General features: G+C 39.0%; 1 protein-coding gene across 2 annotated transcripts; it reads right to left on the reverse strand.

Annotated features, from left to right (window-relative positions):
* Positions 1–2,627: 2,627 nt before the first annotated feature.
* ATG7 (autophagy related 7) lies at positions 2,628–119,498 on the reverse strand. 2 transcript variants are annotated; one of them, XM_063291850.1, is made up of 18 exons: positions 119,162–119,498; positions 117,801–117,855; positions 116,083–116,200; positions 114,682–114,759; positions 113,073–113,189; positions 107,441–107,590; positions 106,496–106,584; positions 104,146–104,267; positions 103,439–103,529; positions 102,566–102,710; positions 100,626–100,784; positions 96,922–97,116; positions 95,513–95,716; positions 94,844–94,959; positions 94,327–94,402; positions 87,436–87,516; positions 51,383–51,505; positions 2,628–5,312 (listed from the first exon to the last, which is right to left on the reverse strand). In XM_063291850.1, exons 1-18 carry the CDS (start codon positions 119,337–119,339, stop codon positions 5,280–5,282), a joined length of 2,130 nt encoding a protein of 709 aa, XP_063147920.1. In that variant the 5' UTR covers positions 119,340–119,498; the 3' UTR covers positions 2,628–5,279. The 2 variants fall into 2 exon arrangements, with proteins under 2 accessions (XP_063147920.1, XP_063147919.1); XM_063291849.1 differs by lacking the exons at positions 2,628–5,312; positions 119,162–119,498 and adding an exon at positions 47,680–49,490 and having other exon boundaries at positions 117,801–117,851.
* Between the last annotated feature and the right edge of the window lie 12,350 nt (positions 119,499–131,848).

Here is a 131,848-nt window from a genome sequence, read left to right on the forward strand (position 1 = left end):
CATTATCAGGTTCAAGACTGATAAGCAGTAGACAGTAAACAAAAAATATGAAAACACAAAATCAAACAGAATTGATGAATAAAACAGGTTTTAAGATTGAGAAGAAGGTAAAATACTAGGGTATAACTACAACAAATATGAATTGTAAGTTATTCAAAATAACTATGTTAAGACATGGAATTAACTTTAAAAAGATATGTCAAGATGGGTCAAATTACATTTGTAACTGTTGGGTAGAACCTCTGTGATTAAGATGAATGTTTTACCTAGAATGTTATTTTTGTTTCAGACAATACCTGTTTTGACAATTCAAATACCATTTAAACAATGGCAGAAGGGTATATCTAAATTTGTATGGCAGGGGGAAAAAACCACAAGTTAAATATAAGGTACTGTAAGATGCAAAGGAAAGAAGAGAATTGGATCTACCAGATTTGAAATTATATTTTGCCACCCGCTGTTTAGTTTGGATGAAGGAGTGGGTGTTGTTTAAAAACAGAAAGTTATTGGAGTTAGAAGGACATGATCTGAGATTTGAGTGGCATAGATATTTATAGCATGACAAAGCTAAGGTGAATGTAGATTTCAAAAATCATTATGTCAGGCAGGCCATCCTTAAAGTATGGAATAAATACAAACAGGTTTTGCCTGAAAACATCTTTGTGGCTTTCAGTGCAAGAAGCATTTTATAGATGAAAAATGTTAAGTAAACATAAATGATTAACTGTGATGTACCAGAATTTTCTCAAGGAGATTGTAAAATAAAATCAAGAGAAGATTTGACAATAGAAGGATATCCTTGTCAATGTTTTCCTTATATACAAATAGCAGAAAGATTTAAAGTGGATAAAAGATTTTATGGTTTTGAACAATGTAAGACTGAGTTTGAAACAGAATTATGTACTGATGAACATGTTATTTCTAAAATGTATAAACTTTTGTTGAAACATGAGACAGAAGAACAAGTGAAGGAATGTATGATAAAATGGGCTAAATGTTTGGTTACAATATACAAATGGAACAATGGGAAAATATGTGGCTGAAAGACTTGAAATTTGCATTATGTTCTAACCTTAAAGAGAATTTTATAAAATGATGTATCATTGGTATTTGTCACCAGAGAGAACTTTATCTGAACGAGATGGCAGCATCCAGGAATCTTTGCAGCATCTCTCTCTTTCTCTCTGTCTCTCAGTCACATGGTTCGCTTAGTAACTGCATTGCTTAGTGACCATTTCGCTGGAATGGATTGTGGTGGCTACACAAAGGCTGCCTGTATTGCTGAAGGTACCACTTTCAAGATGATGGCATAGGGCCTGGTTATTGAGAGACCACCAATCTTCTATAGAATCTGCCTGGCTGATTAGATCCAGGAGGGTTGATGCGCTCCAGGCTCCTTCAATTAAACAAGGCCATCTATTGGGACCTGGAAGTGCTCTTCTCTGCCATAGCATCTGCCCTGTGGAATGAGATTCCCCTCAAGATCTAGAGTGCCCCCACCCTGCTGGTCTTTTGGATCAGTCACAATAGGCACCACAAATTGCCACCAGTGAGAAAAGTTGAAATGGAACAGAGTCTGGTTACTGAAGCATTGTAAGAAAATGTTTTTGTGGATTGGGTAAAGTGCAGTTTTAAGCTTCCCTGCCATGCATGAACTTAACAGGGACAGCAACCATCACATGAATGAACTTCTTCTCACTGGAAGTCCTCAAATAGAATGAGCATCAATCATACGCAGAACTGGTTGCTTACATCTCATCAGGCACTCCAGTTCTGTTAACCCTAATTCACAGAGTAAGGATTTTTGTATGAATACCAACAAATCCATGCCCAAATTTGCAGACTATGAAGGAGTTAATATTTTCTACCCAGAATAAGGAAGAAAAATAGGTACATAAAAATATAACTACACCAGATATAACTACATATAACTATGTTGTGCTAGATAAGGAAGAGTTATTTTGATATAAAAATAAAATTTGTTATTGAGCTTATTCAGCAAATAAAGAGCTTGCTCCTGAAAAGGAGATATTACAGCCCATTATCTCTAATTAAGAAAGGAATTTCAACGGTACATAGAAGATACCTTAAAGCAAAACTGTCCATATTTAGCTTTGGGCCAGCAGAATCAAACAGGTCAATATCTAGCACTGAGCCAGATGGACCAAACTGATGGCATCACATACTGTAGCTAATCTTGGTTGATTTAAAAAAAACCAAACAGGACCAGACCTAGTTAATATTTGGAGAAGAAACCTCTAGGAAATCCTAGGGCTAAAGCTATAGCCTAGACTAAGAAGTCAAAGAATAAATCTAGAAGAGTGCTGTAGCAAACCACTCCTGTCCTGTTTCCAAGAGAACGACCCAGATATGTTCTTGTAGTCACAAGGAATCAAGCTCAACTAAAGGATATGTTCCCTCAGATGGACCAAAGACTGCACTGTCTGGTCTATTACTGTAAGCCCAGTATTAATACTTGAGAGGATATCCATTGGCAGAAGGAAGCCTTACTTTTGGTCTGAGTATGAAAAGTCACTGCATTTGTATTTTACTTACGCTTTTAAATAAAGCCAGTATTGCTTTCTTTTGCTACACCAAGTTAGAGTCCTAAGGAATGCAACACAGTGTTTAATTTTCAGGATTTTTGTCCTTTATTTGGGGAAGTCATACCAGCCCAAAATTAAAACAAAATAAAAAGCAATCATTTAAAAGCCCATACCCATTCTCCAAAGCTCGAATTTACATTTTCCTGTTATGGAAGCAACTGTGTGGGCGGTGTCAGCTGTGAGTAAAAGTGCTTGGAAGTTCTTTTAATGTACATTGCAGTCATTTGAATAAAAGCTTTCATTATGTCCCTTTCAATTAAAGTGCTTACAACATTTTACAAAAGGAAAAGTTTGGAAGCAAGCAAGCCATTCTGTTTTGTCATGGGAGAGGGAAAAAACAATGAAATTAAAGAACAGATTTTCTAAGTCACACTGGAGCACTTTTGCACAACACAGACATCTGGGAAGCATCTGGGCAGGAAGCAAGTTCAGTCTTATACAACTCTAAGTTACTTGAATTGCTAAGCAAGGAAACATATTACTTTGTGCTTAAAATGTCATATATAGGATTTTCTCTATGGGAAAAAACAGTTTACAAATTGAAAGTTGATAATCCAAGAGTCAAGACAGACATTTCATTGGATAGTATTCCTGGGAGACACCAAGCTGTTTTTGATCCTCAACTAACCAAGCCTGTAAAATTTCAAAACAGAGTTTCCTGCTTGCTATCTCCAAATGACGTCTGTGTGGGTGACTCAGAGCAAGCTGTAAAGTCCTGATTTTCCCCACTATTCATTTAATTTATTTTTTCAGTAAAATGAGCCTGAAAATCACTAGATAATTCTTTCATTAATTTTAATTACAAGTATTTCTTATTTAAAAATGAAAAGTAGTTAATTAAACTTTATGCTACTAGAATGGTTAACTATACAAGATGGGCTTTCTTTAAAATCATGCCTCTTTTTCAAATCTAGATTTAAATGATCAAGATATTTAGCCAGTAAATAACAATACTAGAAATACTGTACAGGAGCTAGGCTTCTCACTAAATACTACATCAAGAAAGTTAATTATAAACTTAAACAGTAGTATAAATTATACACTAAGTAACACAGGATTAAATAAGCAACTTGCACCATTAAAATAAACAATTAATATATCATGGGTTGCCTATTCTGAGCCTCTCCTTAGATTTGTGATTATAATTTACAGAAGGGAAAGTGGTACAATGTTGAAGAATATGAAATATTTGGTCTCCTTGTCTGAATATTTTATGTCACTATTTCACTGCTTCAGTACTAAAGAGGGAGGCTAAAAAAATATCATTCTTAAAAATAGGAAATAATAGATATCAATATTACATTTTTCACATACAGTTAAATATTAAACTTTATTTGGCTATAGCACTGTCCAGAAAAATCACTGAAAATGTTTCAGAAAATTAATTTGCACATTATTTGAAAAGTGTGACCATGGTCCAAAGTTTCAGTAATTTGCATGACCCTCATTATATCTTGAAGGTTTGCATCCGAAAATGTTCCACATGGCAATCTCAAAAACACTTAAAATGGGTTGGGGAGCTCTTCTGGGGGGAAGGCTAAGTCAACAGATGCTATGAGAATATGGAACTAATTGTACTGCTTTGGACAGAGACCAATGTAGTATTTCCTACAATGCTCAAACAATGACATATTTGCATTGCTGGTTATAAAGAAATGGACGAAAAGCAAGCCTTTCTTCTAAATCCAATCACACTAACAACGCCCACAGTTTCTACTTGCTAACATTCTGTGTCTTCAAGCAGAAACCAATTTGTCACTGTATTAAAGCATGTAACACAGTTGTTACATTCATTATTCAGAACTATTGCTGATCTATCAATCAGATTTTTAAAGTAAGTTAGAATTTCATCTCCTTATTTTATGGGGATATAAACTACAAATTATTTGCAGAAAGAAAAGGTGGATCTATGAAATAGTTTAAGGACTATCCTGTTAGATGGCTTCAGTCTAAATTGCTGTTCACGCAATCGAGTTAATAGAATGTTAGGGTACTTGATTTTCTTCAATCTCCCCTTTCCTGTCTGCATTGCAGTTTATTTCAAGAGTCCCTGATTCATGAGAGACAGGTGGGCGAAGATAACTCTGAACCGAGTGGAGAAGACAGAGCTTCTACCTCTTCCCTTGTACAGACAGAAATCAAGACAAAAAGACCCAGTGTCTTTTTGTATCCCAAAATATCTGGCCTTCTTTATTTTATTTATTTTTTATTTTATTTATTTTATTTATTCCCAGTGTGGCTAACTTTTTATGGTTCAGTCTTACACAGTAGTGACAAGTCCCTAAAACGCTGAAAAAATGTTTTTCAAATTAATTGTGAACATTTACTTAAAAGAAACACTCAAATGCGGGGGGCGGGGGGGACACAAAGATGTCTACTAAATAGAAATGTTAAATATAAGCTGTATTTAGAAACTGAAAAACCAGAAATAATTTTAATTTTAACTGTCTTACAACTATATGTGCATCAAGAACACAATAAAAAGAGAAGCAACCACAGTAGGCTTGCTTTGAGACTGTCACAGTGTCCCATCTTGATCAAAGATGTGGACTGAACATATTTATGTTTGCGATGAAGTTAAGGAAGGAATCATTAAATGACTGATAAAAATACATCAACACAACCTAAAATATGTCGGCTTGTTGGTCGTCTTCTACTTCATTCATTAGGTTTTCAGAGTGTTTCATCATCACTTATGTCCCAAATCTGTAAAGAAAAAAGGAGGAAAAAATTCCACTCATCACTAACTCTGTTTGATGTAAATTATACAGTACAATTGTTAATTTAACATAAATTATAAACCTTTGTCCTGGTTTTCCAAAAACTATGGTAATACATTTATTGCCAAAACTATACTTTTTAAAAACAAAACCCTACCTGTTACATTAATATATCATCTTTGGCTATATTGTAATTTTTAAAAAAAAAGATATTCACCCCCAACTAAGGTTTAAAAAAAAACAAAAAAACTAGTACCTTACAAGTACCAATACCTTAATATTTCATCACAAGCCTTTATGCCACAATAAATATTTATGTTTCAAAGTCTAGAGCTAAATGACCATCATATTTTTTTTCTTTTTTAGAACACTGGGTTGGATTTCTATGAATCAAATGGGTAGCCATATAAATTGTTTACACGAATGTTTTAAAAAAAAAATTACAAAGCTGAAATTACACACAGGATGATTTTTCAGGTGTGAGGAGACGAAGAGATGACTTTTAGATTCCTCTTTCCTCTGCATCTTTGGAAAGCTACTTTAGAGGACTAAGAATCCGCTAGAACAAGGCACGCAGTAACGGTGGGGAAGGAGCATTGGCAAAAACCAATGTTCTATGTCCTTTCTGCACTGACGAGGTTCCTCTCAATTCTGGATCTCTCCCCCAACAAATAGACCCTTTCAATTCACTGAGTGTTACCCTCTGGAGCCAAATCATGTTAATCTATTGAATTGTTAAATCTATTCTATTTGGAAAGGGTGAAATTATACCACAGCCTTTCATACGCAGTTATACTACAGTTTATAATATCAATTCAAATGCAGCTAGAGGGGAAAATGATAAACATAGCAATCTCACACTGATGCCTGGAACACTGGATTTTCTTTGGATTGTTTTTAAAAATCTTAACTTGACAGCTGAATGATAGACTAGGCAGCTGTTGAAGGCAGCTTTATTTCCTTCAAGACTAGATGTTTTGCATTTGGATAGTTAAAGTTAAAAGGGGATTACTTTTTATATTTTTTTTAAAAAAAACTTTTGCTTCTACTATCTCTTTTTAAATTGGCCTGGCTCTCAAGGAGAGGAGAAAGGGCCGAATCCTCCAGACACCATACTTCTACACTATGTAGAGGATGCTGTGTGAGGCACCACCTGAAAGACTGGAGATGGCAGAAGTATCTACGATGCTCTCTATCTCAAAGCAGGGGATGGGGCAAAGATGTGACCCAGAGAACGTCTGTGAGAGGAGTTTCCAGCCTTCCACCCCGTAAGACATTAAGCCTAGGAGGGAATTAGATTTGCGTAGACTGTATTCATGTCTCAAATCTGGGTCTTTTTTAACATACTGAAGTGGGGAGGAGGGTTATTTTTCTACTTCAGAAACACCCATCCCCTCTCCCTTTCCCTCCTTCCCATGTTTGTGAGATTATAAGTGTTTTCTTGCACAAAGGAAGGAAGAAAAGAATCCCCCCTCCCCAGTTTCTATTTATCCAGTGCTACAATACAATTGTAGGTGAATGGCTTTTTTTTTAATGTGGAACAATAATAGCTTTTCATCTGTTGCACATGTAAATGAAAACAATTATTAAATGGGAAACACACGAACAAGGACCTAAAGGATCAAAAGGAAGGCAATTTTGTAACAGCTCTCAGAAAAAGTACATTATAAAGTGACATTACTCATGGAGCATGATTACAATAACTATTTTGCAGCAGCTATCCTGTAGGAAGCAGGGATAACTAACCTAACACTCCTACCAGATGTTTGATGTAATGTACTTAATGCCTAATGTAATATGTTACTGGACTGTTGGGAGCGGTATACGCTGATTGCAACTTAATGAACAAAATTTGGAAAAAAACAGATGGAACAATCATGGCCAAAGTTCTCAATATGGCCCCAGACAGACACAATGGACATTTGACAATTAATCTAAAATCTGTTTCTCTTGCGTTGAACAAAGCACAGAGAAATAACTGCTGTAGTTGCTATATTGTTGAAAGTTGGATGTAACCAAGCGTAAGACTGAAAAAGGAAACAATATGAGTTTTAAACTAGAAGCTCTAAAAAACAAATTTCTTCATCTTATTTTCTTGCTGATGTTTCTAAAACTCAGTACCAAGATCAAACTTTAACTGCTAAAGAGGAGGTGGCTATGACATGGGCAAGCAATAATCATGTTTCCATAATACTTAAGTATAACGCTTTTTTTAAAAAGATGATCTATAAAAGAAAGCCACACCAAAGAGCTGGTGGAAGTCACTTAAACATTTGGATTCATAAACCACTGAAGCAGCAATCCAAATTTTAACAAAAGCTTCTTCTGATAGGAAGAATGCATTCTTCCATCAGAGTAATTCCTGCAGAATTGAGAAAGTGAGGACAGGAAAACTTGTCTTTATATTCTAGACACTGAATAAACAGCGAGACCCAGATCAGACATTCACACTTACTTTTTAAGTGTCTTTTCCTCAGCTCGGTTTTCAACATTCTGGTTTTTTGGGTTGTAATAATAGTCTGTGAGCCTCGTGTGGCACAGAGTGGTAGGCGGCAACATTGCAACCGAAACTCTCCCCACGACCCGAGTTCGATCCCAGTGGAAGCTGGATTCTCTCTGGGTAGCTGGCTCAGGTCGACTCAGCCTTCCATCCTTCCGAGGTCCGTAAAATGAGGACCCGGCTTGCTGGGGAAGGTGACGACTGGGGAAGGCCATGGCAAACCACCCCGCTCTACAGTCTGCCAAGAAAACGCCGCGAAAGCAGCATCTCCCCAAAAGGGTCAGACATGACTGGGTGCTTGCACAGGGGGCCTTTCACCTTTCAATAATAGTCTGTAACAGGAATTGACTAGTGGCAGGTTATCTTCTCACCTGCTTTTATCATCATCTTGAGGACTTCCTCTTCCTCTTTTTTCCTCTTTCTCTATATGTTGGTGCCTATATCTGCTTTTTAGAGTCATAACTATCATCAGAGATTCCATGGGATTAAAGCTATCAATTCCCCACACATCTATTTATAGCTGTTACTAAATTCACTATAAATATGTCCAGAGTTGGTTGTAAATCTAACAGCAGATCAATACTTTGAGCCCAAGGTACCCACTTGTTCTTTCAAGAATGTCCTATTCATGTCAAAGGCTATGATTTTGAAGTAAACTATGAAGATGAGCCAATATGCATCATAATAAAGTTTGTTATGTCAGGATAAACAAAGCAGATGAGCGGTTTGAATCATATTTTCAAGCTGGATGCAAGCAGGACTTTTCCAAACAATTCATCAAAAGAATTAAAGGAATTGGTATCTAACGGATCAGACAGCCCAAATTATTTCTTCAGCAACACACGTGAGATTAACAGCTTGCTTTGGTTCTCAACACTGCCTCCCATATGGAACCCACTTTGATCTTTTAAAGCTGTTGTACAAATGCAATGATATTCATTTTATGGGATCAACAGAGACTACAGAAATAACACACTAATCCAAGAGGGAGTGATAATATGAGAAACTATCATTTGTAATTTGAATAGAGAGGGCATCAAATGTCTCTAGTGTGTTTCCCAAATGGGACTATGATACAAAGCTGTAAAATGAATTCTTTCTGTAAAGAACCTTAATATATCCAGCACAAATGCAGTCCAAGTATTTGGCTCTTCTTTTTACGAATGTCCACAACTCTTGTGAAAAAAAGAACTGAATGTTCAGAATGTTTTATTATGACTATTAAACATGCTAATGTTACCTAACAACTAGTCTCTAAGAATTAAGATTATTAGCATACTTATCTAAATACAAATCAACAGAAGCAAGAAAATAGGAGCTATTCTAATGAATATTATTTACATATGTTAGGAGGCCTCTACCTGCCCTTTTCAAGCTAGACAGGGAGGCAGGGATGCACCAGAAGTCATGAAAAAAAAATGCTTTAGTGAATATCAGTCACTGCTTTCTAGGGCTGGGGAGGAAATTAATTAGTGAAAATCCTGGAAAAAGGATGGGAGTGGTTGCAGGGGAACACAGAGGTTCCTCTCCATCTTCATCTGGAGAGATGCTCACTCATAATAATGACATTATAGAAACTTACCACACATTGTAGGAGACACTATTTTGGGCAGAAAAGAAATTGCATTGCCAAGGATACCCAACTTACACATTATAGGAGGAGAATTGTGTTAGTCTATGGTAGCAAAAAATCTGGAGTCTGGTACCACTTTCTAACTAGAAAGAAAGAATTACTCCCGCTATTTTCTTCATGGTCTTTTAGGGACCAGAAAAGCAATGCTGCTGGTATACAGTTGTTAAACCTGCTGTTTCAAGGTAACTTGCAAGTTTTAGGGGGCAAGGCAAAACAAAGCTTTGTTTACCCCTATACTTACCATTGAGTGAAATCAAGCAGCACATTAGACTGTATGTGTGTCACAAATAGCAAAACTCCCCTTTTCTCAGAAATCCAGGTATATGAAGGAGAGGATAGTGATCACCAACTGGTTGCTGTAAAATTCTATGGACATTCAGACCTTAGAGCCCATCCTGCAAAAGACAGATGGGTTTTACACCATCTAGAGGTCCATCAGGACAGAAGAATAAAATGGGCCTGAGTGGATGCAAAGGCCCTGACTGACTATATGAATTCTACCCAAGCTCAGTCTTTTGTAGACACAGTTGTTGCATCTGACTCCGAGGCTGTCTCTATTTTTACAGCCTATCAAAACTTAAGCGAAGGTCTAAGAACATTCCTAACTGATAAGGCCTGCCCCAAGAGGCCCCCGAGAAAAGGCCCTCACTCAGATTGTTATATACAGAGGAAAAGATTAAGGCTAGCTATGCGGGCAGCACGGTCTCAGCCCTCAAATAATAATCATACTGCTATGCTAGCGCTCATAGGGACACGGTGGTGCTGCAGGTTAAACCGCTGAGCTGCTGAGCTTGCTGATCGGAAGGTCGGTGGTTTAAATCCGCGTGACGGGGTGAGCTCCTGTTGCTAGTCCCAGCTCCTGCCAACCTAGCAGTTCGAAAACATGCAAATGTGAGTAGATTAATAGGTACCACTTCGGCGGGCAGGTAACGGCGTTCCGTGTAGTCATGCCGACCACATAACCACGGAACTGTCTACAGACAAACGCCGGCTCTTCAGCTTTGAAACGGAGATGAGCACCGCCCCCTAGAGTCAGACATGACTGGACTTAATGTCAAGGGAAACCTTTACCTTTACTTATGCTAGCGCTCAGACAAAAGTACAAGAAAACCATCAAGCACAAGAAATCTATCTATCTATCCTCACTCTGGCTACTGTAAACCTAGAGTTAGCTGCCCAAAATACAAATCCAGTCATTTCCTGGCATTCGGTCACAGGAATACTGAAGGAACGTAGGTTTTCCTTGGATATTCCAATACCCACCGCCTGCTGGGAGGAATATTATAGCCAACTTTTCATAGCCCCAAGTGGTAATGGAATGGCAGATCTACAAAATGTAGTACAGAAGGCTTGCAGCCCCTTTCCATTATGGCCCCCAGTGACTGAACAGGAGATTAGAGGTCTCATACAGACTCTGAAGCCTAACAAGGCTCCCGGTGAAGATCTTCTTCCCCCTGAATTATTTAAAGGACACATTAATTGGTGGGCTCCCCTACTTGCAGGCTTGTTTACCCACATAAACAACTCCTGCCAAATTCTAGCTGGTTGGGAGCTCTCTATCATGATGCCCATCTATAAAAAGGGGGATAAGGATTACCCCTCTAATTATCAACTGATCAGTCTAATTGATACTGTAGCTAAATTGTATGCTAAATATCTTTTATATAAGATTGAGGATTGGGTGATTGAAAAGGACCTGCTACCCAAAGAGCAAGCTGGTTTTTGACCTGGATACTTTATCATTGATAATTGCTTTATCTTACACCACTTAATAGACAAATACACAACTAATGGGAATCAACTGTATACAACTTTTATTGATCTTAGTGCAGCATTTGACTCAATAAACAGGGACCTCCTTTGGAAGAAATTAACAGATATGAATATGGAACCCAGACTCTAATCATGGCATTATATTCAAGTTCCTGCCTAAGGGTACATACTGGAGCAAATGGTTCCTTAACAAAGACTATTAATACTCACAAAGGAGTCAGACAAGGATGCATACATACTGGCCCCTATTTTGTTTAATGTATATATAAGTGACATCCCAAAGTTTTTATATTCAATTGATACACATATGCCTAAAATCAAAAATAAACATGTAAACATACTGCTTTACGCAGATGATATGGTACTGATGTCATATACCCAAGTAGGAATGAGAAGATTGCTATGCAGGATTAGCACGTATTGCACACTTAACTACCTGTCCATCCATAAATCTAAGACTAAGGTAGTTGTTTTTGGGAAGAGGAGGATCATGTATAACTGGATCCTGGACAGGGAACATGGAGATCAGGTTAAGTCCTATCTATACCTAGGGCTTGTTTTTACTGAAACTGGATCAGGGCTCCCTCATTTCAAGAGGAGTTCCCTAAAGGCTACAACCTGTGCGAACGCCTCAACCACAGCTACCCAGGATCGTTAACCCCAGTTATAAAGGTATATAACAGTAAAATTATCCCAATGATCACATATGGTGCAGAATTGTGGGGTCACTTAAATGTCCCTTTGTTTGAATAGATACAGTCCTCTTTTCTGAAATGCATCTTGGGGGTGGACAAGTCGACATCAACTCGAGCAGTAAGAGGTATTGGCTGAAGATCCTATCCACGGACTCAGACAGATTACCCAAGCTTTGTTTTGAAGAGCAGATGCATAATATGCCTTCTCGTGCCTGGGCAGCCTGACTTACCACCAATGCCATTTCACAATATGGATTCTCAATTCATTTTCCAGTCCAATCAGATTTGAAGGCCAAGAAAAGCTTCCAACAAAGGGTTCTGGATGTGGCTGCCCAAGAGGACATAGCATCCCTTAAACATGTCACATCCTTGAAGTGGCTGGCCCAACATAAATCAGTCTTTCAATTAGAAAAGTATTTAACAACTTTCTTGCCCCAGTATCTCAGAAGAGCCTTTACTGGAGCTCATTTTGACCAATTAGACTCTACGGTAAGATATGGGAGGTTCCAAGGAGTTCCATACGAAGAAAGATGATGTATTTGTGGCGCCCCAGCTGTTGAAGATACTGCACATATCTTATTTGCCTGCAAATTATACTCTGGAGAAAGGACTGACCACTTAGATTTATATCTAAAAAACAAAAAGTAGTGCAGCAGCCAGCAGAAACTTTCTTATTTTTTACAGGGTAAGAACCAGCTCATTACCAGCAAGACTGCACTCTTCGTATCAAAGTCCATCTTAAAGGGGACAGATTACTTAGATCAGATTGGAGTTGACTGTAGGGGTGATGGTTTGATATGAATTTGTATTACAGTTTTATTTGTATCTACTCGTTTTTATGTGTATATTTATAACGGCTTTTATTTTATTTTCATACTTGATATGGTCAAAAGACTAAATCAATAAAGTACCTAATTCAATTCTAACTAATGTGTTTTATTAAAAGGCTCAGGATTTCATAAACTGCAGCTCACTTCATCAGATGCATAGAGTGGCTAGATTGGTGCAGAATTTAAATTGGGATGAATTGGTGGGGGAATAGAGAGGGGAACACAGGTTGGTTATGCAGATGGAGGTTACATGTGAGACAGATTACAAGTACTTTATCAATTAACAAGTGTAATAGAGCCAGTTTGGCCTAGTGGTTAAGGCAATGGGCTGGATACCAGGAGACCGAGAATTCTAGTCCTGCCTTAGGCATGAAGGCCGGCTGGGAGACCTTGGGCCAGTCACTTTCTCTCAGCCCAACTCACCTCACAGGGTGGTTGCTGTGGAGAAAATAGGAGGAGGAAGGAATATTAGGTATGTTCCCTGCCTTGAGTTATTTATAAAAATAATAAAGGTGGGATATAAAATAAATAAAATAACTGTGTTAAAAAAAACATCGTGTTTGTTGAGACCTTCTGAGATTTGCTGAAACCCTTGACATACGTGTTCAACAATTTCTTGCTTGATGGTGCTATTAAAGTGCCACTTTTCCAGAACAGCTACTTTAAAGTCTACTATGGAGTGTCCTGGAAGATTGAAATGCTCTGATATTCCTTTGTCCTGGTTTTGAGTCCTGATGTTAAACTTGTGTCCATCAATCCTTTTGCCTAAAGTTTGTCCTGTTTGTCCTACCTAGAATCCAGAGAGTCATTGCTGGCAAATGATGGCATATATCACATTGGATGAAGAGCATGAGAAGGTTCTGCTAATCTTTTGTGCATACTTGTTGGGATCTGTGTTAGTGTAGATGTGGGGGCAAAGTAAACATCTGGATTTGTTGCAGAGTTTGGTTCCCATGTTGGCATCATTGTCCTGCCTTTCTTGTGGCTTGTGAGAATCTGCTTTAGGTTGGGTGGTTATCTGTATGCAAGCATGAGCCTGCCATCCAATGCCTGGAAAAGTGCAATGTCACTGTCTAGTATGGGGTGCAGCTTATTAATAATATATTTGACTAGTTTGAGTTAGAAGCTGTAGGTGACAACTAGTGGTGTTATGGGTTATGTCAATGAGATAAACCAGGATCTAACATGGGATGCAGGCAACAGTATGTGGCCTGGCAATGTACAAGACAGCTTCAGATTAGAGACCCTAACTTGCACAGACTAGTGAGAGCACACCTGGAGTAAAATTGGGCTTGGGTTGCACTTGTAGTATACTAGTCAGAATGTGCCCAAATTGACCAATGCTGTCCTTCCCCAAGCAGGAATTATGTATGTGGCATGTGTATGACTAACCTGGCTGAAACCTAATCCACAGCTTCTTTATCTTGTTAAAAGTTATTATCTGAAAGCTTCAACTAACCAAAGCCATGATGCATGGCAAAAGTCATGCCTACGGACCCATCTGGTGACAACCATAACATAGAAGAATGCGACCTGGAATGTCAGGGGGATAAATGGCTGAAGAATATGAATTAATGAAATGGTAGACAAAAAAGATAATTGTATCTGTGAACTAAGAGAAAGGGGAAGGATTTAATAGATCTGAAGGAAGTGATGGAAACATTTGGGATGAAGCTGAAGTGAGTGAATGCTAGAAAGAGTATTTTAGCAATTTGTATAGGAATAAGAGTGATACGTTAAGAATAGAAGTGAAATGAATGTTATAAATTTTAGTGTTCAAGAAAAAAAAAGGGAGTAATGGATGTATATGAATGTTGAAAAATGATACAGCTGAAGGTGTAGATGGTATAACTGGAGAAGCTTTAAAACACAAGTGTGGTTTGCTTATACAGTGGCTGTGCAAATTATTTAACAGGCATGGGAAGATGTATTTGGGCCTGATTAGAAGAATGCCATTACAGTTCCCCCATACAAGGGGAAAAGTAGCAAGAGTAAATGAAAAGCTACAGGTGGATTAATTTGTTGAATATGCCTAACCCTTGTCCAAAAGTAGTCCAACTATTAGGTTGCAGATATGACAAAAAGGTGGCAGGCAGCACTAAGGGCACTCCCTCCCACTTCACCCACTGGCCTCCTCCATACATCTGTGTACTCTCCCTCAGTCTAATAGGTGTAGAGAAGCGGTGCAGGATAAAGCAGGAGAGAGTGATAAGTACGTATTGGGAGCCCATGGAGTAAGCACAAGGGTGAGCCTCCTGTCCAAAGTATATTTTGGAACTCTCCAAGAGATGTTAGGGTTCTTATCCAATAGTAAGAAGAAAAAGAAGTCATCTTCAGAACTAGTTAAGACTGCTATTAGTAAGTGTAGTTATAAGGAAAAGGCACAAGTTGCTATAGAAAAGACATCTAAGAAATATGTGAGCTAGAATTTCAGATTCCTCCAGGTCACACGGGCAGGTTCACTTTGAAGAAGGGGTACTATATTATTTATACGTTCCTTCCAAAATCACAGAGGGCAAGTCATTGAAGCGCTACTCCTTATCATGTTGGGCAGTTAATACCAAATAGATAATTTGCTGGCATGAAAGGTTTCCTATTTATATGTGGCCAGTGCTGGTGGCTTAATTTGCACTGCTCTGTCAAACACCTTCTGCCAGATCATGGCTCTAGCTATGGCGATAAGGGCGATATTTGAGATGCCATACTGGTGTAAATCACTCTGAAGTTTTCCTCCAAGAAGTGGAAAAATTATCAAGAAGGATCATGGCAGCCAGGGGACCACTTGGAAAATGAAGCATGAGCCACAAATAAAGCAGGTATTTGTGAGCTCTGAACAGGCTTGGTTCACCACAGAGAGAATTTCTGGTAGGCAATCACACATCTACAAGATCTGCCTTGCCATGAAGACACTGAAAGAAATATGGTATCTCAACAATTCTAGCAAGGTAAGCCAAGTTGATAAGCCTTGAGCTACGTTCCATAAAACATCTGTTTTAATAACATGTTTACTCATTGTATTGAGAGCCAGTTTGGTGTAGTGGTAAGGCATCAGGCTAGAAACTGGGAGACCGTGAGTTCTAGTCCTGCCTTAGGCACAAAGCCAGCTGGGTGACCTTGGGCCAGTCACTTTCTCTCAGCCCCAGGAAGGAGGCAGTGGTAAACCACTTCGAAAAACCTCACCAAGAAAACTGCAGGGACATGTCCAGGCAGTCTCCGAGACTTGGACATGATTGAATGGTAAAAACCCAAACTCATCATGTAAACAAGAGTGAAAGTACACAGATACTAAAAATATTTTTTCTAATGGGTGAAATGTTATCAAAAGAAAAATATAAATGCATAATTAGGAAATTTAATCATAACTGTAGTTATCAAAAACTGTAGCACCATATATGTAAAGTTTAATTTCATCAGACTTACCTGTATGAGAAAAAAAATGATAATCCTAAAATATTGTGCCATTGATTAAAATCCATTATTCTGTTTCACCATCCAGGAACAATTTTCTCAGTAGATTAAAGTAAAATTTTAAAAAATTAGAAGTTATATTCCTGAGTTGCAAAAACTGATTTATAATCTGTATTCTGATGAAAAATTGCAGGAAATTCTATTAAAGTAAGTGAAGCTTCTGGCTATATAAATCCACTGAGAAAAAGTAATTTCCAACTGATGGGATAAAAATCAGTTTCTGAGCAAAACATAGCTTACATAATCAAGATTTGACATGAAGAACAACATTAATTGCAAAACTGAGTGCACTTTGGCAACTGGTGCTCCCCAATGAGTACAAAAGTCTGTTTCTTTGCAATAATTTACTATGTTACCATGAGGCGGCTTTCTTGCAAATAACTACGACATATGGACATAGCAGTGATTTAGTATTACATGTGGCAATGGGACCCCACAATAAAATGTTGCACTAATATTTATGTATTTATTTACTATTCACATTTCTATCACCGCCCATCTCCCCCCCAAAGGGGGGAGATCCTAATGTATATGTGTTTTCTAATTGTGGCTGAAAAAAAGTTTGATTAAAGACAAAACTGCCTAATTTAACATGTCTTACTGCATAGTATATGAATTTGAAATTCCAAAGTAATTACAAAGTCCAAAGACTTAATTTTTAAGGCAATTTATGAGATTTACAACTGAATACTAAATTTGGCCTGGAAACTGTTAGAGATTTAAACCAATTTACCTTTGGTGTGACCTGCAAAGAGCAGGGGAGTCAAGCATTCTCAGCCTCATCTCTGATACGAACTGATACTAGTGGTTTATACTGCTGGCAGCTGCTGTAAGCTACTCTGTCAGCATGGTTATAGGAGCAAAAGAGTCACCTCTATTGCAATACATTACTCCCTCAGGTTAATATCCAATATGGGGATGAAAGCAATGAATTAACAGTGCATGGATATTATAAGCTACTCTACCAGCTCGTACTACCTATATTGAGGCTTAAATTTCTCTTGAAACACTTCAAGCAGTTCAGCTACTCAGAGAGTAAACTCTGTAAGAGTTATGTAAGAGTTGCTATGGAGTTGGATTTAGCATGGCTTATTTTTAACAGTTTCACAGCCGAACAATAAACATGATCTTTCTACCATTTTGGAGGGAACAATGGCATGAAATGGCCATCTCTATTAATACAGTGCATTAAGGCATCAGGCTAGAAACTGGGAGTCTGTGAGGTCTAGTCCTGCCTTAGGCACGAAGCCAGCTAGGTGACCTTGGGCCAGTCACTCTCTGCCCTAGGAAGGAGGCAATGGCAAACCACTTCTGAAATCTTGCCAAGAAAACTGCGGTGACTTGTCCAGGCAGTTGCATTAAGAGGAAGTTTTTTTTTTTAAGAAAGTTTCTGAGTGAGAACTTAGAATCAGATATCCAAAAAACAAGAGTCCTCTCCATACAATGTGACCCCCTTAAATCATATACAGGTAGTCCTCAACTTACAACCATTCATTTAACGATAGCCCAAAGTTATGAAGGCCTCAGAATGGGTGCTTTACACGCAGTAAAGCACTTCCGAGTGTTACAAAATATCATACCACCCCCCTCATGGTCACATGATCACATTCCAGGCACTTGGCAACTGGCTCGCATTTATGACTGATTGCAGTGTTCCATGATCACGTGACTGCGTTTTGCGGCGTTTTTTGCCATTTTCCAGCAAAAAACACCCATTGGGTGTTGGATTTGCTTAACAACTGCAGTGATTTGCTTAACAACCTGTGATTCACTTAACAACCTGTGATTCACTTAACAACTGCCAAAAATGGTTGTAAAATCAGGTCCAGTCACATGGTGACTTGACTTATGACTGCAATGACTTACAATGGAAATTCCAGTCCCAACTGTGGTTGTAAGTTGAGGACTACTTGTAGCAGAATGTTGCATCTCATGGTAAATCTCAGAGGTGTAGGAAAGAGTTGTTAATTGCAATCCCAAAGAGAGCACATCATGGATCCTTTTCAAACTGCCTGGAGCTCTCTTGGCAATTAAAAATTTTAATAATTTGTTGCAGGTTTTACTGGTTCTGTAGCTATGATTTCTATGAATGATCTCCCCTTGCCTTTAAAAACACTGACAACAGCACAAAGAACAAAAGCACAATAGAACTTTTTTTTTTTGTTACCTTCCACATCTTTGGTACAAGAATTCTCCATTTGGATGATTTTTATGTCACAGTAGGATTCTGAGCCACGGAGCACAAAAACATGTCTCCAGAGACTCCATGGTGGCAACAGTTCATTTGCAGCCAAAGATTTAAAGAGGAATTTAATTTGATTCTTGGCATCCAAACTAGCAGAAAGATATTTTTAGGACACACTCCATCAAGCATTGAGACTGAACAGCCTATATTAATAGGATTATATATTTATCACTTTAATATGAAAGACTGTTCTGAATGAGCCAATCTTGCATTACTACAGAAAGGTTCCTATCGTAACTGAAAAGATCAGAAAATTAGGTTCATAGAAATGTAAAACTTCTTGCAAAATCACCATTTTCCAGTGGATATGTATCAACCTAAAAAAAATCCTTAAATGGTTTTAGGCCAAAGAGCAAAAAAATAAAAACAAAGAAAAACAAAGAAACAGTTTTGAAATGAAAATCGTGATGCTCCACGAGCAGAACCTGTTAAATATGTCTTCTCATTTAACTAGAATGATGAAAGCAAGTGATTAGTGGTTCTCTAGTCCAAAACATTCTGCTAAGTTCTTCACAGGCACTGTAACAGCATGTAGGCTATAAAGGCTAAATTTGTTATTTCAGAACTAGATCAAACACACGGGATATGGGAGTGAACAAGTGAACTGATGCTGGAAGGGGGGATGTCCATCAGGTGACAAGCAAGAAGAGTGCAGCTGAACACTTGCTGGAAGATCAACAGTGTCACGATGAGAATGGATTGCTTCAGTATTTGTGATTGAAGTCATATTCCCAAAGGCTGAGTAGTAGGAATTTCCTTCTGAACATGGTTTTTTAATATTGCTGTGTCTGTTTTGGCTTCAGGCTACATATTAGAAATGATAAAAGTAGTTCTTTCATACATTTTAAAGTCAGAGTTGTTGCACTGCCAGTATCAACATGAGAAAACGCTTTTGGCTAGGAGAAGAACTCCGCCGTAAGTACCGGACAAGTGTGAACAGAAACTTTCCTAGCCAATCAAAGCACAGGCTTATCTCATCTCAGACTATTTTCCCTCTACCTTTTTATATTTTAGCCTGATGTAATCACTATTGCTTTGGCAATAATTACAAGACAAGTTCAGCACAATTATTCTCTTACAGGAAGGTGAAGTAGTGTTTTTTTCTCTCTCTTTGGTTAGCATGTGAAAGGACAGCAGGACTGACACCCATCTATATTTTATTCATCAGTTATTCACAATACTACAGTCAGGGGCATGGGGGGAGTCAAAAAAGTCAAGATGGTGGCTGCAGTTGTGTGATCAAAGACCCGATCCTTCTTTACATGAATCACACATGCCTCTGGCTACATAGTACCATGAAAGGTTTGTTTCTATTCAAAGAACCACGATACAGGTTCTGTGAGACCAAAAGAATCTGAATGCAATTTCACATGGTAGTTGTGTTTAAAACTTGGGAAAATTTGAAAAGGAGTTTATGATATAGCATTTCAGTCACTTGATAAGAAAAAGCACACCACACATCAAAGCACACCACATTTCCTCAGGTTAGCTAAACGCCCTTGCACAATCCTGTTTAGTTCTTGCAGTCCTGGCCACCAAATATTATTGGCCACTTCTAATTTATTTTAATCATTGGGCTATAATCTGTTGTTCTGTTACACATATAACTTAGGCAATGTACAAAGAAGACTAAAAATACAATTAAATAATGCCCACTTGATCACAACAGCTTTGTACAGGGCAAGGATTAACCCATAGCTTCTACTCTTAGCCAAAGTCCAACTTATGTTTAAATGTGAAGGGAAAAGAACATAGCAAGAAGGCACAACACTGACTTTACCTTTGAACTGCAGGTAGTCCTTGCTTAACGACCATTCATTTAGCAACCGTCTGGAGTTATGATGGTGCTGAAAAAAATTGACTTATGACTGTTCCTCATGCTTACAACTGTAGCAGTGTCCCTGCGGCCATGTGATCACGATTCGGGCACTTGGCAACCATTGCGCATTTATGATGGTTGTAGTGTCCCGCGGTCACATGATCGCCATTTTTGAGCTTCCCAGCCGACTTCCAGTAAGCTAAATCAATAGGGAACCCCGTGATTCGCTTAAAGACCGCATCACTTAGTGACCTAAATTCTGGTCCCAATTGTGGTCATTAAGCAAGGACTATCTTTCCTCTTTTTAAGCCATTAACTTCAGATAACACAATGCTTAATAGTTGGAAATGCCTATTTTAAAATCAGTCTTGTTGAAGCACTTTTTCAGGGCTCTTTTTGTCCTTTGGTATAAAAAGACTGGAAAGTATAATGAAGTGGTTTGTATTTTAGAATCAGATTTTAATTGTTTCAGTTGGAACAGCATAAAAGGAATAAACTACCCATTAATTGCCATTATTTAGTTTGAATAATGCCAGAAACTTAAATAAATAATTTTAACAGTCAACTGTAAAAATTTTACCCCCACAATAATTTCATTAAAATACTGTACTTTTTATATTTCCCATTTAACATTAACCAATTTAGGTCTAACAGAAAAACACAGAGCTAAAAAGAATTCATGAATTATACTTCACTGCCTTGGCAGATGTTTCAGTGGGTGTGGGTCAGTTTGCAGTTTTAATATTCTCAGAAGTCCTGTTTGAACATGTTTGAGGAGAATTAAAGTTATACCTTCCTTATAAGCTCTTTTTCTCAGATCTCACTGAACAAATTATGTGTAATTTAATTTGCCAAGTTTTTGATTTCCATCATCTCAGATTATGTCCTAGAATTCTAAATGCAACCCTGATTAGCTCTACTGAAAAGATGACAAAATGCCTACAACTGCAGTTCTACAGTTGGGAAGAAATATTTCTGAAGTAAAAATATATAATTTCAAATTACAACAACTCTTTTACACAACACATACTATGGAATTTTACTATTTCATTATGTATAGGGCTTTTTAAAAACAATGTAGAAAGTACAGATTTTTATAAAACAGAAACTATTAAAAAGTTAAAAAGTATAAAATACAGCCTCTGCCAATTGTGTTTAAACTTGGATCCATTTTGATTACCATTCTTCCTGCTCAAATTCATACAATTTCTTGCAAGTAATTAATGACAGTCAGGAAATGTAGTCTAAATTTTAACTAAAAGCCCTGGCAGGTATATTAGTATTATATTATTTCCAAAACTGAATGGGAAAGAGATAGACAGAAAAAACAATGACTTGGGTAAGATCAGATGGTGAGTTTACAGTACTGCTCAACTGCAATTTCAGTCAGGAACTTCGAAGCTCACAGCCTGGGTTATATTAGTTTTCAATGTTATATAGCTTATTCATATTTAGTTTTAAATTTTCTAGCCAGCTTTTTCATTATTAAACGTAACTCCAAAGTAGGAATTGCTAAGGAATCAAATAATTAAACAATACCAATATAATAAACACTCTAAAAACTTTTTAAAATATTAAAATACAGGCATACCGCATTTTATTGTGCTTTATTGCGCTTCACAAATATTGTGGGTTTTCTTTTTAACAAATTGAAGGTTTGTGGCAACCCTGTGTCAAGCAAGTCTATTGATTCCATTTTCTCATTCAGATTAGCATTTTTTAGCAATGAAGTATTTTTTAATTAAGGTATGTACATTGGTTTTTTAGACATAATGCTGTTGCACACTTAATAGACTGCAGTATAGTGTAAACATAACTTTTATATGCACTGGGAAACCAAAAAATTTGTGTGACTCGCTTTATTGCGACATTCACTTTATTGAGGTGGTCTGGAACTGAACCCGCAGTATTTCCAAGGTCTGCCTGTCACTTTAAAGACAAGTAGCTCAGAGACAAGTAAAGATGAACTCAACAGCTCAAACATTTGCACTGTGTCCTCTCCTGTGTTGTACACAGCATATCCTTTGAAGATGTGGTCTCTCAAAATACGCTGTTTAATCTTAACTAACAAACCGCAACATACTGGAGAAGATACTCTGTCAGATATCCAGGCCCTAGCTGTCAGAAATATGCATTTTATAACAACTGAACCGTACTTTTCCAAATTTGATCAGGCAGATGTTAATATATTAGAACATATATTCATATATAGTGATAGCTTCACACATACACACACACACACACACACACAAATAATTCAAACAATATACTTCCTTTCCCTAAAGCCAAAGACTTTAGTTTCTAAAAGTTAACAGCAGCAAAAAGAGGAAATGCAGAGCCTGATCATTTTTTCATTTTTATTTTATAAGTTAAAGAGGAGAAAAAAGCAACCTACAAAAGCAACTCTTTCAAATATTAATCAAAGCTAATTTGACACACACACACACACACTAATATTATAGTAAGCAATTTAACTCCAGAGTAAGGGTGCACCCTGCTGATCAGATAAGAAACACAGAATTGAGTGTCCAGGGCATACCAGGCTGAAGAAGGCACATTCCAGATGATAAATTGTAACTGTACATATGAACCTACAAATTTGAAACTATACCTCTCTAGCAGAAGGGTATAATTCTGACAGGCTGCAATTTTTAAATCGGATTAGCTAATGCAAATAATGGCCTGGGAACAATAGTGGGTGTTGTTTCCTGAAACAGGGTGTTGCTTGATGCACTTGAAGGGACCAAAACTATGTACATCTTCCACTTCATGGTAATGCTAAATCGCTGTTCGACGTTTGAACAGAAGTAGCAGTAGAAGTAGCTATGTTTCACTGGATTTCAGTGAATGAAATGTTCATTTTCCATCTCATGTCATTTAAAATAGGCAATTTGAATTGTTTTTAAATGTAACCTACTATGTTAGCTACTTTGAACTGCTTAATAGGTTATTAACAAGGAGCTACTGATACTTTTCTAAACATAATACAAATATAATGCCATGCCTTAATTAAGAGTTTAAACATCTTTCAGCTTATTGCTTTATTTTAATTGAGTCACATATAAATTCCCCTTCCAAAATTGAGACTCCTTCTCCTTACGAGACAGGCTTTGATCTATCAAAGGACTCTCTTGGCAAAAGAGGGAGAGAACGTTTTTAACAATTCTTCCTCCCCCTAAAGGTCCCAATGGTACCTCTCATGCTTCTCTGAATATGCATTATTCCAATGGAGCAGAGTTCAGAAAGCATCATCAACAACTAAAACTCTCCTCCCTCCCTACCAGGAATATTTTAAGAGTAGAGTTCCATTTACGGTGCCTCAGGACCCAGCCATGCTTAGTCAGGCTGACTATGAAGTATTGATGTGAAGCGGTGAAAGTGCTAGATCTTGCCTTACAGAGCTTAAACTAGTTCTGATTAAGATGACTTTTGCAAAGCAGTGACCAAATTCTTAAAATCCATTCCCAGGGAGGGTACTATTGCCTTCTTGTCTGGACAGATGGCAAAGACCATACTATCAATTATAAAGAATATACATGTATTATTTTGGGAAGTGCAAGTAGGTTTTGATTTGTATCTTTTAACAGATGCAGTGAAAGCCTTTAGTATCCCTAGTCATTAATACTGGTCCATGAGAGATGTATATAACTTTGCATCGTTGCAGACTAGTGACCAGCATTCACTAGGTTGAAGGTTCTGAAGACAAGTTTACTTAAACTACAGCTGTCCAGTTTGGAGGTAGCTGTTGCCGTAAACTTTAGTGTACAGTGAATAAAGAATGAAAGGAAGTATCAGAATGCATGAACGGGGGCAGAAAGTTGGAACTCATCTTCTTCTAATGTTCTCAGAAGCTGGAAGTGATGTTTTGACAAGCCTGCTACTATTGCAATAGGACAGGTTTTAGAAAGCGACCAACCTGTAAGAACTTTCTTATATCCAAGAACCAAATGAGTGGACAAAAAAGTGTTCCCTGAAAAATTGCCCGTGTTCATTTATTTGGGTATCATGTTGCTTAAATATGGTGAATGTTGACTACTCACCAACCTCAAGTGTTCCCTCATACACTATGTGTGCATAATGATATATAGGTGACAGACAGATAGATAGGCAGATGGAAAGGCTTCCTCTACTTGCTTCAACACTTACTCCTGAATTTGAATCTCACCCATCTTTCACAGAACACAAAACAGAATGATCTTCAAATGATTTTCATGTCATCTTTTCAGTCACTTCAAGGGAAATTGCCTTATAATAATCACTTTTTCTAAAACTTCGTTTTAATCAGAAATGAATCATAGTAGTACAGCCATTTCAAAATTTGAAATAGAAAACTAATAAAGGAAAGAATAAAGAACAGGCACATGAACTGTTTCTTTTTGCAATGCATAATTAAATTAAATTCACTGCCTGGGATGTTATTTAATTTAATTAAAGTGAAGGCCAAACAGCATGAATAAAATGCAGGGGAAAAGAACAAGATTTAAGGAGAAGGGAATGTGAATTTCTGATCCAAATATCAGTGATATCCAACAGATTTAATTAAAAAGCTCTGGATAAAGGAAACATGCAAGAAAAACATCTTCAGATTTTAAGCCTTGGAAATGCATTTCTCCTTTAAGGCAGTGGAAAGAAATAAAGTAGGAAATCCTGCTACACACACTTAGTGTGGAGGAAACAGGATTTGGATAAGAACTTCTGTTTTTTTGTGTCATAAGAATCTTTATTGTGCTCTTTGGAAATGCTAAGGACTGAAACTCAAAGTGCTTCAATAATTCTATAAAAAATGTAAAATTCTATCAATCGTATTTTATTCTTTCAGCATTTCTAATCAATTTTGGGCAAGGGTGCTTTCTTCAGAAGGGTGTGGAGGAGGAGCTAGTATTTGGGTACAGTTTATTTCCTGATGACATAAGATTTCCCGTACTTGGGTTTTTCTAGTATAAATCTCTTTGGGATTTATTTTAAGTAGGAAAGTAGGGTATAACTATTTAAATAAATAAAAGTGCCCCCTGTTACAAGTATCCTATATGAATAGCGCCATTATACCAAATGAAGTGATAAAAGCTCTGTGTTGGAATACAGCAAATGCCTCCATTGACTTGGTTGCTGATCATCTCCTATTCAGACACCATGACTTAAAGGGAAAAGACAAGATCTAAATTGTTGATAGCCTGTAACTCAAGTCTTTATATGCAAACAGTTCTCTTTAGAACTGCACACTTCTAGACCTTCCATTCTCTGGTTCTCTTATTTAACATTATTCTCCTCCCATATCTTTTAAAAAGAAAATAAGATGCCTTGCTCAACATAACTATTTTATTTATAATTTACAGAAAAGTTAGCAAAATGCCAGAAGCCAATTTTATCTAATGCTCTGATTCTAATACCAGGTTTTCCAGCTGTGCATTTCAAAACAAAGACTTAACTGTCCTATGATTACATTTGAAACACCTAAGCTCAACATAACCACAGAATAGTTTAGTCAAATTGAAATAAAATGCATTATACCAGGACAGCATGTAATATACACAATATTTCATACCGTAAGTATTATTGTGTTTGGTCAGCATTTTATATTTTACATATTGGATTTTTTAAAAGGTGATGTGGTTATTTTTTCTATTGCTTGTTTTTGTGGTACACAGTCCAGAGTCACACTGTTTGAGTTGGGTGGCCCTATAAATCCCACAAATAAATAAATACAAATTAAAAGAAAGGATTCTATTAGTTCATAATTACAGATGGACTACTATTGAGAGTGGCTTGACTACTTCTAATTACTTTTAGATCATTTTCCCCCTTTTTAAATGCTTCAGTAAAAATCCTGATTTCAAGTGCAGTAACAAGTTTCCTGGTAACCTGAATTCTCTTCGTTGGTGTCTATCTCCTATCTTCTAGGCAAAATCCTTATTGCATTATTCTCATCTTTCTCATACATGTTGTCCATTCAGCTCCATATTTTGGTCTATTATCTCTTCCATTTTTTTCCTTTGTACTTTCATCTTTCCCCTAGGCCATTTCACACAAAGCCATTTTCCAAAGAAGAAATTATATGGAGAAAAATCAGCAACATTAAATCTTAATAAGTGACCAAATGTTTGTATCACCAGATAAAAGCATCTCAGCAGATAGCACTACCATAATCAAGCCACTCTCAATAGTAGTCCATCTGTTTATCAATATTATTTATGTATTTAAAATTTGTTCAACCTTTCATTTTTAGTGAAAAAATTGAGACGCTTTTATTACATTAGGACCACAGAACAAAATCTGAGCAATTTTCTCAAATAAATGTGCCATCGCTATCTTTTAAAATTGAATGTGCATCCTTGAGAAAATATATCCATCATTCCTAAAAGAGGCCATGATCAGCACAACTAAACATGGAATTTGAAAGCCTTAATGAGTAAGCAAAGTTGTACACCACTTACCACACTTATGCTATCTGCTCTTTTATGTTCATGCCAAATTCCCATCCCTTACTGTCATAGCAACTTACAGACTAGACCTGTTTAGTTTCAGTCTTAGAAATGCATTGACTTTGAAGACATTCTCTCTGAAGGCAAAATGGAATGCTTTTTGAAATGAGTTTATCCTTGGGTTAATTGTAATGCCTGGTAGCCTAAAGTCATGAACATTTAGATGCAGTGGCTTCCAAAATCTGTTTTGAAATCAGTGATCTACATTCCAGGAGATGAGCTAGAACCAGTACTTCAGTGCAGAAGGCAGTTTATTGGTCAATGTCTGAGAATATAAAGTATGGATAGATGGACAGTCTTAAGTCTTCAAAAGAAATTCTTGACTGCTATGGGACAATAATAGAAAATTATCCATGCCAGACATCAACCACCAGACAAAGTTCAGGAAAACAGTAAAGAACAGGACCTTAAACGTAATCTACTAAATTGGAGACTAATATACTACATCATTTTACCTTTATTCAGCAATATATAAGAATTCCTTTAGCTTACTATAAAATTAAATGCTTGTTCTAACTTCAGCAGAAAACAGTTCATAAAATATCGTTTTCCCCAGAATCCATACACTACAGTGAGAACTACCCAGATTTTTTTCCTCCAGAACCTCCAGAACCTGTTATAACCTCAAGCTGCTCACCAATTAAAGGGGTTCATCTATGGTGTCCAATCAAAGCTGAAGAACTGGACCACAAATAGATGTTGAAAGGTGACAGAAGTTGAGCTTTCCTAGAATTAGGACAACGTTGGCTAGAGGAATGACCATTAGGTCAAAGAAAGGATCCTCAAAAGAAGGTGGAGTGAACGGAATGGAAGAACGGAGAGTGGCTAGGTTGTTGCATTGTGTCACAGGCATATTATACCTATCTAATTATGGTTTATTGAACAATCAATAATAGCCTGGTTCATGCATAACATTAAGCCAAAATCAGACAAACCATATTAGGAATTAAAATGATGTAGGAAGTCTCGAAAGAAACTCTTCCACAAGTAACAAAAAAAGAAGAGTATGTGCTGTTCTTCAATGTTGCCCCAATGGAATCAGGATCTCTTCCTGAGCAAGGCCTCAACTTTCCCTGGTTCCATTGCTAAACCAGCACGAGAGATTCGATGTCCTAAGAAATCTATGGTATCTTTGGCGAACTGACATTTCTCCAATTTGGCATATAAATGATTCCCCCAAAGCCGCTGCAATGCTGCATGTACATCCTGATAAGGTTCTGACAGGGAGGAGGAGAAGATTAAAATGTTGTCAAGATAGATGATTAGGTTATGATCTAGCAAATTCTGGAACACACCCGAAGCACAGCTGGACTGCACCGAAGGCAAGCCATGGGGCTGAAGATCACAGGCACAAGGAAGCTGCACGGAAGATGGCGGAATGTCAAGGCTGGATGCAAGGCTGAGATTGCTGGGCACGGTAGATACAGAATCCTCGATGGCAGCAGAGGCAGGATACAAGTCCTCTTCAGAGCGGCACTGATTCCTCTTCAGCAACAGATGCTGTCTCTGATGCAGGTAGGGACTCTTCTGCTGAAGCTGCAGGCTTGAGGGATCGGTTGTCTCTGGCAGCTCGCTCTTTGTGCGTCTGCCTTTTATCCTGATCCTTCATGCGCCTGGACCCTTCTGCAGCCAGTCAGGCTGCCTTCTCCTTTGCGCGCTTTTCTGCCCATCGTTGGCGTGCACTGATTGGAGGATTCAAATCCTCCACCGAATCCTGGCCAATCAGCACCTTGGAATCTTTCCATGCTGCTGGCTCATCTTCTGGTTTTGTTTTCCCGATTTCAGCCCGGTAAGTTTCTATTTCCTCCTCTGACTCAGAAGGAGTTTTGCTTTCTGAGTCAGAGGCTGGCTTGACTCTGACACAGATAATATTTTTAAAATCTTCCAAAGTAAAAATAACAATATGAATGCAGTGAGGTATCTTCTCTAATCTGTTATTCTCCCAAAGACTCTGAGTATAATTCTCATCATTCCTACTCTGCATACATGCATACTGCTTTTATACATTAAAGCAATATCTGAATATTGATTCTTCCAAGCATATGCAAAAGCAAGGGAGATGATTTCTCTGTGGCTTTCTTCAGGTGTTCAGTTAAACATGAGAGGGCTTAAACTGGATACTGAACACCAGTGTGTCTGCAGCTCCTTTTGCTAGGGCCATAGACTGGGCAGAGATTTGTACTCAAGAATACAGTATATCTCCTTGGGCCCTCTGACTTTATCCAGTTCAAAGCTTTTCATCAGTTCATCAGATCAAGGACAACAAGTGATTGGCCTGAATGATATTCAGAATTAAATATACACTAAAAAGGAGGTTGGGGAGGAATACTTAATCCAAAACTGAAGCAATAACAAATGTTCCTCTAAAAGGTGTCATAAACCATTGCCTTTGTTTCATAACTGCCTTTGTTTCCATCAAAAACGCTTTTATTAAAGAGAAAGGATTAAATCTGGACAAAGTAAATCTATTGAAATTTGATGTTAGAGGAAACTCCTGAGAATACCATGGACAGCCAAGAAAACAAATACATGGATCACTGAACAAATCAACACAGAGTTCTCACTTATTTCGGACACATTATGCAAAGTCCTAGCTCCCTGGAGAAGGCTCTGATGCTGGGAAAGGTGGAAGGAAAGAGAAGATGACTAACAGCAAGTTGGATGGACTCAAGTTACAGTCCATCATTGGAAGATCCAGGTTAGGGACAGATTGTCATGGAGAAAATCTATCTATATGTTGCTAAGAATCAACACTAACTTGATGATACATAATCAATAAATCAATCACCATTGCGACTAACTGTTAGAGCAAAACCAAATCTTTTAAGAGTGGTGAACTAACCAAGTCAGTGCAGCCTTGGGAACCCTGACATAGATCTTCATGTAGACAATGGGAAGTATCATTGATACTTATGCCAATTACTTATTTTGTCATGTTGCTTCTGTTTATATTTCACTTAAAACATCATTGTGATTAACTTTTTCTCTGAGTATTGGCTTGATATCGCTCTACATTTTGAACAATCTATAAAAGTGTATCATTTTTAAAAGATAACATATTTCAAACATTGCCTTCAAACCTGAAAAGCCATTCAGTTGCAGGAGATGACTTTTTAGAGATAACTTTTGTTCTTCTCTTTTGTTGGAGGGAAGTAATATACTTCTAATTTGGAAAGTGACTTTGTGACAGTTGAATTTCTTCCTTTCTTTGGCTCTCTAGGTTGTGTAGTTTTACAGACTGTGATGCATTATCACATGATACTTTACTTCTCCAGGAATAATCTATAACTTAGTATGAAAATACTTCATAACCAGGGACACTTGCATCTTTAAAGTCAGCATAGTACATGCCAGTAAGATTTAAAATCTTAATTGCTTGCTGAACAAAAGTTATTAATTGTTTACCTTTCAATGGCAGCATTTTAAAAAATAAAACTCATACATCCCTACCCCCACCCCTTATGTACCATGGGCCAAATGCATTTCACATATGTGAGCAGAAAATACTGGCATTATCCACATGTGAAATAAACTGTTGGCAGGAAAACTAGAATTGTGTGCCATTTAGAAAATTGGAATCAGAAGAAATGTGGCTTTTCCAGAAATGAAGAAACTCAACAAAAGAAAAGAGGAAGTGGTAATGCTCTGTGGCAAAGTTAAGAACTTCATCCAAAAAGGTTGGTTTACTTAACTATACACTAATCATTAAATCGCTAAAGATTTAAGATTGTCAACTTAAATACAAAGATAGGAGGATCATTATATACTCCTTCTGTTGATATATAATTTGCAAGCTAGCAATTGCCTCATCTGACAACAGTAATTCAAAAGATTGCATGAACAGATTATTTGGTGTCTTTTCCATTCTGTCAAGCAACCCAAAATTTCTGAAATTCCTATAGTGCTACCCTTCACACACTCACTGGGGCCAACCACACATCAAAATCACTTTCAGTTATTGTGAGAAAACTAACAAGAGTAGGAGCTGTACTTACCTCTAGAGGAGAGTGTTCCAATGGGTGGGGGCTACAACATAGGTTGCTACTTAATCCACCCCCTCCCCCATACTCTTCTCAGAGGGGTTGTTCTCAGCAGGTTCTCTCTAGATCACTGGGCCAGGTGGGCAGATTCAGTTCTGATGAGGCTCTGCCAGATGTATCACAATGCAATAACCGCCCAGAGTCACTTCAAGTGGGATGGGCAGTGACAAAATTTGAAATATAAATAAATAAATAAATGCTCTGCTGCAAAATTTTAGAAACCAGGTTTTTGAACTATACCTGGAAGCTTACTGGAACAAATGTTAAAACTTGTGTTACATCTGGTGGTGTTCAGGCAGACTGATCTGCCAATATCCTAGTTTAGCTACTACTTTTGGTATCAGTTACCACTTCCAAGTTGTTTCTAGAAGCAGCCCCATTTACAGCATGTTGCAGTAGTCTCATCAGGTGGTGATCAAGTCACTGACTGCAGGTCATTCTGGTCCAGGTGCACCATCCAAAGCTGGGCAAAGGCTTCCCTACCCAGGGCTTCTGCCTGCTGCTTGAGCAGGACCCAAGAATTCAGGAGAACCACCAAGACACAAGTTACCTCTTTTAGAGGGGGCATGACCCTGTCCAAAGTAATTACCACAGCCAATATTTATTGACTGATTTATTCATACCTCATATTTATGAAAACACCCAAGTCCATACAAAAATAAAAACAAAGTATGAAAACAAGTCAATCAGAATGATGGTTAACCCCATGTAAACAATCTCACACTCTCCCAACACAATCACATCCTCAAAGGAGCCACCCACTCACTCTGGCCCAAAGCCTGGGGAAAGAGCCAGGTCTTTAGGACTTGTTTAAAAGAAAGCAGGGATGTTCAAATGGGGGTTGTCTGAATCTTTGAGGAGATAATATTTCAGAGAAAGCCCACTTCCAGAGTCCCATCAGATGGCACTGCTTCATGGGCAAGTTTGTTGGTGTATTATGCTTGCCAGGGGAAGTCACAAAGCAGTTAAGCACCTGCACACTCCAAGGGCAGGAATCAGGAGCTCCCGATTAGAAAGAAAAGGTGGCTGTTGACTCACAGTGAATCAGGTATAAAAGCAGTTATCCATCGGTATGTTGGTTTGTTCCGGTATGTAGAGGTGTTACTTGTGTAAAGGCATTTTTGCAGCCATTCCTGTATATGCTGACTACGGGAAAGAATCTGTGGGAGGTTCTTCAAGACATATGGTAAAGAGTCTGAGAACTTTTTGATTGTCGCTGAAAACTATTTGCTTGTAGCTGTTGTAAAGATTTACAGCCCTTCCAGGGAGCTGGAAGAGAACTGTATACAGTGTATACCTGCATAAATAACTACAACTGAATTACTGAAACACCTGAAGTTGTTAATGGTCTCAACTGCTAAAACGCTTTCGGATACTCTGCATGTGTGCCAATAACACACACCAACAAAGTTTAGGGTTAATCTGAACCCATCCAGAATTGGAGTGGGCACCTATATTAAATAATAATAATAATAATAATAATAGGAAGTCTCCAGACCCAGATGGCCCCAACATCCACAGCAACTCAGTTTTGCTAGGGTGAAGCCTGAGTTTGCACTTCCCCATCCAGACCGCAACAGCCCTGGGACAAGACCTTGATATAATTAGACTGTTCAGATATCTTATACTTTGTAGCATCAATATTTAATACAGGGGCATACCAGTTCAGAATAGGGGATCTCTATGTGGAAGCACTACTACAATACTGATTTTTTATTTACTTTCCTGCAACAGTTGGAACATTTAAAATCAATCCTTAATTTATTATGTCCTAGACTCTAAGCATGGCAACCCTATTGGCTTCCACATGTTGATGAACTCCAATTCCCATTAGTTATACTAATAGTTAGATATAATGTGCTACAATGCATCTGAACAGCCAGTGTAGATATCTTTCCTTCAAACCAACCCCAAATAATTAAAGCTTCTTAAAAATTATTCAGTCACGAACACTAGTATTTTAAAATTCTCTTTTAGGATCTGCTTTTTAATAAAGTATGTGTCCTTCCTGGGTGTAGTACTGATCTATTTTCTGTCACTTGATCCATAAGATTACCTCTAGTATTTATGAGTACTGTACCACTCTACCACTGAAATATTATAAAAGAACTGATAACTTCTGTTCTGAGGTATAGCAAGGTATCTCAAATAAACCCACAAGTATCTCCACCTGGGAAACCAGCTCAATAGATTATTTTTAAGTAAGAGGCATACTTCCTTGTAACCAGCAGAGATTTCTACTGGATTAGCAGCATACCCAGGACATTTGGATTAATCCCCTCTACCTCTAGCAAGATAGAAGATGCATAAATGATAAGGGAGGAATTTGGTGGATACTTTTGTTTCTCAAGGAAAGGGAAAAGCGGGGCCCACGCTGGCTTTATATGGAATGAGAATTTCCAGGACTCAGGATGGAATCAAACACATGCAGACTTCTAAGAGCCATAAGTAACTAGAGTTCATAAGTTTTGACCAATTCTTTTCTGGTTGTCTTTTCTGAGATTTAGTATCTTCTTGGATGAATCTATGTACTGTTTCTTTGTCTACATTCACTCCTGAATCCTAAGCCTTTTCATGAACCTAATGACAATCCAACTTACCTTTGCTGTTGTTTGTTTTCTAATGTATGAATGAATCACTGACCAACACAGTAAACATTTTTACAACTAAAAATATGAATCCCAAATAAAAATTAAGATTCTCTATAAAAGGACAATAAATAAAATACAAAGTACATACAAATAGTGAGATGATAAGGAAAAACAGGACAGAACTAAAATGCTTATATCCAATGTGATAAGTTATTATGCAACTTTGTATTAACTCAGTATTACACTCCTATGCTGCCTAATGTTCAGATCCCCCAAAAGCTGACCTACACATTTGATAACATACTATACCTATACAGTGCCTTATACTACTAAAAATTTGAGTAACTAAAATATTTAAAATTAGAACTATTGATTAATCACACAGTTCATCGAATTCTTTGTTAAAATTGCAAGTTAGTGCCACTATTAGGCTTCCAGGAACAGAATAGAACCTAAAATATTTGTTAACTACATCTGATGCATATTAAAGGATCTCCATTTTTGGCAACTTGTTAAGCAGAATTTTGCCACTTGCCAAGTAATGTTTAGATCCTTATCTCTGAGTAAATATTTCACATAAATACTGTCAGGCACATTCAGAATGTTTTTTATCAAGGGGACTAACAAATTTCTGCAAGTATCCATATATAGGTGACACTACAGCGGTGGCGCTGCGGGTTAAACCGCTGAGCTGCTGATCGGAAGGTCGGCGGTTCGAAACCGCGCGGCGGGGTGAGCTCCCGTTGCTCGTCCCAGCTCCTGCACACCAAGCAGTTCGAAAACATGCAAATGTGAGTAGATTAATTGGTACCGCTTCGGCGGGAAGGTAACGGCGTTCCGTGAGTCATGCTGGCCACATGACCCGGAAGTGTCCTATGGACGCCGGCTCCAAGGCTTTGAAACGGAGATGAGCACCGCCCCCTAGAGTCGGACACGACTGGACTTTACGTCAAGGGAAACCTTTACCTTTTTTACAGAAGAAAACAAGAGAGGATTTCTAATGCCTCGCCCCTATGTAAACATTACTACTATTTACCAATAAAGAAAATATTATTTTATACTGAATTTTTTGATGCCAGTTTGTGTTTTGGGAGTGGTAATCTGGTGACAAATTCAGAAAACTTCGACGTCTGTAGATTGACTAAGTTTCTGCCTTAAACTTTGCTTGTACTTTTCAAATAACAGAAAGGGATTTGGTCTTATATTCCCAGTTGAAAGGTGAATGGAAAGGAGGTGGTAGCAGTTAATACAGGTGAAAGCAATCACTATTGAATCACCCTACACTGTCCTGGTTGAGTGAGGCTGGCCTGAACAGATGAGTGAAAAACTCTTACTTTACTATTGCAGTGCTGGAGTTGAGACAATTTAGAAGAGTTTAATAAAACCCTTAATAAAAATGGATATGATAGCAACAAGTAACAACAGAGATCAAAATCTATATTGATGGTAGCCCAAACATCAGTAAATAGAGTAGCCCATCCCTGTAGAGGAAGCAAGAGCTTGAATCAAAGGTGCTGCTAAGGCCTCTGGAACAAACAACTCCAAAAAATGGAAATGATGACTTGACCTGCTAAGGAAACGTGTTCCTGATAATCAAATCAGTTTGGGATCATAGGTGGGACCAAAAAGAAAGTTCCATAGTTGCTGAAGATGCTGTTTATGAGTCACGGTGTGCAGCTTTTGTCTCCTGCAAAAAGTATCAGTGGTAATATTAAGCAGACCATCACTATCAAAAGGTAGAGCCTCAATCCTAAATTTAACTTCAGGAATCTTAGATGGCCAGAGATCTAGGGATGTTCCCACTGTTGAAGGCAAAGACCCTGCAACCCTGATCAGCCAAATAGTTCACAAATGGAGAAGTAGCCTTAGCAATGTCTGAGGATGGCTGAGTTTTAAGTTAATGGTACTGACAAATGGACACCTTTGCAGTTGGGAGCTAGTGGCCTTTAATCTCTGTTCCCAAAGAATCTCTCTTAACATGAAGAGTGGTTTTGATGGGCCTATTTTATAAAGCTTCAGCAAAGGATCGTTACCTTGTCGTGGTGCTGGAGCTTGAGCACCTCAATGATGCCATGAGCTAAACCGTGAAGGGCCACCCAAGACGGGAAGGTCATGAGAGAGAGCTCAGACTAAATGCGATCCCTGGGGAAGGTAATGGCAGCCCACCCCAGTATTCTTGCCGTGAAAACTAAATGGATCAGTACAACCAGAGATATGTTGGTATACCATCGGAAGATGAGACCACCGGGTCGGAAGATGGTCAAAATGCTACTGGGGAGGAACAGAGGATGAGTTCAACTAGCCCCAGATGTGATGACGCAGCTAGCTCAAAGCCGAAAGGACGACTAGCGGTCGACAGTGCTGGTGGTGAACGGTGAATCCGATGTTCTAAGGATCAACATGCCATTGGAACCTGGAATGTAAGATCTATGAGCCAGGGCAAATTGGATGTGGTTATTGGTGAGATGTCAAGATTCAAGATAGACATTCTGGGCATCAGTGAACTGAAATGGACTGGAATGGGCCACTTCACATCAAATGACCACCAGATCTACAATGTGGAAAAGAGGACCACAGAAGAAATGGAGTAGCCTTCATAATTAATAGTCAAGTGGCTAAAGCAGTGCTTGGATAAAATCCAAAAAACGATAGAATGATCTCAATTTGAATTCAGGGCAAGCCATCTAACATCACAGTGATCCAAATATATGCCCCAACCACAGATGCTGAAGAAGCTGAAGTAGAGCAGTTCTATGAGGATCTGCAGCACCTACTGGACAACATGCCTAAAAGAGATGTCATTTTCATCACAGGAGACTGGAATGCTAAGGTGGGCAGTCAAATGACACCTGGAATTACAAGCAAGCATGACCTGGGAGAACAAAACGAAGGACATAGGCTGATAGAATTTTGCCAAGACAACTCACTCTGCATAACAAACACTCTCTTCCAACAACCTAAGAGACGGCTTTATACATGGACTTCACCAGATGGACAACACCGAAATCAGATTGACTACATCCTTTGCAGCCAAAGGTGGCGGACATCTATACAGTCGGTAAAAACAAGACCTGGAGCTGACTGTAGTTCAGATCACAAACTTCTTCTTGCACAATTTAGGATCAGACTAAAGAGATTAGGGAAGACCCACAGATCAGCTAGATATGAGCTCACTAATATTCCTAAGGAATATGCAGTGGAGGTGAAGAATCGATTTAAGGGACTGGGCTTAGTAGATAGGGTCCCGGAAGAACTATGGACAGAAGTTCGCAACATTGTTCAGGAGGCGGCAACAAAATACATCCCAAAGAAGAGAAAACCAAGAAGGCAAAGTGGCTGTCTGCTGAGACACTAGAAGTAGCCCAAGAAAGAAGGAAAGCAAAAGGCAACAGTGATAGGGGGAGATATGCCCAATTAAATGCAAAATTCCAGAGGCTAGCCAGAAGAGATAAGGAACTGTTTTTAAACAAGCAATGCGCGGAAGTGGAAGAAGACAGTAGAATAGGAAGGACAAGAGACCTCTTCCAGAAAATTAGAAACATCAGAGGTAAATTCCAGGCAAAAATGGGAATGATCAAAAACAAAGATGGCAAGGACCGAACAGAAGAAGAAGAGATCAAGAAAAGGTGGCAAGAATATACAGAAGACCTGTATAGGAAGGATAACAATATTGGGGATAGGTTTGACGGTGTGGTCAGTGAGCTAGAGCCAGACATCCTGAAGAGTGAAGTTGAATGGGCCTTAAGAAGCATTGCTAATAACAAGGCAGCAGGAGACGATGGCATCCCAGCTGAACTGTTCAAAATCTTGCAAGATGATGCTGTCAAGGTAATGCATGCTATATGCCAGCAAATTTGGAAAACACAAGAATGGCCATCAGACTGGAAAAAAATCAACTTATATCCCCATACCAAAAAAGGGAAACACTAAAGAATGTTCAAACTATCGAACAGCGGCACTCATTTCACATGCCAGTAAGATAATGCTCAAGATCCTGCAAGGTAGACTTCAGCAATTCATGGAGCGAGATTTGCCAGATGTACAAGCTGGGTTTAGAAAAGGCAGAGGAACTAGGGACCAAATTGCCAATATCTGCTGGATAATGGAAAAAGCCAGGGAGTTTCAGAAAAACATCTATTTCTGTTTTATTGACTATTCTAAAGCCTTTGACTGTGTGGACCATAACAAATTGTGGCAAGCTCTTAGTGGTATGGGGATACCAAGTCATTTTCTATGCCTCCTGAAGAATCTGTATAACGACCAAGTAGCAACAGTAAGAACAGACCACGGAACAACGGACTGGTTTAAGATTGGGAAAGGAGTACGGCAGGGCTGTATACTCTCACCCTACCTATTCAACTTGTACGCAGAACACATCATGCGACATGCTGGGCTTGAGGAATCCAAGGCTGGAGTTAAAATTGCTGGAAGAAATGTTAACAATCTCAGATATGCAGATGATACCACTTTGATGGCCATATTTACAGCAATCTACAAAACGCTCCTTACCCAGGCATAAAAGAGATTTTGCCTACTTCAGAGGGAATTTGCATTACTATCTGTGGACGCAGGCTTTTAAGGTTACATGGAGTGAGGCAACTGCAGCTTTCTCAGAGGAAGGAAGAAACTAGTATGAGGAGAAGCAATAATTTGAACAAGTCTCATGGAAAAGAAAAGGAAAACTCTCCAGAGAAGCAAACAAATAAGGTACCATTGTGGAAAGTGAAGAAAAACTGAGATTAGTGGGGGTCAGGCCTAGAGTGAATGTGTATCCTCACAGCTCATGCCAAAAATGTCTATGCTCTGGAAGTTTTGAATAGAGCTCTATGCAACACAAACCCTTGCATGAGTTGTCACCGAGACAACAGGGCAGAAGCAGTAGATGCTTAAATATATAGCTTTGTGCCTGGTAATGTAACATCACCATTAGAGAATTACACTTCCCTCTTCTAGTCTCTCCTATTATTATACTTTAATTATATTCCATTCTGGAGAGAAGCCAGTAAGCAAGGCATGCTGAAACAAAGGGAAAGTATCCTGTTTCACATAATATTGAACAGGGTTCTTTTTAGAATGCTCTAACAATCAGTTTCAATAAAAAGAACATAAAAGCAGCAGTAAAATGAGCATGTTGAGATAATAGAGGGATACTACTTATAGGCAGATAGTTCAGTTGTTACCTTTTGCTATCCTAACAAGAGCCAAGAATAAATGTAGATTAATTTGTGTATCTTCCTTCACCCCCCAACCCGCTGTTTTTTAAAAAAATCCTGGGACAAAGTCAGGCAGATGTTTTCATTCAGGATTATTATTTCAGCCCCAGCCATGCAATCCTAGCCAGTTTGACTGAAGTTATTTATTTATTTATTTTAAATTCAGTGTTGAAACTCTATACCAACTTTACCCAATCTGGCTCTTCCAGACATACTGAATTACACCCTTCTGTTGATCATACTGACTGGGGATGATGGAATATGCATGCCCAAACCAACTAGATGTTGGTGCCCCTCAGGTACTGTATGTTAGATTAAATTGGGAAGGGCTGCTCTGCACCTTCTATATAAACTAGGAAGAGCAGTCAAAACTTAATTTTATGCTAGCAAGTGTCTACTGGAACTTCATTCTAAGTTTGCATTTACTTTTTTGACAATCTGATTTCTAGTTCAATGCACTTTTTTTTTTTAAAAAAAAAAGCATGTTTGTAAAGTATAAAAGAATCATACCCTTTAAGGTTTTCTTCATCAGTCTTCACATGGCAAAGTGCCAGAAGAATACTTGAATGCTTTCTCTTCTCTCTACACAACCTAGCTGGTCATACCCCAGGTATGTGATCTCATGGAAGAATAACAACAAAATGTGCTAATAAAGAAAGGCTTAAGCTTCAGCCCCGTAAAACATTGTAAATGTTTTAAAAATGAGATGAGGAACTCAGTCACATAGGAGTCACTCTTCCTTGTTACTGGACTGCAGCATCAAACCCTACCCCATCTCTGAATTTCAGAAGAGATACTCTTCACTTCATTTCTATTTGATACTTTAAAATAACTTTTGATACTGATACATTCATATCCAATATTCCAAGATTAGAACTATAAACATAAACATTAAAATGTACTCTACCTGGGCCTGGCCTTGAGGACCACTCAGAAACACAGATGGACCAGAATGCAGCAGCTCAAATATTTATGAGTGAGCCTCTGTTTGCCCATGTAAAACTGCTATTTGAACAGCTGCACTTGTGGCAATTCAAGGTGCTGGTTGTCACTCTTAAAGCCCTTCATAGCTGAGGACCTGGATATCCATGAGATTACTTGCTCCCAATAGTTTCTGCCTGCTTAATTAGATCAGGAAGAGCAGGTTACCTCCTGGCTTCCTCTGTCATCTGCAATGTTCTCTGAGGTGAGCTTTCTCAATCACTGCCCCCTTCTCTGAAACAGCACCGCCCCAAGCCTGAGATTTAACTAGCCCTACTCTATTAGGATTTGGGAAAGCAATCAAATCCTGCTTATTTTAGCAGGCCTTTGAGGAGGAGATGAATTGTGAAAGATCTCTCCTGTTTATAACTATATGACAATTAGGGTTTTATGGTTTCTCAGCATAGGAATATTCAGCTATTATTGTGTTAAATACATAAATGTAATGTTTGTTATTTATCTGTTTCTATTTCTTGGTTGTTGTAAACCAACATGGTAGAGTTGGTCAACAATTAAAGTTGCATCTAAATAATCAAACATGCATATGGAATAGGTGATGTTAGAAGGGTCATTCAGGCCATCAAATTCACACCCAGCTAAGTGGAAAACTTCAAGTTAAAGTGTCCCCAAGTGATGTCTGTTCAGCCTCTACTAGAATATATCCAAGAAAGGGGAGCCTGTCACCTCTAGTTCCACTACTGAATTGCTATTACTGTTATAAAATTCTTCCTGACACTCACTTGGAACTGGTCTTCCTGTAACTTAATAACACTTTTCTTTGTCTGACATTCTGGGATAATAGAAAACAGGTCAGAATTGTTGTTTATGTGACACCAATCTGGTATATGAAGAATATTATATTCTGCCCCAGTCTTCTCTTCTAATAAAAGCCAAACCCTAAAACTATCATTAACAACACTTTGAGAATTACACATGAGAAGCAGTAATTTCCATAAGAGAAAAACTAAATGATAAAGCATAGAAAATCACACTGTTCTTATTCATCCAACCAAAAATTAATTAACAAAAGCTTAGAATACACCCTCTCCTCATTTAGCGACCTCAATCTGTTCCTTAAATCGGAAGTGAAATGGTTGCTAAGCGTACATGTGACTGAAAGAGAAATGCTGTGAAGATCACTGGTTGCTGCCATCTCTTTCAGATAAAATTCTCTTGTGCAGCTTTGCCACTGTTACTCCCACTCTGGCGTGCATTGTTGTCAGGCACACAGAATTTGCTCATATGTGTGTGCATTGGTTGGAAAATGTTTTTTTTTACCATTATATTTGCGAATGGTCACTAAACAAGGTAGCCACTAAATGAGGAATGGCTGTATTTTCATTAGGAATAAACCTATTTGCCATGTAACATATTACTCTATTCAACCTTCTATTTAAGCCTTGAAAACCTTTGTTAAAACTAATTTATTACACATAAGCAAATACTGCAATGATTGAGTAGACAATTTAAGGTTGGAAGCATTAATTAATATTAATACATTATTAGCTTATTTTGAAGACGTATACTGTAAAATCTGTAAGGCATTTAATATATGAAAAAGTAGAGAAATATTTTGCATGTACCAGCAACAATATCACTTTGTGCTAATTAGCATGAATATCACTTCACGCTAATCCTCAAACTGCTTTTTAAACTAACAGTACTTATGTAAGAATGCCATATGTGAAACAGTGAGAGAGAGGAAAAGATAGCAGTTATCATTTTCAAGAACATAATTTCTCAGCCAGTGATAGCATAGTGGGGGTTTAGTGCCGATTAATATATCTTTTCCAATGTCGGTAAGCATTTAGTTTATCTAAAAAAAAGTTTTCAATTCATTACATTTCCTTGGATCAGGATATAGAGATATCTTTTAATGTATGTATGGGAACCTCCATCCTACAGACCAAAAATAGTCTTGTAGGGGTTTTCCATTGGATTCTTACATTTCTTCTCCAGGCCAGAAAAGTTCTTATCACCAACCAGCAGTTGAAGAGAGATAAGATTTTTTTTCTCTTTCTTGTAATGTAACCTTTAAAAAAAAAGTCTGATTGCAGCATAGGAGGGGAGTGTCTGGAGAGAACTGCTTCTGGGAAGGGGAAGTTTTATAGCAGGAGACTGTAATGAAACTGCAGAACTCTGTCAAAAGTACTTAAACTATGCAATTTGCTACCACAAGATGGATGGTGTAATGGTTGCCTATTCTGACAGATTCAGTCTCACAAGCAGGTGCTTAAGGATAACTGATTTATTGAAAGAATAGTGTGCAAATACAAAGAAAGCTGAGAATGAGCAAAAGCGCGCCAAATACAAACTAAAAACCCTCGCTTCAAACCCGGTCCCGCCCCTTGCTCCCGCTTAGCAACCACCCCTTCCCAGGTGTTAGCAACCGTCACCCACATCGGCCTGAGAAACGCAGTCAATAACCCAAACATACATTCCACAGTTACAGTAAGGAGATTACAGCCTGGCACGGCTGGAAATCTAACACGGATCAGGAAAGTGACATGCGAAACGTTATGATGTATTCAGAACATTGAAACGATGAACATGACAGATGGCCACCAACTGAGCTGACTTTAAAAGGATATTAGTGCAGGATAGGACTATCCATGGCTCCTAGTCATGACAGTTAAAGTTTGTCTCCAGGCATACTGGCAGTATGCCCTCAAGTACAAGGTGTTGAAAGGCAATGGGAGTGAGCATTGTATTCATGCTCCATTTGTGAACTTCCCTATGGCATCTGGTTGGCCATTACAGAAAATGGAATATTGAACTAGACAGAATCATAGAATTGTGGACCTGGAAGGGACCACAAAGATTATCTATTCCAGCCTTTTGCAGGAAAATCAAACAATCCTCAAAACGTAGTTGGCCATCATCCACTTAAAAATCTCCAGAGATGGAGAACCTACAACCTCCATAAGTTGAGTATTCCACTGTTGCACAGCCCTTGGCACCAGGAAGATTTTCTTTATATTTAAATGAAATCTAGATAACTGCAACCTATACCTGTTATTTCTGGTGCCAGTTTCTGTGCAATAGAAAATAGCTCCTGCATCTCTCTAGTAGCACCCTTTTGTGTATCTGATACCATGTGTCTCCTTAGTCTTTTTTTTCTCTGTATCATCTTCGTCAGCCTCCTCTGAACCTGTTCTAAGTTGTCAATTGTTTTCAGGAAATGTGATACCCAGAATCATAAACAGTCATCTAGGTATGGTCTCACTAGTGCAGAGTAGAGGAGAACAGGGACTTCACATATTGTTGATACAATGCTTTTTCTTATACAACCCAGAACTATACTAGGTCTCCTAGCAGCTGTCTCACACCACTATCTCATCTTCACGTTGTTACCATATCCTTCAAAAATGTATTGCTTCCAAGCCATGGATGCCCATCCTAGTACACGTGCCATGCATTTTCCTCACTAAATGTAGTATCTTATTCTTTATTGAAGATCTTTTTCCTCTCACCCCAGACTTCCAACTTATCCAGATTAGATTGCAATTTCATTCTGTCATCCTGGTTGTTGGCCAGATCTTCCAATTTTGTGTATTCCGCATGTTTGAAAAGCAGCCCAGTTCCCTTATCCAGGTGATTAATAAAATTATTGAATAATACCAAGACAGATCCCTGCAGGACCCAATGGATTACTGCTTTCCAACTTGATATTCACCCTCTGAGTGTTGTTAGCCAGTCAGCTATGGATCCACCTATCCACAGGATTCCCCTTGTCCTCTAGTGTAGTTATTTTCAAAGACGACAGTGTGCATCTGAATGATTTTTGACAAAACCACATAACTCTTAGCAATCGTAACACTGTCTGCAAGAAGCTTACACATGGCCTGTTTTATTATGCTAGGCTCACTGGTTGGCAATTACTGGGATCCTCTTTTTTTCTCTTTTTCTTGAAATGGAGGACCATATTTGTTCTCCAATCATTTGACACTTCCCCACTTCTCCAAGACTACTTTGATTTAGACTTCTGACTGAATCAACAAGAACCTTAAAGTGAATCTAATGGCTTATCTACAGGTAGGAGTCTTTTTGGTCAAAGAACACTCCTGCTTTTCAGTTTGCCATTATTTACTTCACTAAGACTTGAATCGCCACATGTAAATGGCTTTCTAAATGCAGTAGTCCACAGCAAATATGCGTTTACTACTTGCTGTGGACTACTGCATTTAGAAAGCCATTTACATACTTGCTGTGGACTACTACTACATAAGAGTTGCAATAGCAGTTTCTTTTTTCTGGAAGAGTTTCTCTGGTAATTTTCTCATTCAGAAATAACACAATGGGGTATCCTGATCTTAAATCATTGGAAAGGTGGTTGTGATCTAAATAAATAACACAGACATCCTTTCTGACTGCTACACTGACAAATATTTGTGATTTGATCTTACAAATGTCTCCTTTCTCCCTTATTAATATTAACAAGTGATGTTAAACAGTAAAACTGCATACTTAATCTTTAAGAAAAGTGCTCTAACTACATAGGCAAGAAGCATCTGTATGTTATAGGACAGAACAGAATCAGTAAAATATGTAGCCTCCCTTTTGTGAGATGTATTCCATGGGAGGCTGGGCAGCCATCTATCAGAAATGCTTTAATTTGGATTCCTGAATGTGTTGGATTCTGCAGTCTAAGTAACTCTATGATTCCATAACATTTGATTTGCATATTGAATATTCCTAATTCAACATGTGGTCTGGTAAAGTTTAAGGTGAACATTTGCCCACTCTTGGTTTCTTCTGTACTGCCAAAAAGCCACAATGAGGCTGAAAAAATGATAGAAGATGTATATGGATATTAAGAAAATGAAGCAAGCAGTACTTACTAGTATAACAAGGATGGAGTAACTCCATGCGGGAACGCCTTGCTTTTATACTTACGTAGTGTTTCCTCCTCATCTCTGTCTTTTAAAACAAGCTCCATTTATAAATGTCCTATCAAATGGTACTCATTTCACTTTTCAAATGACTTACGCTCTGCATTGCTAGCTGGCTCTGCTCCATTTGGCTTCCAAACATTTGCCATGGTCTGGGGATTGGGTTGTTCTCCATCTTTTAACTTCCTAATCATAGTTTCTACAGCCTTGTTTTATTTCAGTGCAAAAGAATTGCTCAACTTAGCTGTGCTGACCACAAATTAAACAGGCTGTCCCTAAAGGTTCAGCACAGACAGAACAGACCAACTTTTTGCCAATAATTTGAGGAACAAGAATAAAAGTATTGTCATCTCTTTGAAATATCAAATTACTGAAACTCTAGTTCACAGGACAGGACTTACTTTTCCATGATGAAGCTAAATTGAGGATATTTATGCTACTTTTATGGTCATCCTTACCAGTTCATCCAAGCTACTCATCACCCAGGAGACAGTCATTTTCACCAACCATTTCCAGTTTCCTTAATTCTCCCACTGCAGCGGCTACCACTTGCAGGGAACTTTTATGTCTGATGAAGCTGTGCGCTACGTTTTTAAATTAACCAGCAACATTTTTCTTGGGTAATCTTAAGCTTGCTCCACTCAGCCTCTTGGGAAATTTGTTTCGTATTACTGTACATCTGGGTATGGGACTCCATGCCTCCATGGCCCTCTCTGCTTTGGCTGCCAGAGAGAACAGAGCAAGCGTTGCCACTTCTGGCTTCTGCACCCCAACATACCCAGAGATGGCCTTTGGTGAGGAATCTGGACTTCAATGGCTATGGGGGAGAGACATGCAAAATCCTTTTCCCCTGCTCCTTGCTCCCCTCAAGGTAGTAGCAGAAACCACTGCCTCCTCCATTCCAGAAGAGCAAGAACTTCTTTGGCCTTGTTTCTGAAGTACAGCAAGAGGAAGGCTGCAGGGACAGCAGTTTCCCAAATAGCCTACTTTCCTCCTGTCTTGAGAATAGGAGGAAAACACACTGTAGGGGATAACCAAACCATAACAGCATCATGCCATGAAGTCCCAAAAAATTACTGTCAGGTTAAATACATACACAAGGGGAATACATACATACATACATAAATGTGAATAATTAAAATACTGTTAAGTGTCATATTTAAGCTTGCATAAGTAGAAGACAACTCTAAACACTAAATTATATTCATATAGAATTAGTATTCAAAAACTCAGTTTACAAGATGCAGAGTTGCTTCGAAGAATTCACAGCAACAATGTTACGTGTTTATGAAATCTACATCTGGAAGTAATTTGTACAAATGCGACTTTGACTTTCTCTTCCAATTCCAAGGTCCTACAGGGGCCTATATACCATAGAAGTATTCGTTTGTGCGCAGACAGACTGTTCTATAATTTATGTCTTTAATTACAGCAAAAAAGTTGTAATTCTTACATGTTGTTGCAATTCTTACTCTTCACATTAGAATAACAGAAAGTGTCTCAAACAAGCTATTTATAATTTACCGCAATGGAACCTGCTGTAAAGAACAACAACCTACATGGAAAACAGATTCTTCACAAGGAAATATATTTTAAGCAAAACATGCTTTTGCAATTGATCCAAATGAGATTTATTTTAAAAAGTTGCTTATATGAACATAAAAGATGGTCAAATTAAAATGATCTTCGTGCCAAAAGAATAAGAGCAACTCTAAAATTTTACTGATGTTGCCTGCAGGTAAATGGTCTGCTTATGAGCGTCAGTTACAAACAAAGTTACATGAAGCTGAGATCTGCAGACCAAAGCTAAGAATCATTCACCTGTAAACAGAGTGATCAAACAGGAGATGAAGGGACAGAGAATGGGAGCAGTATTAAAATTTTCACATTGAGCAAAATGGATCCTTCTGTCTAGTCTTTCCCTGCCAACTTTAGGTAATGAGTTTCAGTGCTCCCACGGCTTTTGGGGCATTGGTCCTGCGTCCCAAATGCACGCAAGATTATGGCCTTAGGCTTTGATACTCTGACTCTAACCTGAACTTTGTGTGAAATCTGGCCTAGATTCTAACTCTGGTTTTAATTGACTGAATTATTGGCTCCCTTGGAGCTGTTAACTTGCCTGTAGCCAGTCTTCTCTAATGTCTTGCAGCCCATGAGAACAGACAAGTTTTTGGTAACATACATGCCTTTGAAACCTTCTGTGAAACATATGTTTAGTTGTAGTAGTAAATACTATGATTATTTACATCCATGCGGCAGCCATTTTCTGCCCTGGGATGCTAGATCAAATATTTTGTGATATAATATTCATGGAACTTTTAAAGTAATAATCTGCCTACAAGTAGAAAATTAGGGACTTTTGACCATAGAATTACATAATAGTTTTATCACAAATCTTGTTTATAGGTTTTGAGAAATCGACATTCTTACTGAACTAATTTTTGTTGTTTGGGCACTTCTGACTCTTCAGTGAGTGTCCATCAGTAATTGCTTCTTTGAACTCCTCTAAGGTTGTGCTTGTATTATCAGGGATAGCATCTAGCCACCTTGTCTTCTATCAGTCTCTTTTTCAATTGTCTCATTTTTTCCATGCATCAGTCTCCTCTCCTTGACTGCTGCCTTCTTGTTATGTGTCCAAAATATCTAAGCTTTAACTTCATTATTAGCGCTTCCAGAGAATAGCCTGGTTGTACTTCATCTAGTACTCAATTATTTGTTCTTCCAGTCCAAGGAACTCTCAGTGTTCCCTAGCACCACAATTCAAAGGGATACATTTTCCTTTGTTCACCCTTTCGGATAGTTCAGTTTTCCCAGGAAATAAGTTACACTTGATAATATTTACCTTTGTTATCATATGAAAATAAACTACAGCTCTAAATATATAATCCAAGTTGAAAAGTGTTCACTTGAGAAGCAGTAGATGCTGAGAATGGGTGGAGGGGTACTAGCAATATAGGAGAGTGAAATTAAGTTTTTAACAGTAGTCAAATTACAGTATGCCTCTTTTAGACTGTGTTACAAAATACAGGGGGAAAAAACCCCAAATAGGACATTTCTCAATGATAATAATAATAGCATGATTAGGTTGGGAAGATATTACTCTGACATTTATGTAAAAGTATGATTTAAAGTCAGTATGAATTACTGGAAACATGAAATCACAGACAGAGTCACTGAAAATGACAGAGCAAAAATTTTATGGGATTTTAAAATTCAGACTGATCGATACCTGAAACATAATATACCAGACATTACTGCCACTGAAAAGAACCATGTTTGGGTTATTGATGTAGCTATCCCAAGACAGAGTAATGTTGAAGACGAGGAAGTAGAAAAGAATACAGTACAATCTTGCAAAAATATGGGATAAATTGTTGACTATGGTATCAATTATCACTAGGGCCCAAAGTGCAATATCAGAAGGACATAGAATTTGGATTGCCTAAATTTGGGACAACTTTGGGACAGCCCAACTACAAACAACAGCACTGATGGGCACCTCATACATAATTCATCGTTACCTTCACAATGAATGCTTCAACTTTTAGACTATATAATTCACACTTGGTGATTTTTGTTTAATTAGGTGGTCTCAGTCCATCTCAGCATGCTAACCAGAGATGGTTAACAATATTTACTGATGCTTAGTGTAAAGCCTGATACATTGAACATAATTCCTGGAGTAGATCAGCTCAGTAACTTAGGCGAATGGAAAATGTTTGGACAAAGGGTGAAAATATCTGAGGCTGATGTGGCACTTTCCCCAACAACTCTTGTTTTATAAAGCCATTTAAAATTTTTTTTAAAGAATTCTCTAGCAATGTTCTGTGGCTTTTGAATGTGCTCTGTTCTCTTTGGGGGTTGGGTCTCACCCTCTAGATTTTTTAAAAACATGTTTCATTCTTCTGCAAACCTTGACTGTTATATCCTCTCTTCTAATTCTCATTGGCTCCACTAGTCTCGTTTTCAACCAATCTGACTCTTGGGTACATGGGAAACGCCGTTCTTTTGTGGGGCTCCCAAGGCTATGGAGGTGCGTTCAGCTCCCACAAGAGTTGGTAAAAACACAATTCTTTCACCAAACTTTTAACGCTTAATTATATTAACTACTGCTTTTAATTTGGGCTTTGATTTTAACTGTATTAATTTTGTTCTGTTTTATATGTCATATTTTTATTGTTGGAAAGGTTTGTTATTGTTATTGTAAATTGCTGTTTTTATGGTTGCTCTCCTGAAGAAAGGCAGCACATAAATTCAATAAACAAAAAATGATACAAATAGTGTCATTATGATAATCTTGGATGATGAGGACAAATAGTGAAAACCTGTCATCTTTATGCAGAAGAAGTTTCATGATCAGACCGTCAAAGTGTTGATCACATCTATCCCATTTCTAAGATCACAAGGCCATGTCTGTCACAATGTTGATGGTGACTTAGTACAGGGTAAGAGAGCCAGTTTAGTCTATCAGAGAGAAAACCTGAGATCTAGTCCCTCCTTAGGTGTGGAAGCCAGCTGGGTAACTTGGGGCTAGTCACTTTCTCTCAGTCTAGGAAGGAGACAAAGGCAAATGACTTCTGAAAATGTTGCCAAGAAAAGTGTGTGGCCTTGTCTGGGTAGTTGCCAGGAGTCAAGACTGACTTGAAGGCAAAGGAAAAAGAAGAAGAAGAAATGAAATAGCAGACGTACAGGATACAGCTTTGCGGTACTAACTGATACCTAACTCCTACTGGATTTACTTTGATCTTAACCATAAACTAACCATAGTGTTGTACTACTATCTTTCAGTAGAACTGATTTCAGGATCTCCCTCGCAACTAGATGAACAAAAACACAGATGCTCTTTCAGAAAATGCAATGCTTCCTACAGGACAGACTTTGTAACTCAGCAGCCAGGCAGTTCATGAGTCATAAGACTGTGGAAAAAAACAGCGGCTACCCATGTTTTGAGGAGAAAAATTGCACTCTAATAATGGCTCTCTGGTCTTTACTCCAAACCAATTTCCTGTAACAGAAATGTGAAACCTCAGTGAAAATAGCTTTACTAAAACAGATCAGAAAAAGAAAGCATATTTTATTTTGGTCCATACCAAGGCCACATTTAAGCTCTAATAATAAACTGTAAGAGACTTTATAAAACCTACTCAGAGCTGAAATTAGGACCTGATAACTTTAGGCAGTTGTTGGGACCCCTGAATCCTGCAAGCCCTCAAGAAACATCAGGTAGTTGAGCTAATTGAATGGCAGCATTCACATAAGAACTGAAAAGCAATGGTCTAGATATACTTTATGTTATTGATTTAATTGATTTATATGGCTGCCCAGTTCACAAATTGCGATTCTGAGGGGCTAACACCAAAAACAGGACCAACAAGGTAAAGAACAATCCATAATCATTCAGTATTCCAACCATTACAGACAGACTCATTCAGCATCTTGGCCCAGTGGTTGGTGAACACAGTAACAGCTACCAGTTTCCAGTATCTGCCAGCCATATGCATTTGGTTAGTTCATGAGAAGGGCATGAAAGAAACAGGCACCTCCATTTTTCCCTAGCATCAGACAGTCACTGATATGGCCTAAATTAATCAACATGGGCTGTACTCATGTGCCACATAGTGGAAAGAAGCCAGGGAAACACAGCACCTTCCAAACTACCTTGGAATGTTTCTGGGGATATCCCCAGAAGGTACAGCATATGCATATATTTTGCATAGTCTGAAAACAAATGCATTAAGAGTTGGATCTGTATATTCCTACATGACAGTTTAAGGTCAAAAGTGGGGTCAACAACAAAGAATATAGGCTAGATAATAATCTTTTATGCAGTCATATTTAATAACCCTGTAAAGAACAATACATTTGATCTATCCATTATACACTCAGTTAATAAGAGCAACATGACTAAATGATATGGAATTTTTTGCTTACATAGATAGATGTTATAAAGATAATGCATTTAGGATACACCTTGATTGTGTAAAGGAAATACTGAGTGTGCCACATTAGCTGAAGTTACCACTTATTCTCTGTATTTGTAATGCACGGAAATGTGTGTGTGTATGTGCACGTGCGCAAAGAGAGATAGCGTGATGCTTTTGAGATGAATAAATGAAAATTTTGTGTTTTCGCCACAAAAAAAGAGAAGATGCCTTCATCATGTATCTGTTATTCTCTTGACAACAACATTGTGCTATGTGCATTGATGGCCACAGATGAAAAGACAGTAGGCAAGCTACAGTATGAAGTCAGAGTGTAATTCAATTTATGTGTTTATAGAATTGTAACAGTTGTAACACAGAGAGTCCATTGTAACTGGGCGGCTAATAAATTTAAATAGGATAGGTAACGTATTCTCAGTTGCTAAAGATAATATAAGCTAGCATATGCAAAACTGAAAACACAGAAATACAGTGCTGTTTTATTGTATAGCAATCACTCTGATACTAGTTAACAATTAAAATGCAATATTTTACCATAATAATGGCACTAGGAAAATCATCAGCAAATTGTTCCTTCAGTCATAACTTACATTCACTCCCATATTGATTGACTGATTGAATATGTGCCATCAAGTCATTTTCAACTCCTAGCAACCACATAGATAGGTCACTCCCATATAGTACAGAGAATTAAATAGAAACTGTTTGCTATTTAACTTTAAAATAATAGTGAACCGAACCCACTGGGGGTATGTGGACATATGCTTTAAATAATCTGATGCAGTTTTAAGGAAGAATGAATTCTAACTGCTGCATGAATCTGATCCATGCAGGTTATATGAAAATATTAATCAGTAGTAATCTTCCAAAAAATCCAGCTGTTACTAATTAATGAAGTTGACCAGTAATAAATCTTTACTCTTACTTTCTTTTGTTTATACTTGAAGTACCTTACCTCAGCAGCTTGGGTCTCCTGATGCAACAAAGTCAGACCTGTGAGATCTTCTAAGAAAGAATGGGAAGAATTAAAAACCTTTGCCAGGAAATTAAAGCCTTCTCTTTCATACTGGTCAAGGACCTGTCAAAAGAAAACACAAGAGACAATGATATTATTTCTTTGTGGTTATTCCAGGATCAGAGTTTTTGCAGTATGACTCTTAATAGAAATTTACCAAGTAAGAAATTGCAGCTTCCTATTTACAACAGATATTTGTGTTTCTGCTAACAGAATCATGAAAGTCCTTTTTTTTATACTGTTTAAATAAATGTATGTTCTGATCCTCATCTTTTCAAGGACACATAGCAAATGAATGGCTAATGCTAACTTAATCACATCCACTTGTGAAATCCAGCATTTTTTCAACCAATATAATTTCTTTCCTGGGACTATAGCTGTATAAAACTTGCACTATCTTAGTTAATCTGAATGAAACATTTCCAATGACTCACTATGTTATAAGATGTTTCACTTCAGCTTAAGTAAAACACATTCATGTACATTCACATTCATGTATATGGTGAAATGTCAATACATTAAGGCTTAGTCATATTTTGGTGATTATTCATTTAACTAGCACAGTGCATTATTCTTTGGACAATAACAACCTTTGCTTGCCCATTTCTTTAGGCCTGGCCTTGCTAAAATCAGTGAATTATGAGGAATTTCCCCTTAACAGAAACCATTCATTAAAAAAAACACACACACACACACACAGAGAGAAACCACATTAAGGAATATGAGATTTTTTTAGTAGACAGTACAAAGAAGATAGTCCAAGTTCTTCATACTGCCAACTAAGTTCTAGAGTCAAACCCAATGCCATTTGTCCATTTTGCAATACAATTAGAGAGTCTGTATTAGGCATGTACAGCAAGAATGAAGAGGCAGTGAAACCCAGTAAACACAAATAAGTGAATGCTTCAAGAGTACATTTACCTGTATGAATTGCTACGGAAATATTTTAAAGCACAATGAAAGAAATATAAATATTGAATTAAGAAAATGTTATAGTAAGGCTAACTAGAACTGGCTCTCTGAAATGGTTGGAAAGTGTAAACTGCCTAGAAATCGTATGTAAACTGCTCTTTGCTCCTTGGAGGAAAAGGTTATGTAAGATCTTGGCATTTTATATTCAAAGGGATTGTTAACAATCTGTTAAGTATTATTATCACTAAAACTTTTATATAAAATATATTTATGCTTTTAATTATATAAAGCCAAGGTACGTTGCAGAATTTAATAAAATAAATACACAGAACTGGGAGTAAGGTTCATAAGGAGTAAGCCATCGTCCAGGAGGCTCTACTTTAACATCCGCAGTGAATGGCTCTTTATTGCTTAATAAAGAAACATTAACTCATAGGATTTAGACATTATTGCCATAATTCACGCTTAAATAATTGTTAATTTGACTTTGGATTGTGTAAAAAGGCCTGCAAATCAAGGTCAACTCTTCGTAACAGTATCTGACCTTGGCAACAAAAGGGAACTGGCTTGCCATTGGTTCTGATTTCCCAGTCTAGCCAACAGTGATGGAATTCCCATGTAGTCTCCCCATCTAAGTCTAAATCAGACCTAACCCAGTTTAGCTTCTGAGATCAGCCAAGATCAGATAGATGCTGCCACCCGCTGAGATTTCATGCTTGGTCAAAATAAATATTATAATAATAGGAGACATGTACAGGGTGTACCAAAAGTTAGATACCACAGGCCAATCACAATATGTTTTGTAAATTTTTTTTCAGAGAAAATGCTACTGTACCTAGGAATGTTCAAAGGTCATGTGTCAAACAAGTAAGGAAGTGTTTAGGAGAAAATGGCAACCCTAACCCTAACATTTAATGTAACTTACATAATAAATAGTCTATTGGGCCTGACTTTTGGCATACCCTATATAACTGTTATACAGGAATGGATTTTTATTTTATTATATTTTATTCTTTTTACTCATTTTTTTCTCTATTTATTTAGTCAAAGTAGCAAGAAAGAGGACTTTTTGAGCAATTTGGCAATTTTGTTGGAATTATTCTGTTTACAATATCATTTCCAGGCTTTTTTCCCCTTCTTTCTCACTTTCTATTTTTAAATCAATTTTGATATTATATTACACTGTCACTACCTTAACAGTATTAATTAATTAATAGGTATACCATGTATACCTATTAGTTTGATGCAATAAAATGTATGAAAAAAATAAAACAGATACTCCAAGGATTTTGTATTTTGGGAATACCAATTTCAAGAAAATTAATAATATTTCTTTCCAATTCACTGCTACCAATTAAAACTACTTTGTTAATATATACTGCCTGTTCTCTCCAAGACCACCTGTGAAGCTTGTTGTGATTACATGATGTTACAAATGTAGGGAGAGAGAGTTACACATATACTTTTCTTAGTCAAACAGAAAAGAAATGAATTTGCAAAGGAAAAAAATAATGGAACTGCTAACAGGGTCTTTCTTGTGGAGTTACAGAAATAAACATGTAAATGGGACAGGATGAGTCATGGACGTGGGCTAATGCTGATTTTATTGTGATATTTATTCTCTGCTCTATCTTAATTTTCACAATGCTTTAACTTTCTTAATAGCATATAACAAGCCCACTTTAAGACTGGCCTCTTTTAATACTCTCTTGCTAGGCTCTGATTAAATCTGTCCCTCCACCCCACTCCACCCCACCAGAACAGTATCTTCCACGAAGGGCTTTCCACCCTGGCTACAAAGCCTGTTAGATAGCAAGCTACTGCTCACTACTCCTTCCAGGACAAACAAAATACAATCAGACTAGTTTTATCACAGTAGCCATTCATTCCTCCTCACAGAGCAGAGCCAACAGTATGGTAAGTGCTCTTCCAAACATAGAACACAGACTGTTCTTATCTGGAGACAGACACACACAAAGATAGTTTAAGTTTGATGTTGGCAGGAACACAGAATTAGGAGGGGCAATGTAAATTAGGCCTCCATTAAAGCATCTGTCTTCAGGAAAGCCTTGACGGTGGTTATAAAAGTGGTTTTACAAATACAGTGGAAAAGTCAGTCTAAGAAACAAAGACTTTTAGGTGGGAATTAAGGTAAGGACCTTAGGAAGAGTTAACTCTTATTTTCAAAGACCCAAACAATCAGTGATAGGATAAGGATAAATGGCTCCTAGCCAATTAATTGCAGCAGGGGATCTTTGGGATATTATATGACTTGTAACTTAGGACTGCATTAAATTGAAAACTCTTTGAGGCATGCTTAGCAAGAGTGTTTTCTTTCTTTTGGGGTGGCCAACATGCAGCCCACAATTCCTGTCAAACTGAGTGCCTTATTGGCAAAAAGGAAATATATAAATGACAAAAATAAAAAAAAGACTGCCTACCATCTTTCAACAACAACAAAAAGAGGCATGGAAACCTTTCGGACTTAAGCCACTCCAATAAAAGAACCCTTCAAAAGCAAATCTGAAAATCTTAGCCTTACTCAATGACGTAACGGTGTCACTGTCCCACCGAGTGAGACCCTTTGCCACCAAAACTTGATTTTAAAAGTGTAGCCTGTCTGCTCCTTTCTTGATATTATTTTCATACATATTATGTGTTACATAGAAAAAATAATTCTACCACTGGAGATTATGACAAAACATAGTTAACAACCTAGCCAGATGCACAGCAATTTCTAGCAGTTGTCACTCTGTGGCATACTGAAGTACATTTACAAACCTGAATCGTGATCAGTACCTTGGCTTTTCCAGTAACCAATCAATCAAAAGTTTTGCAGCATTTATTCTATTGAAATGACAATACAAAATACATAATAAATTGGCCAGATTTGGGTGGTAAGATGTACAGGAATCAGAAAACAACATGCATCTTAAAATATGTACATTATACTGAAAAAAGATTCATGGAAAGTGTAAAAAGCTTTAATTAATGCACTGTTGGGGGATATTCATAATATAACTTTCACTGTCACTGAAAAACTCTACAGTTCTGTATGATAAAATCTGAACCCATCCAGCATGAGGAGAAATGCCTTCTTGAACAGAAACATTCAAATCTTTAGCATCTTAGCCAACAGCAGGAAATACTGGCTTGAATTCTGAAGATGTATATTTTATTTATTTATTTATTTTAAAACCATAAAACATACAAAATACAGTACAAACAGCCAAATATAAATATAAATAAAATAACTATAAAATCCAAGTAGTGATGAGATCTAGTTTAGTGGGGAGGGCTCTATGGCGCCAGCCACCCCCAGGAAGAACTATTGCCCTTCCTATACCAGGTGAGACAGCAAAGCCAGGATTCAAATTCTTCCGGAAGGCCGGGAGTGAAGGGGCTTGCCTCACCTCTGGGGGCAGGATGTTCAAGACGGCGGGCGCCACTGTGGAGAAGGCCTGCCTCCTGGACCCTGCCAAGTGGAATTCCCTTACCAACGGGGTCCATAGCATGCCCTCTCTGCATGACCGGGTGGACAGGTTGATGTCATGGGGATGAGACAGTCCCTCAGGTAGCCTGGCCCCATGCCATGTAGGGCTTTAAAGGTCATAACCACACCTTGAATTGGACCCAGAAGCAAACTGGCACCCAGTGCAGCTCATGCAGCCGTGGTGTCACATGTGCTGACCTTGGGGCACTCATCACTGCCCACACAGCCGCATTCTGGACCAACTGAAACTTCCGAATACTCTTCAAGGGTAGCCCCATGTAGAGCGCATTGCAATAGTCTATATGGGAGATGACCAAGGCATGGGTGACAGTCCGAAGGGCATCTCGATCCAGGAAAGGGTGTAACTGGCGCACAACATGGAGATGCGCAAAGGCCCTTCTGGCCATGACTGCCACCTGCTCTTTGAGCAGGAGTCGTGAGTCCAGAAGGACCCCCAGATTCTGCACTGGGTCTGAATGGGGCAGTGCATCCCCATCCAGAACTAAAGATGACAACTTCTTGGATGCAGAGCAGCCATCAACCCACAGCCACTCCATCTTACCAGGGTTTATCTGAAGCCTGTTGTTCCCCATTCAGACCCTACAGCCCCCAGGCACCGAGAGAGGGCAGTCACAGCATCACTTACCTCACCAGGGATGGAGACATACAATTGAGTATCATCAGCATAGTGATGATACCTCATCCTATGGTAACGGATGATCTCACCCAGTGGTTTCATGTAGATGTCAAATAGGAGAGGGGAGAGAACCGAGCCCGATGGCATCCCACACAAGAGGGGTTGAGGGTTAGGATCTCTCATCTCCTATCACCACCAATTTGGACCAGCCCTGGAGGAAGGAAGTGAACCAGCGCAAAACTACACCACCCACCCCCAACTCCCTGAGCCTCCCCAAAAGGATACCATGGTCGATGGTATTGAAAGCCTCTGAGAGGTCAAGAAGAGCCAGGATGGATGCACTGTCATGAGTACTGATGGTGAGCAGGAGTGGGCCCCTATCCAGGGGGGAAAACGCATGCATAGAACTGAGGAGTTAAGCAGCCATTCAAAGAGACACAGAACAGACCCGCCTTAACTTTTCGGGTTTATCTGTCTCGGTTTTTCCCACGCTTCTTCAGTTTGTTAGGATTTTCTGTCTAATGTAGCAGTAATAAACACTAGAGACCTATTCCTTGTCTTAGCGTGGTTCCTGGCTGTTAGGACATGAACTGCCTCCATCCCACTCCCGCCAGAGATCATACATAAGTGTGACCAATGCAGTCTCGGTCTCATATCCTGGCCTGAAACCTGACTGGAAGAGGTCTAGATAATCTGTTTCATTCAGAATCCTCTGGAGTTGCAATGCTACCACTTTCTCAACCACCTTCCCCAAAAAGAGGAGGTGGGAGACAGGACAAAAATTGTCCAACAGAGTAGTGTCCAGTGATGGTTTCTTGAGGAGGGGATGCACCAGTGCCTCCTTGAAGGCAGCCGGGAACACTCCCTCTCTCAAGGATGTATTAACCATCACCTGGACCCAACCACATGTCACCTCCCGGGCTGCCTTCACCAGCCAGGAAGGGCATGGGTCTAGATGACACATGGTGGCATTTACAGTCCGGAGGATCCTGGCCACTTCCTTAGGTCCAACAGATTCCCTCGGCATCTCCTCAGACTGTGCCTCATGCTTACAGTCCAACCTGGAACAGATCTGAGTGATTTTATCCTGCAGATGCTCAGAAAACTCTTCCGCATGGCCCTGCAGGTAGGTTACTGAGCCCACCTTCCCCAAAAGGGATCAAGTAATCTTAAACAGGGCTGTCGGGTGGCATTCTGTGGACACAATAGGAGTGGAGAAATATTGATGTTTCGCCACTCTTATCGCCACAAGGTAAGCCTTAACAGCGGCTCTAGCGTGTGTTTGGTCAGATTCGGCCTTTGTCTTCCTCCAGCAATGCTCTAGACGTCTCTTAACCCTCTTCAAAATGCTCAACTCCTCTGTAAACCATGGGGAGAGTCGGGTTGAACGGGGCAAGAGAGGTCACACAGGCGCAATGCTGTCCAAGGCCCCATCTGCTTCCCTATTCCAGGCTGTGGCCAGGACCTCTGCTGGACTGTGCAGCAGCTCCTCGAGTATAACCCCCAGCTCCTTCTGAAACCCCATTGGGTCCATTAGTCACCAGGGGTGGACCAATCGAATGGGTCCTGCCTCCTTGCAAAGGGGGGCAGCATAAGAGAATCTCTGGGCCACCAGGGTGTGGTTTGACCATGACAACGGGGACAGATCTAACTCTCCCTCAGATCACATTGTCACTGTTCCAACAAGAAAACTAAGTCCGGAGTGAGGCCACTGTCTCGAGTCAGGTCCCGAATAATCTGGGACAGGCCCATGGCTGCCATAGTAGCCATGAACTCCTGAGCCACTTCCGAGGCACACCCCAGGGACGGCAGGTTGAAGTCCCCGAGAGCCATAAGCCTGCGGAACTCCACCACCAGCCCCAAGACGGCCTCCAGCAGCTCAGGCAGGGAGGTTGCTATGCAGCAGGGAGGCTGGTACAGTAGCAACACTCCCAACTGTTTTCAGGAATCCAACTTGAAAAACAGGGTCTCACAACTGGCCACTTGTGAAGCAGCGCCCCTGAAGGCCACTAGAGACTCTCGGATGACAACAGCCACCTCTCCTCCCCTGCCCTGGTGTCTCAGCTGGTGCCACATCTGAAACCCAGCTGGGCACATTTCCAAGAGGGATAACCCCCCTTCTGGGCCCAGCCAGGTCTCGGTGATACATGCCAGGTCTGCCCCCTCCTCCGTGATCAAATCGCATATGAGGGGGGCCTTGTTGTTAACTGACCTGGCGTTAAGAAGCAGCAGCCGGAGACCAGGGCCCTCAAGGATCTGCTGACCAGGACCTGGGTCTGAACCCAGAGGGCCGGAACATGCCACCGGTAACAAACACTGGGAGCATCTTCCCCGAAGATGGCCTGCCCTCCAGTTCCCATCGTAACATCCCTGGCCCATCACCACCTCAGTGGGATAACCTGTCCTGCAGCCCCCAGAGTTTCCAGGCCCAGTTGCCTCCAATCCTGGACCTCCAGAAACCCTGGATTGAAACAAGGTCCCCTCCCCCACGCACACATCTTCCTGCACTCAGTCAACCTCAGGTGATGGCAGGCCCCCCAGCGCACCAGCTCCCGGCGCTGTTAGGGCCTAACCGTCACCTACACACTCACTGTGCCCTCCCCTCAGCCTCTCTCACTGGTCACAGGGGGGCACCCCACCTACTCCTACCCACCTCCTGTCTCTCACTCAGGGGTGGGTACACGATATAAACACAATGACGTATTTGAAAAGGAAAAGTGGAATAATGTCAAGTTTGGATTCAGGATCCCTTCTCTCTTTATGGTGAAGTAATAATCCCTTAAAAGCTTAAATGATTATTCTTAGGAGATCCTGTAATATCATTGCCCCATGATGCTTACTGGTGCTCTGGCATCTAGCCATACTTAAATTCCTTTTATTTTACACAAATAGGGTTTCAGATATGATTTGGCCCTTTCCTGCATACTAAGCCTAAAAGATAATTTCACTGATAGAAGTTGCACATCAACTGCCCCCCTTTATTTCACACACATACTTCTGTGTCCCTCTTAACAGCTTAATTTGCCTTGCTGAGTATTTACTCCTGAAAGACTGCATTTGCTCCAAAATATCTGTTTTCCTGGGCAGATGTTCACAGGCCAGAATGTTTCGTTTGGATATTTATCTGAAAGTAGAGAAATGCATTTAGCTAATTGTTGTTCTCTGGAGCGTTTCCCCCCCCCCCTCTGTCTCTCTCTTTTAAAAACTTTACTGTAATATGCTCAGGATCAGGGAAGACCCACTTCCTCCTTTTGAGAGTGTAACTCTGGATCCATCAGCTCCTTTTCTAGAGTCATAGAAAAGGCAACCAATACATGGATTCTAACAGATGCTTATAAAATTCTGAACTTTTCTACTGAATGCTTTCCTTGACATCTGAGGGGACAGCACTGAAAATGTCAGCCCAGAGATCTCTCCAACATGTGTATCATTTGCCTGGAATATTCAGCCCATCCTTTCACAGCTATGTTACATTCCTCAGAAGGAACAAACAATAAAATACAGCTGAAAGTTGTAGTATTATGAGATATGTATTTCACCTGTGGTACTATGCATAGGATGAACACAGCATATCCAAAGCTCTACCACACATTGGAAAAAAATATTTTTAGAGCCTGTTTATATAAAACAACGAAACAGTGATAAATTGGCATAATAGATGAAAAATTTCAAATCTCCACTGAGATCTCACAATAGACTTACATTTTGATAGATTCTACTTACAACCCACAAGTCTTCAACACATTAATCTCCTCAAAAACATTTAAAGCAGTAAGACTAACAACAAAAGGTTTTTTTTTTCAAATGCTAATGAGCCAGGAAATATGAAAATACTACCAAATCCTACAAGGCAGATGCTTGCCATAAGAGAAATGTTTAAAAGGGCCGAAATAAAAATATCGTAGGCAGCACCAAAACTTGGTCACAACCACCAGGAAAGCCCTCTTCCGTCTCCCTGCCAAGTATAGCTCAGGTGCTACAAGAATGTGAAGAAAAGAGAACCCAACATATTAAGGAAGATTCAAAGTATGTGGCTTTCATCATAGTCAGCAACCTCACATCTCATTCTCTTCTTCTTTTCTGCAACATCTAGTGCAACTTCTGTCATGCCATGGGGTGGTTGTCCTCTTGCACTCACCGGAAACACTGCTGCCACCAGTGCTGTAATCCTCCATTAGGAGGCCTTGGATCAACTCTAGATCTGGAGTCTCCTAGGTGGTACCTCCTATGTTTTTTAAATTTTATACATTTGCCACAAAATAAGCAAATTTTTGCAGCTTGGCTAAAGGGCAGTCTGAGTGTGAAATAAAATATAACTAATTGCAAATATTATTCTACTTATCTGTAGAGATTCCACTAATGGTCTCTTCTATACTAAAATCAGTTCAGTAATATAAGGTATTTCCCTTAAACCGTCTGTAAAGAATGATGCTCTAACAACGTAGTGAAGTTGAACCCCTTAAAAAAATTCTCGTAACTAAATTCAGTATACATTTCTAACCTTAGCTATTTATACCTGATGCAGATTGTTAGAGCATTGGAACATTTGAAAAAAAAGAAAGAAAAATAACTGGTTACTTAACCGTAAAGATAGTGTCCCTTTGTCTGTGAATTCACATATGTGATTTGTGCACCTACTAATCTTTCTAAAGCTTACAGAATTATTTAGTGGGAATTCCGCCCTCCCCCTTCAATATCTGGCACTCCCAGTAATCCCTTTCATTCCTAAGAATCCAAAGACATAGCAGGTGTAGTGGAAATCGAGGAAGACTACTGTATTTCAAGAAGTTTAAGTGACATATTTTGATTTCTCCTTCACATGAAGAAGCTTAGAGTTCACCCTGAGTCATAGTAATGTTTAGCTGGCTTGATTTTTTTTTCACTTTTACAGATTAACTACATTAACTAGAAACTAGCTGTATTGCCTAATAACTACAGTAACTAGCTTACAGTGTAAACATCAGAGGGTCTAGTTTACTCACAGCACACTATCTGCATTCACATGCTGTGCCCAATCAGAGCTTGTTTTTAATATAATTTGTCAAACAAGCTATAGGATACACACACACACACACACACACACCATGGCTGCAACTCCAGTTTAGCTGAGAACCATGGTTCTTCCTCTTGAGCAGCATGGCTGCAAACCAACTTTCTTCCATGGCTTTTTTCCCCAGCAAGTGTATGTAAATCAGGCACAATTACTATTTTCAGACAGAAGGATGCCATAAACAAACCGCAATGTTTCAGATCATCAATCATGCTAAACAAAAAACAAACAAACCACATTAGAGCAATGTATGAACCCCTCCAACTGAACATACCAAAGATTTCCAACCATTTTATTCAAGAATCACACTGACTATATTACCCATAATCAAATACCTATCAGTCCCAAGTTCATAAAGAAAGTTGCGTCCATATTTATTAAAGTTACAAACGTGCACACAATCAATAATAACAGCCATAATAAAAATAAAGCTTATGAAATGACCAGCAGGCCAGGTGCAAACAAGAAAACGGGAGGGAAAGAGGATGGGTCTGTGCTGAAATACTTGGATACTTACAGACCAAAAGCAAGCAATGGCATCATTTTTGGCTGTACTTCCTCAGTGTGGATTTAGAACTGTCTCCCTACTTTCCTGTAATTACTATTTTAAATAAAAACAACCAGTGAGTAGAAGAAAATGCCCTCAGTTGATGCAATTATAAAAGCTTCCTGTTATTAATCCATTTCTATAAAAGCACGATGTTTTGATATGGATAGGAGGATCTGCAGTGATAGGAAAAGTATTTTGCTGATTCCTGATGACTTTAAGAATGCTCAGAAATGTCAATCTTGGGATGTAATGCAGATTACTTTTGTCCTGTGATTGATGGCAAGCAAAAATAGCTGCCTACTGTATGGCATGTTCTGAAAACTAATTTGCCAAGTAATTGACACTTCTCTCCATCTCATTTCCACTTTTGGAATGCAAAACACTTTATATGTTTCAAGTATCATTCATTTGTGTCATTTTGGCTTGCTGTGTTCTCAAGAGAGCCATATGCTGGCCCCATTTCCTGGCATGGGCATTCTGTTCATTATTCCTATGGAAAAAAGAGTTTTATGCCTTCCACGGTGGATAGATTAAGAAAATACAGCACTTAGGCAGGGATTTTGCTTTTGCTCAACCTTTCTAGACTTGGAACCCAGTGCATTGTTTATTGTTTTCATCATAATCATGGCAAAGAGATCGTTCGGAGGAGATGGGCGGTGACAAATTTGATAAATAAATGATAAATAAATAAATTCTCTTATATTTTCTTCTCCATTCAGTATAAAATGGATAAGCCAAAGTATGAGAACCAGAATTACAGCCAATCAAGGAAGAAGAATTATGCAATCATAACTAATAGAAACCAATTGCACAGCAAACATTCAATTTATCTAAAAATGTTATACATTTCAGCTTGGTTTTATGTGAAGATAACGACAAGCAGTTGTTGTTTTTTGTAATTTTGGGTTGTTTGTTCATTCAGTCGCTTCCGACTCTTCGTGACTTCATGGACCAGCCCACGCCAGAGCTTCCTGTCGGTCGTCAACACCCCCAGCTCCCCCAGGGACGAGTCCGTCACCTCTAGAATATCATCCATCCATCTTGCCCTTGGTCGGCCCCTCTTCCTTTTGCCTTCCACTCTCCCCAGCATCAGCATCTTCTCCAGGGTGTCCTGTCTTCTCATTGTGTGGCCAAAGTATTTCAGTTTGGCCTTTAATATCATTCCCTCAAGTGAGCAGTCTGGCTTTATTTCCTGGAGGATGGACTGGTTTGATCTTCTTGCAGTCCAAGGCACTCAGAATTTTCCTCCAACACCACAGTTCAAAAGCATCAATCTTCCTTCTCTCAGCCTTCCTTATGGCCCAGCTCTCGCAGCCATATGTTACTACGGGGAACACCATTGCTTTAACTATGTGGACCTTTGTTGTCAGTGTGATGTCTCTGCTCTTGACTATTTTATTGAGATTTGTCATTGTGCTTCTCCCAAAGATTAAGCATTTTCTGATCTCCTGACTGCAGTCAGCATCTGCAGTAATCTTTGCACCTAGGAATACAAAGTCTTTCACTGCTTCTACATTTTCTCCTTCTATTTGCCAGTTCTCAATCAAGCTGGTTGCCATAATCTTGGTTTTTTTGAGGTTTAGCTGCAAGCCAGCTTTTGCACTTTCTTCTTTCACCTTCATCATAAGGCTCCTCAGTTCCTCTTTGCTTTCAGCCATCAAAGTGGTATCATCTGCATATCTGAGATAGTTAATGTTTCTTCCAGCGATTCTAACTCCAGCCTTGGATTCCTCAAGCCCAGCATGTCGCACGATGTGTTCTGTGTACAAGTTGAATAGGTAGGGTGAGAGTATACAGCCCTGCCGTACTCCTTTCCCAATCATAAACCAGTCCGTTGTTCCGTGGTCTGTTCTTACTGTTGCTACTTGGTCATTATACAGAGTCTTCAGGAGGCATACAAGATGACTTGGTATCCCCATACCACTAAGAACTTGCCACAATTTGTTATGGTCCACACAATCAAAGGCTTTAGAATAGTCAATAAAACAGAAATAGATTTTTTTCTGAAACTCCCTGGCTTTTTCCATTATTCAGAGGATATTGGCAATTTGGTCCCTAGTTCCTCTGCCTTTTCTAAACCCAGCTTGTACATCTGGCAATTCTTGCTAAATTTTATTAAATTTCAAGAAAAGAATAAAAAACAAAAAACTACAAAGAAAGAAAAAAATTTAAAAAGTGCAGATGCACAAGATAATTTTTTAAAAAAAATTTTTACAGAAAGGTGTGGCTTCCGACTTTTAATAGCAAGGATATACAAAATTTCCATAATCAGTCTCTTACTCTATATTAAACCAAAACACCACATTATTTCAATAGGTCATTCCACTTTAACACATAATAAAAAACACTAAGCACAGTTACTCCTCCCCCTTATATTAAAATGAAGAAAAAAGAAGATTCATATAAACCTCTTGAACATCTTTCTCCCCTCCAAAAGATAAACCATATTTAATTATTCCCTTCCTACCACTATTCTATATATTTCTGTCTACTGTAATAAGAATCAGATTAAAAAGCACATAAATTGTCTGCCATTATACTTAATAATACAACCATTATAATAATCTCAATATTCAAAACAGTGAATCCAAATCTTTAAAGTCAAATAGCATCAGTCAAATCCTTAAAGCAAACCAAATGAACATTCTTCAACCCTTTTCCCACTTCAAAATAAACCAGAGCAGTTACATATCCCCACAATGTATACAGAGTTTTCCTCTTAAAAAAATAAAACAGCCCAACTGCCCCCTTCAAAAATTCCAGGTTCTTTTCATGGCATTCCACCAGGAGATCAATACTGTTATCTTGCAGATCACTCTCTCCTTTGGATTTCTCCAACTCCATTATCCAATCTTCACCCAGCATCTCAATAAAAATCCCAATCTGTCTTAAAAAAAACCTTTCTATTGCTCTTAAATTTCTCAATTTCATCCCACATCCACAACCTGATGGCACATTTTAGATCTCATATTTTCCACAATGTTCTGGATGTCTTGCATAAAAGTTTGATAGAAGTCAGAAGAAATCTGTTTTAAGATCCTGGTGAAGGTCAGAAAGTATCTGTTTGAATTCCTCCATGTCTCACACAATAGATTATGGCACCCCCTAGGAGCTTAATCAACGAAAGCAAAGATATTCGAAAGTTGTTTACTTAAAGTGAGAGTGAATAGCGGACTGTTCTCAAGGGAAAGTGAACAGAAACCTGAAGGTTCAAATCAGCTGATTCAACATGTAGGAAAATGCTATATCTTCAAATTTAACACAGAAATAGTAACAGGAAGACAATTGTTTACTCTCAATGTTTAGAATTTCCTTTGGAAGGAGAATGAAAATCCAAAACTTAAAAGATTTTTAGTCCCCAAAATAAGGTTAAGCACCAAGAGAGCCGGCTTCTCATTGCTGTAAAAAGCCTCTCTTGGGGTATATATACTAAAAAAAAAAAAAAAAGCAAACTGGTGATTTAGAAATGGGGTGGCCGGTCTAAGTGTCCCTTTAAGGCTACAGCGCAACTTTGAAAGTGATAAAATCCCCACCTCCAGGCTGCTCTTACCCATCGACCGCGAAATGTTGCAATCTTCTGGCTACGAACAACCATCCTGAGGGCAAATGGGATGATTCCAAGTATTCTCCTTATGACAAAGGTGTCATTTACATACCGGATCCATACTTTGGGTTGTATGTGTGGGAGTGCTATCCTTTCCAGACGCTGCATTACGATCTCTGCTATAAGTTCTGAAATCAGTGATCCCATGGGTGTTCCTTTGATCTGTTGGTATATTTCTCCATCAAACTGATGAGGTCCATTATCCTGGGTATTTCTATTTTGGTGTATTTGGCTAGGTCAGGTGTGTTGCGCAGAACTGCAGCCATAGATAGATGATGGACCTCATCAACCTCTCCCTTACAACCTACTTTCAAACTGATTTCATAATACAAAAGAAACAACTGGAAGAAACCCACAAAACCATCAATAACATCTTTAATGGAATAAAATTCACAAGGGAGGAAGAAAACAACTCACTACCATTCCTGGACATCCTCATCAGTAGAGGAAATGATGGTAAGTTAGAAACAGAAGTCTACAGGAAAGCTACGCACACCAACCAAGTGCTCCACTAGCAAAGTAACAATCCAACCTCCCACAAGAGAAGCTGTGTAAGAACATTATTCAGACGAGCACTTACACACTGCAGCAACCTGGAACACCAGAAGAAGGAAAAAGAACATCTGCACAGCATCTTCCAACAAAATGGATACCTGCTCAACTTTATCAAAAAGTGCCTCACCACCCAACTCACTACAACCCAACCAACGGAAACTATGAAAAGGATAACACTGCCATACATCAGAAACATCTCAGAAACCACCAACAGACTGTTACAACCACATGGCATCACTGTAGCACATAAACCAACTAAAACTCTTCAAAACATATTAAGCAACCCAAAAGACCCAATAGCCCAAGAAGAAAAAACAGGAGTTATTTACAACATACAATGCAAGGACTATAACAGCCACTATGTAGGACAGACAGGCAGAAGACTAGCAGAGTGCATCCACAAACACCAACTAGCAGTCAGAAGACACAATGAGAACCCCTTAATCTCACAACACATGGACAGACTCAACCATAGTTTCAACTGGGAAACGGTGAGCATCCTAAACCAAGCCAAACCCCAAAACGCCAGAGAATTCCTGGAAGCCTGGCACTCAGACAAAGCAGCCATCAACAGACACACAGAGGTAAACAATAACAGACACATAGAGGTTTACATACCATTCAAAAGAGACAATAGAAAAGCCAAAAGACCAGGATACTCCCTTGCCAGCAATCAACACCCAGATATGCAAAAATCAACACTAGGATTAACACCAGATGAACCATCAAACAGCACAATACACCCTAATCAAGGAACTATTAACTCAGGCAATCAACCAAGCAGCGAACAACAGCCCAATCAAAGAACTCCCAAGGAGAGAACAACACCCCTACCAACACAAGCAGGGCAAGCCACGGTATATAAACAGAGAGCAAGGCCCTCTCCCTGTTCTCACTGAAGATGTTGCCTAGTCTGGCAATGAAATGTCTGCAAGAAAACAACAAGGCTCAGAGAGCACCAAGAACTCCACAGTTCAATCCTGAGCTACAAATATTTGCTTCGATTGTTACCACTATATTTCTGCAAGGCAATACCCCAAGGTTCATCTTATCAAGTGATTTTATATAATAGCTGTTTATGAAATGATAGCATATTTGTATTAATCTAATAAAGCTTTATCTAACAGCCAGGTCTAGCCTACTCATGAATTCTACTGCATGTCTCTGGCAGTATACTTGGGAAGGCTGAATAGGGGCAGAAATAAAAACTACAATTTTCTAAATTAAATATGGAACAGCCACATCATCCAATACCTCATTAGAAGAACACCTTCGCATGAGGCCTTAGGGCATGCATACAGATCTCCAGACACACCAGCATATTCTGAAGATTTCTGAGGAATTCTCAATACAAGCCAGATGCCAGTCATTGCAGAAAAGTGTGACTGCTCCAAGTCCTCTCTATGAGGATGCTTCAGAATGAGGTATCCAGTCAAACATTTCTTCCAATGATTGCTTGTTTGCTGCAGGAGCAGTAAATTAACTGGGATGGCTCTTTGGCAAGTATATCAGGCCCAAACACCTAGTTCTAGGCCAGGATTGGGTAACTCACATTCCCCAAGATATCCAAGCCCCGACTGTTGAAGTCTGGTAGCAAAACACAATTATCAGAGGCATAATTTTTATTATTTCCTTCTAACACCATTTTTACTCAGAATGATAGCAACCACATACCTCATGCCCAAAGGAAAATGAGACAGAAAAATGTATTTGCCTTCATTACTGTACTTCTCCAAAGTTAAAGTCAAACTATTTGGAAAAAATATATATAACCTTTGTCTTCTTTTCAGATAAGTATTGTAACAATCAAAGCCTCTGCTATACCTAAAACACTTATTTGGCACTGAACTTCCTCTGAGCCTTTCAATGCCCCCCTCCCCTCAAAAACAGGCCTAAAATTTTAGCCTTGTGTCACCAGTGATATTATCACTGGTCAACCATCACCAGTCATGCTCTATGAGTCAAAAGTAATTTTTAAAATAGTAATAAGCCTCCCCCTCCAGCCATAAAATGGTTGTTCATAGATGCTCTAAAGGGATTATGAGAATGAGACACCATAGGAGGAGGACACAATGGTGACAGACTGGGGCAACCTCTTAATTTACAGACCCAAATTAAACATCTACAACTTGCCTTACATTTTTTTTTAATACATGTGATTTTTAAGTTCAAGAATTTATTTTGTTATTGTAAACTCTTCTACATGCAGTTATTATCTAAATGTTCAAATGCTATGCACATTTCCAATTTTAGTCTTGAACTTCATTCACAGGCCAAATTGTCAAGATTTTATACCAGGCATGGCTGGAAAATTATCTCTCTCAACTTTGTGTTCCCATGCAAACAAAGGTAGGTAAGTAGTTTTACTGCTGAGGATTACCAATTAAGAAACTGTACGTCTAGTAGCATACAAGAAACTCCCCACCCCATCAGCCCCACCCCCACAACCTGCCTTTTCAAGCCAACCAACATTTGGCTGTTTTTTTCTCAGCAATCATGTTTATAAAATGGCTTCCTCTTCCACGATAATCAGGGCCTCTCATCTCACCAATTCAACCTTCACACAAATTCAGTATTGAATAATATAATAATCTTATGAAAAGACTTTACATGTTTATGGATGCAGAGTGTCCAGCATAGACTGATACTTTGCTACCCTTCCTAGTGCTTTCAGGACATGCAACCAAATACTTCTATAGGAACCATCCACAAAATAAAATTGGTCAAACAGAATACATGGGATGAAGCACACTGAAGGACTCCAATGAGCCTTAGCTACTACGGAGCAAACAGAGATACAAAAATCTGAAGCAAACCCACTGCTACGAAAGATGTGTGATTCTGCCTGATGCCTTGGGGTAGAAGAAAATTCTATGATATTTAGTGGTGCATTCTTGGCTGCCTTGCCTTACTATAGGTAGTCCTCCCTTAACAACCACAATGGGGACAAGAATCTCAGTTGCCAAGCAATGTGGTCATTAAGTGAATGCAACCCAATTTTACGACCATTTTTGTTATGTTGTTAAGCAAATAACGTGGTTGTTAAGCAAATCACGCAGTTCCCCATTGATTTTGCTTGCTGAAAGCCAGCTGGGAAGGTCAAAAATGGCAATCATGTGACCCTGGGATGCTGCAACCATCATAAATGTGAAACAGTTGCCAAGCGCCTGAATCACAGTCACATGACTGTGAGGATGCTATGACAGTTTTAAGTACAACGACCAGTCCCAAGTTGGGTTTTACCGTCAGTAAACAAATGGTCATTAAGCAAGGACTACCTGCATTCAATCCCATTACCACCACTGTTGCTTTCTCTCAGGGTTTAAAAGTGTAGCAGCTCTTCAGAAGTGGAAGAAAGCTTTGTAATGGTGACAGTATGGTACTGGCTTACACTTCTATGAAAAAATCAAGTTATGGTGATCCAAGAAAGAACTGTAAAAAAAAAACAACAAATTGAAAGATCAGCATCAGTTTAAAAATCTACAAGCAATAAGTTAAGAGGGTATACAGGTAGTCCTCAGGTTACAACGGCAATTGGGACCAGGATTGCTGTTGCTCAGCAATATGGTCATAAAGCGTGATGCCATGTGACCACATTGCTTAGTGACAACAATCCTGGCAATCCCAGTTGTCACTGTAATCCCAAGACATGTGGGTTGTTAAGTGGGAAGTGGTGGGAGTCCCAAGTAAGGAGCACAGAAGTACCGCAAGGGGGTGGGGGAGGGAGGGGAGGGGAGGGGAGGGGAGGGGAGGGGGTGCTGTGGAGGGTGGGGGAGGCCCTGGGAGGCCCGGCGCAGGCTGCACAAAAGCAGGGGGAGGATGGGGGATTGTTGGCACAGTGGGGTGTGAGTGCAGGAGGGCCAGGGGATGGATGGTACGGCAGGGCACGAGTGCAGGAAGGCTGGGTGATGGACAGCATGGCGCAAGTGCAGGAAGGTTGGGGGTGGGTGAGATCATGTGACTGCAGGGGTGCTGCGACAGCTGGAACTTTGCGAAATGGTCATTAAGTACCACTCATTCAGCACCATTACAACTTTGAACAGCTGCTGAATGAGTGGTCAGTAAGCAAGGACTACCTTTAATGTGCCAAAGCGACTGAGGAATCCTGAGGGAGGAACAAGGTTTTGGACCACAGCCAGTATACATATATACTACTACCAAGCTAATCAACTGGGCATAATAAATGGAAGAGGGAGCCAATACACTGACATACAAAGGATACATCCTGCAGTGTCTTGCCATCAATAGAAGTAGCCCTATGGATGATTCTATTTTCCCTTCCCCCTGCACCGCTCCAAAGGCTGCCAAGAGACAATCTAGGGTACCTGGGTGAGATGTAGAGGGGATCAATTCAATCACTTTACCTTCCACGAATGTGTCTCACCTCCTGTTAAGCTACTATCATCATCACATCTTGTGGAACAAATTCCACAGTTAACTGTGCTATCTAGTCCTTCCTTTTATCTGTGTTTAATCTTTCTGGACTATAACTGAGTTCTTGTATTATGAGAGGACACCTGTATCCACTCTCTATGTCATGCATATACACACAAACTAATCTAAGTACTCCAAGTGATTTACATTTTTTTCTTGTGGGGGAGTCATTTCAGCTTCAGATTATTTTGTTTGCCCTGTTTAAGCTCTACAATATCCCTTTTGAGATACTGGAATAAAACTGATTTTGCAAGCTCTGGAAAAGAAATTGCATATTAATAAATACTTCTCCAATTTGGCAGTAATTTCAGGAGAGGATTAGTGCCATCAGAGAATGCATTAGTAAAATTAAACTTTAGAAACTTTCTCAATTACTTGGGAAATTTCCATGGACAAGGCCAGAAACAATTTCACAGCAATCTAAAAATTATTTACAGCCATTTAGCATACATTGAGTCAAGAGACGCAGTTATATGGTTTTAGACAATTTTTACCATAAGGCTATTTATACCACTCAAGAGTAAGCTCATATTAAAAAATATATACATACCAAAATTATTAATGAATGCAATAAGATGAAGTCTAGCTTAGTACGGGTATCTCACCATTCAGCATAATTCAAAAAGAGTAACTGTTATGGTTGATATCAATCTGCAGTATCTAATATCTTACAGTTGTTGTTCTTGGCTGATTGCTTTAACTGAAGCCATTTCATATTTTTTCATTGGTCTGTATTGCTACATCCTGCTTTAAGGTTATTTTTAATTAACTTCAGGCTACTTTTTATAAGTAAATTAACTATAATTGTATACAAACATATTTAGCCTTTATTTAGTAATATCTCATAAGTAATATCTTTTTCAAATTAAGTTGCATCCTTAATGACATCAGGGACGTGTAGTTTTCTTGGCAATAATACAGAAGGGGGTTGTCGCTGTCTTCTTTTGGAATACTTTGACTACCCTGTTTAGCCTACAGCCCTAGGATTTCCTGGTTGCCTCCTGTATAAGAATTAGCCACGTTTGAAGCTGCTTAGCTTTTGTAGCTAACCTAGGAGCTGCTACCTAGCTGGGCTTCCTAATATTTGCAACTCTTCTTTTCATTGTGAATTTCAAGGCAGGACACACTGCCTTAACATTTTTCTCTACAGGGACTGACCCCATTCAGACCTGTATAATTCATCAAGGCTTCTGTTGCTTATGCTATGAAAAGTATAGGGAACCCTCTAGGATCTATAACGCAGAGAGATAGAAATATCTTGCAGAATATCAGAGTACCAAAGCCAGCACAGACAGACTGAATGACTGGCAAACCACTTCCCTTAATCTGATTCAGAACTGCTCCATTAAAATATGTATTAATTTAGTATTTGTCTATTACGTGTCTGAAGTTAACTACTTTGCAAATGTATCACTTCTGGTGTTCTGTTTAGTCTTATCTGCATGCTGTTCAGTACAAGAAAGGCCTTCGTAGCTGAAATAAGGGAAAAGGTGCCCTCAGAGTTCAACTAGACCCTCCTCTGAGGTACTTCGGTTCTCGAGTAACCGCACCTGTGGGTCAACACAACTGGAAAAGGAGGTCTCCTTGCTGCCACCAGCCCTTCACTATAAACTAGTTTCTCCCTTCCACAGTAGGAGAGGACTGAAGGGGAAATCCTCACCCCACCTTGGGTCTGCCTAAACACCGAAGGGGATACCGAACAAAAAAATTGGGAGTCAGTAGCTCAGCCAAGCTAAGGCAGATGCTAAAAGGCAACTGGTTAATTCCAGGCTTTGAACAAAAATCAACTTTATTAAAGGTATCAAAAGAAGATAGGGTTCTTTACACAATACACAGTTTAAAAAGATAAAATGTAATTAAAAAAAGCTTTAAGTAATGCTAACTAACTTCTAATTTGCTTATTATACCAAGATAAAATAAAGTACATAAAAAGCCATCATAATGAATATCAAACAACATTGGAAAGTGACAGAAACATCTAGTCATACAAAATGGATCAGGAAAATAAGACATATTCTTCAAAAGTGTTTTTTTTTAAGAAAATCTAATAAAAATCTATAAAATTGGTTTGTACAAAACTACTCAGCATTTATTCTTTTGGAACAAATGTCAAGATAGAGTCTAGATGAGTTTTTTTTTCTCAGGGTTGAAATATTTTTTGTTACCTTGACTTTCAACATTATTGCTTAAATACTAATTGAACATATTACTGTTTGCTGTTTGTTTTCCTTTTATATAGTATGAATAATTTTTATACTTAATGCACTCTGTTGCTAAATGTTATACTGAAACAACATTTTTCAAAAATTAGAAAATAGAAGTATAAAACGATATCACCATGAAATACAATACAGATTTTTAAATGAATCTTCCTCCTCCAAATGATTACTACAAAGCCCGCTTGAACCTCATCAGGTTCAAATAAGATGGTGCCAGGAAAACAACTTTAAGAAGACTGTTCCATAACAGAAATAACTGTAGCCTTGAAACTTGCTATACTTCTTATAAGTGAAATTGCATTATTATGTATATATTGTAATACCACAAAACTTTTACATTCAACACTACTGTATTTCAAGCAGTAAGGAGACCATGGATTTAAGGAAAGCGTTAAACAGAATCATCCACTTGCAATATAACCCAAACCAGAAAAAGTCAGAAAACAGGTGTTCAGAAACAAAAACAGCAGACCTTCAAACTTTCTTTGCTGATTCTGTTTGTCAAAATAATATGTGATTGGCCATTCCATAGATATTTTATGAATCTTTAAAAGACCCATGTAAAACGCTGCTGCCTTTTTGTGAACCTTTGAACTGAAGAGAGGGTCATATCTGGCAGTCCTTGAGCCCTTTCAGTCAAGAAACAAAAGTCAATTAAGAATTAATGAGAGCTTCGGCTTTAATGAATTAAGCCAGTGTTTATCCATTCATTGCACAGATGATTGTAAAGCTGTCACATAGCTTACTGTGTCAAACCAGACAGAAGAGAAAATTAGAACGTTACATCAACTCTGTAATGTAACTGATTAGCCCTGTAGCTGACTGTTATAAAACTGTAATTATATAAAAAACTGATTATTATAAAAGGATAAATGACAGAGGCAATATGGATGTACAACCACAGTAGAATAACTTATGTTCAGAATGTCATTTTACACTGAAGAGTCTCATCAGCCTCACAGCTATATTCTCAACTTCCCTGGTGAAAATCATTTTTGGTTCAAAGTATCTGCAGATTCAGTTGCTTGACATTTTTTTCTTTTCTCTTCTATACCCCAAAAGTGGGTTTCCTCTCTTTCTTCTAGATACAATTCTCCTCAAGATTACTGAGTTACAATCACAAAAAATAATAGTCTGAGTATTATTGTCTTGCAGACACATGTAAGTTGTAAACAATGACTTTCTTGTTAAAGACTAATGATCTGAATACTAGCTTTCCAAAGCCTGAAAATTAAAACTTTTTCTCCAACTCTAATTAAAGAGAATTAGATTACATGTTCATAACAACCTGATGATTTAAATACTCCAGAAAAAGGTTTATCAAAGGAACTATACTTGTGGCTTTAAAAAGAAGAAAGGGAAACGGGGAATTTATTCCCTTCCCTTCATGCTTCAAAGTTCTTCTAAGAAAGCCCTCGGTGACAAATTGCTTCATAGTTATGTGGAAATGAAGGTACAGGAGAAACCCAAAAGAATCAAACTCTCCACCCCAGGTTTTTAACCCTGGTAATCTATATCTCTGTTTACTTGCCAATAACATAAATGATTATCTAATTCACAGATCTGAAAGCTTTTAAAAACCTCAGAACATAAAAGAACTTTTTTTGAAGGAAGAGCATTAGTAATTTAAGTTCTGAAAGGCAGAAATGTGTTACTCATTTACTTAGCACAGGATACTCAATTTTAGAGGCTTTCCAAACTACCAGCCTTGTATTTCCCAAGACTTTATAACAGACATTTGCATGAATTTAAAATACTGAGTTGTCTTTACCTATCTCTGTTAATATCCATGGTGCTGTAACAAGGTCATGTCTACATTTTTGGTAGTCTAGAATTTTCAGAATTTTACTATCACTGCCTAATACTTAAGTGTCCACATAAGTGCCACCTGACTTTATACAGATGAATTTATAAAGCTCCCTTCATCCTTTCCTCCAAAAAAGAAAGAAAGAAAGAAAGAAAGAGAGAAAGAAACGGCAGTGTCCCCATTCCCCTATGATATATCTATATTTACACCTGTCTGCACATATCGGGTACATTTATAGAACTGTGGGGGGAAAACTTCTCTTCCAAGATGCTGCTCTGTGAGGAACAGTGATGATAGACAATGAACGGGGCAAATATAAGCCAACACTGCTAGACATAGCAGCTCCATGGCCTGGATAACACAGGACTAAACCTGCAGGAAGAAGCCCTTCTGTGCAGCTGCAAATTATGCTCACATGGCACCAAACACAGACACCAAAGCCATTGAAACTGGCAGCAAAATTTGTGCTATTGTGCATTAAAGAGACCCTCCTGAGCAGTGTAGAGGGGATGGAGTGAAGGAAGAATCACTGTGAAAAAAAAAAGATACATAACCAGCACAACACCAAAAGCTCCATGAACAAAACACTAAATCTGTACAGACAGAGACGGCAAGAAGATTGACTGCATCTGGCCCGATTTTAGACAGGAATTAAATGCTAAGGTTGCAAACCTTAGGAGGTAGGATAGCAGTAGTGAAAAATCAGACAGCCTTCAGGCTGTAGAAAAACAGTAAAGATTCCTGATTGAGTAACACCAGCACCATTGTGAATCTCAAAGAAAAAAACAGCAGCTTTTCATTTTGTCCCTCCCTCAGCATTTTTCCAGATAGACACCAGGTCTCATACAGGAAGGCTTCCGAAAACTGCCAGTAGGTTGAGCATCACCTAACAGACTAAAAGGACATCTAGAATTCCTCCAACTATTAATCGCAGTTACCAACAGTTGGCATCTAAAGTCTTGTGTTTTTACAAATGGAGGTTTCTCCAACTTCCCTTTCTCTTTGCAGCTCCCAAAATCTGTTCTGTTAGAGATCTTTGGGAATACTGTAATATCTGGTATGAGAGGTTACAGCCTGTGGGAGCAAAGGTAAATGGAAGGGAAAATTGGCATTCAAACCAGTAAGAACATTTTGGTGGGGTTAAAAAAAATATTAAAACAGGTCATATTTTTGAAAGTGAGGTCTGTAATGCTGAACCAATTCAAGAAATATGGCCAATTTCTGCCAGACAGGCACACTGGCAAGAATTTATGGAAGGAAAACAAGCATAAACCCACAGAATAGACTCTGAAGGCAAATTATTAGTTATGATACTGGCTACTTTATCACTAGGATCAGTTGAAGAGCAGGCTGTGTGAAATCTAAAAAGACAGTCATTTTTATTTATATATATAAAAAAGCCAGCATCAAGAAACGAGAGTAGTCATTCATATTTAGAGATGTAAGAGCTAGACACTGGAAACTGAGCACCGAAGTACAAAAAATGGAAAAACCCCCCCCCAAATAAGAAGAAAGGGCCTTTGTTGGCAAACAGAGCATATGCTCTAATCATCCTGTTTAAAGATCCTTAACTAATGCTTTTCTGCTGGTCATTTTTAAAAACAGAACATATCTCCTTCCTTCCTTCCTTCCTTCCTTCCTTCCATCCATCCATCCATCCATCCATCCATCGTGGAGTTGGGATCATGGGGAAACAGGAGAGAGAATTTAGAATCAGAATGGTTGGTATTCAGATTAATCTTTAGGTATCTGAAAGACTGGACTACCTTGGATGAACTGTATGTCTTTGAACTCTATGTACTTTTAGAAACCACTTAGGGAAGCACACATACAGGACTGTCCTTTAGGTAAAGAACCAGGGGACCTTTGATAAGTTGAGTTTTGGGCATAGAACATTTTTTTTTTCTGCCATGGGCATGTGATGCAAATGAAGATAAATATCGCTACAAGCTATATTAGTTAAACAGCAGTTTCACATATGTTTGGATGCCAGCAGCAAAAGTGTCAGCTTCACAGAGAGAACAATGGAGACATTTCAACTGTTGGTATACATGTGATGGGGAGAAGGGAAAATCTGCTGCTGTCCAAAGAAAAGGCAAAAGGAAAGGGAGAAATTCCTACTAGAAACTTTTTGTGAAGAAAGGGTTAATTTAGAGGTGCAAGAAATCTACTTCATCAACTATAGAACCAATTTTTTTCTACATGTAATGAAATACAGGGTTTGAACTAACAGAGAACCTGAAGGGACTATTCAAGTAAGTAATCTTTGCAGCAATTTCAGGAGTGCTTTCTCTGGGGGATTTTTAGCTGGAAATCCAAATTAATGATGGGAGGCCAGAATGGGACATATCAACTTAAGTCCAAGGAGATAAAATAATTACTAGGACCAATAAAAAGCCTAAAACTTCTTTGAAGGACTAAGAACTGGCAGTCTCAGGTGACCCAACATTCCCTCTAGCACCTAAAGATGTAATATGTTCTTTATAAAATAATAAACCTGTAATAGTTATTTACTGTCATTGGAATCTATCGAATTAGATGTTAAAGAATAGAATACATTTTTGGACAAAAGGAGGATATAAATGCAATAAACACTAACATTTATTAGTACTATCAAAGAACATGGGATAAAGAATTCGATTCTCAATGTTACCACAGACATCAGTAGAAGACTATTGTGGCATCAACATGTCATATTTCTACAGACTTAAAATTACTATTAATCCAACAAAAACTTATTTCCTTTGTACAGTATTTGACCTCTATGCATTTTTAAAGAAGAAATTAGTAACTTTGTCTTACTGTTGTTATGTTGTAATCACAACATAACACCAATCTACATGATCTGGTCATGCGCTATAGGGTCTCGTTTCTGGACATAATTTATTCCACGTATTTATTTTAATTTGGAAAACTGGATTAGATATGAATGGATGGACTACATGATTTTCTGGTTGCGAAGAGACAGAGTGGAAAGGATATTCGTAATCTGTCAAAGATACAATTAAGGTCCTATGTCCTATACATTTCATTAATCCAGCACTTTCACTTGAAATACTGTTTAGATATCTGGGCTGAATATACAAGCTTATCTGCTTAATTTTCTTTTTAACTGTTAAATCAATTCACTTAACCTGTATACCATTTCATGCCTATATGCTTTTTTAAATATGCTTTTGTATACGTCTGTTTTCTTTTAAACAATAGATTTAAAAAAAGAAAAATAATTTTTTCCCACATCGCCTGCATTATGAACTTCAGTCATTCTGGCAATCTTTCATTTCTGAACTGAAATACTGCTCGTAATTACAGTTATGCTAAAACCCTCGATTTATGTTTTTATACATATTTTTCCTTTATGAGCAGCATTTGCTTTAGCCTCAGGAAAGGGAAAAAAAATAGCAAAAAGAAAATAAGAAGTTCCACTGATACATTGTTTTTCTAACATTTTCCTAACTCCACAGATAACTATGTTTCTCAACTCCTTACACTGATAAAAGAATGGAAAGTAAGAGCAGAGATTTGTTCATTACACTGTCTCCTTATTTTGCTTCATTTCACTGGTACTAAACACCGGTTTAATGATTCAAAAGAAGAAAACAAAAAGGAAGGATCCAAGCTAACCACAGTATTAGCCAAAAGAACAAAAATTGGCACTGCCCTAAATCCATTTACAACTGAGTACTATGGAAATTAATACAATTTATAGAACCTTTGACAAAAAAATAAGTTCAGAAATGTAAGTTTCATATGTCAGATTGGAAAAGTACAAAGAGAGATTATGTTACATACTATAGGCTAATGTCTTTCCATCTCTATTAATATGTACACTTCTACTCTCTTTGAGAACTATTTTACCTAGGTATCTTATAGACACTGAAACTTCCCTTATTGCTAATGAATATGGAACCCATGATTTAAAGGGTTGAAATCAGATCCCCTAAATACTGGGAAAGGTCAAAATTGGTTGGTATAATGTAGAAAGTCAATGCTTCCAAGCTGATGCATGGGATATGGAGAAAGTGCATTAGGCATTTTAAGAACTGACTGTGAGAGCTTTCAAAAAGAGGCTGCTATGACACGTGTGGCCATCCAAAGAACACACATTGAACACAAAATACCCATTTATAAGTAAGAGTGCTTGATATACGCTCCTTCACCCTAGGATGGTTTCTAGTACCCATGCTCAATCTGGGAAGTTGTGCCTATTTCTCAAGAAAGTACTGATCTATGCCACCTACAGAGAGTAAGGAAGATAAATATGCAAGAATTGTTACCTAGGCAAAAGGGGCTGAAATATTTTCTATGTTCTAAGAAAAGAGATAGTATTTGGAAGTAGCTCAGGCAAACAGCTTCCTAATTCACTGGAGTATTAGAGGGGAAATGGAGGTACAGCACAGACAGACTTGCAAGATTTTGTTATTATAGCTAATCTCAGTAACAGTTAATTCTAGTCTTCCTATGGAGTTGATTTCCTGGTCTAGCCTACCTACTTTCACAATTATTTTTTAAAATTATTTATGGCCACCCATCTCACAGCAGTGACTCTGGGCAGTGTACAAAGATTAAAAACCCAACAGTTACAATAGCCCAACGAGGTCCAAGATCAATAATACACTCCTATCACAAAATCACATCACCAGCAGAGCTCGCCTAACCAATTGGCTCAAATGCCTGGAGAAACAGCCAGTTCTTCAGAGCCTTAGAAAGGCTAACAGGTTTGGGGCCATACAGATTTTTCTGTGTGAAATATGTCTATCAGAACTACATGGAGCACAGGGGCATTTTTGTAAGTAAATATAATGCCAGAAACCAAAGCTTTATAAAATGCCGGCTTCCCAGGTGGGTAGGCAGCTTTCCAGGTGCCAAGAGAGGCCACCTGCCTACTTCCTACAGTTCCTGTATGGGTAAATTGAGGCCGACAAACCATTCCCTATAATTAAATTCATGATACTGGATGAAACAGTGCTCTGTCTTTTCACTAGCTGCCTTCTCAAAGTCTGTGATATCCATATTAGCTTTCATTTTTGTATGCTAATGAGTTATGCCTCCGCAAAGGATCGTTACCTTGTCGTGGTGCTGGAGCTTGAGCACCTCAATGATGCCATGAGCTAAACCGTGAAGGGCCACCCAAGACGGGAAGGTCATGACAGAGAGGTCAGACTAAATGCGATCCCTGGGGAAGGTAATGGCAACCCACCCCAGTATTCTTGCCGTGAAAACTAAATGGATCAGTACAACCAGAGATATGTCGGTATACCATCGGAAGATGACACCTCCAGGTCGGAAGATGGTCAAAATGCTACTGGGGAGGAACAGAGGATGAGTTCAACTAGCCCCAGACGTGATGACGCAGCTAGCTCAAAGCCGAAAGGACGGCTAGCGGCCGATGGTGCTGGTGGTGAACGGCGAATCTGATGTTCTAAGGATCAACACACCATTGGAACCTGGAATGTAAGATCTATGAGCCAGGGCAAATTGGATGTAGTTATTGGTGAGATGTCAAGATTAAAGATAGACATTCTGGGCGTCAGGGAACTGAAATGGACTGGAATGGGCCACTTCACATCAAATGACCACCAGATCTACTACTGTGGAAAAGAGGACCACAGAAGAAATGGAGTAGCCTTCATAATTAATAGTAAAGTGGCTAAAGCAGTGCTTGGATACAACCCCAAAAACGACAGAATGATCTCAATTCGAATTCAAGGCAAGCCATCTAACATCACAGTGATCCAAATATACGCCCCAACCACAAATGCTGAAGAAGCTGAAGTAGAGCAGTTCTATGAGGATCTGCAGCACCTACTGGACAACACGCCTAAAAGAGATGTTATTTTCATCACAGGAGACTGGAATGCTAAGGTGGGCAGTCAAACGACACCTGGAATTACAGGTAAGCATGGCCTGGGAGAACAAAACGAAGCAGGACATAGGCTGATAGAATTTTGCAAAGACAATTCACTCTGCATAACAAACACTCTCTTCCAACAACCTAAGAGACGGCTTTATACATGGACTTCACCAGATGGACAACACCGAAATCAGATTGATTACATCCTTTGCAGCCAAAGGTGGTGGACATCTGTACAGTCGGTAAAAACTAGGCCTGGAGCTGACTGTAGTTCAGATCACGAACTTCTTCTTGCACAATTTAGGATCAGACTAAAGAGATTAGGGAAGACCCACAGATCAGCTAGATATGAGCTCACTAATATTCCTCAGGAATATGCAGTGGACGTGAAGAATAGATTTAAGGGACTGGACTTAGTAGATAGGGTCCCGGAAGAACTATGGACAGAGGTTGGCAGCATTGTTCAGGAGGCGGCAACAAAATACATCCCAAAGAAAGAGAAAACCAAGAAGGCAAAATGGCTGTCTGCTGAGACACTAGAAGTAGCCCAAGAAAGAAGGAAAGCAAAAGGCAACAGCGATAGGGGGAGATATGCCCAATTAAATGCAAAATTCCAGAGGTTAGCCAGAAGAGATAAGGAATTGTTTTTAAACAAGCAATGCGCGGAAGTGGAAGAAGACAATAGAATAGGAAGGACGAGAGACCTCTTCCAGAAAATTAGAAACATTGGAGGTAAATTCCAGGCCAAAATGGGTATGATCAAAAACAAAGATGGCAAGGACCTAACAGAAGAAGAAGAGATCAAGAAAAGGTGGCAAGAATATACAGAAGACCTGTATAGGAAGGATAACAATATCGGGGATAACTTTGACAGTGTGGTCAGTGAGCTAGAGCCAGACATCCTGAAGAGTGAGGTTGAATGGGCCTTAAGAAGCATTGCTAATAACAAGGCAGCAGGAGACAACGGCATCCCAGCTGAACTGTTCAAAATCTTGCAAGATGATGCTGTCAAGGTAATGCATGCTATATGCCAGCAAATTTGGAAAACACAAGAATGGCCATCAGATTGGAAAAAATCAACTTATATCCCCATACCAAAAAAGGGAAACACTAAAGAATGTTCAAACTATCGAACAGTGGTACTCATTTCACATGCCAGTAAGGTAATGCTCAAGATCCTGCAAGGTAGACTTCAGCAGTTCATGGAGCGAGAATTGCCAGATGTACAAGCTGAGTTTAGAAAAGGCAGAGGAACTAGAGACCAAATTGCCAATATTCGCTGGATAATGGAAAAAGCCAGGGAGTTTCAGAAAAACATCTATTTCTGTTTTATTGACTATTCTAAAGCCTTTGACTGTGTGGACCATAACAAATTGTGGCAAGTTCTTAGTGGTATGGGGATACCAAGTCATCTTGTATGCCTCCTGAAGAATCTGTATAACAACCAAGTAGCAACAGTAAGAACAGACCACGGAACAACGGACTGGTTTAAGATTGGGAAAGGAGTACGGCAGGGCTATATACTCTCACCCTACCTATTCAACTTGTATGCAGAACACATCATGCGACAAGCTGGTCTTGAGGAATCCAAGGCTGGAGTTAAAATCTCTGGAAGAAACATTAACAATCTCAGATATGCAGATGATACCACTTTGATGGCTGAAAGTGAAGAGGAACTGAGGAGCCTTATGATGAAGGTGAAAGAAGAAAGTGCAAAAGCTGGCTTGCAGCTAAACCTCAAAAAAACCAAGATGATGGCAACCAGCTTGATCGATAACTGGCAAATAGAGGGAGAAAATGTAGAAGCAGTGAAAGACTTTGTATTCCTAGGTGCAAAGATTACTGCAGATGCTGACTGCAGTCAGGAAATCAGAAGACGCTTAATCCTTGGGAGAAGAGCAATGACAAATCTCGATAAAATAGTTAAGAGCAGAGACATCACACTGACAACAAAGGCCCGCATAGTTAAAGCAATGGTGTTCCCCGTAGTAACATATGGCTGCGAGAGCTGGACCATAAGGAAGGCTGAGCGAAGGAAGATCGATGCTTTTGAACTGTGGTGTTGGAGGAAAATTCTGAGAGTGCCTTGGACTGCCAGAAGATCAAACCAGTCCATCCTCCTGGAAATAAAGCCAGACTGCTCACTTGAAGGAATGATATTAAAGGCAAAAGTGAAATACTTTGGCCACATAATGAGAAGACAGGATACCCTGGAGAGGATGCTGATGCTGGGGAGAGTGGAAGGCAAAAGGAAGAGGGGCCGACCAAGGGCAAGGTGGATGGATGATATTCTAGAGGTGACGGACTTGTCCCTGGGGGAGCTGGGGGTGTTGACGACCGACAGGAAGCTCTGCCGTGGGCTGGTCCATGAAGTCACGAAGAGTCGGAAGCGACTAAACGAATAAACAACAACAATGAGTTATGCAGCTGAGGGATCCAGTTATTCCTAACAAATTGAATCCAGTGTTTCTCACAGTGAAACAGGATAACTAATCTTGGAGGCGGCTGCCTGAAATTCCACTCATAACATGTTGTAACAGCTAATAAGCATGGTGATTATGGAAGGCCACGTCAAGCAAAACTAAGGACGTGGGTTTCTTACAGGAGTCATTTCACAATGCCTCAATGGCTCCCTCCAAGAAGCCATTGGAAACCCATCTGCTCAGAGGAAGCATGAAGCTTTAACATCTAGTTTCAAGAACTAAAAACCTTTCAGGCAAAAACACAGGAAATACCGATGGTGAAATTATGACAAATGCATTATGGGAGTGGGGGGGGGGGACCCACAGAGATCCCAGATAAACAGATAACTGGATTTATTATCATTTGCATCAGAAATCTCAATGCCTGAAACAGCATAGTTTTTATGCCACAAACTGGAGCAGGGCACATAAATAAACGTTGTGTTTCTACTGTAAGAAAATACATGTACCCCTGAGCCAACCTTTTCAGCACAAAAGTAATTTAATATTTTTACCACATGAAAAGTGATTGCTATGGGAGTAATGCAGCTGTTGAATCTCAAGTCAGATTTTGTTAAAAAGAACCTATTTATGTAAAATAGAACTCTTTTAAAAGAACCACAATCCTTTAAAAAATCCTAACACTTGCTTCCCAATTTCTTCATCATGCTTGAAGCAGGAATATTATATCACTACATCATGTCCACACCATGGACAGTGACACAGAAATGAAAATCAGGAATACTTAACACTTCTTTTGCAATGTGTGTGCAGAGTACTCATATACCCTATATTAGTAATCAGCATACCTGAAAATTAGGGCACAAGGAATATGACAATTTGGAGAGGGGAGTACTTAAATCTGAGAAAATAATACCTTAATGAATACCAAGAGTCCTATTGCATCAAACCAAAGGCCTCTCCATTTCAGTAGGCTGGCTTCCCCACCGACAAACTAAATGACTGTGGGAAGTCTAAAAGCAGGGTAAGATTCCCAAAGTATTTTGCAACTGGTGTTCGTCAGAGAGTGATACCCAAAGACATGCTGCCTCCTGGAGACAATGTGGATCATACCTGAAGGCCACTGCTAACTGCCTTCTCTCTTCATTTCTCTACCTACCTCCTACTGCCAATAACAAAAAGGCAACTGTATTTCTAACCCTGCAAGATAGGACAGTTGGTCATACCCCCCTTCCTCATATAATTGAGTAAACTATCATCATCCATGACTATAAAGAATTCTTCTTTGAAAGAGATTCCTCTATGTCCCTTAAAGCAGGAGTGCCCTGTACCTAAATCTTGGATGTAGCAATGCATATGCTACATCCCTGAGTCGACCCCAAATGATATTCATAATATGCCAGAATGGGAAGTAATCATAATAAATGTATTTAATTAAATTGTAATTACATTTAAATGTAAGTTCAAACAAATCTTGTTTTTTCGCCTTAGACCTACCTAATTTGCAGTTCTAATCCTGCCTGCTCTTTGATCTACAACACATTTCACCAGAGGAATTTCTAGTAGATGGGTAGAACGTTTCCATGGAAGAAATTCAAACTCACCAATTAACATGGATGGCTTGATAGGGTGTATTTTATGTGATTTCCTCAAGATCTATTAACTTGTGTAAAACTCACAAGGAAAATCCATCTGCAATGTGTACGCATGCAAATTTTGTTCTGGCTCCACAGGAATGGAGACTGAATTTCTCCTAGCCCACTTTCAGCCCCTCTAAGTTGCAGTCTGTGACCTATCTTAACAATAATTAATTTTCAGAATACCATGTGTTCATAGGTGTGGTAAGATTATATTGAACTATTTGGTTCGCAGCTCACATCCTTACTTAATATGATGCAAAGGATTTTAATAGTATCAAGGTTTGACTCCCCACACGCTAAGAACTCAAGATCAAAATCAAGTAGGGAGTGGGATTGCTGTTTTGTTTTGTTGTTGCTGCTTTCAAAACCTAACTAAACACAATTAAATTTCAAATGTGACAAATGTGATAAACATTTGAAGTGCTGAAATGAAATACAGAAGACTCTTCCTGCCCTACAAAATACACTGTTGTAACAATGAAATTGTCTGATATACCATGATAACACAGGAGTTTATAGAGTCTATCTACCTCTGCTCTCAAACCCAGCCACTTAAGGCACCTTTTGGGGGAGATGGGCGGTAATTAAATTTGAATAATAAATAAAAAATCAATCAATCAATCTTCCACTATCTCTAATCGGTATATGAAGCATTATGTGTGATGTTTTTAAAAAAGTAATTGAAACTAAATGCCTACAGCCAGTCTCTGACTTGACAGAAGAGTACTTATGTATGAGCCAAATTATGAGTCAGACCTAAGCAGCATTTACAGGGAATCATCCCAAGCTGAATGATTGCTTAAACGTGGACCAAATTCCTCCTGAAAAATGCTGAAGAAAAGCACCGGAAAGAACAGCTATGTATATGTCTACCTTCTGAAATATACACTAAATAGAGAATAATTTGCATACATTTACATATTGAATTCTGGTCAGAGGATAAGCTTTCTGTAGAATTTCATGTATATTGCCAAAGTCTGATATGGCAGAAATAAAGGGTAGAAAAAATGAATTGGTGGAGAACTAGAAAAGAAGGGACACCAAAAAATTGGATCTTTGAGAAGAGTGAGGGGCAACCAGGTTGCCTGCTGTCAATCTTGCCAATTCACTGATATAAGTTGATAACTCCTGTTCCTGTTGTATCAGCAAGATGGGGAAGGTAACCCAACAAATGGAAAGGACTTGAGAGGACTCAGCATAGGGGGCCAGGAAGACATAAGGAAAAACCAAAGCTAAAGCTGAAATGAGATCACCTGTTTTAGACTGATAAGGACTTACCAACACAAAGGGATGCAAGAGAAGAGAAGGCAAGTTGTTGAAAAATAAGGGCTCACTGTTTACAAAGTTTGTTTATTGACTGATTGTTTGCCCACCACAATTGACAGACTCTAGTTTGAGCTGTCCTTTGGCTTTTCTAGAGCTTCATTTATACGTTGAACTTCTAGGTAAGTTTAAGTAAAAATGAGGACTGTTTACCTCAATGGAACTCCATTTATTTATCTTACTAGAGAGCTAACTGTTCTCTGAATAACACATTGTTATTCAACTCAATAACCACCACTGATACTGCAGACCATACAGATTATTCTTGAACATTTAAGAATTTCTTAGCTATACAGCAAAGTCTCTGCTATTTCTATACTAAGAAATAATATACAAAGAAGCACTGAATCTATTTAAATGTGAACTAAAGAAAGTGAAGGTAGGTCAGCACTGGTTGTGGCAAGAGAAGAGGGAGGAAGCCTACTTCAAAGGACATCAGGACAAAAGGTGTGTATGATAATGGCTGGAAAATACATGGAGGTAAAAAATGGGTATTCAAACGGAGCACTAAGACTATGCGCTGACTCTAATTTGGTGAGAAGAGGAGGATTTGGATTTCACTCTGGGTAGCAAAATGGGTTGGATCAGCACTGAGCTGATTTTCATTTTGAATTGACGGTTGGATAAATCTGTAGTGGAAAATGGGTAACAATTCACATGCCTGTCAACACTGTTGCTTCAATCAGAACAGACACTGAGAGTAGTAGTTGATGAGAAGGAGCCCACAAGACCACTCTTCCTTTCATCAGCAAGTAAGAAGGGAAAATGCTATGGGATGGATTCTTCCTACTGTGTCTGCCTTTACCAGAGTGACACTGAAGAACTTCTGGCACAGTTGGATACCCACTAATACGGAAGTGCAGTAGCCTATCAGCAAAATGGCAGCTGTCTTTATCTACAAGCAATACCAGGCAACTGAAGGAGGAGGGAAGAGGAACATATTTTATCAAGTGAGACTTGAAGTCAGAGGAAGCACAATTAGTACATACACAGCATCTGAGTCTGGAATGAGGTGTCATAACAACGGACACTTTGAAAAACCCTCTACTAGGAGATTTTGTGAAAAATACATCAAATATTTCTCTGAACATATCAGATCACTTGTGAGTGACAGCAGCAGGGATTATTTTATTCTGCATAAAACTTTGAAATAACAAAATATAGTATCTTTCTGAACACCTTGTGCTAATGTAATCATTTTGCACTTCTTAGCTTGTTCATTAATTGCACTGGAACTTTAATATTTGAAACCAAAAAATTATCTAAAATTGTATTTGCTAAACGCAATAGCTGGGTATTCATGTCCAAGGAATTGAAAGGAAACTCACACATTGAAATCACCATCTCTAAAGATTACATGCAAAAAGAATTTTGGGGGGGAAAAAGCATATAGGAAAGAATAAAAATCATTCTTTGTTGGAGAGCATTTTAATATATATATACACACACACAGACACACAGACACACCCATGCATACAGATACCAAACTTACCTTGGGTGAACAGGCAGTACACTTGTCAAAAGCCAGACTGACAGGAAGAACATTATCAAATCTTGATAAAAAACCTCGGATCTGTCAAGCAAAGAGATGTATAGCGACATTTTGAAATCAGCAATATTGCCCTGGCTAGGTTTTTCAGGTCCCATGTTATTAAGAAAGTGCAGACAACATGTACAGTCCTGGTGATAAAAGGCCTTTTCTACAGAAACTGACAGCCATGTAGTGTGATTTCTCTGTAGGCAGACACACAGCACCACCTGGAGTATAAACCTCTTGCAAAAAGGGACTGAAGGAACAGTAAGGGAAAATGCTAGTACTGTATATTTATTTATTTTATTTACTTTCTATCCTGCCTTTATTATTTCCGTCTCAGTCTCCTGGTTTCTAGCCCGTTGCCTTAACCACTAGACTAAACTGGCTCTCTATATGCACATGGTTAATTCCCAGAGAAAAAGCAAATGTGCTTTCCTGCTGTTCAATGGTACTCTATTCTGAATATTACAGAAATATCTGTTTGCATTAAAAAGTTGCAGGCCATCAGTTTGAATATGCTAATTTAAATGGTAATATAATTTTGTTGCCCAATGAAGGATTTGACTTTTTTATCCAGCTCTTTCATTCTGAATAGGTAAAATAGCAATCTTCTTTGCTTGGCAGGCACATCTGGGGGGAAAGGAGGTGTCAAAATGGTGGCCATAACTGTGAACAAAGCCCTGCCCCTTTTTACATGTACAATGCTTGCAAAAAAGAGGTTTAATCCTATGGTTGTGACCACCATCTCAACTCTTATGCCCCTTTTGCTTGGCTTCTGTATGTCTTTAAACTAAGTTCTTTTCCCCCCTATAATCTATGAAGACTCATTGGTTCAGTATAGCAGTACAGTAATTCTATTGTATTTCTCTGAGCAGTCAATTGCAATTTGAACATACGTTAATTCTTATGAATCTATTCCAATTGAAAAGGAATAAATTAACCAAACTGTTAATGCTTTTCTTGAGACCCTACCAGATTCTTACAATAATTACGTTTATATTCTCAAATATCAATCAGAAGGCATTCGCTCCTGTGTATATTCCTACTTCAGCAAAGGATCGTTACCTTGTCGTGGTGCTGGAGCTTGAGCACCTCAATGATGCCATGACCTAAACCGTGAAGGGCCACCCAAGACGGGAAGGTCACGACAGAGGGGTCAGACTAAATGTGATCCCTGGGGAAGGTAATGGCAACCCACCCCAGTATTCTTCCAGTGAAAACTAAATGCATCAGTACAACCAGAGATATGTTGGTATACCATCGGAAGATGAGACCCCCAGGTCGGAAGATGGTCAAAATGCTACTGGGGAGGAACAGAGGATGAGTTCAACTAGCCCCAGACGTGATGACGCAGCTAGCTCAAAGCCGAAAGAACGGCTAGCGGCCAACGGTGCTGGTGAACGGCAAATCCGATGTTCTAAGGATCAACGTGCCATTGGAACCTGGAATGCAAGATCTATGAGCCAGGGCAAATTGGATGTGGTTATTGGTGAGATGTCAAGATTAAAGATAGACATTTTGGGTGTCAGTGAACTGAAATGGAGTGGAATGGGCCACTTCACATCAAATGACCACCAGATCCACAATGTGGAAAAGAGGACCACAGAAGAAATGGAGTAGCCTTCATAATTAATAGTACAGTGGCTAAAGCAGTGCTTGGATACAATCCAAAAAATGACAGAATGATCTCAATTCAAATTCAGGGCAAGCCATCTAACATCGCAGTGATCCAAATATCCGCCCCAACCACAGATGCTGAAGAAGCTGAAGTAGAGCAGTTCTATGAGGATCTGCAGCACCTACTGGACGCCTAAAAGAGATGTTGTTCTCATCACAGGAGACTGGAATGCTAAGGTGGGCAGTCAAACGACACCTGGAATTACAGGTAAGCATGGCCTGGGAGAACAAAACGAAGCAGGACATAGGCTGATAGAATTTTGCCAAGACAACTCACTCTGCATAACAAACACTCTTTTCCAACAACCTAAGAGACGGCTTTATACATGGACTTCATCAGATGGACAACACCGAAATCGGATTGACTACATCCTTTGTAGCCAAAGGTGGCAGACATCTATACAGTCGGTAAAAACAAGACCTGGAGCTGACTGTAGTTCAGATCACAAACTTCTTCTTGCACAATTTAGGATCAGACTAAAGAGATTAGGGAAGACCCACAGATCAGCTAGATATGAGCTCACTAATATTCCTAAGGAATATGCAGTGGAGGTGAAGAATCGATTTAAGGGACTGGACTTAGTAGATAGGGTCCCGGAAGAACTATGGACAGAAGTTCGCAACATTGTTCAGGAGGCGGCAACAAAATACATCCCAAAGAAAGAGAAAACCAAGAAGGCAAAGTGGCTGTCTGCTGAGACACTAGAAGTAGCCCAAGAAAGAAGGAAAGCAAAAGGCAACAGCGATAGGGAGAGATATGCCCAATTAAATGCAAAATTCCAGAGGCTAGCCAGAAGAGATAAGGAATTATTTTTAAACAAGCAATGCGCGGAAGTGGAAGAAGACAATAGAATAGGAAGGACAAGAGACCTCTTCCAGAAAATTAGAAACATCAGAGGTAAATTCCAGGCAAAAATGGGAATGATCAAAAACAAAGATGGCAAGGACCGAACAGAAGAAGAAGAGATCAAGAAAAGATGGCAAGAATATACAGAAGGCCTGTATAGGAAGGATAACAATATCGGGGATAGCTTTGACGGTGTGGTCAGTGAGCTAGAGCCAGACATCCTGAAGAGTGAGGTTGAATGGGCCTTAAGAAGCATTGCTAATAACAAGGCAGCAGGAGATGATGGTATCCCAGCTGAACTGTTCAAAATCTTGCAAGATGATGCTGTCAAGGTAATGCATGCTATATGCCAGCAAATTTGGAAATCACAAGAATGGCCATCAGACTGGAAAAAATCAACTTATATCCCCATACCAAAAAAGGGAAACACTAAAGAATGTTCAAGCTATCAAACAGTGGCACTCATTTCACATGCCAGTAAGGTAATGCTCAAGATCCTGCAAGGTAGACTTCAGCAATTCATGGAGTGAGAATTGCCAGATGTACAAGCTGGGTTTAGAAAAGGCAGAGGAACTAGGGACCAAATTGCCAATATCCGCTCGATAATGGAAAAAGCCAGGGAGTTTCAGAAAAACATCTATTTCTGTTTTATTGACTATTCTAAAGCCTTTGACTGTGTGGACCATAACAAATTGTGGCAAGTTCTTAGCGGTATGGGGATACCAAGTCATCTTGTCTGCCTCCTGAAGAATCTGTATAACGACCAAGTAGCAACAGTAAGAACAGACCACGGAACAACGGACTGGCTTAAGATTGGGAAAGGAGTACGGCAGGGCTGTATACTCTCACCCTACCTATTCAACTTGTACGCAGAACACATCATGCGACATGCTGGGCTTGAGGAATCCAAGGCTGGAGTTAAAATCGCTGGAAGAAACATTAACAATCTCAGATATGCAGATGATACCACTTTGATGGCTGAAAGCAAAGAGGAACTGAGGAGCCTTATGATGAAGGTGAAAGAAGAAAGTGCAAAAGCTGGCTTGCAGCTAAATCTCAAAAAAACCAAGATGATGGCAACCAGCTTGATTGAGAACTGGCAAATAGAGGGAGAAAACGTAGAAGCAGTGAAAGACTTTGTATTTCGAGGTCCGAAGGTTACTGCAGATGCTGACTGCAGTCAGGAAATCAGAAGACGTTTAATCCTTGGAAGAAGAGCAATGACAAATCTCGATAAAATAGTTAAGAGCAGAGACATCACACTGGCAACAAAGGTCCGCATAGTTAAAGCAATGGTGTTCCCCGTAGTAACATATGGCTGTGAGAGCTGGACCATAAGGAAGGCTGAGCGAAGGAAGATCGATGCTTTGGAACTGTGGTGTTAGAGGAAAATTCTGAGAGTGCCTTGGACTGCCAGAAGATCAAACCAGTCCATCCTCCAGGAAATAGAGCCAGACTGCTCACTTGAGGGAACGATATTAAAGGCAAAACTGAAATACTTTGGCCACATAATGAGAAGACAGGACACCCTGGAGAAGATGCTGATGCTAGGGAGAGTGGAAGGCAAAAGGAAGAGGGGCCAACCAAGGGCAAGGTGGATGGATGATATTCTAGAGGTGACGGACTTGTCCCTGGGGGAGCTGGGGGTGTTGACGACCGACAGGAAGCTCTGGCGTGGGCTGATCCATGAAGTCACGAAGAGTCGGAAGTGACTGAACCAATAAACAACAACATATTCCTACTGCTAAAATAATACTTTTTACATTCTGAGACTGCTGTTTTGTGCAAATCAGGAAGCTACAGTACTGTAGTCACAAACCAAAGAGTGCATTTGTATCAGTGGTACTGACTAAACATAACAGCTTTAAAAGAGATCAACTGTCCACCTGGAAGATTTGGGGAATGTGATTTGATAATTCAATGACTGTATAAGTAAATTTAGACATCTTCCCATTTAGCTCCCTGGGATTCAGCTATTGCTTCTGCCACGACAAAACTTTTTTTTTCTTTTTGGAAGAATAAATGTAGTGAAAACAAGCATTTCTGAAATAGAATGCCTTTTTCAGTGCCTTTATTTGGAACCATCTCTCCCCTGAAATATGGTTGCTCTGACCCCGTTAGCCTTTAGGAAGGCTTTAAAAAGGCTTGGCTTTTCCCTCAGGCATTGTGCCAGGATGACAGATGAGCCTTTCTTGGGAAATGGAGTACAGTTTTGATGAACCTGACAGTATGCTATTGCTATGCCAATTTTGGCTCTGTTCTTGCTGGTACTGTTGGCTTTAATTACAATTTGGGTCCTCTTTTGGTTTTAGGGATGACAGCGCAATCATGTGAGTTGAGCGGCCATATAAATCTTCCAAATGAATAAATAACCAAACACTGAGCATCGAAGAATGAATTGGACATGACTGTAAAACACCAAAGGTAAGAAAAAAGTAGCAGATTAACCCTATTCAGGCATTATCCCCACTACTAAATTTACTGGTGAGTTTTCAGCAAGAACAAGGACACAGAAGCTGGGTCTGCACAACTTGCTAAACCACAGTTAACTGAACTGTGGTTTGTGGTAACAAAATTGTGGTTTGTGGAACTAACCTATTTATCTGGGGCAGCACAATCCACTTAACCAATAACTAAATCCAGTGGTCAGGTACCTAGAGCAAACTGAGTTACACAGCTCAGTCAAACACAGTTTAGCCTAGGATACTATGTAAGTCAGAACTGGTACTTAGGGATGGATAAAGCCCTCTCACAGCGGTACAATCACAAACATGCTTACTCAAAAATAACCCCAACTAAGTTACAAATGGCTTACTTCCTGTTAAGAACATGAAGGATTGTAATTTTCTAATAATAAACATACCATCGATTTATTTAGAATCTCAGGTTGCTTAAGTAAGGTATGCTGTCCTTTTCCTGCTTTCCTTAGTGGGAGAGCATGGCAGCCACTGTGTGACAGAGAAGGTCATGCTGTGACTATCAAAGAATGTAAAAAAACTGTGCCAAAAACAAATCTCAGAAATTAAAACATTAGGAAACACTACACTAAGAGAAAGGCAAGGGTTGAGGTGGGGGGAGGCTGTTTTTTAAGCTATGGTGCTATGCATTTGTATTTAAATTGGAAACTTGCTGAGCATTCAGATAGTAAGATTCCGATGCGCAGCAGGAGACCTTTAAACAATAAGAGTAAAATATAGTTACGAATGAAGAACAGAGAGAGGAAGATGGAGTTAATTAGATTATGGTACATCATCTCTATTTCTCTTAATTCATGCAAGCAAGAAAAACAAAAAGTTCTGGACCAAAGTCCTCCCCCCACCCTTTAATTCTAAACGGATATGTTATCTACAAAAGGAACTTGGATAGCATTACATCTTCTTAGCTAGCAGGAAACCAGTTGTTGACACAAATGTGGTGGTGGTGGGGAAGTGACCATACAGGATGAGATGTTGTAATGTAATTAAGCATTATTTTGCAAGTGATATTTGCAACAAAAACTGACATGACTTTTACTGCTCAGAATTTCTTACAAGGGGGAACAGCATCAAGACCAATCTCACTCTGTTTTCTTGTGCAACAGACCAAAAACATCATTTTTAAAACTTTAATAACATTAGTAAACAACAACTGTAAAAGCAATTAAAATGCCTACAAAGTCCTGAAGAAGTCTAATCATACTTCCAAATATCAAGAAGAGAAGGCTGTGAATACACAATGTGTTTGATGATGCAGGAGGTAGAATTAACTACTAAATACTAAGTATAATCATATAATATCCATCCATCAGTAGAATGGCCTCTGACTCTACATTTTTGCACAAGTGGAAAAGCAAATCAGGATCTAGCATCAAGTTTCCTGTTAGTGGAAAGCACAATTAAATGTTCTAAACAAACCAGGATCAGAAGTCAGCTTTAACAAAGCTTTGAATCTGGCTTATTTTGAAAATACATTCCGAAGCAACAGGAAAAGGGCTCTTTATTAAGCTTGGACTTAGTATGATCAGAAACTGGTCTCTGAAACAAAGTTAAAAGAAGCGGGTATCTTCAAGTGCCTATTTATTATATGTGACTTTATTACAAATCTGACCTCTATTTAATGGCTAACTTTTTGGATGACACCTCTATATGTTCTTAAATTTAAATCCATTTCCCCTCTCAATTTATGTCATTCTGAACTCATAACCTGAAGCCATGGATCACAAAGTCTGTAGTATTTTAACCATTTCTCTATTCCTTTACTATGAAAGGGCTGCCCATTGCAGGGATATATATGCCACTCTATTTCAGGGATAACTTCACCTTTGTATTATTTTCCAGTTTACTCACCTGATGAGGCACAAGCCCAAGAGAGGTGGGAGGTTCACTCATTCTGTCATCACTACTGCTTGCAACTGCATAGCCACTAACAAAAAGGAGGACAAGATAAGAGAAGCAACTTTCTGCACAGAACAGTTTGGCATTCATCGTGTTTTGCCTAAGTAAAATTCGGACTAAGCCTTTCTACATACAGACACAGCCATCAAAAGAAACAGAATTTGCTATACATTTGACACAAAAATTAAAGGATGTCAATGGATTGGATCCAAGCTTAGTCACACCTACAGAAGATCTACTGAAATCAAAGATGGGATACAGTAATTAAAGTCATCACTAAATGAAATTAAATCAGAATCCAACCTTCTTAACAGAATCATTATACTTAAAGTTTGCTATTAATATTTGGGTTGGAGGTCAACATTATTTGATTGATCTTGTGTTCAGAAGGGCGATGATGCCAAGAAAGAACTGGTGACATAAAAAAGTCTCTCTAAAATATTACCTCTTTTCCACAATGATGGCTTACCCTTCGGGATGCTGTAAAATGGATACCATTAATTCAACAGCAAGAGCTCCTGCTACCATGGCTAATCCTGGTCGACTGACTGTACACTGTTGATCCAATGTCCGATCCCTGGTGGACTGCAAAGGAACAGGACTTTTGTGAAATTTTATCTCTATACCTTTTCTTAGAATAGAATACAGAACAGCAATTTATGGTTCTCTTTTCAATTACCTGCTAATAATCCTGTCCCCACCACCCCTCCAAATTCTGGCATCTCTTTGCCTTTCAGAAAAAAAAAAAAACTGATTCCAAAGAGCTGAATCTAACCTACCTCTTTATTCTGACTAGATAGCACTTCACAGTAGAACTGGGAAAAGGGGTCCTTCATTTTCTAGAGAAGATTTTAGGAGCAAACAGTACTTTAAAGAGGAGGAGCAACTGCTAAAACATGCTTCCATTTCAGTTCTTTAGGGATATGTAGCTGTCTAGAAGAATTTTCTTATGCCATTAAGGAGGCATTAAGGAGGTGATGACAGAGGTGACTCTTTTCAGGTCCCCTCTGAAGCACATCACTAGAAGTCTTCCTGTAGCGGAAAGAACTTAACTAGATTTTTCTCACTAGTCTACTAATACAGAGAAGTAGAAAAAATTCAAAGAACAGTCCTATCAGTTTGTTTGAAATCTACTTACATCTCCTGGTGCAACTACATCATTGCAGAAGTAGCAACCAAGTTTATAGCCAGGAATATTTGAAAAAAGTGATGATCCCAAAAGATCAACTGAGCCAGAAGAATTATTGCATGGAGAATCACCAATTTCATGATACTTTGGTTTCTTCAGCCCATGTCTCATCACAACAAATGTGTCAAATCCCAAAGCAGCATTGATGACCAGCTATACAAACATTGAAAAGCAAGGGAAGTGATGTTCAACTATAAGCATATAAGCGAAATTTTAAAACTAAAAATGAACAGCCAAGATTGCATAAGTAAAGCTTGTCTCTCAAAGCAGAAGTCTCTTCCCTTTCTTCTATCATGTGTCCACTAAATCTACTTTGGAGGATTCCCTGATCTGTTAGAGCAGTTTTGGAGAGGAGGGATAACATGGGGGAGAGGACAAGTATTAGTAGACAGAGAAAATTGGATACAGTATCATTTTAGTATATGTTATGTATTTAAAATATGTTCATCTTCCTTTTCTACTTAAAAACACCTGCAACCAAATTAAAGGCATGCCAAGAGTTGATAAATACAGCTTACAAAGACCCAAATCTAGCTAAACCACATATGTATAAACTTCATGCATGGGAATTTCTTTACCTCAGTCTGCTGTTATATTAGAATGAGAAAGAGTAGTGGAAGCTACAGACAAATAAGGAAGAAAATTCTTGACCCTGACTGTTAAGCAATGGAACTGCCTGCTTTCTGGAGTCCTCTATTATTGGAGGTTTTCAAACAAAGGTTGGGCTGCCATTTGTCTGAGATTGTTTGAGGGTTCCTCCCCTGGGCAGGGGTTGGATTACAAAATTTCAAGGCCCCTTCCTACTTTATAGTTCTATGATTCTGTGGGTTTTAAAGTTCAGATGGGAAGAACTCCTGAAAAGGCAGACAGCTAATTACCTAAAATAGCAGACAAAGTTGTCATGCACTTCATGCTTAAAATTATAGTGATTCCATATTCAACACTGAATGGGATTCATATCCTTTGCAAATATTTTTAGAGCAATGATAAAAATGATCAAATTAAAACATCGTTACATGTTTTTCCCAAAATATTAGAAAAATATTATACTCTTTCTACAGAAGCCATCCAAAAATAGCATTTTCAGTCATTCTTTCTAAACTTCCAAAATACGTGGATTTGAGCAGATGGAATTCAGGTTTTCAACCTCATCCCTCAATTACTTGTCTTAGATCCATTAATCCAATCTTCAGTGTAACCTTCCAAGTCTGACGCAGTGAAGAACACTGCATGTCCATAAAAGGTCTGACATTCAAAAACTCAGTATGCTTAGCACAAATGCTTTTGAAAAGACACTGCAAACCAGTTCCACCCCCCGCCCCCCACAGCACGGCCTGTGGAAAATGTACACGCAATACCTTTCTCTTGCTGGCTGAGATGACAGCAGGAAGCCATCGGCTTTCCCTGGTGTCCATTAGCAAAAAGATGACATCATGACCATCAATCAGCTCTTCCAGCTGAGCCACATCCTTTTGAGCTTGCTGTATGGTTGTTTCAGAAAAATTCACAGGGTGACCTGGCATTGGGATGCTCATGTTAAAACCTTCAGCCTTCTGAAAGGAAAGCAGACAAAGAGAAAGTCACACATGTTCACCCACAAGGCAAACAAAAGGCCAAGACAAAAAATATGCCGCACCCTCAAAACACTTTCCATCCCACTTTTACTTTCTTTTATGGCAGAGCAACCATTTTATATAAAATGAAAAAACAAGTGGTATCTCAACCACATTGAGAATCGCTGTTGAGTTTCACTTCGATCTTAAGCAGCTGTTTCAGGTACAGAAAACACTCTTGAGGAGTGGCAGACCAATTGGTTAAGCAGGCTGTATATGGAAACAGATGTCAGTTTTTGGAAAAAGAAACAGAAACAACACTTGGAGTCTTACACTAATGGAAAAGCTGAATTGTAACTCTTCCCTGAGCTGCACACCTGCCTTATGAAGAGATAATGCACAATTGACTGTGCCTTGCCAAAAGAAACAAACAAACCTTTCACAACGTAAACATTCCCATTCTTCCTAAAGGCTTCGGTTCTTCCAGCCTGTCACGAGTCTGCCCAGATAATGCTGTCCTGCTATATAATCCCCATTATAAGGATATCAACTTTTCCCATTGTATAACAGGAACTGTAGCTACCGGAAGTGCATTAGTATTGGATTGTGCAGACAGCAAGCGTGCTAGTACCACAGGGATCTGTATCTTCCTCCCTCCCTCCCTCCTCTCCCACCATTTTGAATGGTCTGCCAATGTAGCTCCATCATCCAGCACTCAAGCACATACCTACTGCAGAAACTAAAACGAAACCAGATCCATCCTGCCGTCTCTCTGAACTTGTATGGAGAATCTCTCACTTCCTATAGGTAATGCTAATAAAGCACTGAAGCAAAGAAAGGATATTTCTACATAAAATTAACACAAAGATAATTTCAGGCAGAGATCCAGAAGAGGCCACTGTTCCTGCCTCCCCCACAAGCTTGAAACTATAAGTAACACTGCTTTTTCTGGACACCTAGAAAGAAAGTTCTAGCTATAGAAAATATATACTGTATGTTGCCTGCTTACTGACAGATATAATTCATTTTTTGGTTTTTGGTTTTATTTTTAGCCAAAGTGAAACAGTAACAAAAAATTTTGGTAAGAATTTGAAGTTCCTGAAAATTAACCTTTTAAAAAGGCATATGTAAACAAGCATTTCTAATTATTTTCTTGATATGAACTGCACATGCAAATGTCAAATGGTATACTATTTCAGAAAATAAAACATTTTAACGTGCCAATGTTAAAATAGACAGTACACTAAAGAGAAAGAGAACACACCAATTTGAAACATTTTTGTTAGACAGCCCAGAATTGTTGAAGGACACATAAAAGATACTGCTAAGAAAAAGGCCCTAGAGCTTACTGGCCAACAGATGGCAGAAGAAAAGTCTTTTCAAATTCAGTCAATATAACAATCTGACAGTAGCATGAATTATGTAATGTTTTCATTAAGCCAAGATGTTTATACCCAACTGGCATTTGTGGAAGATGCTCATTGAAAAGGAATTCTGAAACCCAAGCTCTGCTTTGCACTCTCGGTACGTCCCCAAAACATCCAAAGTTTCATGCTTCTGTTTCTATAAGCTTCCCTTTCCACATGTTTTCCCAAGTTCATCTTCCTGCTGTAATTCATACCTCTCACTTTAACTGTTTCCTAAAGCCTCCTCCTGCAAGGAAGGGATAAGGACTTCTCCTTGCAGGAAATCCATTCGACTGATTCAAAAATCAATTCAAGAGGCAGTTTGGTCCAGTGGTTAAGGCTCCGGGCTAGAAACCAGGAGACTGAGAGTTCTAGTCCTGCCTTAGGCACGAAAGCCGGCTGGGTGACCTTGGGTAAGTCACTCTCTCTCAGCTCAACTCACCTCACAGGGTTGTTCTTGTGGGGAAAATAGGAGGAGGAAAGAGTATTAGGTATGTTCACTGCCTTGAATTATTTATAAAAATAATAAAGGCAGGATAGAAAATAAATAAAAAAATAAAAATAAAAATCCCTCACATTCATACTCCATATTCAGTATGCATCAGCTACTCTTCCTTCAAAATTAGTAACACTTTACATATTTTAATTATAAGGTCTATGCCATGAAGTGTACTAATGAATTGAGCAGTATCGCTACCTTGCAAAGCATACAGACCAAATCATTTTTAATCTATGTACAGCTGTCATAAGTGGAAAAAGAAGGTAATAATTTAATTATGTTATTTTGATAAACTGAAAAATCAAGAAAACTAACAATATTGAGGAGTTAATGCAAACAAAACGGAAAAGGGTGGTATATAAAGTCATCTCTTTTTCCACCTTCATCTGCCTTCCCAATTACAGAATAAGCAATTTTTCAGGAGGGTTTTTATTACCACAGACACACCATGTTTGCTAGTACTAAAGCTGATCTTCAACTGTTTTTTTTAAACAATCCTATGTAATTAATAGACTGTGTGAAGCTACACACAAGATTTTTTCACTGTTTGTTAATTTCATTTGCCTGCTGAGATATTTTCTGAAACTTGCAAGGTTGTAACTTAGTTTTGCACAACTGCTATTGCCATTAGGAGGCTAAGATTTTTAGGAGGCTAAGATTTTCAGATTTTTATTAACTATTATATAGGAAGAGTATTGATGCTTTTAAACTTTGGTGTTGGAGAAGGCGACTGAGAATAATGCAGACAGCCAAGAAAACAAACCAATGGATCATTGAACAAATCAGTCCAGTGTTCTCGCTCAAGGAACAAATGACCAGGCTCAAATTATCCTACTTCAGACACATTATGTGAAGACCTAACTCTCTGGAGAAGGCTCTAAAGCTGGGAAAGTAGACAGGAAGAGAAGAAGAGGATGACCAACAGCAAGATGGATAGACTCAATTACAATGGCAATGGGGGTGCCATTGGAAGAACTGAAGGACCAAGTTAGGGACAGATCGTCATAGAGAAAATCTATCTATGTGGTTCCTAAAAGTTGACAATGACTTGATGGCACATAATCAATCAATCAATCAATCAATCAATCAATCAATCAATCTTATATACACTTATTTTCTCCATGCCACGTATACAATTAATCAGCAGCCAATTTCCTACTATATTATTTTTTTCCATTTTTGTTTTTAAACTTTATTCTATTTCACTTTACATTTTATTGCTTGCATGTATCTTTATCATTTTATTTTATTGGAATGTGTTAATTCTTATTTGATCTCAGACGTTAAATAAAGTTCTCACTGTTGTTTTTCTTCTTATCGTCATTATTCTTTCACCATTATTTTCTCTCATCCTTGAGCAAAAACAGCTGATTTATGACCAGCTCTGAAATAAATCTACTTCTACATCTCATTTTTGTTTTGGGTTTGCAAGAAGCAGCTTTAAATGCAGTTTCCCTTCACTGTAAAAATCTGTCAGTCATTAAAGCACAGCAATTATTTCTCTGTGGTTTAGTTCATTTTTGAAGAACAAACATAAGAGTAATCTTTGGCTGTGGTTCAAGCACACGTGAGGCTTGATCATTAAATCATATTCATTTACTCACCACTCCAGGGAATATTTTTTGAAGTCTCTCTGCTGCTGCAACTGCTTTGGACTTTCCACCCCCAAGACAATCTTCAAATTCATAGAGTGGTTGACGCACAGGGTTGGAATAAGAGATCTTTGCATTGTCTACAAATGTAATCCTCCTGACTCCCCATCCCTGAAGGAAAAGGTATCCAACACAATCATCTAAACACTGCAAAACGTGTAAGTTACTCATAAACACTGGCTATTCCCAAGACTGAGAATTAGAATAAAAGACAAGGACATCAACTGGGAAGGAGAATATGTTGTCATGCTGCCTCCCTCATTTAAGAAAAGGCTCAACTCCTTAGATCCTGTGCGCTGCTCAGTAGCATTTGAAACACTATGGGCTAAATTAATCATAATCCCTTTCTTCATCTATTTGGGCTAATGATACTGGTACTGTTTTGTACCCTCATGATTCAAGTCTTCTGATGTAATGTTGACTTCTAGTGGCGTGACAGCCAGACACAGTAAAACTGCAGTCATATTGTTTTGACAATGATTGTATGAACCAAAGGACATATAGAGGGAGGCCAGATGGTTTACAGGGTACTTCTTTCAATTGTCAGTGATTCTGAAGGGAATTTAGTCTAATGCTGTGAAAATCATTGCCCTAAAAATTTACTGCACACCAAATAACACATAATTAAGGGAGTGAGTCTCTTTATCTTGGTCATCAACCAGAATAATATTATAACATTCAATGATAAAATTACAGCCATCCCATTGTAATAGAAGTCCAGCCTATACAGTGTGAGAAGTGACTAAAATTTAAGTTACTAGGGCACACTAAAATCATTATACGAATATCATTAAGACTGTAAGATTAAGGTTATGTAAATAAGAGTGAGAATGGTGCACCATAGGTGTTAATATATAAAACTATGGAATAATTACCAAAAATAATTAATAGCTAACATGAAATATAAAAATCACTGTCTCACTAAAATCTACAAGTAAAAAGATATTGTAGCTATAAGAAATACAATACTATGGTATAAAATAAGGTAGCATATAGAAAGAAATGACAATAGTGCTAAAAGGCTAAAGAACCAAAAATAACCAAATGCAATACAAATTTATAAGCATAGTCTACATCAGTTTGATGGCTCTGATGGCTGTTGGTAAGTGAATTATATCAGTGCAGTCTTTGGCCATACATTATAAAAACAGCATCTAGATCTAATCATAAACTGTTACTAACAATCTGTAATATAAAGTAACAAAATTTTGCTATATTTAGGAATGTAAACTATCTTGATCATGTGCAAATAAAATAATAAATATCAGAGTATTCTGGAAATTTAGATAAGAGAGGGGTAATGCCCCTCTTATAAAACTGCCAACAAAGAAGAATATGGGCCATAGTTTCTACAAGTATATGAACTGTTCTAGTGTGTTACATTTCTGTCATTCTGATGCCTTATTCAAGACTCATACTAATATCATACAACTTAAGTAAAGGTAAAGGTTTCCCTTGACGTAAAGTCCAGTCGTGTCCGACTCTAGGGGGCGGTGCTCATCTCCGTTTCAAAGCCTTGGAGCCGGCGTTGTCATAGACACTTCCGGGTCATGTGGCCAGCATGACTCACGGAACGCCGTTACCTTCCCGCCGAAGCGGTACCAATTAATCTACTCACATTTGCATGTTTTCGAACTGCTTGGTGTGCAGGAGCTGGGACGAGCAACGGGAGCTCACCCCGCCGCGCGGTTTCGAACCGCCGACCTTCCGATCGGCAGCTCAGCGGTTTAACCCGCAGCGCCACCGCGTCCCTATCATACAACTTAGTGCACTATAAAAACAGCAGCTAACACATCCAAATTTTCCCTCCAAATTAGGGAAATATTAGGAACAGTAGAGTTCCCTCCAAATTGAGACAATATTAGGAACAGTAGAGTATCTTCAATACTTGCCATTAAAGTTCTGGCTACACTACAACCCAGCGTACCAGCTCCAAGAAGAAGACACTTTGCAGATACAACCTTCTCCAGATCAAGAGTAGGTACTAACCGCCAGCACATCAATTTAAGGTTAAGATCCACTGATGATTCTGCTAGCCTGAATATGAAATAGAAAAAAAGGTTATATTAAATGAAGGAATTTTGCTTTCCCCTTCAAGTAGAAAAGCTGAATGCATGATTGACTTTCCTTAATGCTCCTAGCTAAATAATAATATTCAAGACTCATACTGGCATTCAGGGCACCAGTCAATTAGCAGTTCCTCCGGAAAACTGAAAATTTAGAGTATAAGGGCCATGTACTAATCCAAAGACTTGCTCAAAGGAAAATTATCAATTAAGGAATCTACAGTTACGAATTCCATTGCATTTTTGAAGGTTCATACCAAAATATTAACATTAACACCAACATTCTGCAATGAAATTAACTGTCAAACTCATAGTCAGCCAGTTTTTCTAAGCTTTTGTACACATGAAAGTATATGCACAATCTCATCAGATTATTTATAACATTTTTGTCCCAATGTAAGGGTTTCTTCTACAGCATTGTCATAACAGAAACAAGAGAATGAGCAGATAATGGATGCATACTTTTTAACCAGAGTTCTTCCACAGGTGTCTAACATGAAATTTCAATGTTTATTCACATTCTGCATAGCTTTATTTCTCAGCAAGACTTAACACCCTGAACATATGACTGGGAAAACAGCTTTAGGAAAAAAAGGAAAATAGGAAATAATTTTCCATTTAACAAGATGATGTATATATTCTTCTAATAATGCATTGCCCCAACAGACTAATTTTACCAAGACTTATAATGATATATACCTTTTGGGGTCCATACATTCACTCAGATTCACCATTCTTGGGCCCATACTTCCCTTTGGATTTTTTTCCCATCCAACAGCTTTGGGACAATCTGCTTAACCAGAAAAGAATTGTATTTAAAAGTATCCATTTTCTTAGAGGACAGGGAAAAAAAGATTCTACATAATTACAAGTTGTTGATAACACAAACATTAGAGTTATTGGAGTTATTACTGAAATTGTCATCAAAGCTCCATCAATCAATCCTACCCAAAGAAGCTTCTGGAATTTATAAAACAGAGTTGGACAACCTTGCCCCAGTGGGCAGGGCAACTGCGCTTCGTGGGCAGGGCTGTGGTGTGCTGTAGGCAGCGTTCTTTGCTTTTTTTTAAAGGCTGTTTTAAGGAATTTTGTTTAAAAGAATTTGAAGCTAGAAATGCTTTAGCAATTAAGTATATTCTAAATTGTCACATTACTAATTAAGACCCATGATGGAAATAATGGAAGCACAGGAACAGAGAAAACTCAAAATTGGCATAAGATGGAATGGATCTTTCCTAAAGATGTTTCACCAAGACTTAACTGATGAAGCAGGTTTTTATTTACAGAAATAAATGCATTTTATTTCTTCAGGAATTATCAAAAGAAAAACCTACCAACTCCCCACAAACAGCAACAATATTAAAAATACATCATAAACACTTTGTCTTATCTTTCAGAAGGGTTACCTGAACTGTGTGTCAGCTGCGGAAGTTTTACTTCAAAAAGAATGCTGTGTGAAATGTCTCTTGCTCCCTGCTTGGTCCTGTCTCGGAGGCAGAGCACTTCAACAGACTGAAGAATGCCTCCCCTGTTAGGAATGAGAATTCTGTAAAAGTAGCAGCTCCAGAACCCCAGGATTAATGGGCAATTCTTTTAACATGATATTAAAACAATTTTCAATTACATTTCAGTAGTAACCCAGCTCAGTATTTCCAAACCCATTTGCTAGCTCAAAAGCTATTCAGTGTAACTGAGAAAAGCAAATCAAACTGCTATCTTAGAATCACACGTTCTGCTGGACGATACAGAGCGAGAATTTTTTAACCTAGAGACTGACCATACAAACTGGAATCTGTGGAGCCTCTTCCTCAAACAGTAAGCGGTAAGCCTAGGATAAGCCACGGTTTCTGACACTAACTAGTAAAGAGTCCCCTTTTCGGGAGAGATGGGCGGTGATAGAAATTTGAAATATAAACAAACAAACAAACAAACAAAGGCCCCCTACTTCAGCTGTTACCTAGGCTTTGATCTAATTTAGATGTTATTAAGCCAAACCAGAACATGAGCTAGAGATTGTGAAGAATTGCTCAGTATTGGCTCCCATTTACAGAAAACATTCTGCTCCCAGAGGTTTGGATGGCCTGTTCTGCAAATACTTTGAAAAAAACAAGCCAAAGTTTCTTTTCCAACAGACTTGTAGCCCTTGGGTTACATGAATGCCACTTTTTGTGTACTAGTTTTAAAAATTGTTTTAAATTGTTGATTGTTATTATTTATATCTGTTTTTAATGCATATTTCTGGACTTTGTGGTACCCTGCCCACAGCCCTTTAGAATTAAGGTGGGCTATAAGTATTATGAAATGTTTATAGACTGAAAGACACACATACACAGATTAATTACATCTCAATAATCATTTCAGGATTTTTTTAATCAATGGGCAACATAGGAGCTATCTAGCCAATAATATACACCATAATATAAATATGTGCAGAATTAGAAGACTGAGATTAGAAAGATTATTGGAATTAACATGATAAACCTACCCTATGAAATAGGGTTCCCCCTGAGATACAAATACAGAATCCCTCCTTTGTGGGGGAGATGGGCGGTAATAAAATTCAACAAACAAATAAAGTAAATAAATGACCCTGTCTGCCTTTCATAAAGCTTTGAGGACCTGTTTTTTTTCCCCCGGAACCTGGGTCAGGAGGATTTGGGCTCCCATTGGTGGGATAGCCTTGGTGGAATTTCTGAAGACAGTTTATTTTATGTTTTATCATAATTATTTTTGTTTCTTGTTTTATTTGTGTGACACCCTGAGTTGTTTTGAGAGAAGCTATATAAATAATCTAAACAAATATGTAAATAAAGCTTGCTAGACAGTGAGAAGCAATATATTCAGCCAATCCTCAGCTGCGTATAGGGCAAGATCACCTGTAATGGGATGCCTGCTTTTACATTCAGGGACTGAACTGAACTCCCAACTTAATACCATATAGTAGGTGTTCTTAAGATAGCTTGCGATCAGGACAACTATTAGCTATTTTGGGCAAAAAATTCACTCTTTTAAATTTAACCACAATTCGCTTATAAAACTCCTCTCTCTTTATAAAAGAAAAGTTTGGTATGTGACACAAGGGACAGAGAACGAAGGCCAAAAGTCCGTGACCAGGTATCTAATTAGCCACACAGTTCCTTTGAATGCTGGGCAATGACTAAGAACGAAAAGTGCTTTCACTTCCATTCACTTAAATTGAACCTTGGGCTCACAAGGAAACCTCCTCTGGGTAGAGGACCAAGGGCCACTGTCAAGCTGTCTCCCAAAACCAACCTGGCTCCATCTATCAACCAGAGGACACAACCTGCTTTGATCTTACTTTTAGCTTCTTTTCTCATTCATTCGGTTTTCCATCTCTAAGAGGCACATTATCTCCAGCTATTGTACCTTCAGCTTATCTTTCAGTATCTGATCAGCACTGGAAATATTTTGACATTTTGTAACTGAAAACAACTGCAACAAATCTTGTGAGGGACATCAAATCATTCTAAAACTCTGTCATCAAAATCAAACAGCAGCATTAAAACGTGACAACTTGGAAACAGCTATCCATTTAGCAAGTGGGTTTCTGGCAAACATTGCAAATATTTAGAAGTAAGTTCAAGCTTGTGTTAAAAAATCAAGATAAAGACTTGCTGCCTAATCCTATACTGTGAAGTAAGTTCTACCAAATTCAGTGGAACTAACTTCACAGTGTGTGTTTAGGATTGCAGCCATGGAGAAACCATGTTCAAGGCATTGCCTAATAATAAATACCATCTGTGTGCTGCAAGGATCAACATATTTCTCAGTGGCCATCCTGGATATTGGGCAAAATTACAGGGGTCATAAACACCAAATGTCACCTGCAAAGAAAAAAAAAGACTACTGTATGTTAACATTGACAGAGTTGCAGAGTTGTTAATTTTATGTATGCATGATGTATATTAGTTAAAGTGCACTAGAGTATTAATCTGCAGAAGGCCCATAATTAAACAGATAGAACAATGCTTCACAAAATGCCAGAGAATGACACAAATTCCATGTTTATTATTTGTTTAATTTCTGCTTGTGGAACTGGCCTGAGAAAATCCTCCATGATGTGGTTGAATCACCCATTCATGGTTTTCTGCACTGCCTAAAGCCCTTCCAATCACCTCCAGGCAGTATATGCAGTGATCAGAAAGCTAGAATCCAATAAAACCAAGGTATCCACACTTTTGATTTTCTCTTTGTCTAATAAAAGTGGCAATATTACATATGTGCATGGAATAACCATATTTGTCCTTTCACCTGTAAAGCAAAAATGGAGAGGCTTCTCTCACATCCAAATGAGCAGTAACAAAACTCCCTCACCTGCTTCATCTTGTTATATTTGGGCTACCTTAAAACCCTGGCACCCCAGGTCTGCTCCCTTTTCATTTCAAAGTTTTCTGGGAGGATTTGCTTTATCCTACCCATCCACATTTATTTTGATATAAATGAATCTCCCTTAACCTTAAACATAAACATGACTAGTTTTACACTTATATCAAAGCTAAGCATAAATCCCCAGAACAATAAATTCAGAGAAGTCTTAACTTGCAAAAACTTTTTGCAAATTCCTTTTTCAGATATCCAGCTACTTTTACTCTTTCCTCTGTTCCATCATTAAGAATTGAATGGTCTAGAAATTATGGGAATGATAATTTCAGTATATTTGTCCATCTGTATATCTTTTACCTTCTCTCTTGGATCAGAAAAGAAGTCATCCCAGTTTCTAAGTAAGGATACATGGACTGAATCTTCATGGTATTTGATTAAAAAATAAGGCAGGGCTGTTAGGCCTTCTTTCTGGCAAAGCTGATCATATGAATTCTGGAGGGCTTCAGTCTAAAAAAAGACAGACAGGTCAACTCAGTTTCCAATTTCCTTCATACTAAAATTTTGCTATTATTTGTCCACTTACAGTAAATAAACAGCATCAATAAACTGCTTTCTTCTTTAAAAGAACTCCAAGAGGCTAAAAATCGACTTAACCTAGTAGTATTAATTATGAAACAATTTTAAAAAAGAGGTCAACTGAAAAGAGGAAACTAATCAGCAAAAAGATGTAGAAAAGAAAGTACAATTCATTACAGCTCAAAATAAATAAAACAAAAGCCAATTCAAAGAATATTTTTTAAAAATATTAAGATGAGAATGTTCGGATGGAAAGAAGCAGTTGGCTACTTCAAGACCACCACCTCCCCAGGTAAGATCAATATCAGAGGCGAGCTGGGGAAACAGGCCTGAAAGCTCCGGAGTAAGTTAAGGCAAATGAAGCAGCAGTTCACAACATTCACCCCTCCAGACCTTGCTCAAGTTCAGCTTCCAGGAGAGTATCTTCCAGTCTGCCAATCCTAACTGGTGGCAGTATTTTGCATCTTAAGTCCATCCCCACATAGAACATGGTTTAATAATCCAGTACCGTAGTGAGTACAGAGGATGGCCTTGAAGGACAGAGGGAAGATCTACTACCAAGGCGACAATCAGATAAACAAGGCTTCAGCCCAGGCCAAGAAAGTGGTTTATGGAAACACCTCAGGCAGTCCCCCTCCCTTTAATTCTCATGAAGTTAAAAAAGGGAGGAAGGGAAGCACATTCACACTTGCAAAATCTGTTACTACAGCTCTTCTAATAAAAGTAGCTTTAGATCTGCATGGTATCTGTTTCTTAGTCTGGTCTACCTTACAGGGCTGACAAGTACTGAGAACAGTGAACAGAGTTTAACAATCCCCCGTCTGTCTAGAATCAGATACAAACAAGAAGCTTGTGAGCTGCTTGTCTGGAACTGAGGCTGCTCCAAGTTTAGAGAAGTCCTTGGAAACAGGCTAAAAAGCAGGCCCACCTCCACCTGCCCAACACAGTTCACAGCATTTGGTTACAGGGTAAGAGGCAGGCCATTTTACCTCACTTCCACCTCTTCTGCTCGGGAGGGAGGGATGACATGCCTCCATAGACAAGAAGAACTCCAACTCTGGAGCCCCTGATGTGAATTAAATAGAGCCTGAAGCCAAGGATGAACCCAAAAATAATCAGAACTCACAGCATCCACTAAGCCCAAAAGCAGAGCAACACAATATTATCAAAATAAAAAAAGTATACAACAGTATCTTTTTCACAAAACAGACCAGGAGATTTCATGCCACATGCCAACTGGCCATGTTCTTTCCAACTCCTGTTTAATTTTCATCACACACATAAGCTGCATGCAGCCTCCATCTGCAGCCCAGGATGACACTGGTGAATTTTGGAAGGTTTTTAACATTTTATTTAAAATTAAAAAGCATGGTTTTTTTTCTTATTAAGGAAATTAAGTAAACCAATTTTTCAGCCTGATTTCACCCCATTTCAGGGGGTGGGTGGGAGAAGGCTCACAGTGGGAATGAGATGGGATGCCATCCATCCCCATCCTCACCTTTCTTTTTTTTTTATAGTAAATTTTATTAGGTTTCAAGAGAAGAAAAACTACACAAAAACAAAAAACAACAAAGAAAAAAACTAAAAAAGTGCAGAAACACAAGAGAATTTTTTTTTCAAATTTACAAAAAGATGTGGCTTCTGACTTTTAACAGCAAGGATATACAAAAATTTCTGTAATCAATCTCTTACTCTATATTAAACCAAAACACCACATTATTTCTATAAGTCATTCCACTTTAACACAAAATAAAAATCACTAAGTACAGTTACTCCTCCCCCTTATATTAAAATAAAGGAAAAAAAGTTCATATAAACCTTCTAAACATCTTTCTCCCCCCCCAAAGATAAACCATATTTAATTATTCTCTTCCTACCACTATTCTATACATTTCTGTCTACTATAATAAGAATCAAATTAAAAGGCACATAGGTTGTCTGCTATTATACTTAATAGTCAAATCGAATTATCCATTCAGTCGTATCCAACCCTTGGTGATTCCATAAGCCAGCTCTCTCTATGATTTCTGATCTTGTACAGCTTCTTTCAGTTGCTTTATATTTTGGCCTGTGTCTGCTTTGATTACGTCCAACCAGTGCGTTCTTTGGCATCCTCGTCTTTTGCCACTGACCGTTCCAAGTATAACGTCTTTCTCCAACGATGTTGATCTCATGACATGACCGAAGTAACTAAGTCTAAGTTTTGTTATTTTATCTTCTAGTGACATGACCGGTTTTATGTGCTTCAACACTTCGTTATCTTTGCAGTCCAAGGGATGCGCAAGAGCCTCCTCCAACACCATAGTTCAAACGAATCAACTTTCCTTCTATCCAACCTTTTCACCGTCCACAATTTTAATAATCCCAATCTTAATAAACCCAAAAAACAAAGACAATTTGAAACAGTAATTCCATATCTTTAAAAGGGAATAACATCAATCAAATCTTTAAAGCAAACCAGATAAACATTATTTAACCCTAATACAACAGTTTTAATAATTTTCATCTTAATAAACCCAAAAATCAAAGCCAATTCAAAACAGTAAATCCAAATCTTTAAAGGCAAATAGCATCAATCAAATCCTTAAAGCAAACCAGATGAACATTCTTCAACCCTTATCCCACTTCAAAATAAACCAAAGCAGTTATATATCCCCACAGTGTGCACAGAGCTTTTCTCTTGAAAGAATCAAACAGCCCAACTGCCCTCCTCAAAGATTCCAGGTTCTTTTCATGGCATTCCACCAGGAGATCAATTTTACTTATGGCTTGCAGATCACTCTCTCCCTTAGATTTCTCCAACTCCATTATCCAATCTTCATCCAGCATCTTGATAAAAATCCCAATCTCAGTCTTAAAAAAAACCTTTCTATTGCTCTTAAATTTCTCAATTTCATCCCACATCCACAACCTGATGGCACATTTTAGATCTCATATTTTCCACAATGTCCTGGATATTTTGCATAAAAGTTTGATAAAAGTCAGAAGAAATCTGTTTAAAATCCTGAAGGACAGAAAAAATCTGTTTAAAATCCTCCATGTCTCATGCAGTAGATTATGGCGCCTCCTAGCAGCCTAACTAGTGAACATCGAAGATGGAAGAGTTCCAAAGTGTGTTTACATAAAGTGAGAGTGAAATAGAAGACTGTTCTCAAGGGAAAGTGAAAACAGAAAGCTGAAGATTCAAATCAGCAACATGTTGGAAAATGCTAATAACTTCAAATTTAATACAAAAATAATAACAGGAAGACAATTGTTTACGCTCAATCTTTGGAATTTCCTTTGGAAGGGAAACAAAATCCAAAACTTAAAAGAATTTTTTTTTTTAAGTAATCCCAAAAATAATGCTAAGTACCAAGAGAATCAGCTTCTCCTCACTGTAGAAAGCATCTCTTGGGGTACATATACTTCAAAAAAAAAAAGGTGATTTAGAAATGAGGTGACCAGTCTTAGTGTCCCTTTAAGGCTACAGCATGGCTTGGAAATGGTGACATCCCAGCCTCCCAGCTGCTCTTACCAGTTGAGCGCTAAACGCTGTTTGCAATCTTCTGGTTCCAAGCAGTCGTCCGGAGGATAGATGGGATGATTCCAGGTATTCTCCTTGATCCGGAGAACTTTCTGGGCTTCAGGAAAACCTGCCTGAGCCCGAAAGAAGTTACCGCGTTGTCAGCTCCACCCACTGAACCAGCAGGCACAGCCGTTTAGTCTGCCATTCCCACCGGAAGCCCCATCCTCACCTTTCAAAAACTCCCAAGCCCCTGAAAAATGGCAACTTACAGAAGAGTTTTTCTGGGGGAGAGATTTAAGGATGAGAAAATAACTGTCTCCCAGAGCCCCCTCTTCCCCAAACACGGCCACGTGAAAAAATTCAGCCCTGCCTTGTGCAGTGATGTCATGTCAGCAACTGGCCTCCTGTGGCCCTTGGGAAGGTTGTGAGACTAATATGCAGCCCCAACTTCTCAATCACCAATTATATTATCCAATTTATCCCAGATTTTGAACTGCCACCTGAAATCAGTTGCTGCTTGTGGCATTAAGTAACATTAACCTTTTCCAAGAGAATGAATTTCTGCAGAACTGTTATATTAGATGTGCATCATACAAATCCTCGCAAATGGTCAAAGGGATCATAATTCGGATTTACAAGCCTTGTAAGAGAGGAAATCTTATTTTCACACTGGAAATGCTGTTTAGCAACTTTTGTACAGTTAGTATCCAATAAAAATGAACTCGTCCCATGGGTGCAGGCTTTCCCTTCCCTGAAATGTCAGACACCACATAATGCGCAGTGAATTGCCAATGCCAAAAAAAGGGGGAGAAGAAAATCTTCTTTGCAGCTCAGAGTTTTCCTGATCACTCAGACTCAACCTATGCCCAGATGCCGCTTACAGATGAACTGCCCTTTATTACAGCACACATGGCTAGGTTTTGCACAGCAGCATGTAAGATTCGCCAGACCTTGATAGGCCAAGCTCCTGCTGCAGATGTATTTTATGTAATTTTAGCTATTATCCAGATTTTATGTAACTTCAGATATTATCACACTGTACGTAAATTTTAGATATCACATTTTTGTTATTTTAGACATTAACACATTTTATATAATTTTAGATACTATCTCATTTATAGCTTAGACATAGATTGCTGCTTTTGGCTCTTACTCATGGGTCCTAGTCAGGTTGTTTTATAGATGTATTTTAATTTTGTCTCAAATTTTATTTACTGGTTTCTTAAGAAAGATTTATAGGTGTTTACAGGTCACTCATGGACACACTTGTATTGGTCTAAGACTGCGATAAACTGCAATACTGTTTTCTTTGTGTGTCAGTTGCTCCCACTTCAAGGGGTTCCCTAACCAGGTAACAGTGGCATTTTGAGCTATCAAGAATCAATTTCAGCTGGACTGTCTTTAGGGACCGAAACCCTTTTGACACCTTTACATCCCACCTTTATGAGTGACAGAGCAAAAACAGCAAACAACATGAAAAACAAATAGCAATAAAATCTCACAAGACACTGATTAAAAAAAATTACACCTACAGCCACCGATGGCGGAAAAAACACCACAATCTCTGTTAAACATTTCTTCCAGAAAAAAATAGAAATAACAGTCCATTAAAGGAGAAAAAAAAGGTGCATAGCAAGTTTTCTTGGGCTACAATCTCATAATTGAGACATTTCCACTGAAAAGTCTTTTCTGAGCCATTTCCTCAACCCTGCCGCTCACTGAGATAATGAAGTGTTTCCAAAACTGACTACTCATTTCAACCAGGCAGAGGTGGATATAAAACTCTATAAAATACTATTTGCCATGTTTGCACTTAGTAATGAAGTAATTTTAAAAAAAATTTCTACGTTATGGAAAGTACTACATGTGCTAGGCTACTGTATTTTGTATAATGTTTTTAATTACCTGTGCTGGAGAGAACTTTGCATTTAGAGGCACTGGTTGTTTAACCAAAGGGATACCTTCTGGGACATACAATGCAGGGTAACAAAACCAGTAATAGAAACGATATCGCTTTAGATCCTAAGGGAGAAATTATATCAATACTTCAGAACTTGGTAATCACTTGGAAAGGATAATTTGATCCAATTCTTACACTTCAAATCAGAGAAAAAAAGAGACTTGTTTCAGTATCAGAAATGACTCCCAGGTTCTCAGTCTTCATCCTGAATGTGTCCAAATAAATCTCGAGGGATTGCTTCAAATTCTTGGCCTTCTATGCTGTTCTCAGCCTTGCATATGTTCTCTGTCATCTCTTTAAATCTTATGAGACAGCTATATTTCTGTAACTGTAGCAACTGGGCTTATCACATGCATCTAATCTTCAGAATGGCATGTCTTGAAACACAATGATAGTTTCTTTTCCACATCTATATCTCACCGATCACATGCACATTTTTGTTATGCAATCATACTGTCTCCTTTACTCTCCATTTACAAAATACTTCCAAGGACAACAGTGTGAAAAAATGGTGTACAGGTAGTCCTTGCTTACTGACCATTCATTCAGCAACTGTTTGAGGTTACGATGGTGCTGAAAAAATAACTTTACGACCCATTTATGACTTTCACAGCATTCCTTAGTCACATGATCGCCATTACACTCAGTATATGCTGTTCTGTGCCAGGCCTGTGGTTTTTTTCTTTCTTCCCCCCTGCCCTTGCAGAGCAGAGAGACTGGAGAGGGATTGCAAGAAAGTAATCAGTTTGGTCTTCTAAACACTGAAAGGAATGCAATCACTCCAGCAGTCTGGGGCCAGGAGCTGCAGGCATGCTACGCAAACAGCTTACATTACTCTCTTGAAATCTCTTTCTCTCCAATCTCTGTTCTGTGGGGGAGAGGGGGAGAAAAAAAGCAAGCAATTTCTGTAGGCAATCACTCCTTTGCCTGACCCTTCTGCCCCCCACTTGCGGAGTAAAGAGATTGGAGAGAAAGAGATTTCAAGAGAGTAAGCTGTTTGCTCTTCTACACATCAAAAGCAATGCAATCGTGCTGGCAGCAGAAAGGGTCAGGCAAGGGAGAGATTGCCTACAGAAATCACTTGCTTTTTTCCTCCCCTCGCCCCCGCAGAGTGGTGAGACTGGAGACAGAGATTTAAAGAGAGTAATCTGTTTGCACAGCACGCCTGCTGCTCCAGCCCCAGGCTGTGGTGTGATCACATTGCTTTTGATATGTACAAGACAGTAAGCAGGCACTTGAGCATTGCAAACGGTGGGGAAGTGGTTAGGAGGCAAAGAAAAGCCAAAGATGTGAAACTGACTTGTTTTGTCTCTTTCCAGCTGTAAAGCACAGTCGAGATCATGTGATTTCCCACTTAGCGACTACTAAGCAGCAGTTTCCAGGCTCAATTAGGGTTGTTAAACGAGGACTACCTGTAAATATATTTCCCAGTAGACTGGACTTTGTGGTTGGCAGATGCATGATCCAACAACTGGTATACAGTGACAGTAACCGTATCAGTGTTGCTTATAACTACAGAGAATTTGGTGTCGTTTTTAGTACAATTTTACTTACTGCAAATGTTAAGAGAAGAAATCTGTTCAATAAAACAGGATTTTTAATGGCATTCCCTGATGTTATTGCATCCCATATCTATGGGGAGAGAAAAAAAATAGCATCATCTAAGGTAGTAGCGACTATTTTCATGACTGCTACACAATTAAAATATGCTACATATTTCATGGATTTATTGTAACAAAATTCAATTTGGTTTAATCTTCATTGTAAACTAGTGTGCAAATGTGATTATGAAATGGCAAATAATGAATAAACACAAAGGTTCCACTGATCGCACTGATATCAAGTCACACCAAGCAATCTATCTGATTTACACAATAATTCCTATAAAGGAGGAAAAACTCAACAGCAAAACATGTTTTGTACACAGAAGGCCCCAGTTTATCCTGAACACTTGGAAAGCTTCCTATAAAACAGCACATAAATGAACAGCAGTTTCAAGTATTCCTGTGCAACATCTAATCAACGCTGCAGCTGAGAGGCCCAAAACTGAGCAGTTTGCCTGAAGCCATCTAGTGAGTTCATGGAACATTGGACCTGGGCATTTCAAAATTCAGAGCTCAGTCTATGAGCCTGGGATGGAGCCCGTTCTCAAATGAACATCCATAGGATTCTTTCTTCTTCTACATATTGCTGAAGTACCAGCCAGTCAGCAAAACTAAGGCTGAAGTATGTTGAGTTCTGTACTTCAACTGTAACTGAAAGGCTAGGGGACCTCATCCCTGTCAAATGCATCTTGCTTTTTACCCTTCAGGCAAAATACTTAAGGAATACAGCAAACAACCAAGGTAAGCCAAAATAGTGATTAGTAATTTTGAGATTTTTCATCTTGTCCTCCTCACTTATTTGTTGACTATTTATTTATTTACAAAATTGCAATTGTTCAGTCTCTGGGTTTTTCAAACAATGTTCTATGGAATTCTAAGGTTCCACAAGGAATTAAGGGGGGGAAAAAGGTCATCTAAACACAACCAATTTTCATCATTAGAGCTTTGTCTTCTGGTCAGGGGTTCCAGGAATTAATTTTTTTAAGTAACAGGTTCTGCAGCCTGAAAAAGTTCAATAAACCCTGGTATACACATTTGTTGTTTGATCTGTAATAAGATAGGCCATTCCAAATAATATATTATTAGACCATTTTGTGGTGAAATATAAGAGAACTCCTTTCTTGAAATAAGTGAGATCAAGGTCGGAAATACAATGCATATGCACTTGGGACTACATTCTATTCAATTTAGTGGGACTTACCTCAAGTATGTATGCATAGAATTGCATTGTTCATAAAACAGCTACAGAGGATTCACACTGTTTGCCCCGCGCAATAATCTTAAATTACATTTAAAGGCTGTTTTTCATCTGTGCTCCAGGCTTTGGGAACTCAGTCACATTTTATCTTACCTCAGTTGCTGCGTGTTCAAGGAGAAGCTTTTTATCACAGGATTTGAAGGATTCCAATGTGTTGGTGTTATACAACATTCCAATAGCAGGGCAACAATGCGCTGGTGTTGGGCCATTCCTGAGGGAAAAAGACACAGTCTTAAAAATGTATATTGCATTTACTGTAGTTTTAACAAATCAGAACCATTGGTGGTTGGCACGCACTTTACCAAAAATTTAAAAATAAGAATGAAATGAAAAAATGGATATTATAGTCAGTTGTGCAAGTCTGCCCAATATGCACTGTGTAATACGTAATCTCAACATTTATAATGCCTTTGCATGGACCTTGGCCACAAAACAAAAACTAACAGACAATGGATTAATGGAAAGTGAAGAAAAAGGAAACAAATTAGTACCCTGAACAGAGTAGCACGCGTAGCCTTGGCCATTAATTTTCTGTTTTATAGAACCACAACTTCGAAGGCAGGAGGAAAGAAAACAGGCCCATGATTCCTTCCCAAATAAACAGCATTTTTTATTTCTGTGCAATGGGATTTAGCCTCTAAAACTCCACATTTGCTAGATGAAGAAAGCATGTATTCAGACAAACCTACTAACCTAACAATTGAACGATCATGTCATGCTAAAAGTCACAACATCTTGTAACAGAAATATTACTGTTCTTCAAACTCCATATTTACTTCTTTATTCTGCTTGCCAAATCCTTCTCTCTCCCTCCACTTAAGCCTTCTATTTCTCTTCTATTTTCATTTTTCATTTAAGTTCTCCTTTCTTCAGCAAGTGGCAGCATCTGGACTCAAAAGCTAAGCAGGGCTGGGCCTAGCTGGACTGAGATGACCACAGAATCCTAGGCTTTAGATGAGAGTGGGAAGTTGCAAGGCCTCCTGGAAGAAGGCAATGGCCAACATCCCATGCTACTGCCAAGAAAATTGCTGACTGTGTCAATCTCAGCCCAAGTCATGCTTTCATGTGGTTTACATTCTTCCTTCCAGCTCTTTTTTCAGCCACTTTTTAACTCCCTACCTGTATGCTCCTGTTGAGGATCATTTCTTTATATTCTCTTTATCTTTTCCTAGTTCCTGATGTCTCCAAGTTCCTAAATGTTATCACACTGGCCTTCAGAAGGAATGGCACAGTACTGATTTATTCCCCAAGTGGTTAAAACACTTCTGAAAAATGTATAGAGACTTTCCCCTACCTCAAGATCCAAAACAAATTGTGACAAGCTATTCATGAGCTGCTGTATAATGAAGCTGGAAGCTTCCTTTAGAGAAACTGCATACTCTCAATCTCATTAACTGGCATCACCCCAAACAAGCTAACGCTAATATATCTGCATCAGTGCTAGTACTTGTATCTGACTCTATCAACTCATGGGATAGAAACAACCACAGCAATGATTATGCCACATAGAAATCATATTTGTCCAGAATCATTATTTGTCCAGTGAGGACTGCTGGTGATTCTTGGTTTAGCTAAACCAAGCTCACTCACTTACTGTCTGTGTCTGTATGTATATATATTCATCCCTATATCCTTTCACTAGCATAAATTAGAAGATAGTGTTTGCACTGGGATTCTGATGCACTGCTCTCACACAGTAATCATCCTGACATACAAATCTTGGTTTGTAGCCTAGTGATTACAATACTGAGAATCAGTTGCTGTAACTTAACAACTCTTTCAAGACACAAGACAAAGGATTGGTTACTTACATATCAAAAGCACTAAATTCAAGGGTTAAACGTGCTGGCATTCCAGCAGGATCTCCTAGTAGAGGGGGAAAAAACCAAACAGATTATTAAAATAGTGACAATTATACAACGCAGGACATCTCTACGTAATATATTTTCCTGTGAAGAAAGCAAAATCGTTAAAAATCTAATACTTAGATTCATTATTTTCTCTCATATTCTTGCTTAATGACTGAATAGTCCAGATGTCCTTTCACCACCTGGTAGTTTCATAACTGTTTCTCCATTTCATAACAGGAAGCATTATACAAAGGACGTCATAAAAATAACGTTTGCCTTATTCCGTGTTGCACAAAGAACTTTTCTTCCATTAATTCCACCCACATACATACCCATATACACACCCACACAACAGAGGACAACAGATGAGTTGGGACGCCTTTTCTCTTAACCCCTCGTTTGAGGGAGGGAGGCCTAGTGTCTTAATTGCTAGCCATCCTTCTACATCTTATGGAGGAGGGCAACAGCAAAATTTGGAAAGAAAATTTACATTCAACGTTAACCTGCTTCTTGAACAATCTAGAGCAGTGTTTCTCAACCTTGACAGCCTGAAGATGTGTGGACTTCAACTCCCAGAATTCCCCAACCAGAAATGCTGGCTGGGGAATTCTGGGAGCTGAAGTCCACACATCTTCAAGTTGCCAAGGTTGAGAAACACTGATCTAGATCTTCAGCTTGGAGAGAACTGATTATGACACAGAGTACTCATATGACCTACTTCATAATAGTCATGCTACAGCACTTAACTTACCCTCAACTAATCTTGGAAGGAGGTGTTCATAGAGATACCACCAACTGAACTATGTATTTAAGAAAACTATTTGGAGGTTTGAAACAAGTACCTTTCTACAAGTACCTTCTATGTTCTTTAACCCCTGGCCTTTTATGTAAGGATGGCCCTTCAGATTGTCATGGGCAGCTGGGATTCCTGGGAGCGGTGTTCCAGCTACATCTGGCAAGTGGCAACCTTCTCATCCCTCAGCAATAGTACCTACTCAAATGAATGTCGAATGAACCGATCTTAAGCAAGTGCAGAAGCTGCTGCACATGGAAGGCAGGATAGCACCGGATAGTACTCAGCATAGTGGATGCTGATGAAGCTTCCGCAGAGGCACGAGGAAGGGTTAGCCTGCCTTACCAAAACCCAGCCAGGCTTGTTTACTCGGACATCAAGTCCTTCGGAGTTTACAAGGATCTGGAACGACGTCCCGGTGTTAGGCTAAACCTAACCTGAACTCTTATTCTCCCAGTCCACACAGTACGACGCGTTTCTAGAACGACAATCCCCCTCCAAGAAGGAAAAGTGTTTACGGTGTACTTGCCGTTATAGTAATAGCCTCTGATCGGTTTCGGAGACTCGTCCAGTTTGTATTCATTGAGTTTTCTCTGAGTGAGCTCATGCCAGAAACCTGCGTCCAGCGCGCTACTGAACGGAACGAACTGCAGATTGGGACGCCCACCCTCCGCGGGGTGTTGCAATTCACTACCGCCGCTGGCCATTATTTGTCATCGGTATCTATCAGCTGAAAGCTAGGGCCACACTGCCCCCGAATTTTCCCCGGAAACGGCCGGTTATACCCCCCAGTCCGGCCGGGAGGAAAAAGTATCCCGAGACGTGTGGGGTGGCGGCAGCAGCAGGAGCAGTTCACATGGAGCAGGAAGAGGAGGAGCAGGCGAGGAAGCATCGCGCGCAGCAGCCAGGAGGACGCGGGGCGGCGCTTCCCGGCCGCGGAGGCTGGAAAGACGCTCGCCTCCGAGGGGTCGGGGGAAAGAGGGGGCGTGGCCGGGAAGCTCATAAACGGAGGGGGCGTGGCCAGGGGCACCCCGTGGATCGTAGCTTGGGGAAGGAAGTGCTGCGTTCGTGGAGTTTGGGTTTCTTGTCACAAGCGCCCGTTTCGTGGGCGAGCCTTATGCCTCACAGAAGCCTGCGATTTCAAAACACAGAAACCAGTTTAATTGGCAGAGGAGGACTGGTGTAAGTGGCAAAGGCTTATAATTTCATAACAGGATTGCTGGCTTAGTTTGCAGAGAAACATTCGTGCGGACGTGGGTTGCATAGATTTAGGGTTTTTGTTCCTCAAATACTCGTTTGGCTCGTAGATACCCGTGGTGTCCCATCTCAGACGCTGACTTAAGTGGCGGAGTCTGGAAAATTCACATTGTAATACGGGTTCGGCTCTCAGAGGCTCGCGCTTTCTACCACAAACACGAAGCGGCAACGATTTCTTAGTTTGATACAGTATTGCTTCAATTCAATGACAAGACAGAAGTATAATATTATTGCAAAATTAAGCAATGAAGTGCTGTTTTTGTTTTGATTTTGAAATGGTTGAGAAAAATGGAAACATATTATTTTTATTCCTAAAATAAAACAAGATGACCAATTTTCTCTTTTGGATTGATGGACACTGAGCAACCTAAAAATGAGATTAACGACTGTTCCGTTCAACAGACTCAAGCTGCTTGTCTCCTGGGCTGAGGCTGACTGGAGAAGAAGACGTAATTCCTGTCCAGAATTCAATCCATTCTTCAATTCGGCAACAGCACTGACCAGGTGCTTGCCCAGAGGCTGCTCATCACTGACCCCAATTGGTACTTCCCTTGCATTTTTAACCCTCCCACTTGTGCCCAGAAAGCAAGCTCCAGTCACTTTCCTTTCTCTGGGTGGGTCACTGAGGATATGTGGTTTCCATGATAGATCTTTTGCATCATCCCCCTCTGTTGCTGCACCAGTAGGAAAAAAATAGCATAGTTTTACCTTTCTTTCAGTCATTTAGACTGGAAGTGAAAACTGGCCATTCTTGTCAAGATCACCTGTTTTTTTTTAGAACAACCTCTAGAATTTCACCAATGAAATGGGGGGGGGCAGTGGTCACCAATCCTCTTCAACAAACTATCAGTTGCTCTAAAAAATTGGTTGTGCATGCAGATACAAACAGTGCATTAATGCTTTAGAGCATTGCTTGTCAGAGATATAGAAGCAAGCCATGCAGTAGCCGAGATGTGCCTTACAAAGCACAGTAAGATTCAGACTTTACATAGGCATGTTCCTTTCCTTCGATGTAGGTATCCCAAAATAGCCATGGAGGGAGTGGAGGAGGCATGCCAGCAGCTCTTTACAGTATCTGATAAATTTTGGATTATCTAGGTCAAATTAAAGCACAGCAGAGAAACAACAACCAAGTTTGTGATGGTGCAAGTCAGAAAACACTCTGGAAGTGGAGCAGAAAAGCATCGCTGTGGGTTGTTACTGCACCAGACTGAGAGTGATGTCTCGTTAAGCCTCCTCAGTGCTACTACTGAAGTACTGCACAGCCATGGTCAGAAGGCTGTGCAGAAGAGCCCTACCATCAAATATGGTGCAGTGCTGTTTCACAGCTAATGCATAAAAGCCTTGCTGATGTTCTACCCAGAAAACATTTAATACTTGGACATTATGGGTATGCCTATTCATACTTAGACTTGCTCATCTAAGGTAGCCAATCTAGGAGGAGGAGGAATTGGTAGTCACTGCTGTGCGCTGCTGCTTCTACATTTGGTCTTGAGTTGATAAACTTTTAATGTTGATTACTGTAGCCAGTGACAGCTGTAACAAGCCCCAGCGACATCAAACTGATGACATGTGGATCATGATATTTTATGTAACACAATTATGCCCTTGCATCATGACTTCTGTTGCAAATATGTAAGTTACATCATTTAGGTGATGATTTGGTATGTGTCTCATCATTTGTCCCCCTTGCTCTCCTGTGGATGCCTGTGCTTATACCTGTCCCTTTTATATATTATTCCATAAAAGATGTAATTACCATTTGGAAAGCTTTCAGTAGAATCCTTGTCTCTTATTCTGAAACAAGGAACATTTCTATTTCTTAGCGAGGTGGGTTGCTAACACAAAGCACCCTTGCATACACTGTATAAGGTTCTTGTTGTACCAACATGATCCATCGTATTTTGTGTTGGCAGAATGCTGGGAAAGCCTTTAGCCCAGGAGAGATCAGAAAAGCCACACACCAGGCATTTCTATAAAAATAATTTATTTACAAAAAGCAAAACAAAAGCAAAACATATTTAAAGGACTTAGCTCTCATTGAGAGCAAGCCTGGTTTGCTACATATCGGCAGAGAAAAAAAAGAGTAAGAAACAAGTCCGGGCAGGATCCTCCCCCCAGGCGATTTGCATGAAGCACGTGAAAGGAGACAATCAAATACAACCTCTTCACCGGGCCAAAATGATTAGGTACAATAGCAGTCTTAATCGTTAGTAGGAAAACCTCAACACTCCCCTTTTTACACTATAGATTAAGATGCAAACCAATCTTCTCTGACAACTTTATATGTCTTTCCATTCACATTACTTTACCATTATCTCCCCTTTGGTTTAACAGAAAGCTACCATTCTTCTTCCTGTGTTTTTCCAAACCTAGGTAATTGGTCACAACTCCAAGGCTTTTTAATATGAAATGGCTTTTCATGCAGGCTTCAAAATCAAGCCTTTGTTTTTCTGTTGATGTGAATAGCAGCAAATCATCAACATAAATGCACAGATACATACAGCCTTGTTTGTCCTTCTTCATATATACACAGGGATCTGCTTTTCCTTTTTCAAAACCAAAACTCTACAGTTTTTCATCTAATTTTTGGTTCCAGGATCTAGCAGCTTGTTTTAACCCATAGATTGACTTCTGCAGTTCACAGACTAGATTCTCCCCTTTTTCATAGCCAGGGGGTTGCTGCATGTATAATCTGTGGTCTAAATCACCATAGAGGAATGCAGTTTGAATGTCATAGTGGTTAACTGACATTCCCTTGAGTGCAGCAACTTTTAACAGTAATCTAATTGATTCACCTTTAGTAACTGGTGCAAAAGTCTTGTCAAAGTCTAAATCTTTCCTTTGAGTGAACCCTTTTGCAACCAACCTTGCTTTATATTTTTGGATTTTGCCATCAGCATCCCTTTTCAGTTTGAAAACCTACCTACAACCCAGACAGCGTTCATTGGGAGGTAGATTTACCAGTTTCCATGTTTTATTTTCTTTCAAGGATGCTAACTCCTGTTGCATGGCAGAATGCCAATTTTGTGCAATCTCAGGTGGTAAAGCATTCACTTGTTCTAAAGACTCAGGTTCTGTGAATATGTGAAAAGCCTTTACTGTTTCAGCCTGAAAACGTGATGGAGGAACGCCTTTATTACTCCTCTGAGATCTGCGAGGTAATACAGGGCTTAAATTTTGACTCCTATCACTTTCCTGAGAAGCATCTGTCTCATCAGACAGATCTTCAGTTTGCTTTTCTGGTTTAATGTCCTCATCAGGCAAAAGATCACCATCAGCAAGTCCTTGCTGTTCTCTTGTGGTGGTCAGATCAACTGGAGAGCTAGAGTTTAATCTCCCCCAGTTTTGTTCAGCAAAAGAAGCGTTTTTGCTAATTATTAATTTCTCTCCCATTATGAACCTGTAGCTCCTCTGGCTTTGTTCATAGCCAACAAAGATGGCTTTCTTTGTTGTGGGGCCTCCTTTCCTTCTCTGTTGTTTTGGAATGTGAACCCAAGCAGTGCTACCAAACACTCTAAGATGGTTTACCTTTGGTTTCACACCATAAAACAAATGGAATGGAGTATCCTGAATCACAGAGTTATACAATCTGTTTTGTACATAAGTGGCAGTAGATATGGCCTCTCCCCAGTACTTAAAAGACAATTGAGAATCTTTAATCATGCATTCCATTGCATTTTGCAAGGTTCTGCCCTTTCTTTCAGCAACACCATTTTGCTGAGGGGTGTAAGGGTTAGAAAGAATTTGTTCTATCCCCTTTTCCACTAGGAACCTTCTGAATTTGTGAGAAAGGTATTCTCCTCCTCTATCACATTGGAGTGCAGATACAGGCCTAGGGAATTTTCCATTTGCCGATGTCACAAAACTTTTAAATTTCTCAAATGCTTCATCTTTATGTTTTAAGATGTAGATAAATGTGTAGCTTGAGAAATCATCAATGATGGTCATTGCATACCTTGCTTGTCCAAGACTTGGAGCAAAAGGACCAATAATGTCAGAGTGTACAATTTCCAAAGGTCTAGTTGTAACTCTGTCACTGTACTTACTCACAGGAGCTTTTAGTGTTTTGCATTCTTTGCAAACTACACAGTCTAAGTATTTATCACAGGGTTTTATCTTTAGGTCAGCACACAGCTGTGGCATTTGTGCTATATACTTGAAATTAGCATGACCAAATCTCCTGTGCATCAGGTGTACACATTGGTCATGATATGGAATGGTGCCAACTGCAGCCTTGCAGCTTGGCTTCCTTGCATTTTGCACAATGTACAAGGAGTCTTTTAACATACCAGTAGCACACAATTTCCCATTTTTTCATATCTCACAACCATTTTTCTTAAATGTTATGATATACCCTGTTGCAGCCAATTGTGCCACAGATAAAAGGTTTGATTGTAAATTTGGCACATACAACACACCTTTTACAGTTTCTCCTAAGCAGGATAAATACAAGTCACCTTGTCCCATAATTTTGGTCACAGACCCATCAGCCAAAGATACACTTTGTCTTTCAGTTTTAGACAGTGACACAAAAGAGCTTTTACAATTACATAAATGACAATTGGCCCCAGAATCTAACACCCATACATCAGAATTACCCTTCTCAGCAACCTGTGCAATTTGGGTTGTCTGAAGAGCCTTCTTCTGTGTTGCCCTTGTGTTCTTCTGCTCTGTCTTTCTACTCTTGGGGTCTCATGGCACAGTCTCTTTGCAAATGTCCAGCTGAACCACAAGTGAAGCATCGCTGGCTGGCTAGCGCTGTGGCCTCAGGTTCCTTTCCCTTCTTTTCCCTCGTTTTCTGGTATTGCAGCTTTCCAGAAGAGATGGGGGGGGGATCTTTCCTCTCTCTTCTCCCATTCAGCGAGTAAGCGCTGTGTAACATACGATGGGGTGAGGTCTGCTTCAGGCATAGCCTCCAGGGTACAAATCAGCGTGTCCCATGTTGCATTTAGTGAGGACAGGAGGATATAGGATTTTGTGAGAGGTGTAAATTCCATTCCTCTCTCCTGCAACTCAACAAACAGCCGCTGAATAAAATGCAGGTGCTCAGGAAGGCTATCTTCTTCTGCAAGGTAGGCTCTGTACAGCTTTTTCGTCAGAGCAACTTTACTCCCTGCTGTTGCCTTTACATATAAGTCTCTCAAAGCATCCCAAAGTTGCTTTGCAGACTGCATGCCTTGCACGTGGACTAGCTGATTGTCCTCAGCTCCCAAGATAATGGTGGCTCTAGCCCGCTCATCCTGTCTCAGCCATTCAGCACTGGGATTTTGGGGGGTTTGCTCACCAATTGGCAGCCAAAGATTCTCTCTGCGAAGATACATCTCCATCTTCAGGGCCCAATTCAAATAGTTGCTGTCTGATAGGTGCTCCAGAGGCATCGCTGAGGGCTGGGAGGTAGCCATGGCTTCTTCCTTCTTTTGCAAGTCACCTCAGCTAGCTTCTTTGTCCTGTAGACCGGCAGTTGCTGGAAAATCTCCAGGTGGCTCCAAAGAGAATCTTCACAGGTCTTTGCTACCTGCCTTTAAATTGTGCATGAGGTGTGGAGCTGATCTCTCTTTTCTCTCTGGGTTTTACTGGGCACATAACCTGTTGGCAGAATGCTGGGAAAGCCTTTAGCCCAGGAGAGATCAGAAAAGTCACACACCAGGCATTTCGATAAAAATAATTTATTTACAAAAAGCAAAACAAAAGCAAAACATATTTAAAAGACTTAGCTCTCATTGAGAGCAAGCCTGGCTTGCTACATATCAGCAGAGAGAAAAAAAAAAGAGTAAGAAACAAGTCCGGGCAGGATCCTCCCCCCAGGCAATTTGCATGAAGCATGTGAAAGGAGACAATCAAATACAACCTCTTCACCGGGCCAAAATGATTAGGTACAATAGCAGTCTTAATCGTTAGTAGGAAAACCTCAACATTTTGGACTAATGCATTTTGCTTGCAAAGCACATTTCCAGGAACCTGATGTTTGTTTCAGTAGACAAACAGTATTTTGGCTTACAAAGTAATCTTTAGATTTGAGTTCTTACTTTACATAGCATCATAACATGAGCATGGTTGGGGTCAAATTGAGCTTTGTTTGTGCTTGTCGCATACTGCCCAAAATGTGCCCAAACTGACCAGCATTATGGCCTTCCCATTAATCAGGGAACACTGTATGTGGCATGGTATGACTAAGGCTGGTAAGCTAGTCTACTGGTGGGCAGTACTGGGCTTCAGGCAGACAGGTAGCAGACCACCTTGCTTCCGAAGATGCCAGCCAGAGTTGCCATTGAAACATCAGGAAATCTGTTGTCTAGACTATGGTCACTAAACCCTGAAGCCCAACAGATACCAGCCATGAAAACCTACATCAGTATAAGCTAATCTACTCCTTATTTCAACAAAAAGATTGATGGGAAAACCTCAGTTGCCCAGAACCATGGTAGATAGAGGAAATAATTTTTTCTGGACTCTCTCATCTTGTGCCACCTATCATTTCATCTTGCAGAATTATTTTTTTCTTGTGGATCACATCCATTCAGAATGTTACAAACTTTTCCCAAAACCCCTCTCTGATTTTTCCATTATCACTATTCACTAAAGCATAATATGTAACAATCACCAACCTACTTTCATATGCACCTACAATAATCTAGATGATACCAATTCATATTTTCTGACATACATTTTAGTCCTTGCATTCATAATTATGCCTATACCTTCACTTCCCTGCACATATCCACTCCACTCCTTAAGATGAGATCACCCTCATATATGTCTATTACATTTTTTTTCTTTCTGATTTTTACAAACATACATCTTTTATTTATTTCACTTCATTTGTTGATTCATACTCTTGATCATTCTATTTGCTCCTCGTACTTTCCATGTTTCAATCTTCCATGCCATGGTCACCACCAGGTGAGTACAACAGATATTGATTGCTGCCACCCATCATGGCTTTGGTCAAGCAAGGCTATCACATAATGATTTTAGAGAAAGAGTAGACTAAGTTGTCAGAAGCAGGCCATATGCAGCATTCACTGCTAAGTGATATGGCCATTACTTGTCAGTTTTGGCACATTTTGGCCATTATACACAAGTGCCATTCAAGCCCAGTGCAACTCAAGCATGCTCACACTACTGTATGAGAACTAGGATCTCTAGTCTACAGACTACATTATAAACCAACCTACTGTTATCCTCATCCCATCAACTGGGTGGCATATGTAGTGTACTGACCCACATTTGTCTGAAAAAGTTGAGGTTCTTCTATGCTACTTATTGAGGTCATCCCGTAGGACTTCTTTCTCCTGGAAAGTGCTATGGTAATAGCTTATGTTCTCTTTCCCTCCAGTTAGCATTATAAATAATCACACTGTGGTGGTGTTGAAAATTTTAGAACACAGTTGGACCTTCTGTCTCTGGAAAGATTTCTGCTAGCATTGCATTCATGCCTTAGCAGCAGCTCTGTTATCTTCTTAGACAGTTTTGAATAAACAATTGATTTTTATTTGCACATTGGTTGGTTGGTTGTTTCCCTTCATCATAGTGGTCCAAAGAAAAGTCCAAGTTGTTGAAACAATCCCAGTTCCTTGTAGAGCCACTATGACAATTATAAAATACCTCCCACATACCATCCTAAGTGTTTGATCAAATGCCGTGTGTTTGACTTCAGGGCCAGTCAACCTCTCCTCCCACTTTTCTCTTCATTTACCCCATAACATAGCAACTACTGAAGAATTCAAAAACTTGCACACAATTTTCTGAACTATAACATGGCCTGTCCTAATATAGGTTTTGGAGTTCTTACAGGCAACTTGGATACCTCTTTATATGGTGTAATGGTTCCTCTATTTCTCCCAGTCATACTGTTCTTTGTATGCAATGTTGTGTACACTATCTGTGGGGACAGTACTGATTTATAATATGACTCTTCAAACTTGGTATTCAAGGTTTATATACAGTGTCCTTCATTTTGAGATATTTATACCTCTTTTCCAGTGTCTCCTTTTCTATTGTTGGACTTCTTTACAACGACCATTTTAAAACAGTTGAGTCATCCAATGTGAAATGAGAAGTATACTCCTTTTCACTTTTGTGTACAAAAATGCATAGGATTCCTCCCAAATAAGCTTAACTGGAAGCCATTTTAGACAGCCACAGAAATGAGTTGCCCATTTCCCATTGAATGACTGAAGATGCAATCTAATTCCAATCAGTGGAAAAGACCATAGTTTTATGGGTTAGGCTGCTTCTGGCAGAGTTCCAGTATCTTGAAGCTAAATCTAATTTGAATGAGAAGCATGGGAAGATAAAGGGAAATCTGTTAATTCCTACTCATTTCTGTGGTGCTGCTACTAAAGAACTGACTCTAATTTATAAGATCAAACCATAATGATAGCCTTTTGAAAGAAGAGACTCTTTGAGGACTGTAATTCTAGTATCATCCTCGTAATCAAATTTTAGGAACTTGGCAATTTTAAGAACAAGTGTTCATCAGGGGCAGGGGAAATAACATCTATTTCCTGTGTATGCTGCAAGACCATTTTGAACATATTATTCAAGGTCATGTATCAAGCATATTTTAATATTCTCTTTAGTGGCTTTAACCTTACAATTGTTTTTATACACAATGTCATTAATATATTAAAATATTCAGAAGAAAGATCATATATTCCGTTGACTTATAAAACAAACACCTCTTTTGTGATATTCTACATGTGTTTTCAATTTTAACAGTTCTGAATTTTTAAGAAATTAGTCATAGCTCTCATACCATTCAAATTTACCTGTAAATTAACCATGATCATTATGCATTATACCCAGCCCTAGATTAACCATTAAGCAAAACAAGCATGTGCTTAGGGCACCAAGGGAAGGGGGACACCACAGAGTTTTCCCCCTAGCTATCATGACCTTAACTCTTTCACTGCCACATTCGACTTGAGTTTTAAGCACTTATTGATTTTAATGTCTTGCCAGTTAAGCAATGGAAGGGCTGAGGGGCACCATTGTTGGACTGTGCTTAGGGCATCAGTTGGTTTTAATCTGGTCATGATTATACCTAACTAAATAATTAATGTCTGACTTTGAATTTTAAGAGTAAAAGAAGAGTAAGAGGTGTAAGAATTTTTTTATTTGACTCAATTTCTATCCCACGTTTATACAAAAGTGAGTAGAATATAGGAAGTTTAAAAACAAATTAAAATTCAGACTAAAATTGCTTAGTAATTAAAAGTCTAATTAAAAAGATGTGACTTTACTTTCCCCCCCCCCTAAATGCTATTTCTGGTGAGCGGTCAACGGTGCATTTTATAATGTGGGAGCAAGGTGGGCCAGAGAATTCAGACAGTAGTGCATCCTGAGAAGGATTTCTCCATCACAACCTAATAGCCAGAAAAAGATATACTGTAGTGCCTCAGATAGTCTGTAAGGCATTTAGAGTTTTAAAATAAGGTAACTGTGTAATCGATTCCTAGTAAGTAGTAATACTGTATTGTGTCAGCAATGTAGCAGCTGCATTTTGTACTTATTGCAAGTTCTAGACATCCTTCAGTGAAGAGTGTGTTGCAGTAATAAAGATGGCATCTAACCAAGATGTGAGGAACTTGCCAGATGCAACCAGCTCAAGAAGGGTCACAAGTGGCACACTAGTTGTAAATGTATTTCTCACAGGTTTTATATACTCTGAATCCAGTGAAAATGAGGATCTAGGAGCACCCCATGTTGCAGATCTGCCTTTTCAAGACAAGTGAACCACCATTCCATCCAGAGTCAACCTCAGACCCCGAGTCCTGTTTCCAAGTGACCAAAGACACCTCCATTTTCTCTGGCTCTAATGTCTTCCCCCAGCAGGTGCATATGATGCTCACAGGATCACTGGGACAAAGAAGCGTGTAAAGTTATGCTGATTTAAAGTTGTACCAATCGAAGCAAATATTTAAAGTTGGTTGGTTTGTTAAGTTGTCTGTGGCCCTAAAAGAGTTAACATTCTGGTAAGCTATTATTCAAACAAACAAAACACTGACATACATGCTGACTACTGGCTTTTTATTCTTTCAACCCAAATGGAATATTGGAAAGAAATGAAAACGGAACAGAATCAGAGCAAAAGAAAGACTGAGTTTTAAAAAATGGGCTGTGGAGGAAAAACACTCCACAAAAATCCTTACAGGAGCAGCAATTGGGCTGTGGCTTGAAATGCAGCTGATTGCTCTGTTCTTAGGCCCTCTCCCTCCTCGTTCCTGGAGCCAAAGCAGTTTACACAGCCTACCCTGTGCTTCCTGGTGCACACATGCACACACGCACAGACATAATATGAGGGGAAAGCAAACCATACAAATGCAAAAGATTAACTTCTTTACACAGAAATCTCACATGGCCACTGCTGGTAAAGGAGGTGGATGTAACTCCAGAATTCATGCTCCACATGCTTTCCCTGTCTTATTCTGGCAACCCAAAGGAATGCCAGAAATAAATTTTGTAAAGGGGCTCAGGATTCGGTCATCAATCTCTGCCAGAGAATAACTCTCTGACAAGAGAATAGAATGGGACCAAATTTTCTGTGGTGGAAGGAGCTGCCACCCCCGCCCCCACACCCAACAAATCAGGCATGAAAATGGATCAGATCTGATCCAATCCACTAGAGGCTGTAGAGAAAAACTTTCCAGAAAAAGAATACCCCAATTTATTCCTATTGGAGAACCTTGGAATGTTACTGACGGCTCCATTATAAGCCCCCATCCTTCCTGGTCATGTGGCCCAGAGTGGAGCTCACCCTGTGCTTTCCATATGCATGCACATACACAAACCATATTACTTCGTCACACACATGAAAATATAGTTGTCTCCTATGGCCACTTCTGGAAAGGGGTTGGAAAAAAATCCATAAACCATGCTCAGCATGCTTTCCTTAACTTGGTTTATTCCTTCCAATGCAATGCCATGTTGGAAATAAATTATGTAAAGGGACTTAGGAGTTTATCTATCATTCTTTCAGCATGATAATTCTCTGAAAATCAAATTCAGCCTGTGGGAGAAGGCAATTTAATAAGTATTGAGTTCCAAAATGGCCAAATCAGGCTAAGGGTTGCAGACGGAAAAAATACCTCCAGTGCGTCCTTATGGGAGAGGAAGTTGGGCAGCAGCTCTGAATACGGTCAATGGCTTCCTTCTATGTCCCCTTCTGACCATTTGTCCCAGAGCAGGCTGTCATTCAGAAGAATTCCAGAAGTCATGCTGCGTATGCTTGCCCAACTTTTAAGTCAGGCAAACTGCTTCATTAATGGCTCAGAAAGGCTGGTAGATTCTTTTTAATAGTGAGGACCTTCTGGATTTCCCTTGAAGGGGCTGAATGTGGAATAGTCTTTAGATGGGTGGCTAAGCCTAATCTGCTTTTACTTTAGAAAGAACAATGGAGGCATCTTGGGAGGCAGAGTAAAACAGATGGGCAGCATCTAACTTGGTTGATCTTGAAAAGGCTAAGCAGAGTTGTTCAGGATTTGTATTTGGGCAAAGAGACTATCGGGGAATACCAGGTCTAGAGGCTAGACTGCAAAGGTGAAAAACATACCAGAAGAAAGTGCTGGCAAACCACTTCTGTATTGTTGCCCAGAAAATAGCATGGATATATCCATGAAGTCACCAACAGTGGAGCCTGAATGAAATTTTGCCTTCACCATAAATCAGACAGAGCTGAACTGGATGCTATAACATAAATGTGAACAGGATTGTCTCTCTTTGATTACCTAAGGACAATGAATTTCCTGATTTTGGATGTATGCAGTCTGTTTCCAATTTGCAAAGTATGTTTGTAAATAAAACCTAAATATTATAAAAGAATTTAAGTTTCTAGTGATTTTTTTTTCTGGAGAAATCCAAAATACAAGTAAATGCTCTTGTGAGGATTCAGGAACACAAAGACTACAATAACACAATGAATATACATTTGGAAAAAGGGGCTATAGTAAACTAA

This window comes from Candoia aspera, chromosome 2 (genome assembly GCF_035149785.1).
Source record: "Candoia aspera isolate rCanAsp1 chromosome 2, rCanAsp1.hap2, whole genome shotgun sequence".
Classification (NCBI taxonomy): domain Eukaryota; kingdom Metazoa; phylum Chordata; class Lepidosauria; order Squamata; family Boidae; genus Candoia; species Candoia aspera.

Bases quoted from the DNA above. Each gene is read 5' to 3' on its own strand.
- ATG7 (XM_063291850.1), bottom strand. From the start codon at position 119,339: ATGGCCAGCGGCGGTAGTGAATTGCAACACCCCGCGGAGGGTGGGCGT. The intron at 107,591-113,072 runs GTAATTAAAAAC...GTCTTTTTTTAG, and splicing joins CAAAGTTCTCTCCAGCACAG to ACTGAAGCCCTCCAGAATTC. The intron at 106,585-107,440 runs GTAAAAGATATA...TTTTCTTTGCAG, and splicing joins TTTCTGATCCAAGAGAGAAG to GTGACATTTGGTGTTTATGA.